The sequence below is a fragment of the Mesoplodon mirus genome (genome assembly GCF_964341445.2).
Source record: "Mesoplodon mirus genome assembly, chromosome: 10".
NCBI classification, from domain to species: Eukaryota; Metazoa; Chordata; class Mammalia; order Artiodactyla; family Ziphiidae; genus Mesoplodon; species Mesoplodon mirus.
This window is the reverse complement of record NC_138986.1, coordinates 31,141,034-31,285,212: the sequence shown is the minus strand read 5'-3', so window position 1 is coordinate 31,285,212 and position 144,179 is coordinate 31,141,034. Positions and strand designations below refer to the sequence as shown.

Below are 144,179 nucleotides of genomic sequence, written 5' to 3'. Positions count from 1 at the left end.
TGTACTAAATTAAAAATGTCAACTATTTAATAAATTACATTATTTCCATTTGTTGTTGTAGGGCTACTGTCAGGATTAGATATAATGGAAGTGAATCCATCTCTGGGGAAGACACCAGAAGAAGTAACTCGGACAGTGAACACAGCAGTAGCAATAACCTTGGCTTGTTTTGGAGTTGCTCGGGAGGGTAACCATAAGCCTATTGATTACCTTAACCCGCCTAAGTAAACATGGAAACATCATATAAAAATCTCACAGTTAATGACATAATTAGCAAATCGACTAGATTAGTTAAACTCCTAGTTATCCTCCCAAAGGTTTGGTCTTTCAGAAAAATGTTTTGCCTTGGTAAAAGTTAGTATAATTAGTATAAACTGTATCAATTCCCTCTGGGTATGAAATTCAAGATATGGAAATGCTAACTTTTGTGAAATTAAAAAGCTTACATTCCCATTTTGGCAAAAGCCTTATCGTTAGAGAAATACACATTCATTTCCAAATAAAAATGTGCTGGCATTAAAAATAAACACCTATATCAGCCCCCGCACATAGAGTGGAACTCTTGATTTCAGGAGATAAAGCTACCCAACCTGAAAAGGGACCATATTTCCATGTTGTTCAAAGCTGTAATCCCTAGAAATTTCTTTTATCTTTATTCTTTGTAAGATTCTGTCACTGCTACACAGGTTTCTAAATACATGCAACACACACACACACAGACATAGATACACACACATCCTGCTTAAGACTACTATAAATATTAAAAAGCCACAGTGAAATCATTAGCCCCAAAACACTGTAAGAGCTTGGTGAAGTTATTTAAACTCTCTGGCTCTGGTTCCTTCGTCTATAAAATGAGCAATCACAAGGCTTGGGCAATCTCCAACTTCATTATTGTTAGATGACCATGTTTTACTTTTTTTAAGCCTCAAACATGATATTGGTTGATATTTTAAGTATGACTGCTATTCTGATGATAGTCTTTTGGGAAAGAGGAAAGAAATCAAACTGTTTTATTTTTAAGATATGCTAATTCAGATCTGAATTTCACCTAAAATTATTTGTGGCTTCCAAATGCCCCCACCTTTCACTCATTGCAATTACAGTGTGTCTCATTTGTTGAACTCCTAAACATCCTAAAAACTCAGCTCGGCTGTTATATAGTGAAGGAAGTGGAAAAATAAATTAGAATAAACTATAATCAAAACCAGGGAAGCAAACTCTTCCCCTTTCCTCTAACTTACATAGAACTCAAAGTGGACTGTAATGAAGCAGGCTCTGTTAAAGAATTTTTACTGTCGTTCTTGTTATAATTGCTTTATGTGTTAAAAAGCCTCTACCATCTGATTTTTTGCCTGCAACCCAGAATTTTAAACCTGTTGACACTATGGACTTTGTAGAATAAATATTTTACTGAATGTCTTTTAGGTAAGAGCAATTATAATGGATCTTACTCTAGAGAACATCATCCAATACAGCAGCCACAGGCGGCTAAATTAATTAAAGCTTAATAAAATAACAAATTCAGTTCCACATTTCAAGTGCTCAACAGGCACATGGAGCTACTAACTACTGTACTGTACAGCACAGATATAGACTATTTCTACCATTGCAGAAATGCCTAGTGAACACAGCCACTCCAAAGTTACTATTAGTTTTCAAAAAGAAAAATTTTAGGATGTAATGGAAATAAATATTTTTTCCTCAGCTGCATTCTAAACACATAAAGCTTCTGTCTTCTATTAATGCCACTGATTAATAATAATAATCTCTTAAAAGCCTATTTGGGGAAAATCATATTCCCATTTTTTTAAGCTAGAGAGGAAAAATTGAATTTTTAATAAAATTAATTGGAATGTGTATGTCCTTAAGAAAGTGATACTGATTTTCATTTCCCTTTATTATGGTTGTATAATACCAGTGTTACAATTATTCCCATTCTAGGATCTCAAAGCAATATAGTCCTTGAGGCAGCAAAAATATACTGAGACTAGGTTAAGAGTTATACTTGAAATCATTTCTAGCATAAAATTTCTGGAGAATTTTAAGAATATTATTAGCTTAGAAAAATTGCTTATACCATTATATAAATTTTAAACTGTCCTTGCAAGACAAATAAACATTTAGTGATTATGATAATATGAAACATGAAGAAGATGAAGGTCTAGGAGGAATGTATTTGGAAATAAAAATTTGAAGTACAGTTGGTTAAACTTCACTAATTCTTTTTTAAAAAAGATGTACCTCTTAATTCCTAGGTCAATGTCAGTCACCACCTACAGTGTACAACCCATGGAAGTAGCTCAGTTCTCTGTTCTAATCCAGCCAGTACACTGCCTGGCACACAGCAGATGCTCATTCAAACTGAGTAATTAATCAGACAGTTTATTCATTCAACAGATTTTACTAATTATTTTTCAACTCTTTTACAATCTTAATGCCACCCCCCTCATTGACAGTATGTCTCTCAAAATCTAATAAACTCAAAAGAACCAAAATGTACATGATATTTAAAAATATAAATACTTAAAAATCTTAACACTATAAAAATTCAAAGAATCACATCATTTGTCAGGTGAGAGTGTCAACCTGGAAAAGCAACTGATTTATTTTTAAAAACAGAGATTTAAGAATCACCACTTAAGGATGATTTTATTACGTTTATGCATTTCTAGCTGTTATTTTCTTTTTTTTTTTTTTTTTTAAAGAAGATGTTGGGGGTAGGAGTTTATTTATTTATTTATTTATTTTGGCTGTGTTGGGTCTTCGTTTCTGTGCGAGGGCTTTCTCTAGTTGTGGCAAGCGGGGGCCACTCTTCATCGCGGTGCGCGGGCCTCTCACTATCGCAGCCTCTCTTGTTGCGGAGCACAGGCTCCAGACGCGCAGGCTCAGTAGTTGTGGCTCACGGGCCTAGTTGCTCGACGGCATGTGGGATCCTCCCAGACCAGGGCTCGAACCCGTGTCCCCTGCATTAGCATGCAGATTCTCAACCACTGCGCACCAGGGAAGCCCTAGCTATGTTATTTTCTTACAGGACTTCCAACTCATTTCATATAGTAAGTTCAAGTCCCCGGCAAAGGCAAAAACTTGCCAATCTACACTAGAAATATTAGCCCATTTACTTGGAAATCTATGATCAAAAATTTAAGCCATTTTAAAAAGAATATGAACCTATTTGCTCCAGTAATGCAATGAAATCTAGAGTCCTTTACTTGACAAAAATCTCTTATCCCAGATACACCAAAAGAGATTTATGAATAAAAGGATTTGTAATAACTATTTTACATGTGTGGTACCTTTAAAACAGTGTATTTGAAGACTGAATAAGTCATTAATACTAAAAAATAAAAACAATGGCCAAGATAGGAAAGATTGAGAGTGCCTAGTAAAAGTCATTTGATCAGATATGTCCCCATTCCTAGGTAGCTCTAGTACATTGTTGTGGATATGAACAACGTGTAGCTTACTTTATCTCTTAGAGACAAAAACATAGGGAGATGGGAGTTGGAAGTCAACAGATTCACCATTTGAATCAGAATAAAACAATCTGAACATCACTGCCTCTACTCCACCACTATGTAGCGCGATCATGTTCAGATTTAATAGATTCGAGTCCGTGTTCACCACAGCACACCCTGACTTCACTGAGTCACTGGTAGAGACACTGGCACCTGATTAGACTGAGGTGCTGGAGACCCACTATTGATGGCTTGTGGAGGCACTGCAGCTGGTTCCATCTTGCTGATGTGAGTGATGAATCGAAGACGAAGTTTTAAAGCTGGTTTTAAATTACAGATAATCTTCTCTACCTAAAAAATAAAAACACATTAAAAAGTATTTTAACCAGAGAACTTCAATTTCCAACCTTTAAAGAAGCAATTTATACATATCCTGAGACAATAAACTAGGGAGTGGAACGGGTAGATGAGATGTTTCTCTGCATGTTTTGTGTTTTAACAAAAGCAGATAAAACTCTTTCTCCCTTACATGAGAAAAAACATGTGTTGTCCCTCACACACACATTATATATATATGTATATATGTGTATGTGCCTCTATCTATGTACGCATACACTTACAAAAACATACTCATTTACCTAGCTAGCCAGTCGTCCCACTGAGGATAGCAAGTAGAGTTTACACTGGGAATTCTACATACCCACCAAGGGGATCATCCTTTTAAGATACCATCTTCACGTAAGGTATCACATAAGGGAAGCATAAAGCACGATTATAGTCGAAGTTCTTTGAATAACTTACATCCATAACATTTATCTATAAAGCCAACTTTTTGGTTTTGATTTACACTTGGAATTCAAACTAAATAATATTAGATCTACTCTTACTTAAAAAACTTTAAAGAAATAAATACATCAAGCAGTTCCATAGCTTTCTTAGCTTTATTCAAATGTTTTTGGATCTTATTAGGAAAGATCAGCCCATTAATAATTCTTCCTTTTTGTATTCCCCTTGTGTCAAAGTTTCTTAGGCCCAAATATAAGGAATATGCTAACGAGAACATTTCTGAATTGGTTCCCACTTGACAATCCTGCTGAGGCATGAAGGAGTTGACACCCTCCCCATCCCACGTCGCCAGCTCCAAGGAACGAATCCCTCAGACTAGGAGTCATATGTTTACGTCTATCAATTTATGTTCCTTTCCCATTTTAGAGAGAAATAACATTGAAGTATGGAGGGGAGGTCACTTAATTCCACCTATCTGCCCTCTCTCCACCCTTCTAAAACAGCTGAGATCCTGGTTCCCACAGACAGGAAACTCAGTTATGATTTAAGGAGGACCCTTCCACTTTGAGACAGCTCTCCCAGGGAATGGCTCTTTATATGTTGAGTTACAACGTGCCTCCCTTTAACTTCACCAGTTTGTATACCTTTTAAAGTGACACAGAACAAATTTAATACCTATTCCAAATGGCAACGCCCAAATAGTAAGAATACAATTAATTCCCCAGAACTTCAAAAATTCAAGTTAAGCACCCCCAGTTCCTTCAAAGACCCTTCATTAGTTATTCTCCTGACCCTCCCGGTTTTAGTCTTCTTGTCATGCTGCGATTTGTCTCACATCCTCGCAGTGTACCCTAATCACTGTGAGGAAAACTAGGCCCTGCTTCACTTATAACACAAGGCCTCTCTGATCTTTTCAGTAGCCATACTGTACTGTTTCTTCCTAATGAGTTTACTGTTAATAAACCCCCAGGTCTTTTTCAGATGTTTTGCTGCAAATATCAAGGGGAAAAGTGTGAGAAATTATAATAGGTATTTACTTTAACACTATGTCCACAGTAATATGCCATGTAGCCTAAAAAGGTCTATTAAACTTGTCCCCTTAAAAGAAAAAAATTAACCAAAAAACCCCACTCACCCAAACAAAAAAGTCTATCCGCCATATATTTAAGTTTTCTAAACTAAATGTCATTAAAAAATAATTAAAGTGAACTTACTTGCTCTTTTACACTGTCACCAGTAAACATGTACTTCATATGATACAGGAAGTCACAGATGGGATCCATGTAGTTTAAGTGGGTGCTACACTGGTCTACATTCAGCAACATGTCATAAAATGCCACACCAATCTATTTAACAAATAATATAAAATTATTTAAATGGTTAGAAAATGGTTCAGTAATTCAGCTTGATGCAACTAGACTCCACTACAAGACTAGCACAGAGGATAACATGTTTGTTGAGGGATTGTCACTATCATACAGACCTTATGCACATGGGTGACATGATACTGCCTGCATTTATAATGGAATCCAGAGTGCTACAAACTGCCTCCTTATTAGAGCTTAAATGTAATTTCTCTTTCTAATAGTATTCTCTTAAACTTAAGAGCTAGATAATCCCTTTTCTAGAAACCACCTCTCAATTTCTGGGATATCTGCAATCTCAGGGAGCCTTTATACTGGACTTTCTTAGTTCCATGTGGTGGCTCATACTTTAAGGGTCTACTCCTGGCTCATTTTCTTTTATCTACACTCTTTTTTTTTTTTTTTTGCGGTACGCGGGCCTCTCACTGTTGTGGCCTCTCCCGTTGTGGAGCACAGGCTCCGGACACGCAGGCTCAGCGGCCATGGCTCACGGGCCCAGCCTCTTTGCGGCATGTGGGATCCTCCCGGACCGGGGCACGAACCCGTATCCCCTGCATCGGCAGGTGGACTCTCAACCACTGCGCCACCAGGGAAGCCCTACCTATACTCTTGTTATAGGTGATTGACTTCAACCATTCCCATGATTTTAATGAATTCCTCTGTACTACAGAGAATGTTCTCAAATGCACTTCTCCGTCCTTAACTTTCTTCTCAACCTTGATGACAGATATTTTCCCCTGCATCTCCAGTTCAACACATCACACATCAAACTCGTTATAGGCATACTAAGTTATGGGGACACTAAGGCCTCAAAAATTGCTCTTAGATCCCACTAAAATGATTTTCCTACTAATGGTAATGATATGCAGTTTGAAGAACACTGGGAAAGAAAACTTAATATATCTTTTAGAACTTAATCTTATCACAGAAAACCCAGATTTTATTCTACCTCTATCATACATCGAGTTCTCTCTTGCTGAAATCTTTGTAAAAATGGTCCCACGAGATGGTACACATAAAGCAACTGGAACTCAGTCTTCACTATAGGAAGAAGTACTTCAGTGAGAAACCTAAAGTTTAAAAATAAAAATTTATTGTTACTTGAAATCAGTTGAATTGTTTGAACTTTGTTAATACAGCCTACCCGAGTATTTGCAAAATTTGTAATCTTTTAAAAAAAGTTTCCTTTAATTTTGGTAACATTTTAAATTAATCTCACATCTCTCACTGGCTCTTATTTTCATTTGATTACTGAAATAAATTACTTCAGATTTAGAAGTCATTCCTAATAGTAAAATTACTGAATGACAGAATGTGAATTCTTTGAAATAAAAAGAGAATAACCAACCTAATACAAAGGCCATTCTCAAGAAATGTGAATCTAATTAATACCAATTATACAGTCAAAAAAAAAATCAGAAGATAGCCTAATATTAGTTATGCAGTTCAAAAGCCAACTTTTGGGATATATTCTGGAAAAAGAATGCATTTGACTAAGCCTCCCAAAATGTTAATGGAAAACAAGATACCAGATTGTTACTTGTACACACAAATTAATTTCATTCAAACAATTCTGAAATAAAGGAGGCTTCCTGATACCTAGAATCTACTTAAGACTTTTACTTCTAAGTTGTTCTATTGAATGAGATATATACCTGTGCATAAATGAGATTAAAAAACAAAAACAAAATGATAAATCAAATGTCTTTAAGAAATCATAATACCTACTTGGGAATGAGAGAAAGTTGCCCAATGCTAGAATGGTGCCACACCGCATGTGCCAGAGCTAACGTGTAGCTGCAGCTCATCTCAGAGTAGGACTGATGACAAGCAGTGAAATCAAAGAGGCGGAAAGGATAGCCGACCCACTCTGTCTCAGATGTCAGGCTGGGACTGCTGATAACACTCACAATTCGATCATGAAGGACAATCCAATACGGCTCCTTTAAAACCAGGAGAAAGCCTGGTGAAAAATAGCATTTGTCCAGTATTCCACCCCATATCCAGTATTCTACTCCAAAGCTTAAAATAATAGCACTTTCTCATGTCCAGTTCATTTAGTATCTGATATTTACTACATGGTAAATTGTCTTTGCCTATATTTATTATACAGATAACACTGGGACACATTTATAATTCATAACTATGTGTGTGTGTGTGTATATATATTTTGGAGGAGTGTAAGGAAAAAGTGATTCATAAAGGTGCATAAAAAACAAGTGTGGAAAGCTCAGGTTTAGACAATATTACTGACATTCAAAGATGTCAGACAACTGTGTGGTGCTGACTAGACACATGTGGAGGTCACAGAAGGGAGACTTCACATGGGCGGAGAAGTCATGGAAGACTTCACTGACGAAGCAAGCCCTAAGCCAGCAGAGAATGAGTAAGCTTTAGAGAAGGTGACAGAAGGAATAAGCGTTCTGAAAAATTCTCTTACACGGCAGAAGTACCTGAAACATGTCTCAACAAGCATCGTTTGCAGGAGCAAAGGCTCTAGATACATAACATGTTACGGGTTGAAAGTAGATCAGATTTTAATGGGAAAACTAAGGTTGGATAGGTAAGGTGGGACCAGAGATGCAGGGACCCATAAGTCAGGTAGATTTATTTAGATCTGATGCAAAATGCAAACAAAATAGTCATTGTAGATTTCTGAAGCAATAACAACATGAAAGCTTAAGAAATATGAAACATTTCATTAATTGCATGACGAGCTTATACAAATCGCAATGATTAACTCACTGGTAGGGCAGTGATGATCAATCCAATTGCATTCATCCATGCTGTAATGTTCTCTCTTGGCACTAAAGGCTGACTATTAGTGGGGAAAAAAGAATAAAAGAGTGAAATTATAAAAGTGACAATGGATCTTATTTTGAGAACATATATCATTTGGGGGGTGACAACTGACCTATTTCAATAAAACTACAATGGATTTTTAGCGAGTAAAAATATAAACAAGAGCTAAAAAGGCTTTTCTTCTTTTTTTGGTTGTCTTCTTTAACAATGGTTGCTGAGCTAAAAGACTATTTCACTTATGTATACTTCTTCTCCAATCATTATCCCCTACTTTATGTTGGTCTTTAAGAAGGGAATCTTGAAAGACTATCTTTAGTGAGAAGTTAACATTATTCCTAAATTAAATGTCAAACAGCTAATAAAGAGTAGCAGTGGGAACAAACCCAGGTCTTCTGACCCTGTTCAGGGCTCATTCCATTTCATCTATATTACAAAGACAAGATCTGGACCCAAAAGACAGTCGCTATTCAACGTGCATTGGCCTTGGGACAACAGGTTTGTCAAAGAGCTCCAAATAAAATATCATTCTCTACAAATAAACAATGAATCTTATTGCAGGAAACAGGATACACACCTTTTCAGGACAACATTTAGAAGAGCATTTCCAACATCTTGGCCTGAAACAGCCAAGGCCATGAGCTCCACACAAGTAACGTGCAGTGCGTGTGCAGCGGGGTTGGGAAACTCATTGAATCTCCAGTCACAGTTTGGGAAGGGACCAGGAGATTTGCCAGCCATTGGTGCAGATGATTAAAGCAATAACTATTTGATTATTTTGAGATTAAAGGCTCACATTTGTATGCTTTACAGTTTTCAAATGTTTCACATGTAAACATCTCATTCGATTACCAATTCATCTGATTATGAGGCCTCAAGAAGTGATTTATTGGAGAGCTTAAGAGGCAAACAATACAAACCAAATACAAATAAATTTGACATGACCAAAGTGTACCGACAGCAACCATGTGGTCAACCACAGGTATAAACGGTTGGTCTTATATAAGTGGGCTCTTGTAACTGTGACATGATAGCTATAGATGCAACCAAGGTATCTGTAGGCTTTATCAACCTATTTTCTTTTAATAGTTATAGGAAAGTTAATAAGAACATTACTTTCTCATGAGTAATTCTTTTATTTCAGGAAATAATTCCTTGCATACGAAATCATGCCCATTTATGTAAAATTGCTCTATCTAGTAAATAGTGGCATGGTGTATAGATATATTAAGCACAGTGTGCTAATAATTTAAAACAACATAAAAGTGAAGAAATAAAAATACCAATATAGAATCTCTTTCACTAAAAAAAAAAAATAATAATAAGGTTTTATTGTTATCTATTAATGTTTTAAAAAACATTTAGGGATTTATTTAAAGCAACAAAATTCTATGTTCTCCAGTGGCAAACAGATGTATGTACTAAAACACATAGTACATTTATTTAGGAATAGGATTGTTTTTCTTTAAAACAGATCTCTTCTCTAAGGCCTTTTTTGAAATACAAATTTTAATGGAGTAAATTTCGGCCTATCTGGCATAATGCTGCTAATTTAAGATTTCAAAACCTTCAAAACATTTCAAATAAAATGATCTTAAAAAATTGAAATATTAGAATATATCAAAATCTTGGAATATTTAAAGACAATATATGTTCACACAAACCAACATATAGTTATTTCTGAAGAGTCTGGAAAAATCACAGTAAAAAGGATATTATCTACTAGTCTGCCAATCAATTTGCAATAGTAGGAGTCATCTGGGACCCAGGGATTGTCTTCTCGTGCATTCATAGCACATTTCAGGTAAGTGTCACTTAGACACCAGCCCTGTGGTCGATTATCCTTGAGCGACCCAATGATTGCATGGACAAGTTTTCGTTTGAGACTTTCGCGATTTCTCAGGTGCATTTCATAATAGTGCAGAGTGTTATACAAATAGGTCACTGGACGATCTGCCAAGAAGAAAACAGATCATTACAGTGTTACCTGGTTACTGACAACTGTGAAAAACGAATCCTCTATTTTCAAGATTACCAAAAAACAGCTCAGAAGGTTATAAAACTATTTCACATGTTGGATAATTGCACACAATGAATATTTTTACTCTAGGACAACGCAGAAGGCTTCTAACAATATACACAGCTTATACTGAAGGATATTCATCACATTCTGACATAGCAATTCCAGTCCTGGAAATTTATCCTGAAAAAATGACTTATGTGTAAGCAACATTGCTGCAGCCCTGTTTATACTAGCAAAAGATTAGAACAGTGTAAATGGTGAAAAACAGGGGACTGGTTAGGTCAATTATGGTATGTGTGAAGCAGATTTGTATGTACTGATACAAAATAATCAACCCTAATACATTATAAAGGTTAAAAAAAAGTAAGGTGCAGAACAATGTGTATATTACATAATATTTGTGAAAAAAAAATAAACTACCAACTCCAGAGTATTTAAGGTAGGATACACAAGAAACTGGTAATAGCGATTGCCAATAGGGAAAGAAACTGCCTAGCTGGAGGATAGGGATGAGACTAACTACTTTTCACTGCATCATGTGCAGACATTACCTAATACAGAAGAAAAGCATTTTTAAAGGAATGCTCCCTTGAACTTCATACTACTCTGCTGTGCTAAACCACAATTCAGACTTCTGCTTTGAAAGGAGACATCTCAGATCAAGGACTAAGAAGAACTGCCCCCCAGATAAATATGCCCTGTCCCCACAGTGGCTGCTCCAGGACTTCTGTGCTCTGTCACTGACCTCACCATGCTCCAGTTACCAGGCTCAAAACTTTAGAGTTGTCCTTGATTTCTTTCTTTTGATATTTTCTCCATAACTGGTCAATCAAGCCCAATTCCTACTTCCTTGACTATCTGTCCCTTCTTTCTCATTTTCAATGCCACCATACTTGTTTAGATGCTAATCATACACCTGAACGTCTTGACCTAAGTCTTTGAAATGGCTTCCTCCTTCCAAGACATGCTTCGGCTAGAACTGGATTCACTTTTCTAAAAGAATGCTTTCCATACCATGACTTTACTCAATAACTTCTAGTTAACTCTTGATTATCTGCAGGTTATAAAATCATAACTTCTCAGCCTGGCATTTACGGTGATCTACCACCAGGTACAATTTAGCCTGTTGTTTTCAAAATGCCTTGTTTTTAACACCTCCATGATTTTTCCAAAGGATTCTTTCTGCTTATCATGCTCTCTTCTCCTTTCTCTTTATACAAATCACATATATCATTGTTCAAACACTATCCATCCAAGAAGCCTGCCAAGATCTGTTCAGTTCACAGTAACATTAGTCTGTTCTGAACTCATACTTCCCTCCTTCTATACTGATTTGGTAATTAATCACACAATATATAAAATAAGGGACCTCCTATATATTACTTTTTTTTTGGCTATGATTTAACTATTGATATTTTTATGTTTTCTATTTTATACTTCATGGCATCTTCACATAGCACTGCCCCTCAAAAACACTTTTATTAAAAATTATTAAAATAAAACCTTTAGAACTACTATTACCCAAATGGTCATGCCCAGCCTACTTTTGTCTGTAGAGCTATTAGATGGAATTAAAATTTGAAAAAGCTCACCATGAAATTTATATAAACCTCCCAGGTGATCTAGTAGAGTCTCCAATGACTTGGATACTGGGAGCAACTCTAAAAATCTGTGGATTACTATATCAAATACTGGAAGGAATCGGAGACACACATTTCCAAAATAGATGGGCAGATATGGAGACTGGATCGGCACAGGAGGATCGACCTGCTCTGCCAGGCCCTCAAAATAGAGCTTCTCCGGATATTTCTGTGGAAGTGAGGAAATGGTAAATGTTTATGCGATCTTTTGTAATTTTCTTAAAAAAGGAGCTAAATAAACCTGACATTTTTCGAAGAATATGAAACTGTGTTTGTTCCTGCAATGCAACGAAATCTAGAGTCCTTTACTCACCCCAAATCTCTATTATCCCAAAGATATACCAAAAGAGATTTACATACGAAAGGACTGGTAATAACTCTTTTCATTTTGTATTGTAAGTACCCATGTCTACTAAAACTGTAGCTTCAATTTATTCTTAACATTAGAGATACTCTAGAACCTTGAGAAAGTTTAGGGAGCTAATTCACTTCTATACAGACCAGAGAGAAAAGAGCAGAGCTGCAGAGAAAACAGCCAAGTCAGTTAGCCAAATACCTAAAGTTTGGCCTTAAAAAGGATTAACTGAAGCACTAATTTTAATTAGTACCTTGTGATAATTCATGTGCTTGGTGTGCCAGTCATTCTGTAGCCAGTGTTCTGGGGAATTTTCCTTCACAAAGTCACTTACTCGATTTCTAAAATCATTTGGTTTGAGCAACAGCAACTGAATTATGAAATAACAAACCTGGGCTTCATTCCCTTCATGACTACGCATGGCCTTTGGAGAAGAACAGAAAAATTAAATGAAAATGCCCGACCTGTGCAAAAGCATGGCTCTAAAGAGTCTAAATTTGAAAACAGTAAAACTCACGATTATTAGAATTTCATTATATGTCTAGTCTACCCCAAAACAACTGTTCAGCATTCCTCAAACATATCTGACCCTTTCTTGCCTATTTTTGGCTCTCACCTAGAATGTCCATCTTTATTTTTTGAAATTTAACCTACCTTTTAAGATCCACCACCTAGGTAGATGTCATCTCTCATTGTTGCCTGGCAATATTTTCCCTACACCTCTAACTTACCCTTTTATTTTACTGATTTATAGACTGACTTTATTTCCTTTACTAGACTATAACCATCTTTATATCTATGCTCTACAGCTAAGAGGTAAATGTTAACCACTTAAGCTCCCTAAATATCACCACTATAGTATTAAAACAAATGTAGCATTGTCCAGCCTGGTTCAGTGATTTTTCTTAAAATTTGGCCTGAAATAGACATCAAAACCAGGAGAAAAAATGCTTGGGGAATACTGGATGGCTGTAAGAAACACTCAGTTATGACTACGGCTACCAAAGTGCACAGAAATGGTTATAAGTACTCAAAAAAGATTCAGTGACTTTTTACTACTTCCTGCCTCTAGTAGGAGCCTTTGAGAATCAACTCAGGCATTTCAAGGCCAGGACCACATCTGTCTTATGTACTTCTATACCTTCTGTGCATACAACACAGTAGATATTCAATACATGCTTATTGAATGAATGAAGAAATTGGGGAACCTCTAGTTCCTTAGGGAATTGATAGCAATACTTGATTTATAGTATAAATTTATTAAATCCTTAGAAACATAGAACAGATCAGCACAAGATCCATTAGCCATACACATCAATCCAAAAGAGAATGGGACTGCTTAGAAATCTGTTCTTAAGTAAGTGTATTCTTACCAGGCAGAGAATCAATCTGTCCAATGTAACAATGTTGTACTTCCATACCATGTCATTAAGAATTTCAATGCATTTGTTGAGTTGCTGACCCCCAGCTGATGTAGAGAACTCATATACCAGGAAATCTGCAAATGTTCTCACATGGACTACCAAGGCCCTAGCTCCAATTCGCTCTAACACTCTGGAAAGCAGAGAGTAAAAAATAAATTGCATTGCTGTAGGGTATAATGGATTGCCAAATGGAATGCAGATCTAGGTTTCTGGCTTACCTATAGCCTATCTGATTAATATGATCTGTTTCCAGGAGCATTTTCCAGAGAAGACAAAGGAAGAGAGGAGGAGAGCGCTGTGCAGAAAAGTGGGTAATGATGTCATTTTCATTCGTCATTGACTTCCACTTCCTATACTCCTCCTCCACGTTTTTCTTCAGATTAAAACGGCTTTCCTGAGGTACATTATTTTGTTTAAAGAATGCCTACAAGGAAGATCAGAAATTTATTTCAATGGTTGTAGTAAAAAGGGCTATGGCTACAGAGTCAAGAAACCAGCTCCAGGCTTGACTCTAACGCTAATAAATTCCAGGTGACTTCAAGCAGCTCAGTAATCAAGGCCTGAATTTCTATACTGGGAAAATACAAAGGCTTGATTGTGTGATTCTGTGTGATTTTAAAAAAATCAGTCAAATGTACATGATGTGTATTCTGTGAAGCTCCATTACATTGTATTTCTCCCCATTCCTGTTCTATGAGAAAGAATTTTTCAGTTAATGTGTTAAATCTCACAAGATTCTAAAACTGTTAACTAGTAAGATGAAGCCATAGCAATTAAATTTTTAGAAACATATCCAGTCCTATAATAAGACAAGGAAAAACTCAAGAGATTTTGGAAGTAACAGCAAGGATTTACAAAAAAAGAAATAAAAGCTAATTTTCTCTGGGTATCATCCAAACTCTCTAGAATAACACAGTAAATGGGAAGAATGATTTCATATACTGTATATTCAATATATAATTCAAGAGGAAATTACCTGCAGTGGACCTGGAAAACAACTAAGAGTGTGTGAAGCCCAATTATGAGGAGTAAAACTCATGATGGTCTGAAGGATGTCTTTACACCAAGTTCCCTGAATTGAATCAGAGCCTGTAAAAAAATCTAAACACAAGCAAACAAATGTAACCCAGATATAAAAGATCATGGCCACAATTCATAAATGATTTCACAGAAAAGTCACAAGTATGTACACTCAGAGAATTTCACTGCAGTGCATTCACTACTTAACGAGTAATCACATCGGTAAATATGAACATAACTAGTGAAAAGAAGACAAAAGACATTTGGTATCTTTTTTTTTTTTTTTAATTACAGAGCACCAATGATAAAAGATTGGTACAGGCCCATCATGACTGCTCATTTAGCTCACTCTGACAGTGAGGTATTAGCACTTTACTGAGCCAAGGAAATAGAATTAATAAAGTACCACATATCTTTTCTGGTAGTTGAAACAGCTATAGACTATAACTCTCTAAACCAAAGAAGTTTATTTATGTAAAATAAGACAGTGTACACAAAGGTTGCGAAATTCAATAGCTACTTCTTTAAAATAGCCATTCTCAAAGTGTGGTCTGTAGACTCTGTGGGTCCCCACTATCCTTTCAAGGATTCGATGAGGTCAATGCTATGGAAATAATAATACTACTAAGATATCACTGGCCTTTTTACTGTGTTGAAATGTGCACTGATGTCACAAAAGCAATGGTGGGTAACACTGCTGGGCCTCAGAACAAATCAAACAGTGGCACCAAACAATACTAATAGCCACTGTAATCTTCACCACAAAACACTCTTAGCAGGAAAAAAAAAAAAAGTGCCCGTTTCACTTAAGAATATCCTTGATAAAGTAGTAAAAAAAGATTGTATCTCAGCCCTTAAGTACATCTATTTGTAATATTCTGTGTGATAAAATGGAAGTACGCATAAGGTGTTCCACCTACACACCAAAGTATGATGGGTATCTTGAGGAAAAATACTTGTGCGATTGAGTACTGGGTCAAATTAGTTCTTTTTTTTTCAATGGAATTCCAATTTTACTTGAAAGAACATATAGTTTTCTGGATTTGGGCATTAGGCAGACATTTTCTTGAAAATTAACAAAGGGAGTCTGTCACTTCAAGAAGAACAAATGACTGCATCTTTTGCCAATGATAAAATTTGACCTTTCAAGTGAAAATTAGAATTTTGGAAAACTTATATACACTACCACAAACCTAATAGTTTTCCAAAACTTAAAGAATTTTTCTAATGAAATCTGTAGTGAGATTAAAAAATGTAATTTTCTTATACTACATAATGAAATGTGTCAACATTTACAAGCTCTATCTACAGAACTCAGTAAACCAATGTTTTCTAAAAAAACAATTCATGAATTTACAAAATATGCATGAATACAAAATCCATTAAATGTACAAAATAGACCAGTGGGTTATAAGGTAACAGAGTACGAAGAGTTCACTGATAGGACTTTCTATGCCATTTAAGAAACTATCAATTTTTCAATTTTGTGTGACATCAAACAATATTCATAATTAGCTGAAAAAGCCATTAAAATACTCTTCCCCTTTCCATCTCCTACCTGTGTGAGGCCATTTCTTTTTTACTTACTTCTACTAAAATAACATTTGCAATAGATGAGATGTAGAAGCAAATATGAGAATCCAGCAATGTTCCTTTACATCAGACATTAAAGAAAGATGCAAAGGGCTTCCCTGGTGGCACAATGTTTAAGCATCTGCCTGCCCATGCAGGGGACACGGGTTTGAGCCCTGGTCTGGAAGGATCCCACATGCCACAGAGCAACTAAGCCCGTGTGCCACAACTACTGAGCCTGTGCTCTAGGACCCACGAGCCACAACTACTGAGCCCACATGCCACAACTACTGAAGCCCGGCACGCCTGGAGTCTGTGCTCCGTAACAAGAGAAGCCACTGCAATGAGGGCCGCGCATTGCAACGAAGAGTAGCCCCTGCTCACCGCAACTAGAGAAAGCCCGCGCACAGCAACAAAGACCCGATGCAGCCAAAAATAAATAAATAAATAAATAAATAAATGAAAGCAGCTCTATTAAAAGAAAGATGCAAAAAAACTGTAAAACAATGGTACTTCTCACTAAAGTTTTGTTTTGGAGACAATAGGGTTTATTTTTCATAAAAATTACATCATGTATGTTAACATGCAATAGGTTTATTACTGTTATTTTAAAATAAATCAAATATTTAAAAAACTCCTACTTTAATATCTAACAAAATAAATATCATATATGTAATCCATGTAACAGAAAATCTTTGGGAATTTCAATTATTATTATTATTTTTTAAGAGTATAAAGTGGTCCTGAGACCAAAAAGCTCAGGAACCATGACTTTAAAATGATGTTAGATGACCAAAAACTGATGTTCAACCTAGTTAAAATGGTAGTACACACAGAAGAGTTTATGTTAATTACTGAAATGGTGAAGATATCAAAACAACAACTGGTTTTTTGGAAACAAGTGAGAAGAATCTTTTCAGTAGGTTACCCTCCCCCCTGCCCCTTAGTAGTCAGGAGGGACACAGCACACTCTGACTCATCTGTTTGTTGGTGGTGGCTGCATATTCACTGTACCTGTTACGTGAGTTGCTCTAGCTAAGGTCAATATCAAGGCGCGGTTCAGTTCTTCAGATTCCGCTGAAAGCACCGTTTTGGGATCGCTAAGGAAACGCGTAAACTGTGGCTGTACCTCCGAGCTACCTAATGCTGTTATAAGCCTGAGTGCAGTGCTCTCAACACTGAAAAGTGGGAAAACAAAAACAATCATTAAAAGATTAAGCTGCAGATAAAATCTCAGAACTATAGAATTAAATCTAATTCTAGGTTAATCACAACGGGAAAACATGCAAACTATAAATTTCCCTTCTTTGGTTAAAAACAAACAGACAGATGAACTCATCTTTTGTGTGAGAATGAGCTTTGCTTAATTTGTTTTAAAAGCCCAAGGTGCCAAATTTTACAGCAAAAACCAACTGACGTTTTTACACATTTGAAAAAGACAGCTTGTAGCCTGCAGGACTAAAAAATTTCACCTGGATGCACAGCATTTCAAAAAGTACATCTTTTAAAATTTGAAATGTATTTTCACTTAGAGAAAATCAAAATGACATGATACTTTAACCATAATCTGAACTATATTTGAATCCAGTATTCTAAAGGGCTAAGTTAGAATACAATGTCAAAGGTCTTGGAAGTACTTGTTCTCAGTCCAAAGATCCCTAGGCAATAATTCAACTATCTTACTAGGTTTCTATTTAAAAAGCTGGATCTACTTCTTCTATACTGGAAATAAAACACTCCAGAAGCCCTGGAGTTTTATGACAGTGAATAAAAATACTGTAAGGTAATGGATTAAGTTCCCCATCTCCAACAAAGTTTCTAATAAATCCAAGGAAAGACAGTCTCCAATGAGCTCACCAGAGATGGAGCTGGTTCTGGTTTGTTTGTGCAACTGCAGCCAAAGTGTGAAGATGACTCAGGAGCTGAACTCTGTAATGAGGCTGAATGTGGTGCATCCGGTAGCTGAACATCTCAAGAAGCGTGTGCAAGATTCCCCAGGCATGAGACTTGAAAACAGTTGGCAAAAGCTGACCTTGAGGAACAAGACAATTTAAGGTACCAATCAGTAAAAGCTATGTATTAAAAGATACCTGAAGAGAAGTCACACTGAATAAAATCCATGCAAATATTCTGATCATGAACACACACGCATACAAACATACAGATACACATGCACACATATATACTCATATATTTTCCAAATTTTCTCCATAATTTGTACTTTAATTTTAAGGAAGAAAATCCAGATCCTTATTTTTGGGTTGGCCAAAAAGTTCGTTCGAGGTTTTCTGTTACAAAACGAACTTTTTGGCCAACCCAACAATACCAACTTTGCTTTTTTTTTTTTCCTGGAATTTGACAAATGATACTCAAGTCTATCTGGAAAGGTAAAATAAGAGCCAGGATATGGAAAAAAATTACTCTAACCTTCCTCACTTCTTTATTTATTTTTATTTAGTTATCTTTTAAATTACTTTTATAACGTTACTGTTCCCAGCCTTTTGAAGCATGAGGATCACTTTCTAATACACAAATTGTATCACACCCCCTCCTCCCTGCTAATAAAGTTTAATTTGACTTTCAATTATCTGGAAAAAAAGAGTAACCATGGTTAAAATGATACTGTATTAATAAAAAGTTAAAATTACCTCAAATCAGAAAAACACTTCCATATTAGAAAATATCTATTATTTAGAACTGCATAACAACCAACAGACATCGTACAATGTCTTCTGCAATGCAGGAACACCCCCTGCCTATTGCCAGTCAGACTTGGTACTCATTGCTGTCCCGGGCAAACCAGAAAGAGAGGCAAATGGGGCCGTTGGTTTTTATATGAGTACAGGCATCACGTCTGTCCAGCTCACTGCATCCCAAGCACCTAGCACAATTACATGCCCCCCTTTTTTAACCATAACTTTACTTTAAAACATGCATCCCACTCCCTTGACCCTTTGTGAGGGTCTATCCCTCTTTTTTGTTTTATATTTCTCTGTAAGGTTTATCACCTGACATACTCCATATTTCGATTATTTACAATTTTTGTCTGTCTTCCTCATTTAGCAGGTAATCTCTATGATGGCAGTGACTTCTGTACACTGCTATATCCCTAGCAAATAGAAAAGTATACGTTGAATGAATGGAAGCGTTAATAGTTAAAAACACCAGAAAGTCCTGTCTTACTGATAAATCCTTTGATGCCCAAAGACTCTATTTCCATATAGACCAATAAACGGCTGTACGTTTCCACTAGGGCTGGAGCCAAGGCCACACTGGACTTTGCATGAGCAAGTTTTATCACTCTGGTAGCAATGCTGTGGATAAGGCTGAGGAGAAACAACAAAATAAAAGAAGATTAAAATTCATCATTATTATTATTTTTTTTTGTGGTATGCGGGCCTCTCACTGCTGTGGCCTCTTCCGCTGCGGAGCACAGGCTCTGGACGCGCAGGCTCAGCAGCCATGGCTCACGGGCCCAGCCGCTCCGCAGCACATGGGATCCTCCTGGACTGGGGCACGAACCCTTGTCCCCTGCATCGGCAGGCAGACCCCCAACCACTGCGCCACCAGGGAAGCCCTAAAATTCATTATTTTTGACATAAACACAGGAATTATTCTACTTATAGAGAACTTGGTATAAATCTGAACTTAAATATATGAAATGAATCAGCTGTTTTAATCATTTAGGTTGTACAGGACACATGGTAGTGATGCACTGTACAACCTGAGACTAATTCTGGTTTCCACGCTGCTTTCAATGTGCCTCAGGATCTCTCTGCTCACGGAAAAGCAAAATTTGGGTACAACTCATGTACCGAACTCAAAATTTGGGTACATGCTTGAATGGTTTCAGGCTGTTTTTGTTTTTCAAATATGTAACTAAAACCATTTAAGAAATTAACTTTTGTTATAGAATTACTTAACAAATCACTGGTAAGACCCAAATGTTAGGTACTAAAGGGACTTTCCTCAATTTCGTCACATATGCCAGTAAAGTGCTTGTACCATTCTAGCACAATGTTAACCATTTGAAAAAGAGCATGGTTTTTCTGTAACCAATGACCCCCCACCTGGAGGCCCACACATACATTCTCTTTGACCTAGGCAGTGTTTGAAGTTTGAGCCAACACTTAATGGTTGAGAGTCTAGAAATAAAAGCCCTTTCCAAAGAAAAACAAGAACTAGCTACACTGATGTTCATTCTTACATTGCAGAAATTAGTACAAGTGGCAGCACCGTAAGTTGAGCCCCTCCCGTTCCAGTCAGCCTCAACCCCTCTATACACACAGGCTTCTGTGCACACTATTACCTGACTCGCCTTCACGCAGCCCCAGGCAGGCATCACTCACTTACATTATCAGCTTGGCTCCTATGGGCACCTGAGGTTCTAGAATCACACCCAACAGAGCCCTTTCTGTCTTTTAGAAACCATAAATGTCAATTCTAAAAGCACTCTTATGTATAGTCAACATAGGAAAGATATTACAGTTTTTGCATCCCTGGACTCAGCAATTCTACTTCCAGCAAATTATTTAATAAAAATGGAATTATGGATAGGTGCAAAGACAGCCAGAAAGGTGCAAAGACAGCCAGAAAGATAATCTTCATAGCCATCTTTATAACACTGAGACACTGCAATCTCAGTATCCTACTACGTGGACCTGACTAAAGAATCATACATAGACACACAAAAGACCTCTTTGTAGCAATTAAAACAGATGTTCCTGAAGAGCACTAGATCTAAAAACGTGTTTAATTAAAAAACAAACAAACAGGTGTTTAATAGATTATATGAGAAAAAGGTGGTTATAAAATAGTACTGTAGTTAAGAACACATTTTGAAAAAACAAAAATACCCCCTATAAATTCATATATTTATACATAGAAAAAAGACTCAACACACATATATAATTTTACAATGCTTATTTCTTTTGGAGGGATTATAGCAATTATTTTCATTCTCTTTGGGTTTATTTGTATATTCTAGAATTCCTATAATAAACAATACCATTTTTGTAATAAAATAAACCTAAAGGATTTTTAAAATATACCTGGCCATAAAATATACACACATAATCATGAAATCAAGTCTTTGCTGCACTGATATCTTCCCTGGCATAGGACCAAATAAATAAAAAAGAACATACCTCATTTTGGCATGAACTGTCAGTGAATCCAGGAGGTTCATTGGTAAGGGAGTAATGGATCCTGAAGCCAAACAGCTCGTTCCAGGAAGAGGTATCCTCATAATTCCATTTCCATAAATAGTTTCTACCAGAGCTCCCATGGGTAATGTAAAACATTCTGAATTTGTAGAGTATGCATTACACAGCAGGGCGATCTTATAGTCATTCATCTGTAAACTTTTATTTCTAAGACTCTGCTGTAGGAACCTAAAATTTCGAGTTCCATTCAACAGAAAAAAATGCAAATAATTTCTAGAAAGGTAACTTGCATTTCTAAAAAAGTTTAATTTCATGCAACTATATATTTATTCCTATAGGTATTATAGTTTCTGCCCAAAACATAGTGTTAACACATATAAAAGACTGAGAAGCATTTCAGAAAGAATGTAAATAATTATAAGTGAACACTGAATGGTTGTTAAGTATGTACTAGATATACTGCACTAAGATTCAGATAATGAAGAAATAACTCACAGATTCATGAACTAGCCTTCTACTTATCTGTCTGCTTAAGTACAATAATATACCTTCATTACAGATGTCACTAAGAAAAAATTGTTAAGGGTTACCTCATAAAATGAAAGCCAAATGAAATGTGAAGTCTGACTACCCTACAGTCTCCTATGAAGAGATCTGACAGTCAGTCCTTTTCAGAAGTTCAGCTATTCCTAACACCCTTGATGGAAGCCCAGTCCTATCTAAAAGAGGGCATCTTCTTTGAATAATTGCAGCTTTGGAAATGATGCAAGGGAGCATGCCAGCCAGATCAGCTCAATCAATCCTGGCAGCCCAGGGAGTGAAAGATATCTCAGTCAGATCACGCTCAAATTCCAAGTACTTAAGCAATTTTGAAACATTTTCACATGGTTTTGGAAATTAAGTATTTTAACTAAGGTAAAACGTGTAAAAGCAAAGATTAGACCTGAAAGTTAAAAGAATATATATATATATATAAATATATATCTCCACATACATATAAACAGGCTTGGTTAATCTTCTAGTTGCTTTCTGCTGCAATTGATCAGGTTCCCTTAGTTATAACGTACACATTAAATATTTACCCTTACCTCCAGTGGATGTGGGAAGATTTCCATACTTCACATAAATACTGAGACCAATATTAGTCTACAACCCACTATTTATTAAATTAAAAAAATGAACTGTCAAGCTACAAACAACTTACTCATGGTGAAGCTTTAGGGAATGAGGTATTGGAATCTGTAGCTTGGAGTTGTCATTTTGGGCTTTTCTATTGAGGTGAATCCAAATGCAGGTCATTGCAAAGGCATGAGTTGACTGGGGTTTGTTAATGTCAGGAACTGGGATAAACTAAAAAAGAACAATTTAAATATAAGAAAGAGTAGAATTAACTAATTATATATATTTTAGTAATCCATTTCTGCTATATCTCATAATTTAGCCCAACTGTCCTTTGACTGCTCAATAACACAAATCAGAAGATCTAACAGCTATCAAATATTGAAACTATTGTAAGATTGTTTTTACTTGCCAAGAAAATAACAGAAATCCACAGGTGCTTAGTCAAGCTTTTCCTACTGCCACAAAGCATTCATAATCACTAAATTTTTATTCTTGGACTCCCCTGGTGGCGCAGTGGTTAAGAATCCGCCGGCCAATGCAGGGGACCCGGGTTCGAGCCCTGGTCCAGGAAGATCCCACATGCCACGGAGCAACTAAGCCCGTGTGCCACAACTACTGAGCCTGCGCTCTAGAGACTGCGAGCCACAACTACTGAAGCCTGCACGCCTAGAGCCCATGCTCCACAGCAAGAGAAGCCACCGCAACAAGAAGCCTGCGCACTGCAACAAAGAGTAGCCCCGCTCGCCGCAACTAGAGAAAGCCCGCGTGCAGCAATGAAGATCCAATGAAGCCAAAAATAAATAATAAAATAAATTTATTAAAAAAATAATTTTATTCTTTAAAAATTAAACACATCATTATGAAAAAAATCACACCATTATCTTACTGAGTGTGATAAATATGAATACAGTTTCTAAAAGTCACATATATGCTTTCCAAGAACATATAAGAGACATGCAGTCTAAATGAGTAGCATCAAACATATTGTTTATTGATGGGTGAAATGACATGGATGTCTGGAATTTGCTTTAAAATCATCCGGCATTAATAAAAAAGCTGAGGAAAGGAGATGAAATAAGAATATTTCACGGGCAAATAAGCCCGTGTGCCACAACTACTGAAGCCTGTGTGCTGCAACTACTGAAGCCCGTGCACCTAGAGCCTGTGCTCTGCAGCAAAGAGAAGCCACTGCAATGAGAAGCCCATGCACAGCAATGAAGACCCAATGCAGCCAAAAAAAAAAAAAAGAATATTTCTTGGTGATGGGACAGGAGTTTCTCTTTCTATTTACTCTACATTTTTTGTGCATTTTAAAATTTCCATAATAAAATGTTTCTAGAAAATGACAATCATCAATATATACCATATTTTATTCAAATACCTTATATAATAAAACACTAGTGTGACACACTCAATTGGCAAACAACCAAAAAAACCATATTAACAGATACTGATATTATGTGGTCATTCAATGTGTATAGATTAAAACAGTTTCATGCTTTTAAAAACTGTAACCCTGTTTAGAATGTAGAGGAAGGCCTTGTCATACTAGATGTTCAACTGTGATTTAAGATAAACTTCAAAAATAATCTAGTTCAATTTCATCGCTTTATACAGGAGTAAACTAATGTCAAGAAAAACTGAATGTCTATCCCATGATCACAGCAATCACAAAAACTGGGAAAAGAACCATGTTTCCAGCTTTCAAGTCCAGTGCTCTTTTCACAAAATCACACTAAAATCCTTAAACATAAATTAGACATAATTCTAATCACATTGTTAACTATTTAGTAAAACTTACTTCTTTTTCTGGGTACAGAAGGTCAAAGAGCTTCATGACAGGGAGAAAATCAGCTAGTGCATTTTTCTGAATACTTCCAGAAATGAATTGCAAGAGAACCCACATCAGATGATCTCTGCCTTTAATCAGTCCTCGCCCTGCTAACTGTAAAAAATGTTTAAATACAAATCTACACAGCCAGTTAAAGAAACAGATACAGTAAAGTTTAAAGAAAAAAAAAAGAGAGAGAGAGAGAAACCTTGTTCTCAGAAAGTTAGCATCTAACATTTGCATTTACTAATTACTTTTTCTCCACTCAAGGCACACCAGCAAAGCCTTTTAAATTATTTTAATATTGTATGTTTTCTCCCTGACCTCCAAAACAACTATGCGTATCAAAAATTAAATGTTTTAAATAAAACATGATTAAGTCGATAATGTATGCATGAGAATCAAGTTTAATTTGGCAATATTACTAAAAATATTTCATCAAAACACAAGGAGTACTTTATTATACCAAAAGGATTAAATTTATTTTTTTTACTCCTCAAGGACTGGTTATCAAAAACACTTTTCCTGGTTTCCTGTAGATTATAACAGAAACCAGTGGTGGTGATAGGGGTGGTGGGTAAGAGGTGGTTGAAAGGATTTTAACAACTCTTTTGAAAAAATTTCCCCCAAATAATCTAGACTATCAAGATGTTACAGATACAACAACACTATTTTATTCCCATTCAATGTGTCCAAAGCCTTATGCCTAAAACCAACCCTTTCCACAACTTACTCTTCCACTCGTGTTCCCTGTTTTGGATTCATTGATCTACTCTTTCATTCACTGCCTAAGCAGAAACCAGTGAGTGATCCTAGATTCCTGTTACTCCCTGTCACCTATTGTCACCAAGTCGTATTCACCTCCCAGCATACCGGGTTTCTGGCTCCTCCTCTCTGTCCTGGTTTAGGTCTTCAGCATCTCTCACCCAGACCACTGCAACAGCTCCCTTACTAATTTCTTTGCTTCTGATTTTGGCTCTATCCATCTCTACATCACTGTCTTCCTACATGTGGTCATTAGCAGTAATTTTTCCAACTTGTATATGATGATGTCATTCCCTTCCTCATTTGCTTCCCAAAGTAAATTTAACTCGGAACAAACACAGGGTCATATAAAGTTCTCCATGTCTGGTCTTACCTTCCTGCTTTCTTCATCTCACCAACACTTTCCCTTTTATATTTTTCTTTCCAGTTATGACACACTTCTGTCCCTTTCCAAATGACTATCGTATTGTTATGGAAGCACTTTCTTATCTTTTCCTCTTGGCAAATTTCTACTTGTCTTTCAAGTAGTAGTTTCAAGATCCCTTTGATAAAGCCACTCCTGATGTCTTTAATAGGGACTATTCTCTCATTCCTATCACAAGGAAACATGTTTCCATTATGTGAAATATGATATTATAATCAAATTGTTTATACGCATATCTTCCCACCGGTAAAGAGATCTTTGAGGGTACTACACTAGTGCCTTTTCATTTTGTATCTCCTGGTCCTTGCACTGTGAATATGTGGAATGAATAAGTGAATGCAGTTTTTACGGTGACAAGAAAATGAGAAGTTAAGAAATCACAAAGGCACCGAACAAAACAGAAATCTGAGCTCGGAACTTCTGTTCACTAGGTAACATCCACACCAGTCTAAACCATACTAATCAACAGGTAAAGTGGCTCTGACAAAGGGTGTGGTACTTGCCTTCTGATGAAGAGAAAGGACCATATGTGGAAAACTTGCAAACTGGAAAAGCACAAAGAAAATGAGCTGACTCGAGAGATGCTGCCAGAGGAGTTGGCTTGTTCCCCCATCATCAAACTTCTCCTCGGTCTCCGACCGCTCCATGGCATAAACCACCAGATCCACCAGCTGGTCCTCCAGCACGGGGCAACGCTGCTTGTGCTGTAGGGCAGAGATTAAATACCGTATTCCAAAAGCCTCCCGGTGAGTTCCAGAAGTTACCAGTTAATGGGCACTAATCGTAACAAGGGGCTGAGACGCATGGGATGAAGTTGAACTTAGAAGGTTAAGGTTAGATTTAGTCTGTTAAAGCTGCATCATGTTACATTATCGTAGAGGATGAGTATCATAAAAAGTTATTTTTCAGGTCTCACACAAAACAGCCTTCCCATTAACTTCTGACTTTCACTATAGACACCACTGTTCCAATATGACAAAGGGCACTGCACAGTAGACAATTTTGTTATTTATGTTTTGAACAAAGATCATTTAAAAGACAGACGAAATGGGGATAACAGTACTAATTTTGCAATCTAGCTCAAAATATGAAAACCCTGGATTTCCAGGAATTAAATACTATGACAGGACAGCAAACAAAGCAGTGTGTGATCTATTTATTTAAAAGCAATCACCACATGTTTATACTAACTTTATATACAGAGGTATATCTAAATAGCTTCCAGATTACTCAATGTCTATCTTTCAACGTGTGGTATTGATCTGATACTGAAAGGAAAACTTCCTCTACAAAAAAAAAAAAAAAACAACAACTTGATCTCAAAGCTAAATCTCTGCTCTTCCCTCTTAGAAGCCAAACATAATGCAGCTTTAGTTTTAAATTAGACTATTTTAAAAATCTAAAACAAGAAAAAGAATTGAGTTTAAACACTAAAAATGAAAATGCAACTTCCCTTTCTAGAGGCAAAAAGATTTTTGCTTTTTTAAAGTGATTTTTAAAAATGTACTTTTACCAAAGGAAATATGTTAAGCCATATTTTAAGCCATTTTTATACTTTTAATAAAATGTTATATGACTTAATAGCCAGGCAGTTGGAAGCCTTTCTAATGAATACAATACTAACATAGATGCTTTCCCTATAAACTTTAGATGTGATTATTAGTCTTTTGCCATGAAAAAGGGATATGATTTCTTTAAATTTAGGGGGAAAATGCAAAATGGGGACGAATTTGGAAAAAAAACAAAACATAATGAATAGCATCCCCTCTTTTGCATGCTTTCTGCCAGCTCCAAACTTGTAAAGCTCCAATATAGCTGCACTTTCTTAAAGCATGCAAATAAAACAAACATCTATCCAAAACAGTAAGCATCAATGGTTGTTTCATATTTTTTCCAAAAACACAATGCCATGATCACAGTTCAATCACATTACAGGTTTACGAAGAGCAATATTAACACCACCAGTTGGGACTACGGTACTTTTCCTCCAAATGTAATTATCATTATGAAGCAGAGCAAAGTGCAACAGACAACATTACAAACTAGTTCTTAAATCGGCATGCACAACTACTGTGTACAGGGCTTGAAATTCACTAGTTCTGCCAACCACCAACAACCTAAGGAATGTGTCAGACAACACGAATTTAGAGCGAGATCATTCGAAGTATACAAGAGTCAGAAAAATTTGTGAAAAGAAGTAAAGCCAGAATTTCCAGTAGGAATTTTTCTTCAGTGATGGGAATTTGCTGCTTGTTGGAAACTGACCAATTTGGCATCTATTCCTCCGTCCATGATGGTCTTCCATCAGTCTGCTTCAGGAAAAAAGAATAAACTAAACAAAATTGGTTTTTAGCACCTGGGTCATTTTTGAGTTTCCCTTATTAGTATTAGCTATTTGTTTCAGAGAACTGGATTTTTACCTACATATTTTTAGGACTGCAGTGATTGGTGGTCATATAGTTAATGATTTACAGGAAAACCAAAAATATTAAGATTTTGGCAAAGTAAGAACAGCTAGGAAATTTACAGCCAAAGCTGATAAGCTTTCAGTTTATACCATGACTCAAGACTACCCCAGATTTTCTGTTAACAATTCAATCAGTCAGGAATCTCTATGGCACCAAATGCACTGGTTAGTCTGAGGGTAGCAGAACATCTGTCAGAATGAACTCTATATTTCCCAGGTGTTTTTGGTTAAATCCAAGGATAGTTCTCAAATCAAGTTTAGGGATAGCTTACACATGTTCCTTTTTTTTACTTGCCAATTTTAATAATACCAAAAAAAAAAAAAAAGAGGGAAAAGTCTGGAATATAAAATGATCTGTGCTACTAACTACTTTAGAATAAGTTTTGCTTTAGTTTTCAACTGCTAAAAGATAACGACATTAAAATTAAGATTCTCCACCACATAAATTATTTTATAAAGTGGAAGAAATGAAAATTTGTAAATCAGTTTAATGATCTGTGAATAAAGGCTAATTATCAATCATAGGGTGTGATAATTCTGGTAGCCAATGGATGCTATGTCTATGGCTATTCACAACTTGCTGAAAGCTTTCATAAATTTAAGTCTTCAAGATACAGGCATACAAATTGAATTAGTTTACATCATATGTATATGTATGTTTAGTTAAATCCTGTTTTAACAATAAGAATCTAAATTCAGTATTTTAACAATGCAATTTCTGCATAACAGCTCAAACTGTATCGGAAACTTGTATTAAATTTTCAGTTTTGGTAAACGCTGAAAATCAGGCACAAGGAATTAATAGAAACATTAACATTAAGCCCCACCCATGCCCCTGATTTTTTCCCACCACTGTTTAAAATGGCAAATGATAATGCTTTCCGTCTTAGTAAGCATATCCTATATTAAGTGGCCCCTGACATTTTCATATAACAGTTTTGGTACTGCTTATGTGGCGCAGTTTTAACATATTGTACTTAGGTGGGCGTAAGTTAACTTAAAATCATTATTTCAGTGCTAGAAATCAATTTTAAAGCAGTATCTATTTAGGACAGGTTGGGAAGCAAAATCCCATTGTATGTCATTTATCATATTCTCTACCAATCAGAACTGGAGTCCCATGCCAGTTAATACCACTTTCAATGGTGCCTTTTAAGGATAAACTGAGTGATCAGTCTAGTACTTCACTGTCTCAGGGTAGCCAGAGTTCATATACCACCACATAAGAGCTTGAGGAGTGAATCTGTTCTGTAATGCTCTTATTCAGTAGAAAGAATACAAACTCTTGTGCAAATACACAAAACAGGATTCTTACACTACGAACACTACCTTGCTGGTCACAGAACTGGGCTATTTATGACCTTCTGAATGCAACCAATTATCGGATAAAATACCATAGCCCAATTCCTACTGGAAAATGCAATATGGACAGCTCTTAAAAGGTTTCAAAGCTTTAAGTAAATTATTGCATTGCTAGAGAGAGGACAAGAAAGTATAGTGCAGGATATAGTTCTGTAATGATAAAAGATGTGATGAGATAACTTGTTTATTTTTAATCATATGCTTCTTATACAGTGTGCTCTCATTGTCTACCCTACTGTCCAGGTGGTAAAAATAATATATCAAGTCAATGCAGCATATATCTTACAAGTGCGCTCACTACAGTTTTCTCCCAAAACAATTAATGATGAATTGTGAACTTTTGACAATGTTTACACTACAGTGAGATCAATATTAATAATGTTCTGTCAGCATTTCCATTATAAACTTTATTTTTTACGGATTTATGTCTTAGTCATAAACTTTTTTTAGGTTGAAACTTGTTACTGAAAGGATCAGATCAGAAACACCCTTCTCTAAATTTTGTCAATTTCTAGTTTGAGAAGAGCTGTCCCCCAAAAGCAAAAAGCTAAGGATGGTTAAGGATATCTGGGGGAAGGTACTTGCAGCTCAAATGACCATGGGTACATTTATTCATCAAACTGCAAAAAGAAACTGAGTCAAGTATGCCTTAAAGATCACGGCAAAAATTAGTTTTAAGACATAGCATGAAGCATTCTTTCAAGGTTCACTGAATACTTACCTCTAACTCAAGTGAAAGCTGATCAGAGTTAAAGACTTGGTGTTTAAGATGTTACATTGACAGGTTATGTGAGGTTAACTGTCAGATACTGTGGTGTGAAGCAGTTTCAGTTTCACATGAACAAAGGCTTGTCCAAACAAGGAGACTTGGTAAATTTTTCAGAAGAAAAAACTTAAAATAATAAAAGAGATACTGCTACTAGGGTGAGGTTTGGCATGCAAAGTTTCAACACTGAGCAAGTTTTATGGCCAAGCTATATGTCCTTAAAAATAGGGCTTTATAAATGGAAGCACTGGCACAACCTTCACTATAGTATTGCAAACAGCAACGCTATTTTATATAACCTAGACAAGAATGTCTTTTTAAAATCAAAAAGCTGGTCTATTTTAATATGTTGGGCTCAAAAATTTTTAACAAAAATAAAGAGAACCACTATTTTGCTTAAAATCTCAAAGGTGAAAAGTCCTGGAACAGACTTGGGACTGTATAAGAGTTTGGTTTATAAAGTTTGGCCATTTCGTGTTCCTCCTGCCACAGGTGGACTTCAGCTGTGAGGCGCTCACTGCAGGAGGAGGACACTTCTGGCAAAGACTGACAAAGAAGGGTGTTTGTCAAGCAGGTGTGGGGTCACCTAAGAGTGTGACATTTCTTAGTCAACCTCCATGTTTCCAAAAAAACTTCCCCATGTAAAGCGTACCACTCCAACTTTTAAAAGTAACATATCTCTGTTAAAGTGCTTTTGTTCTCTTTTTTGTTTTGTTTTTAATTTGTTTTTGTTTTTAGGCAAAGCAACATAAGTATTTTTATTGATGTTGTTGTTTGTTTATGTTTTAATAGTCTGGAAAGATAAAGGCCACCACAAATCTTTCCATCTCTGAAAATTCCACCAGGCTAGCTTTAGCCCTAAGGTATGAAAAACAGTAAACTGGAGTGGGAAGGAAAAACAACCCATCAAAAAAGTGACAGGCTTTATCATGTGCCAGGTGTTGTCTCTTGATTTGATTAAAAAAAAAAAAGAATATGAAAAAAAAACAAACACCAAAAACCAAAACCAAAAACAATCCACCAAAAACAACTCTCATATCCCAAGAAGAAATTCATTTTAGTGGCCTTGGTCTCAGCATGGTCCTGCCAATTTCAAGCCCCGACCATACATGTATTTTCTAAATGGAATCAGTGGCTACAAAGCGGCCAGCGTATCGTTAGTCACAATACAACAGTAAGGTTGTGAACATACCTGAGCAATGTTCAAGGTCTAGAGCATTGGAGGATGGGCAGGACAAGACAGGACAGAACAAAAATAAAGGAAGAAAAAAAGAAAAGACAAAACAGTGACTATGAGGCCAGCCTCAAGGAACCCAGAGTCAGCACAAACCCTCCCACATGTTAAACCACCAAAAACAAACACACACCAAAAAGAAAAAAAAAAAATCAGCAATTGAGGCCATGCTGAAAATACCAAGGGTTATAAAAATAGACACCCAAACAACAAAAAAAGTCAAAAATTATGGTTAAGTCATGTGTAGGTTTCTCTGGCAAAAGGTATACTTGAAACTGGCCTTATAGAAAAAAAAGCAATGCAAAATAAACCAATTTTTAAAATATCTCCTTCTTAATTTAAATATTCTTAAAGCAATATATAAATGATAAGAACAATACATTGTTTAATAAACCATATATTAAAAAAAAATCACTGAATAGTTCTTAACTGTTTTGCTCAGTTAGCTATAGCAAAGAAAAGAGAAAAGAATAGTGCAGATTCTATGCAGAATTTACTAGGTTTCCAGCACAGTACAGTACCTGCTTATTTAAACCTAGCATATTGCAGACCATATCCCTGGAATAAGGCTGCTCCAAAACATATCTCAACAAAGCAGTCTGTGGTTCAAACAGATCCTTTAAAGAAAATAAAGAAAATTATTGCTTCAAGATCAAAGTTAATGTTAATTCAAATAATTTGAAATTGGGACCAAAAAATCCTCTAAAGGCACTTGTTACCTTCACACAGTAGGCAGTATCTAGTGGAAAAAAATCATAGGATTTTAGTGCTTACAATTAATCTGTTCCCACCCCTCATTTGATAAATGATGTAACTGAGGTGAAGGGACTTGCCCAAGGTCATAGAGGAAAACTTAGAAATGGCTTCAGCTACAGTCACGTGAAAGTCTTAAGCATCACTGTAGGGAAAGGATTTTTTTCCCCAGAAATCTAATCAAAGAGGAATGGAGGAAGTTTCTAATCATTCTCCTACAAGTGTAAACATAAACATCATTTCCAAATTTGGAGAGGACTTGATAGCACACGGGTTAAGAGTTCAAATCCTGACTCTACTATTTCCTAAATGTGGGGTCTTTTAATCAAGTTACTACCCCACTCACTGTCTCAGTTTCATCATCTGGATAATGGAAATATTAAGATGATAGTTAAGAATAAAAGTTGTTGCAAAGTAAGCTCTTAAAACAGTGCCTGGCACATAGTAAGTTCACAATAAGTTTCTCTGTTTTCATTATTACTGCTATCATGATTGCAAATTCCATTTAGTTTACCACTTTTTCATCTTCTAAAGTTTTGCTGACTAATATGCCAAGAACCCAGAATTGCCACTTTAGTTGCACTATTTTACGCTCCTCACTTTTGGAAAAGTTTCCTAATCACTGTCTATGTCATTTTTGACATGAAACATTTACATGAAAACAATCTTGCCCTCCCCATACCCTGCTCTGTCACTACTCCAAACCCCAAGATAATAAAATAAATTTTATATTTCATTATAGCTTTATGTCTATATCACATATTTCATTTTATGGATATTTGTGGATTTTTTTCCTTTGAGAAATTTCTACTCTACTTTTGTCCTCCCCTTTTGAAAAAAATCTAACAAATAGGAGGCTCACTCTTCAAATTTTAGGGACACTGCAAATTCATTTTTGGTCCCTGCTTTGTAAAGGAAAAGTGAAAACAAGGAATCAGTTAAAAACTTCAATTTTCTAACACCAAGTGCTTTGCCAGAAGTGGACCATTGGAACATAGACACCTGCAATATCATAAACCACAGGCTGTACTTGGATATTGAAATCATATGATAAACCATAAACTATCTTTCATTAAATATTTACTTCTTCAGTCTATGAAGAGACAATTTAGCATTACACATCAAATAAGCCAGGATGAAGACTCTTAGATGGATCAAAAAAGTTCCATCGTATTTAGTAACATACCTTATCATATGGCAAGAGGCCTTTCAAAGGAAAACGGAGAGTTGCAGGGTCCAATTTCCATGAATTACAAATGGCGCCTGAGTTATTTACAACTGGCAGAAGGCTGCAACGGCCTGTGTGCATTACAAAAAAATGTTTCTAAATAAATGTGAACATAGCAATGCCTGGTCCTTCATTCACTCTACAACTATTGAATGAATATCTATGCTGAACCAGGCACTGGTTAAAGATATGTTTTAATTAGATATAAGTTTGGGAATTTTCTTTGATTATTTTTAGCCCAGATGGTTAAAGAGCAATTTGTACAGGCCTTCCAAACTCACAAATGTTGCATTTGTCCAGGGACAGAGGTCTGCAAGCTACAATCCAAGGACAAAATCCACCTGTTTTTATAAAGCTGTACTGGAACACTATTGCTTTTGCACTGTAATGGCAGAGTTGAGTAGTTGCAGCAGACTGTATAGCCCACAAAGCCTAAAATATTTGTTATATCACCATTTATAGAAGAAGTTTACAGACGCTTAATCTAGGGTCAACCTGAGTAACTTTAAACATGATGCTCCTAGAAGCCTTAGATGTAGTATATGACCATCAATCAGTTCATGTATCCAAAGGCCTGATAAATACTGTCACTGCGATGTCCCACAGGCACCTCAAGTTCAACATAACTTAAACTAAATTCATCATCATCCTTCTCAATCCTTCCATAATTCATTAAGTGATGTCAGTATCTACTCAGTTACAAAAGCTAAAAGCCTAAGAATTATCTGCCTAGTGTCTGTTTAGTTTATTTTTGTATTTCCAGTGTCCAGAATAGCACCTGACTCACAGAAAGTGCTAAAAACTTCATCATTGACTAAATAATGTCTATATTCCAGGCTGTTCTGAGGCCACCATGATTTCTAGAAATTATCCAGGAATATATATGAGCACTGCAAAAATTGAAAAACACGTGCTTATTTTTAAAAGAAAATTCTGAGAATCTAACAAACATGAAAAAATGGAAAACAAAATAAATGAAATACAGAGCAAAGGTGTAAATTGGAATGGGCTGAGAGAGTCAGATAATCGAGGGGCAGATCTACTGCGACTTCCAGTTGCCTAGAGATTCCATGGTGCTTTACTAGCTCTACTAAAAGTTCCCTCTAATCACCAGGAAACACACCTTCTAGAATGGTTCTATCTGAAGCTTAGACCAGTCCAGACAGTTGCTTTTCCTTCCCTGTACTTAACACACAAAGTACCTGAAGCAAGTAAAAGGACATTATTAAGCTCCTAGAGTTATACTAAAATGACAAGTCACCAAGACATATATAAGATACCATCCATCAACTTTGTTCAATAGTCAGATCACTAAAGACCAGGTACTATTTAGTATATGTTGAATTATAATCCTACCGCAGATGGAGTTGATCCTTGCTGTGGGCCTGAAGGTATCCACAAAGTCTGATACCAGGTTTCCAAGTAACTAAAACAAAACAAAACAAAACAGAAAACAAATAAGTATAAAAATAAAATCAAGATTGCTCTGAATACAATAATCATTTACATAAAATGAGATAATATGTAAAGATTTAGTACAATTCCTGGCACATAAAATTATTCAAAGGTTAGTTCTCTTTTGCTTCCTTCCTTCCAATTACTTACCAGTTCATTTCTTCCTGAATTAAGCCAGGTCATACCACCATGTTCTTAGCTATTTGATGAAGCTTTGTATATTTCATCACATAATATATAAACTGTCTCAGCAGGACAGCAGAGAAATGAAAGAAATACATATTATGTATTATCTAAGGATAAAGTGACTGGTAAAAGAATAAGCACACAAAAAAATCACATTATTATCTAAGAATAAAGTGACCATTAAAAGAATAAGCACACAAAAAATCAGATTAATATAACGATTTTTAATAAAACTTTCTATTAAAAATTCTAGAAAATATCAAATTTACCCAGTGTGGAAGTTTTCCCTCAGGATATAATTTCCTGATCTCTGTGACTGCAAAATATGCTGGTAATAAACAAGCATTTCTTTCCAAGATATATGCTATAACCTAAGAAAAATAAGAGGGTCATGTTATTATTTTGACTACTCCCACAGAAAAGCCCCGTAAATGCAAAAACAACAAGAACTATGGTATTAAAAAGTAGAGATATTACTTCGTGGATTCACTGGGCTTAAACGGTAGCACAAAAAATCTGTTTATATGTGAATATCTAAAAATGAAGATTAATAAATAATAAAATGACTGCTGAGAGTAAGAAACATTGAAAATTCATCAATTATTTGTAGACTCCAACAGGAAGGCAACAGACTAACAATTCTTGCAACATTAGTTACAAAGCACAAAGGTCTTTTAAGTGGTCCACAGCTGATGTTTTAAAATGGTTGAAAATACTTTAATATCAATACTGTTGTTTTCATAGTTAAAAACCATGAATTAATTAAAATATAAAATTTCCCTTTGAAATATAACGAAAGTGAAATAGAACCTTTAAAACACGATTTTTGTAGAAGTAAAGAAATGGAACGTTTTACAAACTACCGTAAGTTTTAAAAGTACAGAACTATGTAAAACTAGACTTTTTTTAGGATATGACCAATGAATTGCAGACATGTTTAAATTACCTCTCTTGCTGCTAGAAGCTGCTGTACAACAGCTGAGCTCACTGTATTGGGAATTGTTAAGGTTTTCTCCAAAATCACTTTTAAGAGATCTCGAACACCCTGATAGAACAAAAAAAGTCATAGGTTAAAATATAAGAACGTCCCCGGTGCTAGTTAAAACATCTAAAGTTTTCAAGGTTATATACTTGGAAAAAAAAATGTTACCCTCAAGGTCACACTTTTGATTTTTTTCTGAACCAGAGCTAACATTCAACCCCCTAACATTAACCCAAGAGAAGTGTCATGTTCCAAAGCAGAATTCTAAAGAATGGCTTGCAATATGAATGAATGAAGAAAGTCACTTATAAATAAAAATTAGGGCTTCCCTGGTGGTGCAGTGGTTGAGAGTCCGCCTGCTGATGCAGGGGACACGGGTTCGTGCCCTGGTCGGGGAGGATCCCACATGCTTCGGAGCGGCTAGGCCCGTGAGCCATGGCTGCTGAGCCTGCGTGTCCGGAGCCTGTGCTCCACAACGGGAGAGGCCACAACAGTGAGAGGCCCACGTACCGCAAAATAAATAAATAAATAAATGAATAAATAAAAATAAAATTAAACTTTCCACACTCTGCTAAGCTTTTTTGACCTTCACAACATTAGAAGAGTTTCTATTACTATGAGGGTCCAAAAAGTTTAATTTGAGCTTAACAGACAGAAATATATTTGAATATAACTTGAAAATACTCTGAAAACATGGACAATAATACAAACTTTCTGGCAGATGACCTTTTCTACTCCTTCCCATTGCCTATTCTAACTTTATTCCCCCTTCTCATCATTCATCACATACTTTAATCCCTCAAACTTAGCGAATAAGGCCATTCTGTTAACTGGTCATCTACTCATATCTGTTACCAGTTGCATTATTTCAGAGCAGAATCTGATATATAGAGAAGAAATTTCATTCCATAGTATAAACAATGTGACCAATCTTGTAAAAAAGACAGACAAAACATATATATGAAAGAAAATAGAAACAATTATAAAGCACCATACAAATAAGTAAGGAGGTAAAAACTACATATTAATGCTAAGGGAAGTAAAAGTACAGAGAAAATAATCAGAAAAAGCTTCTTAGAATTAATTTTGTATTAAATCACGATTCAAGCCAATACTTATCAGTTAAGTCATTTTAGATTAGCAAAAATACAGACATAAAGCACAGGGTCAGGTATTGGCAAGTCTTTCAGAAAGGACAATAACAAAAGTGGCTTGAATGAAGGAGAAGCTTTTGCAGCTATGGAGCTCCTGAGATGTATTATGAGATACAATTAGAGAGTGTATGCTGTTGTTTTGGGTCAAGAGCAGAGTGCTGAAGACACCAGTTAAGGAAGGAAATGTGTCCAAGGGAGGTCAAGGTGAAGCAGGACTTGCTCCCTTCATCTGCTGATGCCTGCATCTCTTCTCAGTTCCATACACACCTGCTCTGTGCTTTCACTGGAAAGGGGCCCCAACATCCTAAGATCTGTGGCATGAAGGGACCCAGAGTCTGCTTGGTGCCTTCCCTACTTGTCACAGAAAGTTACCAGCCACCTGCATTTTTAAGAATGTTGGGAGGGGAGCAGAGAAGCTGTGAGAAACACTGAGCAATTTTAAATCCCTCCAGGAGATACAACAAAAAAGGAGACTTTGTAAGTGGTTCCACTTCACTTCTCCCATGTGAAATTAAGATATGTACACTTAAAAAGTAATCACACCTAACAACGATTACTTTTTATATTGAATAATTAGGAAAAAAATACCTTGTAATCCACTCCTCCAATTATTTTCCGAACCAGTTTAAATGTTAAGGCCCAAAGCTGTGTTCTTTCCCATTCAAGTGTGTCAGAGTTTATCAGGGATTCACAAACCATCCTAGAAAAAAGGAATACCCATTCCAATTACAAGACAGAATTTTTGCAAGTTCTCTAATAGCCAAGGTCTGCGTACTCTGGACATGATATTTGCCATAGTAAGTTTTTTAGCTGCGTTGGGTCTTCATTGCTGTGCGCGAGTTTTCTCTAGTTGTGGTGAGCGGGGGCTACTCTTCGTTGTGGTGCGTGGGCTTCTCATTGCGGTGGCTTCTCTTCTTGCAGAGCACGGGCTCTAAGGCACATGGGCTCAGCAGTTGTGGCGCACGGGCTTAGATCTCCGTGGCATGTGGGATCTTCCCAGACCAGGGCTCGAACCCATGTCCCCTGTATTGGCAGGCAGATTCTTAACCACTGTGCCACCAGGGAAGTCCCAGTAAGTATTTTTCATAAAGGTACATATTACTCAAGCACACTTTCAAAAAATTATGTATAGTATTTTACATTTTTTGCTTATATGAAAGACTAAACACAAAGTAGAACTAAATAATATTAATTACATTATATTTTTACTAGAAAGATATGTACCAAAAGCTATTGGTTAAATAGTTACCATTTACCAGTTTGTGGCAAACTGTATTTTTCCAAGATGGCTGCAAGAAGACTTTTGATCCCACATGCTCTTCTAAAACGTGACACTGATACTCCTCCCATGAAAAGTATCAGTGTCATTCTCTTCCCCTCAACCTGGGCAGGCCTAATACTGGCAAATGGGACGCTGTATGACTTTCAAGGCAAGGTGATAAAGCTTCTGCCCAGCCCTCTTATGAATGCTTGCTCTTGGACTCCACTATGCTGTGAGAAAGTCCAGGTTACATGGAGAAGGCACATGTAGGTTCTGGCCAACAGTGCCAGCTGATGTCTCAGATGACAGCCAGGTATCATCCAACAGATATGAACGGGGAAACCTTCGTCATGACTCCAGTCGTAGCCACTATCTGATTGCCATCACTAAACCTGAGAAAAAACTACATACTACTTGCCCAGTCAAGCACTATAATCATGAATGTTAATAATAAAAGGATTATTATTGTTTTAAGCCACAAAGTGTTGAAGTAATTCATCACGCAGCAAAAGTAAACTGGAACCGACTGAGCAATTCCACTCCTGGGTATATAGCCAAAAAAAACCAAAAACACTAAACTGAAAAGATACATGCACCCCAATGTTCATAGCAGGATTATTTACAATTGCCAAGATATGGAAGCATCCTAAGTGTCCCTCAACAGATGAATGGATAAAGAAGACATGCCCCCCCCCCCCACACACACACAGTGGAACACTACTCATCAAAAAAAAAAAAGAATGAAATTGTGTCATCTGCAACAACATGGATGGACTTGAAGGGTATTGTGCTAAGTGAAATAAGTCAGACAGAGAAAGAAAAATACTGTATGATATCCCTTATATGTAGAATCTAAAAAGTACAATAAACAAACTAGTGAATATAACAAAAACAACAAAAGTTAACTGGAACAAGCTCATCAACATGAGTGATTTTAGTCTCTGGACTGAAAGGCAAAGTCTGCCTGGTTTTGAGCACCATAAGTATATAATTCTAAGAATACTGCATCCTAGAAATTAAAAATGAGATATTACAAAGGATTTCTTGTTGAGCCCAACTTCCTTCTTCATTCCCTTATCCTTTTACAACAACCACCTCAACCAATTTCTAAACTTTAATAAAAAAGAAAATTCTGGGCTTCCCTGGTGGCGCAGTGGTTAAGAATCCACCTGCCAATATAGGGAACACGGGTTCGAGCCCTGGTCCGGGAAGATCCCACATGCTGTGGAGCAACTAAGTCCGTGTGCCACAACTACTGAGCCTGCGCTCCAGAGCCTGTGAGCCACAACTATGGAGCCCGCGAGCCACAACTACTGAGCCCACGCTCCACAACTACTGAAGCCTGGGCGCCCTAGAGCCCGTGCTCCGCAGCAAGAGAAGCCACCTCAATGAGAAGCCTGCGCACGGCAACGAAGAGTAGCCCCCACTCACTGCAACTAGAGAAAGCCTGTGCACAGTAACAAAGACCCAATACAGCCAAAAATAAAATAAAATAAAATAAAATAAATAAATTTATAAAAAAAAAGAAAGAAAGAAAATTCTTTAGATTGCTCATATTCACCATTAAACATACCTGGGTGGAAGGAGACCAGTCTCGACCGCCATTGCTAAGCAGTCATAAAGAAAAGAAATTCTTTTAGGACTATGCTGGCCATGAATGAATTTAACAATCCACTGGATGCATTGTTCGTGAGATTCCTGGAAAATCAGAAAATGATTAAACTTTAGGTCTAAACTTACATTTTGCAACTAACAAATAGCTAATAGTACCTGGGAGTATATCAAGACTATGAATGAGATACCCCATTATAAATTCATGGATGAAAACAAATTCTAAAAAAAAAAAAACTGAAAAAAATTCAGATTTAGTACTTGAGTTATAGTAAGCTTAAAATCATACAATTACATAAACTTCCACCATTTTTACTACCTGGCACCTCCAAAAGGAGTACGATTTTATTAGCATATTCATGATCAATAGAAAACTCTAGCAAAGATTGTGTACGGCATTGTAAGCAGTGCCCTTAATGGCAGATATAAATATTCCTGTCACTGGGGGGAAAATCCACTATGAATTAGTATATCAGCCTCATGAGAATTTCGTGAGTCTAATCCCTAAGAGCCCAATGAGTTATGAATCTAATGACATAACCAATTTCTAGACTTGCAAAACTTTAAATCTGATACCAAAATGTAGTACCCAAATCACAGATTATCTTCTAGGATATACTCAAGATGTCTTGCTCCTCTGTGCTACCACTGTCCCTGATACATACTTCTACTGTTGAACATATAATGCTGATTTAGAAATACTTATTTTCTTCCCAGGTCCTCCATTAGAATATAAAATTTTCGAAGACAAGGGCTGTATCTTAACTCATAAAATGTTTAATGAATTATTAAAATATTAAAGTATGTCATAAAAATGTTCAACATCACTCAGAGAAATGCAAAAATAAAACCACACTGAAATAAAATTTCTCCTGTTTTAGATAGGCAAAGATCAAAAAGTTCAAAGATCAAAAAGTAGATTACCACTCTACTATGAGGCTCTAGGGAACATATAGGTACTCTTATACATTGCTATCGGGAGTATAAATTGGTAAAACCCTTATGGAAAGCTATTAGGCAATTTCTATAAAAACTACACATAGACATACCCTCTGACCCAGCAATACTATAAATTTACTCTGTGTCCCATGCATAAAACTGTTCATTATAGTATTATTTAAAGTGAAAAAAGGTAAGAAGCAACCTGTCAGTTGGTAGGAAACTGGTTAAATAAAGGAAGGTGCAGCCATATAATAGAATATTATGTTGCTATAAGTAAGAAAGGAAGGCAGAAGTAACTCTTAATGGATGGATGTAGAATTACTTTGAGAATTTAATATTAAGAGGAAAAAAGCAAGGTGCTAATGAACAGTGTACACGGCATATGAACATTCTATAAAAATGATTCTATGCATAAAACACTTCTAGGGGCTTCCCTGGTGGTGTAGTGGTTAAGAATCCACCTGCCAATGCAGGAGACACAGGTTCAAGCCCTGGTCGGGGAAGATCCCACATGCTGCAGAGCAATTAAGCCCCTGCACCACAACTACTAAGCCTGCACTCTAGAGCCCACACGCCACAAATACTGAAGCCTGTGCACCTAGAGCTTGTGCTCTGCAACAAGAGGAGCCACTGCAATGAGAAGCCCGCGCACCTCAATGAAGAGTAGCTCCTGCTCGCCGCAACTAGAGAAAGCCTGCGCGCAGCAACGAACACCCAATGCAGCCAAAAATAAATAAATAAATGTATTTAAAAAAAACGCTTCTAGAAGGAAACATAAACTGGGAATGCTGTTTGCAGACAGAAAAAAAAACAAGCAATTAAGCTAAGAGAGATGGAAGGCAGATTCATCATTGGGTCCAACTTTTGGTCCAACCCTTTGCATTTTGTACCGTATGAATATATTATCTATTAGAAAATAATTAGGGTGCTTCCCTGGTGGCACAGTGGTTAAGAATCCGCCTGCCAACGCAGGGGACATGGGTTTGAGCCCTGGTCCAGGAAGATCCCACATGCCACGGAGCAACTAAGTGCGTGTGCCACAAGTACTGGGCCTCCACTCCAGAGCTCACGAGCCAGAACTACTGAGCGTGTGTGCCACAACTACTGAAGGCCGCGTGCCTAGAGCCCGTGCTCTGCAACAAGAGTAGCCACCACAATGACAAGCCTGCGCACCACGACTAAGAGTAGCCCCTGCTCGCCACAACTAGAGAAAGTCCGCATGCAGCAATGAAGACCCAACACGGCCATAAACAAATAAATAAAAAGAAAACAAATAAGTAAAAGAAATTAAAAAAAACTAATATATTGAAACTCTGTGATTCATGTCTGAGTAGCAAGTCTTAACCACCAGCAGCTCAACTGCAAACAGTTCTCATTTTCCTACCAAAATGCACCATGAGAAGATAAGGTACTACTGGACTATGAGCTCTTTAAGGATCACACACTTTGTCTTTTTCAAGGCTGAATTTTCTGGTGAATGTTTTCTGTTACTAAGTTTTACTGTTCCTTTCCTCAGTTTTATTATATCTTTGTATCCTTATTGTGGTATCTTTGTATCAATGCTGGGCCAGTTCCTTTGTTGAGTAAATGAATGAAATTTTTATCCATTACAATCCCTAACACAGCTGTTGTGAAGTGCACCAAATAAATCAGCATAGGATCAAAATGGTTTTATATAATCTAACCTGGGAGAGATTTATAAAAACAACTCACACTGTGCTGTCGTCAACCTGATTTTTCAATACAGATTCTCTACTGGAAGAATACAAATTGAAACAAATGGAAATCAGAATAGACAAATAAAAGATGATGACAATTTTATTTCTCCTTTTCCAGAAAGACCTTAACAGCAACATCAAAGAAAATGTGAAAAAAGAAAGGGTCAAAAATCATCAGCTGAGTGTATTAAAAATGCAGAGCTCACCTGAGAAAGACCACCCCAAAACTGTCTGAAGGCCCCCAAACAGCTAATTAGTTTTGTTTTTTCATCTTCAGGGGTGTCCATAAACATGCTAAAAAACAAAAATAGCATTATTTGCCACTAGTTTTAAAAAGGTAATTCAACATAACCAGAATAGTGGATCTTATAAACCTCCAAGACAGGCCTAAATAAAATCTTTAAAAGGTACTATCAGGTAAAAACACAAAAATCTGCCATGCATATACTCACCCAGGGAATGCCTCTTCTATAATTTCCGTTTTCTGTTAAAAAAAAAAAGTAAACGATGTGAATTTTGTTTTTTAAAAAGGGAGGGGAGGGGCGTCCCCGAGCAAAATAATACAGTGTAACAAGGGCAAGTCACCTTAATCAGCAACGCGCAGAAATAAACAATACCTGCCTGCTTGGCCTGTAACAAAGGGTGTTGTGGATTTAAAAGGAGACTTGGAATTGGACAGCAGTTTGAGAACTGCTCAACCGTTGCACACATACACGGTTTCACAACAAAGAAGAGATGGAGGAGAGGTTGCCCGGGCCGGGTTTCTTGAGCCGTTGCCCGCGAGCCACCCCCTCTCCCAGCCATCGTCCTGGATCCCTGGCCGTTCCACTCACCACCACCTCCTCAAAAATGCTCTGCAGTTGCGTCTCCATCTGGACCATCTCCCCCGCCTTCCTTGGACACCAGGCGCGCTGCCCGGGTCAGGCCCGAGATCCGGCAATGGAGGGGCAGAGGGCCGCAGACGCCTGTAGGAAACCTCAGCTCGCCGGGATCGGTTTCTTCCCCAAGCGCCCAGCTGAGCCCGGCCCCCGTTTGTTGCAGGGCCCAGCAAACAACCGGAAGCTGCACGGAAGCCGGAGCGCTGGGTGCCCGCTGATTACGAAACCCGCAGAAACCGGGGACCCAGTCAGATGGTTCCGCATGTGGAGAAGTGCGGCTCGCGAGCCAGACGAGAACGCCCCTAAGTGGAACCTCGAGCCTAAGTCACCCCGAGGCCCGGTCGGCTGCAGGCCGCCACTTCCCGGCTGAAGCGGGAATTGCTTCCAGCTTGGTGCTGATGCTTTTGCACGGCGGGAAGAAAACAAGCTTGAGACCCAGGGGCTAGAGCCTGCTGGAAATGCTCCTCTTGCGACCTGGGTCAACCTGATGTCTACGAGCTGCTGACCTTCTAGGACTGTCAGCAGCCTGGAGCCAGGAGTTGAAAGCTCACTTTTCTAGACGACAGGGACAATGCCTTCTTGACTATGGTAACCCCAGTGCCTTACAGAGTGCCAGAAGCACAGCAGGCTTTCAATGAAGGTTGAAAAGGTGAATGAACGCATCACTACTGATTTTTAATTAAAATAATCGAATAATAATATATACTGTTTTCAGTTATGATCATCTAAAATAATATTTATCATAACTGAATACATATAGCCTCTTTGGTGGTGGGTAGGGATGGAGAAGGGTGGCAAAGAGGAAGGTTGATTCAGTGGCATGGTCGGAGCAGATACACTGAGTGGTGTGCCCCCACCGCTGTATTCTTTCAAGCATCAGTTGACATTTTTGTGGAAACTTGCTCTCATTCTTCAAGCTGATTTAGGCGTCTCTTCTTTGTCTTCATATAACACTTTTGTGTATAAGTAGTAGAGGACTTCATTTATGGAATATTTATCCACTGTTCCCTCAGTGCTAGACACGATGTTAGGTATTCAATGAACTGTATTGCAGAGTGTATTTTTCAGAATATCTGAGCTATTATAGAAGGGTGACAGAGCCAGAATTATTAAAATCCAAGTACCCTAGCAACCTATTGTTCTTTTTTGTATGTTAAACAGATTATTTTATTGTGGATTGTCTTCAACCAGATTCACTTCTAAGACAGCTTTCATTTGCTAGCAGATTTCCACGTTTCGGCTCTGTGTTTAGAAATTGGTATATTCTCTCTCTTTTTTTTTTAAACATCTTTATTGGTGTATAATTGCTTTACAATGGTGTGTTAGTTTCTGCTTTATAACAAAGTGAATCTGCTACACATATACACATATCCCCATATCTCCTCCCTCTTGTATCTCCCTCTCACCCTCCCTACCCCACACCTCTAGGTGGTCTCAAAGCGCCAAGCTGATCTCCTTGTGCTATGCGGCTGCTTCCCACTAGCTATCTATTTTACATTCGGTAGTGTATATATGTCCATGCCACTCTCTCACTTCGTCCCAGCTTACCCTTCCCCCTCCCCATGTCCTCAACTCCATTCTCTAGTCTGCGTCTTTATTCCTGTCCTGCTCCTAGGTTCTTCAGGGAAATCGGTATATTCTCAGCAAATGCCAGCTACTCTTGATATTGGCCAGGGCTTGTACAATTAAGTAGGTAAAATGGTCAGGTAAGAATTATTTGTCATTACCAAATACAAATTAATTTTTATATTATGCTTGCTGATGCTCTATTCATTGAATAAAAGTTGACCATCCATTTCTAGACCTTCTTCAAGTGTTTCCCCCCAAGTCATTTTTTTAAATTGATGTATAATTTGTATACAGTGAAATGGATATTTTAAATATACAGCTCCATGAATTTTGACAAATGTTGACACTTGTTTAACTACTACCTCAGGCAAGATATAGAATATTTCTATCTTCCCAGAGAGTTCTTAGAGTCCTTTTGCACGCAGTCCCCCTCCCAGAGGCAAACACTGGTTTAATTTAAGTAATCATTAATTAGTTTGCATGTTCTCAAAGTTTATATAATTGGATTCACACAGTATTTACTCTTTTGTGTCTAACTTCTTTCACACAACTTTGTATTTTGAGATCTAACCATGTATATCATTCCATTGTATGAATATACCACAGATTATTTTTCAATTCACCTGTTGATGGATATTTACATTTTTAGTTTTGACTACTACAAATAAAGTTGCTATGAACATTCTCAAACAAGTCTCTCTGTAGAGACATATATTATTTTTCTAAGAGCAGAATTTTGGAGTCATATGGTGAGTATATGCTTAACTTTATAAGAAGTTAAGAAGCAAACAGTTCTCCAGAATGGTTTTTACTCTTTTTACACTCTGATACTACAGATCTGTGTGGTTTCTAATTGTTCTACATCCTTGTCAGCGTTTAGTGTTGTCAATCTTTTTACTTTTAGCCGTTCCAATGGGTGTGGATTTTCCTGGTGACTAATGATGTTGATTTTTTTTTAAATGTGTATCTTATAAGCTATTCAGATATCTCTTGTGAAGGGTCTGTTTAAGCCTTTTGCTTACTATTAATCAGGTGATTTCTTATATACTCATTTGTTTGTAGGAGTACTTATATATTCTGTATACAAGCCTTTTATCAAATCAATGTATGGTGAACGTTTTCTCTCTGTTTTGGCTTGCTTTTTCATTTTTAAAATGATATCTTTGGGCTTTCCTGGTGGCGCAGTGGTTGGGGGTCCGCCTGCTGATGCAGGGGGCGCGGGTTCGTGCCCCGGTCAGGGGGGATCCCACGTGCCGTGGGGTGGCTGGGCCTGTGGGCCATGGCCGCTGGGCCTGTGCATTCGGAGCCTGTGCTCCGCGGCAGGAGGGGCCGCAGCAGTGGGAGGCCCGCGTACCGCAAAAGAAAAAAAAATGATGTCTTTGATTACCAGAAAATTTTAATTTTGATGAAGTCCAATTTATTATGTTTAAATTTTATGGTTATTGTTTTAAGTAGCCTATGAAATCTTTGTCTACCCTAAGGTCATGGAGCTATCCTCCAATGTTTTCTTCTAAGAACTAAGCTTTATATTTAGTATAGATAGTGTAGATATATATTTCAAATATTTAGATCCATGATTCATCTTTAATTAGTTTTTGTAGGTGGGGTGCATGTGTGTGTGTATGTGTTAGGTGGGGCAGGGCTCTCTCCTCCTTGTTTCCAGAGGGGTCATGGCTGCTGCCTAGGGCTGAGTTGCTCAGCTGCCACCCTGATGGGCCTAGAGAACAGAGCCTCAAGCTAAAGAGAATTATTCTTGAGCCTTAAAATCTAATGGAATTTTCCCTGCCAGGTCCCAGACTCGCTTGGGACCCATGTGACCCCTTCTTTTTGACTTCTTCTTTTGGAATAGGAATGCTGGTCTCACCAGTGTATTTTGAAGCAGATAACTTGTTTTGTAGTTTCACATGTTCATAGAAAGGAATTTTGCCAAAGGATGAATCATACCTCTAGTTTCATCCATTTGTTATATCACTGTTTGTTGAAATTACCCTTCTTTCTTCATTGCATTGCCTTGTATTAGTCTGGGTCTCTTTTTAGACTCTCTATTCTGTTCCTTTGATCTATTTGTCTATCCTTATACCAATATCATATTGTCTCAATTGCTGTAGCTAATTACTAAGTCTTGAAGTAAGGTAGCTTAAGTTCTCCAAATTTATTTTTTTTAAGCTTATTTTGGTTATTCTAAATCCTTTGCATTTCCATATAAATTTTAAAATCAGCTTGTCAATTTTGATAAAAAAATACTGAGATTTTGGGCTTCCCTGGTGGCGCAGTGGTTGAGAGTCCGCCTGCCGATGCAGGGGACACGGGTTCGTGCCCCGGTCCTGGGAGGATCCCACATGCCGTGGAGCGGCTGGACCCGTGAGCCATGGCCGCTGGGCCTGTGCGTCCAGAGCCTGTGCTCCGCAAGGGGGAGAGGCCACAGCAGTGAGAGGCCCGCGTAACGCAAAAAAAAAAAAAAAATACTGAGATTTTTATTGGGATTAAATTGAAGCTATAGTGTAATTTGGAGATAATTGATACCTAAGCAATATTAACTCTTTTAGTCCACAAACAGAGTTGATCTCTCCATTTATTTAGTCTTTTATTTTTTTCAGCAATCTTTTATAGTTTTCAGTGTGCAGATATTACATATCTTCTGTTAAATTTAATCTTATGTATTTTATATGCGTTTTGGGGGAGATGGTATTTCACATAGCATTTTAAAAATTCTGTTTTCCAGTTGTTTATTGCTAACATATAGAAATACAATTGATCTTTGGATATTGGTCATTAATCCTGTGACCTTGCTCAATTCACTTTTTAGTTATAGTAGTTTTTTATAGAACCCTTAGAATCATCTATGTCCACAATTGGTCATCTGTAAATAGGACAGTTTTACTTCTTCCTTTCCAACTTACTTCTTCCTTTATTTCTGTTTCATGCTTTACTGTATTGGCTAGGACCTTCAGCAGTACAATGTTGAATAGAAGTGGTGAGAACACACACCTTTGCCATGTTCTTGATCTTAGGGGGAAAACAGCCTTTCATAAAGTCTGATGCTAGCTGTAGGTTTTTCACTGATTTTCATTATCATTTCATTGATACTGTTTGTCAGATTGAGGAAGTTCTTTTCTATTCCTAGTTTACTGGAAGTTTTTATCATGAATAGATATTGAATTTTGTCAAATGTTTCTCTGCCTCTATTGAGATTTTTCAGTTTTACTCTGTTAATGTGATGGGTTTAATTGATGGGGTTTTGAATTGTGGGAGAAGGGAATTTCCCCCTCTTTTTCCTCTTAGTTCTTTTGGATGGCAATTAAAAGGACATAAGGCAGATTAACAGGAGAAAGTCAAATTTATTACATATATACAGGGAACCCTCATAAGCATAAAGAATTCCAAAGACAGTAAGGCAAGATGAGGTATATTTATTATTCTGGACTGGAGAGAAGGAGGTAGGGGTCTGGGACTTCAAAGGGACATAAGGCATTCACAGGAAGATGAAAAGAATTAATATTTGGTAAGCATATGTTTGCTAGGCCATCTAGAGACAGTGGAACACAGATAGGACTTTAACTAGCCTTGGTAGGTTCCTCCTACCAAGGTGTCTACCACACGTAGCTTATATTTTACTATAGTATCTATGGTGTTGACTCCTTCCTCAAACAGGTCTTCTATCATAAATTATTTTAGACAATAAATGGGGGAAGTTCAAAAGTTCTTCCTGAGCCTTTTCAGCATGCCAGAGTGGCACATCTTGGGGTAGCCTGCCCTGAACCCCATCAAAATGCTAAACCAATTTTGCTTCCATGGGATACATACTATTCGGTCATGATATGTTATCCTTTCTATATATTTCTGGATTCTATCTGCTAATATTTTATTGAGATTGTATTTTTTTTTCATATGCTACTATCATCGCCAACTCCTAACAAAACATGCCTTTTTTTGAATAATCAACTTTAACTAGTGAAGAAAACTGCTAGGAGTCATAGGCCTCCAAAAGCCCTTTAACTTTTTTTTTTTTTTTTGAAGGCTGTGGAATATCTTGTACAGCTGAACTCGTGTCGTTCACTTGCTAGGTGACGAACTAATAATTCTCCTGTCGTGGCTTTGACCTGGCAGATATTTAGTTCCCTAACATTTGTAATATGTATATACAACACAATATGCCCTTGTTACCACGTAAGAGCTTCTAAAAACCTGAAATGAAAGAATTCAAATTTCCTGCTACAGAGTAGCTTCAAGAGTTAGGCTGAGTGTATTAGTTTGCTAGGGCTGCCGTAACAATAGAAACTGGCTGGCTTAAACAATAGAAATGTACTTTCTCACAATTCTGGAGGTTAGAGGTCTGAGATCAAGGTGCTAGAAATTTGAGATCAAGGTTTCCTATTTTACTCAATAAGTCAAAATCCATTATTATCATTACTTATTTTGATAAATATATAAGAAATATTTATGATTCATAAATTTATCAGTTGGTTGGTTTCTTCAGAGGCTTTTCTCCTTGGCTTGCAGATGGCTGTCTTCTCCCTGTGTCTTCACATGGTCTTCCCTCTGTGCATGTCTGTGGCTAATTTCCTCTTCTTATAATGACACCAGTCATATTGGATTAGGGCCCACCATTATGACCTCATTTTAACTTAATTACCTCTTTATTTGGACCCTCTGTCCAAATAAATTACATCTTCAACATGTGAATTTGGAGGCATACAATTCAGCCTCAAAACTCCTTCCTCTGGGCCCCCAAATGCATGTCCTTCTAGCATGCAAAATACATTCAACCCATTCCAATAGCTCTCAAATCTTAACCATTCCAGCATCAATTCCAAGTCCAAACTCTTGTCTAAATATCCTCTAAATCAGTATAGGTGCTTCAGGTGTGAGGCATTCTGAGGCAAAATTCCCCTTCAGCTATGAGACTGTGAAACCAGATAACAAGTTATCTGCTTCCAAAGCACAATGATAGGACACGCCTAGGATATACATTCCCATTCCAAAAGGGAAAAATTGAAAAGAATAAAGGGGTCACAAGTTCCAAGCAACTCTGAAATCTAGCTGGGCAATTTCCACTAGATTTTGAGGCTTGAGAATAATCCTTTTCAGTTTGATTATTTGCTCTGTCCTCCAGGATGGGGGGTGGGGGGGTGGCTCGGTGAAGCTTGTAGGCACCTAAGTGGCGTGACATGGGCATCCAAGCATGGGAGGGGTGGTGGTGAGGTTGAGAGGCTGGTTGCATACAGGGGAGTTTATCAACTAAGCAGAAATAGTAAGTTCAGTGAAAGTCTGGTTTCACATTGTGGGAGAAGAGGAATACCTATGTGGAAAGAGAAAACTAGGATGAACCCTACAGTGCTTGATTGAAATTGGATATTTTGATATGAACTCATGGATTTAATAGATGGGTAGTTTTAGAAATAAATACAGTATGAGCTGTCCTAGCTTTCCTCAAACATGACCAAAGCTTTAGCAGAAAGAAAAATTATGTGGAGCAGCAGATTGAGCAAAAGGGTGAACATAAAACTGTACCTAAGGAAGTATAGTAGTATTCAAATCAGTGTGATTTATCAGTGCAATTTTGCATAGTGGAGGCTTGGTGCTGAGAACAGGAAATATGTCAAAAGTTCAGAAAACAAGCTAAGGCAGAAATAGAGGTAAAGGTGACCAGCAGGACTTGTGAGATCAACCAGGATGTCTTGTAAAAATGACATCTTGTGAGACCAGCAGGACTTGTGAGATCAACCAGGATGTCTTTGTAAAAACGGCTAGTATATTTGGATCGCTGTTAGAGCTGGTCTTAGGACAAATAGTTGAATCATCCTGGAGAGTGAGTCAAAGGTAGTACCTCTCAGAATTGGAGAGCCCTGAAAGCCAGGATGGGTTGTTTGAGTCATCAGCTAATGTGATGATCACTTTGGGCTTGTAAATAATGGAGTGAGCTAAGAGACAGAAAGAAAATTTGGTTTCCTTTCTGTCTCTTAGAAAATAAACATTTGGTTTAGAAGAAATACTGGGCCAGATTTGAGGATCAGGGGATGCACCTACCTCCCTAAGGAATAGGATATAGCAATTCTAACGGAAAGCTGGAAACCATAGATGCTGAGGATGGAGATGAAGCAGCTTAGAATCTTTGGAGGATGGGAAGAGACCAGTCAGTTGTCTCCTACTGTTGTCATCTTCTTCTCCCCCTAGCTTGGTGATGCTTGTCTTAGTTGAAGCCAGGTGTAGAAACAGGGGTCAAAGTCCATTCAGGTGGAGGAGGCTTTATTTTTGTTTGTTTGTTTGTTTTTGGCAGTATGTGGGCCTCTCACTGTTGTGGCCTCTCCCATTGCGGAGCACAGGCTCCGGACGCGCAGGCTCAGCGGCCATGGCTCACGGGCCCAGCCGCTCCGCGGCATGTGGGATCCTCCTGGACCGGGGCACGAACCCATGTCCCCTGCATCGGCAGGCGGACTCTCCACCACTGCGCCACCAGGGAAGCCCTATTCAGGTGGAGGAGGCTTTTTAAAATGAGAGATGTGAACCATGAATTATTGTCTTTCAGTTTGGCTGTGCATGGATTAGTTACTAATACCTGATAAGGTTCTTCCCATTGTGGCTGCAAATAATCTTTTATTTGATGTCCTTTCCAATAAACAGAATCTCTAGGTTGTAATTTATGATCCTTTTCATTTCTTGGGCATTTGCTGTAAAGGTAGTTACTAATTTTTTTAAAGTGTCTTAATAAGACCCTGGCAATAATGTAATATATTTCCTTTGAACCATTGTGGGTGAAAGTTTCCAAAATATTGTTTTCCCAGAAAACCATTTTCTCAGCTGCCCAATGGATTAAAGAATGTACATGCTGGGGAGGCTTCCCTGGTGGCGCCGTGGTTAAGAATCCGCCTACCAATGCAGGGGACACAGGTTTGAACCCTGGTCCAGGAAGATCCCACATGCTGCGGAGTAACTAAGTCCATGCGCCACAACTACTGAGCCTGCACTCTAGAGCCCGCGAGCCACAACTACTGCACCCACGTGCCTAAAGCCCGTGTTCCACAACAAAGAGAAGCCACTGCAATGAGAAGCCCGCGCACCGCAACGAAGGTAGTAGCCCCTTCTCTCTGCAACTAGAGAAAGCCCTTGTGCAGCAAGAAAGACCCAACGCAGCCAAAAATTTATTTTAAAAAAAAAGAATGTACATGCTGGAGTAACGGCAATTTGGCTTCACTAGACTCTATAAGTTTTGTTTTGTTTTGTTTCATCAGGTCTAAACCATATATGCGTAGTGGGATCAAAATTCCCCCCTTTTGTTGCCGTGTCCGTTTCCCTTCTGTAGTGGCAATTTCTTTTTCTTTTTTTTTTATACAACTTTATTGGAGTATAATTCCTTCACAATAGTGTATTAGTTTCTGCTTTATAACAAAGTGAATCAGTTATACATATACATCTGTTCCCATATCCCTTCCCTCTTGCGTCTCCCTCCCTCCCATCCTCCCTATCCCACCCCTCCAGGCGGTCACAAAGCACCGAGCTGACCTCCCTGTGCTATGCGGCTGCTTCCCACTAGCTATCTATTTTATGTTTGGTAGTGTATATATGTCCATGCCTTTCTCTCACTTTGTCACAGCTTACCCTTCCCCCTCCCCGTATCCTCAAGTCCATTCTCTAGTAGGTCTGTGTTTTTATTCCTGTCTTACCCCTAGGTTCTTCATGACATTTTTTTTTCTTAAATTCCATATATATGTGTTAGCATACGGTATTTGTCTTTCTCTTTCTGACTTCTGTAGAAAGAAACCTTTTACTGGGTTAGCAGGGTTAACGGCGAGCATTCTCGAGGCTGAACAGGATGAATATTTAAAGCTGCTTGTTGGGCTGCAGCAACAGCAAGCTGTTTCTTTTAGCTTCCCTAGTGTCAGATTTGGAATGCCCTGTTGTCTTGATAATTGCTAACTGTTTTGGCAATTGTATAACAGTTAATAACTCTGCAACTTGTCTTTTATTTTAGTTTTTACAGGTTGTGCTGAAGAGGTTAAAAACCTCATCGTTTTCATAGCATTCCAAAGTTTTGTGCCACTCCAAAAGAATAGCAACCATCTTTATAAATATTTGTCACCTGGTCTTTAGCTAGTTGACAAGCTAGAGTTAAGGCAATTCATTTGGCTTGTTGTGCTGACTTTTTTTCTGATAAATAAAAGCTTTCAGTTATATCCTCTACGGATGTGATTGCATCTCCAGCTCTGTAATGTCCCTGCTCATCCCTTACGTAGGAACCATCTGTAAATCTAATTAGATCAGCCTTATCAATGGGGCTTCTTGTAAGTCATTCCAGGGAGCAAGAAGATAATCTGTCAACAAAACGCAGTCGTAGTTCTTTTCTTCCTGGGATGCTGGAAGCAAGGTTACAAGATTAATGTTATTACATCAGACCAAGGTGGTATGAGGTGCAGAAAGCAACATTACTTCATAAGAAGTTTGTTGGCTTTCAGAATGTTGCTGAATGTGGTGAGAGTTTAGAATTCTAGAGACTCAACTGGGTGTGTTTGAGTCTGAGTCTGTTTCTCCCTCCAATGGTCTAACACTGCTCAGGGCACTAGGCGATTAGCTTTTATAATGCAACCTGGCGAGCAGGATTTACTTAGTGATTGTAGTGGGATCCTCTGTGGGACCACTACCTGGCAGGAGGATTGACCCTCAGACACTATATGTGCTGTGGCCAGAAGGAGCAGATGTCTCTTTTTCTTCAGACTTGACCAGGCTCAGTCTTTCATTTCACTAGCAAACAGTTTGTTCAGACCAAATATACATATCTTTCCAATTTAAGGCAACTTTTAAAAAAGGACAGCCAGCCAGTTTACTCCAAAATTCCCCCTAGGTCCCTACCTAGGAAATGTACTGGTATACTCTTAGGACTCCAAATCCCAAGAAAAACAGCTGGAGTAAAATTCAGGACATTTAAAGCAATGATGTCTGGATATCACGAGAACTCACCAAAGCACCTGAGGAATACCAGTAAACAGGTGGGGCTCAAAGGGCCCATGCTGATATCAAGCACTGGTTCAGGGCAGATGCCAGGTTTGCTATCCTGCCGACTACGCCAAGAAAATGTCGACAAACATTCAATTAACTGTCGAGTTAAGAAGAAAAAAAGGGAACTTTATTTGAGCCAAACTGAGGACTATAACCTGGGCAGCTCTGAGAACTTTCTGCCTGTTAGAAGTCAAATGCACAGCCTTATACATTTTCAAGGCAAAGGATCATACATCAAATGACATAATAATATTTTACATAAAGTGCATCAAGGGTGCACAGTCCAGGTAAGCATGTACAAAGTGAGCAGGAAGTCACCATGACCCCATGCTATTCTTTAAGAAGTTACATTGCTAGCGTCAAGAAGAAAGAAAAAAATTGATCTTTACAGTTGAACAGGCTCTCCCATCTTTGAGGAGCTCTGGTTATTGTGCAATGTAGATGCACACAGCACATTAGGGAGGGAGGAGGCCGAAACACAGAGAATTTTTTTTTTTTTTTTGTGGTACGCGGGCCTCTCACTGTTGTGGCCTCTCCCGTTGCGGAGCACAGGCTCCGGACGCGCAGGCTCAGCGGCCATGGCTCACGGGCCCAGCTGCTCCGCGGCACATGGGATCTTCCCGGACCGGGGCACAAACCCGTGTCCCCTGCATCGGCAGGCGGACTCTCAACCACTGCGCCACCAGGGAAGCCCCAAACACAGAGAATTTTATGTTTAATTTTTCTTGTCCTGCCTTAAAATAGAAATTTTATTTCATCAAAGCATAAAAGTATTTTTGCCTATGGTAGCCAGAATCATGGCTCCCCCCAAAGATGTCCATGTCCTAATCCCCAGAATTTGAAAATATGTTAGATTACATAGCAAAGGGGAATTAAATTTACAGACGGAATGAAGATTGCTAATCTGCTACCCCTAAAATAAGGAGATTATCCTGGATTATCTGGGTAGGTCCAATCGCAGGGCCTTTAGCAGTGGAAGAGGGAGGCTGAAGAGGAGAGTCAGCAGGAGATATGACTAAGGAAGAATGGTCAGGAAGATGCAAGTTTTCTAGCCTAGAAGACTGAGGAAAGGAGTCACAGGGAATGTAGGTGGCTCCTAGAAGCTAGAAAAGGCAATAAAACAGATTCTCCCCAAGAGGCTCCAGAAAGGAACTCAGCCCATCTGACATCTTGATTTTAGTCCAGTGAGATCTGGATGGAACTTTAAACCAGCAGGACTGTAAAATAATAAATCTGTGGTGTTTTGAGCCATTGTTTGTGGTAATTTGCTATAGCAGCCACAGAAAACTTATATAAATGCCTAGTATCAACATTGGCTACCTGAGAGGGATGGGAGAGATTATTGGATGTGTTATACTATTTATTATGAAGTACTACTTTAAAAAATACAATAGAGGCATTTTTACACTTCTTTCCTAAAAGATATTCTCTTTACTTTTGGTGCTGAATAATTCAAGATATGTGTTCTATAAATACCTCCGCCTCATTCGGTCCAAAACCTACTTGTCAGCTTTCCAGAAAACTAGCCTCCCATCCTGATGCCCCTCTCTCTGCTCAGGCCCCACTCTTCTCTGGGTCACCTGGGTTTAGACTCATTCTCCAAGCTCAGGCTTCATATTTCTCAAACCCAACATGTATTAGCCTTTTCCACAGCCTTCATCTGACTTGTGACCTCTCACGGGACTGTGACAGCTACATCTACCTGGCCCCTCTGCCTTCATCTCTCCCCACTCCGGTCCATTCCATTCTCTAGAACCGGGAAAACGTTCCTAAAGCACATCTTTTATCATGTTACTCTCTGCGTCTAAATCCAGCCTTGGTGTTTCATTTTCAACAGACTCACATTTCAATTTCTTCAGTTTGAACCTTTTCATTTCTTCTTTCTTTCTTTTGCCACAAAATGCTTTTTGCCTCCAAATTTATTATTCTTTTAATCCTATCACATAGATTTTACAGACTGAAGAAATCTGATTTTTATCATCGATTCAGTCATGTAAAAACTTCACTGTCCTGGGTCCTTTTATTTGTATATAGAAACTTTGATGCAAATAGTACTTTAACTCAGACCAGTAGTGATCACTGTGCTGTCCAGAGTTTAAAACTTTAGTTTTTGGTTATTCACTGTGAAATCAATTGATAATACTATTACTATAATTGTTAATTTCTTTTTGGTATTCTAATTTGTCAAAGTAATAATATATGTAAAAAGATGACTAATTGTTATATACTATTGTACATCAATAATACTTCAATAAAAAGATGACTAATTCTCCAAACCTCATATTTAAAGTATATCCATTCCAACCAAACTCCTCCCCACCTTCAACTCTCATGCCCCAGAATTAACCACTTTCATTTCTTTTTAAAAATAATATGCTTTATCCCACCATTTCTTGCTCTTTCAGTTCTAGGTATTATATATTGACTTACAATGAAAGATGAGCGTTTAGTGTTCCTGAATACCTCTCACATTTCCTCCTTCTCTATCCCACTCGTGTATCAGAATTTATCGGTTAGATTACAGACTGTTTATATTGTTCTGACTCTATAGCTATTATTTACACAATGCAATAGAGTGCATTGTGATTATATTTTCCTTTTCTGTACAACTGTTTGTTTTGTTTTAGGGGTTAATCATTGTGCCATGTTTTTTCTTTGCTTAGTTTGGGATGTGCCTATGACTAATTCATCCAGAAACCTCCATCTGAGATAATAGTCTCTTCTCAGGATTTTATCTTCCTCTTGCAGACATCCCTCCTGGAACTTCTGTCCTCCTCTGCCCGTGTGGATTGGCTACTCTCTAAGCTTGCCTCCTGGCTACTATCCTGGCTAGTGTCCTGGAGATTCTCTTTTGTTCTCTCTTACAGGCATCCTCTGTTTGCTCAGTTTCATGTCTTCCTCTTTCTCAATATACTCTCCTGTTTGAAGATGGAAGAGATCATATCCTCCATTAATTTCCTCAGAAAGACTATTTCTTTTCCCCCAAACTTTTTATTTTGAGAAAATTTAAACCTAGAGAAAAATGGCAGGAATTTTGCAATCATCACATGTTATTTTAAATATTTTACCATATTTGCTATTTCTCTCTGTCTCTTCCTGTCTCTCTCTCTCCTCTCTGTCCCTCGTCTTCTCTCTATCAATCTATTATCTTTATATGAACTATGTGAGAATTATTTACAGATGTCATAATTCACTCCTGAATACTTCACTGTGTGCTTTCTGAAAGTCATGCGTGTGGGACCTGACTTTCATAACCACAGTACACACAGCACACTCAGGAAATTTAACATCAGTATAATACTGTTATCTAAAATACATCCATACTCACAGTTCCTCAACTGTCCCAATAATGTCCTTCACATATTTTTTTTTCTCCCATCCAGGAGCCAAACAAGGGTCTTGCATTGCATTTAGTTGTTAGGTTTTTGTGATCTCCTTTAACTGAAAGAGTTCACTAACCCATTCTTTCCCCCACTTTTCATAAAATTGACATTTTTGAAGATTCCAGGGCAGTTGTTTTGCAGAATGTCCCTTGATTTGGGTTTGTCTCATTTCTCATGATTATATTCAGGTTAAACATATTTTGTTTTCTGTAGGTATGCTACTGTATCCTTAAAAGTGTTATTTTTAGAAGGTTTAGCTCTTGCCTTTGAGACTCTGAGGTAAGCTATATAGAAAACAAATACATACATATACCTATGCATATACCTACACATATATACACATAAGGTTTGTGCATAATTTCAAGTGGTCCACAGACCTTCCCTTTAAGCCTATCCATGTAAGCACATGAAATCTTGGCAAAGTTTCTGCTGTAAGTACAATTGGCACGGGTGATGGGACTCATGTTTTCACTACTCAACAACAGTGCTTGAGTTACTTTTTAAGTCACATAGTGCTTATTAGAAATGTTACCTCTTAAGGTACTGTTGTGGGCTGACTCGTTTCCCCCAAATTCATATGTTGAAGTCCTAATCCTCCGTACCTTAGGATGTGACTGTTTTTGGAATAGGGTCTTTAAAGAGGTAATTAAGTTAAAATAAAGTCATTAGGGTGGATCCTAATCCATGATGGTTGGTGTCCTTATGAGAAGAGAAGATTATGACACAAAGACATCAGGGAAGTGCACACACAGGGAGACCACTGTGTGAAGACAGCCATCTGCACATCAAGGGTAGAGGCTTTAGAAAAATGCAACTCTGCTGACAACTTGATCTTAAACTTCTAGCCTCCAAAATTATGAGAGAATCCATTTCTGTTGTTTACACCACTTAGTCTGGGCTACCTTGTTATGGCAGCCCTAGCAAACTAATATAGGTACCTTTCTGAATCCCCTGAAAAAAGTTTATTATTTCCTCTTCTATTCCCCTGGCATTTCATTAATACTACTAGTATAGCACATCTCACATTATATTATGGTTTAACATGTCTGTTTCTTCTACCAGACTGAAGTTCTTTAGAAGAGATACAGAAACGGAACATTCTTGCATCTCCTAACACCTGGCATAAAATCTGGGGCTTGGTGGTTCTCAGTTATTATTGTTACTCTGCATTGAATAAAAGCACCCAACGTGGCATTATTTCATGGGTGAGGCTCCCTTTGAGGTAATAGCTATTTCTGAAATGCTGGATGTAGAGAAAGGTTTGGATCACATACCTGTAAGGTTGTCATAATTTATAACAATTTGTTTCACTAGACATTTATGACTTAAACCTCCAAGGTCATGTCTGAAACCATTAAATAATTTCAGCAAATGTTCATTGAATGTTTTCTAGGTGCCAGCCATTGTGCTAGATAAAATGGAACAAAATGGCAAGCCTAAACTAATGTAGCCCCTGCCTCAATGGAGCTGGAATGCCAGAGAGATTCCAGGTTTTGGGGAAATAGCCCAGTGCCTGTCAGGGTTTAAAGAAGCGGAGTGAACTCACAGCCCTTATCTTCATGGACTGACACTTGTGGGGCTGCTGTCCCAAACACTGGTGAACTCAGGCAGCATGGTGGGACTCCGATTTTGGGATGTCTCTTCTGGAGATGTCCCTAGAAATTGTGTCATGAATGACACTCCCTTGAAAACACTAAAAACACTAAGAGCCTAGGAAAGCTTGGACATTTTTTGGAAATAAAATTATTTCTGAGTTTTGAAATGAACAAGAGTGGGCCACTAGAATTCTACCACTAGTAGGGCAGATCTGCACTTGAGGCAAAGAAAGAGAAGTAGTCCTCCAGACCCCAGACACAACCTTAGAAAAGTTGACTGTTCAGTAGAAGACAGTTGCCACAATTGGAGGCATCAAATCAGGTTTCTGACTTTTTGAATCATCAGAGGTAGTAATCAATGGTTCAAGTGATGAGCTGGGGTGGGTTTCTCTCGTTAAGTACATTAGTGCCAGCCTCCAAAACTGCAGAGGGTCAGTTAGTGAATATTTTAAGCTTTGTGGGCCAAGAGGCATAACCAAAGATACTATGTAGGTATGTGTATGAAATTAAAAATGTGTGTACTTATATAGTAAAAGGAAACAAATTTCACAAATTTTTATTGATAAAAATAAAGTAGTAGAGCTTTTTTTCCCCTAGGATTGGGGGATAACATTTTGTTTAGTTGAGGTTCAAAATTACTGTTACCTGTCTTCAATATTCATCTGTGCTGACTGGTAATGAGATTTTATGTATTTCATCTTGAAAAGTGTTTTTTCATACACGTAGGTATGCAGTCCACAGCATTGATTCTACTTTATCAATCATTGGTTGGATGTCTAGTAACCCAGTCACTTTATTAGTATTTCAGTTCCAAGAACAAGGGTCCTATAGTCCATGGTGAGATTTTGCCTTGTCCCTTCCTATATACTGCTGCCTCTTGGCCCTGGTTTGGCATTGCTAACACCAGTCCCACCTGGACAGCTTGGTCTAGATTCAGCTCCAATATTGGATCTCCACTTGCCAAGGGCTAGCATCTGTGCTTTCTATACCACCTGCCTATCTGGTTAGCCTTTTTTCATAATAAGCCTTCCTTGAAGTTGGCCACCTGCCCACACATCCCTGCTCTTATGTTACTTGAGGTCTCCCTGTCTTGATGGACTTTTTCTGCTGGACCTGAGCCTAATATCCCCTTCACCTCCACCACCCTCAGAGTATCTAGTTTCTCTGAACTTTCCCAGTCTGGCTTGTCCAACTACCTCCCAAGCTCGAGTGGGAGAACCAGGAAGGGCCGTTCTATAAGACCTATGGAAGTTGATGTTGGCAGGCCCTTGGGGTTTTCCCGAGACATTAACAAGTGGGCTTTCTGTAATTTTAGAAAATTCCCAGAAATCTGTGGACAGGGGGACCTTGTAGAATGTAAACCATATTTATGATGGGTGGGGGATGTAATGATAGCTGCCTTTCAGAGCCCAAGTGTTCTAAGCATTAGAATATGCAGAGTGAAGCTTTCAGAACCCAGAAGGTGGAGATTGTTCTAAAACGGAAGGGAAGAAGAATAGTGAGGCTTCCAAGATTCAAATAACTTAGAGAGCATAGGTTCAGATGACACAGGCAGTCTAGTCCAAAGTCTAAATTGCCTGGAAGCTGTGGATTTGGCTGGTGTGCAATGTTTAGGAGAACTGCTAAGAAGTTTCTAAGACTTGAGAAACTCAAAAGAGGTTGGAGCTTAGGACTCAGGGGAATTGTTATAGCAGAAAATATGACTAGAAGCTGGGCAATGCCAACATCTCTACTGTACATACCTGTACATGTCCCAGGTAGATTCTCTGAGGTTTACTACCCTCAGGAACTGAAGGATTAAGATATTTCTCCATTATAATATCCAACATTTATTCGCATGGAGATAATCTGAGATCACTTTGAAAATGAAGAATCTAATGTCAAGAGTCAATTAACTTGTAACAGACATAAGACTTTATTAGAGGCCTCCTAACTTCCTTACCTAATGTTTTCTTGTGTTCTCAAGGTTGAAGGGGGTTGGGGAACAAGGGTGGAAGAAGAGAGGAGGGGTGTTCTGACAGTGTGGGAGATTAAACAACTGGTTATGATAGCATAGCCAAGTTGACATACAAAACAAACCACCACAGAGAGGTAGATAAAGCCAGGAGCACTGTGAACCAGACTCAAGGAGACTAGATAGATTGTCCTAATTGCAAATAGGCAATTAGAACCCAGAACCCAAGAAAAACTGAAGGCTTAAGTCAGATGAGTACACAAAAGCCGTAGGTCCTAGGAATCTCCTAATTTTGAGGCAAATTGCGATGTAGACTTTATCTTTTATAAAATCAGTATGTCATAACACAACAATAACAACAAAATACTCTGCAGTGGAAGCCTGAAGACATGGCAGAATCTCATTTCTGAGAGATTGCTCACCAAGGTGATCTGGGCAGATGATGAAGTCCCTTGGGTCCTCTAGCCTTATCTGTACAGTCATCAATTTTGATTAGAATCCAGAGTGAAAGTTTGCAGAATAGAATCCAAAAGTGCATACAGGACTCAAAGCAAGTGTTTAGACTTGATTTCAGAGAGGCAGCAGTGAGTGGTGGCTTGAAGAGAGATCTTAGTTCCCTGCCCAGGAGTTGAACCTGGGTAACCTGGATGAAAACCAGGAATCCTAGCCACTAGACCAGCAAGGGGTAGAGGCTAGAAGCAAATTTTCCCTGGCTCTTTCCCCCATTGAAAAATGCATTTCTCAAGGAGGCAAAAACTTTAAAAACAGGTACAAAGTTTATTATTAGAGACACAGCACAACAAGTGGAAGAGCGCACAGAGAGACAGTTTGTTTAGTTAAGACAGAAGCAAGGCAGAGATACACACCAGGAGAGGAAGGGTATGGGCGTCCCCCCCAATGAGGAGGAGCCCCGTAAAAGGCGGTTAAGTCATTTATATAGGTCAGTGCTTCCAGTCTTTGTCTTCCCTCTGGCCAATTGTCTTGTTTTGTCCCCTTGGCTAATTTGTCTCAGGACCCTCCCCTAGGTGCACGTGCACCCCTCAGCCAAGATGGATTTCAATGCAAAGGTATCTGGGAAGAAAAAAGCAGGACATTATGGCCCGGCATCCCCTGACTTTTGACCCCCAAAGAGCCTTTCTTTGCATGTGTAGTATCTCCCTTGCCCCAAGGAGGGGAAATATGTTACCTCTTGAGCCTTTACTCAAACAGGGTTTAGCTCCTGTGACTGGTATCTTAAGGTGTCCACAGGAGAGAAAGCCTGGCTATTTACCCTCTTTCTGTTGTTACTTCCATTTCAGAGTAAACAGGAGGCTGATGGTAAATGCCTACCCTGGAGCCTACCTATCTCCTGTCTCAGGCAATGTAAACAGGAGGCTACTGGTAAGTGTCTGACCTGAAGCCCACTTGTTCCTGCCCCATGAAATGTAAACAGGAGGCCAGTTGTAAATGCCTAGCCTGGAGCCCATCTATCTCCTGCCTCAGATTGATCTTGGCTACATAAAGAAAATCACGTGGAAGGATACTTAAAAATACTGCTGCCTTTGTCAAAAGTCCAGAAGATTCTAATTCAATCAATGTGGAGCCTGGGCTTCAGAATTTAAAAACTTAAAATTAAAAAACTACTTTGGGTGCTTCTAAGTTTACCCGGTACAAAGAACCATTTGCCAAAGGTATTCAAATATGTTTTTGTTCATTTCTGAATTTTTAAAGACCTGGTAGTTCATTGTGGTCCATGGAAAGAAGTCTGCAAGACCGAGAATTCGATTTTCTCTAAACCTTAATTCCTTCTGTTACTGCAACAAATGCAGATGCTTCCACTAGTAAGTCTGTAGGTGGAATTGGTGAAGTGGGGGGGCATAGTGGATGGAGAATGTGATGGGAAAGAATAGCACAAATCCTCAAAGCCACAAAAGGAAACCTGGCTTTTATGCTGCAGATTTTTTCATGAAGGGAGTGCACTTCAGTAACAGAAAAAGGGATTTAGCTACAATTTTCATAAATATTCTTAATATTTATGTCATATTGTATATTGTATATTAGGATAGGTTCATTACCTATTTCTTTTCATGGTCTTTAGGGTTGGAATAATTTGAATAGTGGTTTCCAAAGAATGTACTGCAGTCTACAGGATTTTTATAATCTTTACACTAAAAGAGAGTATTCAAGCTTTATTTGATTAAATAAAGGAGGTTATCATAGGACTAATGTTCTGTTGACTTAAAAAAAAATGCACAGGGCCTCCCTGGTGGCGCAGTGGTTGAGAGTCCCCCTGCCGATGCAGGGGATACGGGTTCGTGCCCCGGTCTGGGAGGATCCCATATGCCACGGAGCGGCTGGGCCCGTGAGCCACGGCCGCTGGGCCTGCGCATCCGGAGCCTGTGCTCCGCAACGGGAGAGGCCACAACAGTGAGAGGCCCGCATACCGCAAAAAGAAAAAAAAAAAAAATGCACAACGTGAGAGTTGCGAGTAAAGTTTTATTTGGGGCAAAATGAGGACTGCGACCTGGGAGACGGCGTTTAAGATGCTTCTGAGAAACTGCTCCGAAGAGGCAAGGCGAGGAGCCAGTTTATATAGAAGTTTTGTAACAAAGGGCAGGTAGTCTGAACGTCAAAAAATTACTGTTAATTAAAGAAAACCAGGGCTTCCCTGGTGGCGCAGTGGTTGAGAGTCCGCCTGCCGATGCAGGGGACGCGGGTTCGTGCCCCGGTCCGGGAGGATCCCACGTGCCGCGGAGCGGCTGGGCCTGTGAGCCATGGCCGCTGAGCCTGCGCATCCGGAGCCTGTGCTCCACGGCGGGAGAGGCCACGGCACTGAGAGGCCCGCGTACCGCAAAAAAAAAAAAAAAAAAAAAAAAAAAAAAAATTAAAGAAAACCAGATACCTCAAGTTAAGGAATTTAGTACTCTTCTATGTATGGGAAGATGCAAGAGTCTGGGCTCACTGAAATCATTCCTTTGATGTGCACCTCAGCTCTCTGGGGGCCAGTATCCTGTGTTTTCATATCCTGAGTTTCCTCAGGGCTCACGGTAGGGAGTAGCTGCCGTCTGATGGCTGCTAGATGGCAGGTATTCTTTTCAGCCTTGGGTTTCCTCAGGGCTTGCCGGCTCATGTTGGAGGGTGGCAATCGTTGATGACTGTGACACCCTTTGCTTACTGACATGGCAGAAAATATTTCATTTATCAGTTCCATGGAATCACACTTGGAGAATTATTGCCTTAGGGCCATTTAAAATAGAAATGTGTAAAACCCACCATTTATTAGAACTCTCTTTGGCCACACTGCTACTAATTTAGCTTCTTTCATCAGAAATCAGTAACCCCCTCTCAGCATGAAATATATGTATCATGAGATCATTCTCATCTATGTAAATAAGAAAGGATCACGTTTAATTAGTGAAATTTACTTTGGATTTGGGGCTATAGAAGACTTGGGTTCCAGTTCCACTTCTGGCATGTAGTAAATGTGACTTGGGACAAGTAAGTCACATAATTTAAATAATCAGAGCCTTACTTTACTCATTTTACAAAATAGGGATACAATGTTTGTAAGGGATTCTGTTATGTTTGACATGAGATAATGCATGTGAAAACATGTCAAAGTGTGAATGCTCTAAAATGCAAGTCATAATTATCACATGATTAATACTTTATACAGACTTAGCAGAGTTGGAGTTTTTATATTGTTAAAGCACATGGTTAATATGTTAGTTTTCAACAGTGACAGGAAGTTTATATAAATGTAGAAACTTTCTAGAATTTTGGTAACACGTTGTTTTGGGTTATTTTTAAAGAAAATCAATGATCATTGTATTAAAATTTGATTACTGTATTATTCTTGTTACATATATTTTGATTAGTATTTAGTAGAAACTATAAGGAGAGAAAGAACAGTTGTCTACAATGTACTAGAAATGAACTTTCATCTCTCGACATTGTTGTTACTTTTTCCCTCTCTCTTGATTGCCCAATCACTAAAGAGCTGTGCTCTTCCCAAACATTTAAAAGTCAGTTACAGCCACGCACTTCATACAGTTTCTCTTTGCCAGACTAGAAAAAGGAAGGAGTTCTACCATTTTCTGGTTGAACAGGTTTATACAGCTAACAGAACAATGGATTCTACGCTGAATTTATCAACAGAAGAACCTGTTATGAGAAACACTGTTAAGAAGTACAAAATAATTTGTATCGTAAGTACATTTTAACATTTTCGTCTCTGTAGGTTTGTGACTAATGGTAGGGGTATGACTCCCCGATTGTATTTGTTTGTGTTGCTATTTAAATGTAAAGTTTTAAGTAATTGTGTTCAGTTTTATCCCTTATGACAACTCTAAAGCAAAGTGAATCACATTTTGCAAATAAGAAATTTGAGTGACAACAAATTAATATTTGATCAATCTAAAAGGTTGGGATCTGTGGCAGAACATTTAGCAGCACTAATTTTACCATGATTATAATTATATTTATCTCCCAAGTCACCATTTTTTATTATTTTTTTTGCATGAATATTTTAAGACAAGAGAGTGAGGAATTAAAATCACTGTGTCTTATATTCTTTGTTGGACTCTTGATTTTATCCTATTTTACTTCACTCCTAGAGATGGTCTCTTTTTCCTATTTTCTCTTTCTTGTTCCCTTACATGGTAAGATCTTCCCTGTCCTAAAATAAAAACGATAACAAAACAAAAACAAAAATAAAAAACTTTCCTTGACTTTATTACATTCTCTTTTCCTTTTACCATCAAACTTTCAGCTCTAGCCATTGTCTCAATTTTCTTACCACCCAACCATTTTTTGTTCTCTAGCTTTGTTTTTACTGTACTCAAGTCACCTCCTCAAAAGTCAGCCCTTCTCCCCTGTCCTTCTCCTGCTGAGTCTCCTAACAATAATACACAGATATTGTGGAGTAATTTCTCATTTTGAATTCTTCTCTCCCCTTGCTTTCATGATGGCATTGACATTCCCATTTTTATCACTTTTCTCCTTATCTGCTTTATTGGCTGATTTATCTTTCTTCTCATTATGCATTTCACCAAACCCTATCTAAAGATCTTTTCTTTAGGAAATCTCACCTTCTTTAATGGTTTTAAGAGCATATTCTCCACCAAGAATTCCAAGTCAGCCACTAGTTCTGACCTCTTGCTGAGTTTCTACCACACCATTCCAAGCACCATTCCTGCTTGCTGGCTCCTCATCCAGCACCTTCCTTGTAGCCAAAACCATTTGCATAGTTTTCTCACACCTATACCGCTGCAGTTTTCTCCTAAATTCCCTACTTTTCTTAATGTCATTGCCATTCTCTGTCACGCAAGCATTGTTTGGAGGAGTAAATGAAACAGTGTGTATAAGTATTGAGCTCAGTGACTATAACAAAGGAAACTCTCAAGATATTCTATTTATTCATTATTCTGGGAACTTTGGCATTCTCTTTTAGCTCTTATGCCATTTACTATATTTATCCTACCTTATTAATCAGGGAATTATCAACTCCTCAGGAGCAAAGTCTGTTCATCGTTTATTTCCCTTCGTTGTATCCTTTTAGTGGGTTGTTAGTACACTAAACAGAAGCTCAATAGTTTAAAATCAGTTTCAAAGTTACCCTACTGTTTCTAAATTTTAGTAAAAGTTTTATTTAAAAATTTTTAATGTATCTATTGTGTTTCTAGCCTTCTTTTTTCAGCCAAGCTAAAGCCAAATGTTGGTTTCTCAGTGATTTCTGGAGTCCAAAGCACTCCCCTCTCCACTTTGTAGATAGCACAAGTAGTTTAAGACATATTTGCACCTTAATATCATGAAGCTTATTCAGAATTACATACTTAGAGTCAATGATTATACAAGATTAAAAATGAACCTTTTTACCCTTGAGGAGATTACAGAATAATGTGGAGAGCAAGTCATAAATATATGGAACAAGTACAAAATCATTAAGAAATAGACATGAAGATTTAACATTACAAAGTTTTAAAGCATCCTAAGGACAGCTAGGTGTTGTCTATTTTTCCAGCAAGCTTGAATGGCCAAAGGACCAAAAATAAGATGTAAACTGAGATATAGCCGAAATGTAAATCTATGACACATGAGGTTTACCATAGGAAAGTTTCTTAGGGCTTTGTTGCTTTGTAGCGTTAGTAGCCTTAGTCACCTGTGGCTCTTGAGCATCATAATAAGGGAAAAAGTGCTAATGATATTATTTAATAACTGTTTATGTTTACTTTTCCCTCTCCATCCTCTCCACTGAATGAATACCTGCTGGAAGGTCACTGACCCTTGGGCTGATTTTTTTTTTTTTTTTTTTTTTTTTGTGGTACGCGGGCCTCTCACTGTTGTGGACTCTCCCATTGCGGAGCACAGGCTCCGGATGCATAGGCTCAGCGACCATGGCTCACGCTGCTCTGCAGCATGTGGGATCTTCCCAGACCGGGGCATGAACCCATGTCCCCTGCATCGGCAGGCGGACTCTCAACCACTGCGCCACCAGGGAAGCCCCTTGGGCTAATTTTGAGTCTTCATGTAAAAATTGTTTTCACAGTATTTTAACCATATTTTCCCAATCACTGAATTCACTTCTATTGTAAAAATTAGATATGTTAATTTTCAGATGATTTTCAGAAGAAAAACAGACAAAATATATAGTTTATGTAGGGTTTTTATTATCTAAGCAAATTTTGATGTTGTTTTTTTCTTTTATAAAAGTGATTTTTAAAAAAGAAACATATCAAAGTTTATTTGTATTGTAAAATACTTTAAGTAATCTGTGTACCTGTTGCATTTGTACTCTTTATGGTGATACATATTATTTAAGCTCTATCATCCAGTATGCTTATCATTGGACTTAATCGATAGGGAAGGAGGTCAGTGGAAAGAATTCTCTTTAATTTATATCATAGTTTAATTTCAGTCATAGTATAAAGTCCATAACACTGAAGAGCTTTGTCAGTAGTAGTGATAATAAATGACATACACAATCTTTGGTTACGTGACTTCCCGGTTACCCTAAAACATCTGTTTGCACTGCAGATCAAAGCAGATAATTTGCTAGTTAATTATTTGGACATTATATTTTTATATGTTAAATATTCTCGTTATTCTCTGATGGTCAGAGTGGGAGAAAAAAACCCTGCTTCCTGGGAATGAGGTCGTTAACGATTTCACAGTTTTGGAATGCTTTGAAATAAATGATCTCCAAACATGTATCTAGTTAAGAAAGGAAAATGGGCAAAGGTAAATGGCCCCTTGGTTTCATTTGTACTTTAACTCAATTTGGGGTTAAACTAACTAGGACTAACGTATTTGAATTTGAAGATCTGCAATAAATGGTATTTTAACATTCTTCCCAAACCTTTCTTACTTAATGCCTGAAAATAATCAGGCATTAAATAAAATTCTGTCCCCTTATCATTGTTGGATCTGGTAACGCGAAAAGCTAGCAGGCTGTGCCCCCTTAACAATCACCAAGGGAGGGCGGTATCTGGGTCTTTGTATATTTTAACAAAATGGTACAAGTCACATTTTTTTGGTAATAGGTTCTTCTCACTTTGTTGGTGGCTGTGTCACTTGCGTTAGGCCTGGTGGCTGGACTCAGGCAACAAGAAGAGCAAGGTACTCCCCTCAGCATTTTCTCAGAAACTTTCCTTCTTTCTTCTTTCTCCTCCCCTTCCCTGTTATAACCTGGACTCGCCTCCTTTCTAGGCTAGGCTAGGCTCCCCTTTCTCCCATGCTCCACTTGTCAGGAGCCCACATCTGTGGTTAGCACTCTCCACTGCCGCTTCTGGACTTTCCTCTTTGACCTCATCTCCCTGCTTCTCTGAGATTCCTATCATTCCAGTATTTCCCCCTTTTCCTCACCTTCATAGAGGACTTCTATAGTTCTGCCTACCACACACCTCTATTGAGTTTTCCATTACTGCTCTCGTGTTTTTATTTCCAAGAGCACCCTGAACGTGATTTCCCTTTTTAGAATTATAGTTTACTTTCTTATTTAATGGATGCGATTTCTTTTCTGAGCATCTCAATATCAGTTGTGTGTTTGTGTGTGCGTGAGCGTGTGTGTGTTTAACTCTTCTGCTCCTTGCAATATTTCCTCTTCAAAAGTTCTTCTTTTTCTCTTGTTTTTTTGGTCTTTCATGTTGGATGCTATCCTCCAAGGTCTGGTAATCATCTGTTCACATTTAAGAGTAAGACTTGTTCATCTTTTTTTCTCATTATGGCCATCCTCCATGTCTGCTGTCTCTGTGATGAAAGCAACTCCTCCCAATTTCTTCCAAAGTTTGAGCCTTCTATTCTGAAGTGGGAGGTGGGGTGGGTAGCTGCTGCTTCATATCCAGACTTTCAACCAATTCCACTACATTTAGCCTCTGCTTGTCCCTCCTACCCTCTCCTTATGGCCCCTGGTGTATCTGAGTCTGGGACCTCTCTGGAGTCCTGGAGAAAAATCACTCATAGGAATTACTCATTATTTATCACTTTACACTGATGAGGCATACAGTGCAATAAAAATTATCTAATTGTCTGTCCTAGTCTGTGCTGGGTACTTCTTGTGCTTGCACCATTGAGCTATGAGACTTCGGATAACTTCTAAGCACAGATTTCCTTCTTCTTTCACTCTACAGGCAGCTGCAGGAAAAAATGCTTTGATGCTTCACATAGAGGACTAGAGGGCTGCCGGTGTGATGTGGGATGTAAAGGCCGAGGCGACTGCTGCTGGGACTTTGAAGACACCTGTGTGGAATCAAGTACGAATCCTGAGAGCAAGTTTATTAGCATGTTGGTTGTGCTATCATTAATACATGTGCAAATGCTCACCTCGTGTATTAGTTTGCTCAGGCTGCCATAACAAAGTCCCACGAACTGGGTGGCTTAAACAACAGAAATTCATTTTCTCACAGTTCTGGAAACTAGAAGTCCAAGATCTAGGTTTGGCAGGGTTGGTTCCTTCTGAGGCTGTGAGGGAGAATCTGTTCCATGCTTCTCTCCTAGCTTTTGGCAGGTCGCCAGCCATCTTGCGTGTTCCTCCACTTGTGGCAGACATAACTCAAAGTTCTGCCTTCGTCTTCAGATGGACTTTTCCCCATGTCCTCACAGCCTTCCCTCTGGGTGTGTCCACGTCTGAATTTCCTCTTGTTGTAAGAAGAATACCAGTCATACTGGATTGGGGTCCACTCTAAAGACCTGATTTTAACTTGATTATCTGCAAAATCCTTTTCTAAATAAGGTCACATTCACAGTCATGGGGGATTAAGACTTCAACATTTTAGGGGAGGGACACAATTCAGCCCATTACACCTTGTATTCAGGATCTAGTATTATCCTGACCCCCCTTTCAGTACTAAAGATAGAATCCACACTTTATTTAGTTGAGGTTGAGGAATAACAGTCTCCAGTAGATGAAATGTTGTCAAATTACACAAGTTTCAAGGGAGTTTTCTCATGGCTTGTCATCTTATTTAGTTTCATTTTTAGTGGTTCTCAAATTTCAGGATACATAAGCCTCCACTGGAAAGCTGGTGATCCTTAGCGATTCTGATGCCAGCGGTCCACAGAACACAACTTGAGAAACACTGTTCTTGAGGCAGAAGAGACAGTTTGCAATATTTAATTTTCTAAGAAATCAAGGAGGTGGTGGGGGGAGGTGTCTCGTGGTTCGAGGAGAGAAGATTAGGACAGTACAGCTCCTTAAATTATGCCCTCTGAAAAGGGCAAGAAGGAGGGTATAGCCTAGTATGGATAAGATGTGTACTCCTTTTAATTCATCTCCAGAACTCTTTTCTTTCTAAGTACGTAGTATATAATTAAGAATGAAGAACTCTGTGCACGACTGAAACACACAGCTGTCACCTAGCCAATGCATTTGTCTGAGCACAGGGGCTGATGTTGATTCTAGTCACTGTTACCTGGCAGGTGGCCCTAGGAAGCAGCCTCAGTCCAGCCTCTTGCTGCTGTTAGCCCTGGGATTTATTGAAAGTGATCTCACATTCAGTGCCTAGCCTGGGAAAATATCAGAGGCGTGGTGGGGAGCTGATCTACCTTTCTTTCACTCTCAGCTGGGAGGTACCCTGCCTGCCTACATTCTTACAGACCTGACCATGTTCCTGTTACTTCTGTTGCCACTGCCACTTCCTTGTTGTCTGTCCTTATATAAGGCTGGGCAGGCTGCTCTTGGGTGGCAACAGTCACTCAAGGTTAGTAGTTCCTTACCATTGGAAGTTCCTACCCTTGGGTGGGAATAGGACAGGTGTTCAGAGTTTCTCCAAACTCAGAGGTGTACCTGATAGGTAGACCAGAGCTACAGCTTATAAAGCTACATTTCTCTCTGCCACCCATGCCAAACGAAGAAAAGTGGTGGATTGCCCCTTATTCGTATTATGAATTTTCATTTATGAATGCAGATAGAGCAAGAATTTGACCATAGGATAATACAAGAAGAAATGCATGGAATTTGTATTTTTGTTATTGGATGCTTAAATTAAGTTGTATGCTCAAAACCGAATTGTGTAATTTTCCAGCTCGAATATGGACGTGCAATAAATTTCGTTGTGGGGAGACCAGACTGGAATCCAGCCTTTGCTCTTGTTCAGATGACTGTTTACAGAAGAAAGACTGCTGTGCTGACTATAAGAGTGTTTGCCAAGGTAAGCAGGTGTTGGCCCATTTGCCTCCGTGAGTTCAGTGACCCTAGAGCTGGCCTAGGCTGCAAACATTAAAACAAGTCAAAGAATTTTTAGCCACTCTATGTGGAAGAAAAGACCCAATGTGTTTACTGTGGGAAGAAATGGGTTTTGTGCACGATAGAGGAAGGGAGCTCATAGCAAAGATATTATAGAAGAGAAGAGAAAAGTTAACATTCCACATGTTCTGTAAAGCAAGGTCTTTTTCAGTCCAATGACTATGCTAGACATTCTTGTGGTTTGAGACACTGGATGGCAGGTCCTAAAGTTAAAACATCACAGAAGAGATTCTCTGGCCTGAATAGCAGTTAGTTAAAGCAATGTGATTGTTGAAACAACTATGTCCTCAGTGGTTTAATGACTGATTTAGGACTGGCAGGGAGGTAATGCAGAGAGCCAAGGTTAGAATCCAGGTTATTCAACGCCTGATTTCACCTGCTTTGCCACTTTATAAGTGATGTAGATTTTTTAAAAAAATCACCAATCCCTCTGCACATCTGATGAGACTTAGGAAAAACCTACATATACACATAGCAACAAGATTGCTTCAAGCTATCAACCCCTTTTTCCTAACACCACACCCAGTAGAGCTAACTAACTTACATGTGTAATATTTTTAGACAGAAAAAGAGATTAAGGTGAATTTTGATTTTTTTTAAATAAGAGGAAAATGTTATAGTAGAAACATTATTAAGTATAGTCCCTCAGTAAACAATAGGTTTTACACTAATAGATGAATCAGTTTTTATGCAAAATATAACTGAAAATCCACTAAAAAGGGCAACCAGAAAGGAAAGTAGAAGCCTGAAATGGTAAGTCTGTTTTTAAATAATAATTGATATTTAATAGTGAATATCGTGTCATTAAAAATCCCCCTAAATTCACAAAGGCAAGTGTAGTTTGCAGTTTGCTTATTTCTCTAATAAGTTCATTGAGCATAGTGCCTCTGAGCTTTGTGGTCTCCTGCCTTCTGCCCTAATTTTATAACTCTTAACTTTTAATCTCAGGAGTGATCCTCAGGTCATGTGGCAAATTTTCTCACTGAATTCATTGCACAACATTTCTTGAATTTAATGGAAACAAAAGTAATTTTTATAAGCAGTGTTGATGTTTACCTTTACACTAATTAACCACTTTGATGGTGTTCATTGAATCATTTCAGTTTATTTTTTAAACAAAGGTAAATGTTTTCTCACTCTAAGAACTCAACACTTTAAAGATGTTAAATGTTTCTTGCCAAAATTGTATCTCCAGACCATAGTTGGAGGGAATTTGAATAAGTTTTGTGCAAGAAACCAGCTAGTTTACTTTTATATTTTAAGTTCAGAATTTTGAAAAGAGATATGATGAATTTCTAGCATATGGAAAGAATAGTGTGTTTAACCATATGTCCATCACCTTGCTTCAGTAGTGATCAACTCATGCCCAATCTTGTCTCATACCAATACAGAATGAATGTTAAGCTGGCTCAGAGGATCAAAGAGACTAGAACTGAGAGAATGTTGGAATAAAATCACTAAAGATGTAACTTGTGGTGGGATACAAATGATTTGCTTTGCTACAGGACAATTTATCTGCTATCAGATAAGAATCAGTTACACTGCTATTAGTTTTCTACCAATTAACTCCTACCCTTACTAAGTTGTAAAATGAATAAGTGGTAAAGAATAAGCTAGATAAAGGTATATACTCCTAGGTAACTAGATAATCCATAGGTGGGCTTTTAAAATAATTCCCAGCATGACATTAAAATGAAGTTTAATGATCAGTCCTCCTTTTGCTTATTTTCAAGTTTTGGGGGTTTTTTTCTTAATAAAATACCTCCAACCTCTCTTTGAAAATTTTAGATTACTACAAAGCAAATCCCAAGGTTAATATCATTCATCTATAAATATTTTCAGTATGTATCTAAAAAAGATGAAGATTTAACAAAATTAGAATACCATCAATATATCTAAAAATGTCTTCAATAATTATTTATTGTTAACAAATGTCCAATCTGTGTTCAGATTTTTTTGTTTTATGATATTAAAAAATATTTGTTTGAGGTAGGATCCAAACAGATTCCATACATTGCAACTGGCTGATATATTTCAAGTCCTTTAAAAGTGGGTTCTCCCTTCCTTTTTTCCACCCCATGCAATTTACATGTTGGATAAATGGAGTCACTTGTCCGGTAGAATTTTCCAGTCTGGGTGTTGCAGATTGCATCCTCTGTGACTTAAGCAGTTTGTCATCCCCTATATTTCCTGCAAATTGGTAGTTAGAACTAGAGGACTCTTCAGATTCAGGTGTTTATCTTTCTATCTATCTATCTATCTATCTATCTACCTGTTTACCATGTACCCTTCACAGGTAGTAGTGTTACTTCCATCAAGAGGCACATCTTGTCTGCTTGTCTCTTTTTTGGTCATGTTAGCCATTGATGATCATTGCCTAGATCCATTAGGGGTTACAAATGATGACATTCATATTCTATCATTTCTACTTATTAACTAGTGGGAATGTTTTATAAACAGAAACATCCATGGAGTGAGAATTTTTTAGTTACGATCTTAAAAATTTGTTTGTTTGATTTTCCCCATTTGATGTTAATATCAATTATTCTCATTGGCTATTTCTCTTTTCTTTTCATGCTTTCCTTTCATTTTTCTTTAGATTATATACCTATATTTATTAAACTCATTTTTCCTAGCAGTTGGGAAAACACTGTCCTTGAGGGAAAAAACATTATTTAAAAAAGAAAGAAGAAATTGTCCCTTTCCAGTTAAAGGAATTCCCTTTATTTTCTTGGTAAAGATGGGCTTCCTGGTATCAGTTAGTGTAGATTACTAATCTGTACCAATCGCTAGAGGCACTGACCTTGCCAACATGTGAAGTAGCATTTAACATGTTCTGAAAGAATTTCGTCATTGGAGTAACATGAATTAAGTTGTTTGGAAAGAGCATGTCCATTGAACATTGGTTTCTGTTTTCTTATCTAAAGAATTTGATCTTATGCTTTTCAGGAGAACCCTCATGGGTTGAAGAAGAGTGTGGCACAGCCCAGCAGCCTCAGTGCCCAGAAGGGTGAGAAGGACATGGGTATATTTATTCTCCTTTAACAGATGGCACACAGGAATGTAGCTGAGAGGCAGGGTGGGATTCCCCCACTCTGTTTACATCTTAGAGCAAAACAGTTAACAAAAGATTAGATCCCTTGTGGCTTCCAACTCATAACATACTTTCATTTGCTTTATTGTTTAAAAAGCATTTTTACATTAAGTTATTATATTCATATTTTACAACAATGACTTTAAAAATGGTTGAAATATTTGTACTAACATCCCAAGGTCCTACGATCAGGATTAGAATTTAGATCTAAATGACTCCAGCCAGGACTCTTTTCTATTATCATCCTGTCACCTCAGATTTATTCTCACTGAGGGAAGGGGAAGAGGATTGTCCATGGATGGCCTCACAGGGAAGGATGGACCTTGAAGAATGGATGAGGAGAACACTGTCAGATGGGCACAGGTGATGGACATGTGAGGCCCTCCTCACCCCACCCTTGGCATGCATTTCCTTCACACGTTTATGATGGTTGCTCCCCAGGCTTTGTCCAACCCTGGAAACATGCCCCTTGTCACCTCCCAGTCAAGGTGGACTTCCCCTTTTCCTCTAGTTGTCCCTTCTGCCCTTTACCTGCTGCACTCTTCTGACCCAAGCAGTGGGAGGATGACAGTGAGATAAAAGAAGGAGAAAGGAATATCTGACTATAGAAAGAATTGATGGAGACATTTTTAGATAACGTTATTTTGTTAAAAAAATGTGTGTGTATGTGTCTGTTTGTATATCATGTTACTTTGGTTTACACCAGTCCTCAGATCCAGCTGCCCTCTTCAGAAGCTTCTAGGTAGAAGAGTAAAGAATTTAGAATAGGGCTTCCCTGGTGACGCAGTGGTTGAGAGTCCACCTGCCGATGCAGGGAACACGGGTTCGTGCCCCGGTCCGGGAAGATCCCACATACCGCGGAGCGGCTGGGCCCGTATGCCATGGCTGCTGAGCCTGCGCATCCGGAGCCTGTGCTCTGCAACGGGAGAGGCCACAACAGTGAGAGGCCCGCGTACCACAAAAAAAAAAAAAAAAAAAAAGAATTTTGAATTAAAAAAAAAGACTTGAGTTTTAGTCCTGGTTTTGCCTGTGGGACTTTGCACTGGTAACTTCCCTAAGCTTCATCTGTAAAATCAGAATAATAGTAAAAATAATAACAACAACAATAATGTGCCAAGTTCAGAAGATTTCATATGAGAATTGAATCAACATCCTGATCACATAGATGTATGGCCCTGTTTTTTTTTTTTTTCCACGCTTAAATTTTTTTTTTTTTTAAGTAGAGGACTGTTTTGAGCAGTTGTAGACATACACACATACAGATGCATTTATATTTCTTTTATCCCAAACCTGAAATCATGTGAACAATGTGTCAGACTTTATTAAAATCTTTGGAAAGACCATTAGTTCAGTGTTTTCCCTTGGTGAGTGACCAGCACCAAGCCCTCCGGTTTGAAGCTGGGAACCCTGGAATTCACACCGCCAATTATGCAATACTAGAACACTGGGAAGCATTTCTGGCTGGCTCAGCTGGTGATCCAATTTTACCCTGCAGCATCAAGATTGAGAGACCTTATAGTTTTATCCTAGTTAGTGCGGATGCTGTTCTTACAGAAGTTTTTTTAAAAAACCCCCCTACCCTGTTTTTAAGCTGCATGGTTATTTTGATGGCATATTTATAAATATAAATTTTAAAATCAGCATTATGCTAATGACTTTATGAAAAAATAAGTATTTTCCAATGCAAATTGCAATATGTCATGTTAATTTCTTGATGAATTTTTTACACATTGTAGTTAAAACAGTCAAAATTTTCCATTCTTATTTTTTGAGGTGTAGTTCATATACACTGAAGTGTTCACACTTATGTATACAGTACAATGAGATTTGGAAATTCAGAAATCTCTGTAACCCACAGATACAGAATATTTCCATCTCCACAGAAAGAGGTCATATTCAGATTTTCATCACCATAGATTCTTGTTTTAGAACTTCATATAAATGGAAGCATACCATATATCCTCTTGAGTCTATTTTTGTGGTTTTTTTTTGTTTTTTGTTTTTTTTTGCAGTACGCGGGCCTCACACTGTTGTGGCCTCTCCCCTTGCGGAGCACAGGCTCCGGATACGCAGGCTCAGTGGCCATGGCTCACGGGCCCAGCTGCTCTGCGGCATGTGGGATCTTCCCGGACCGGGGCACGAACCTGTGTCCCCTGCATCGGCAGGCGGACTCTCAACCACTGCGCCACCAGGGAAGCCCTATTCTTTTGTTTTTTGCTTAACACAATGTTTTGTTTTTGAGACTCCTAAATGTTATTATATGCATAATTTATCTCACATGAGCTTTTGCAACATGTGTTCTCCGTGAGTAAAACATCGGTCCCATTCTTTTTTCATATTATTTCTATTTGTTCTTTAGGGGTCAGTTCACAGGCCATACCCCCTGGAGAGCCGCTCTCACCTTACAAAGATCGAATCTGATGTCCTCCTATGTACTTGAATAGCATCCTGTACCCAAATCTAGTCATTAACCACTTCTGTTTACTTCTCAATTTCATCCCCTAGATAAGGACTGCAATTCCTTCATGCCTTTATTCTGTGTCTGGCACAATGTCGCACGCAAATATTTGTTAAATGAGCTACCTACTATAAATACATATTCTGGGAAACCAAATACACATCCTCCAGACTCTCCTCACAGTTTCTTTTGCAATGTGCAAATAGATGGCTATGCTAATACTTTTTTCTAGCTCTACTCAAACACATTGAAAAGAACTGAAATTATTTTTCTTACTTTTAGCTGGTACCAGCATTCAGAAGTTTCTGTACAATACTATTGGGTCTTTGTCAGAATTTTTAAAGACAAATTCTAATCAAATTTCTTGAAAACTTATGTTCTTGTTCAAAAATTTAGATGTGAAACTGCTTGAGCACTGAGTTGAAAATTCCTTTTGGCATTCTTGTGGTTTTTTTTTTTTTTTTTTTTTTGCGGTATGTAGGCCTCTCACTGTTGTGGCCTCTCCCGTTGCGGAGCACAGGCTCCGGACGCGCAGCCTCAGCAGCCATGACTCACGGGCCTAGCCGCTCCGCAGCATGTGGGATCTTCCCAGACCTGGGCACGAACCCGTGTCCCCTGCATCGGCAGGTGGACTCGCAACCACTGCGCCACCAGGGAATCCCTTGGCATTCTTATTTGCATGCACTATGTTTGTTTTTGTTTTTTTTTTGGTCACACCATGTGGCATGCAGGTTCTTAGTTCCCCAACCAGGGATCGAACCGCGTCTCCTGCAGTGGAAGCAGTCTTAACTGCTATACCGCCGGGGAAGTCCCATGTGTGCACTATGTTTGGAATTTAAGACAAACTTACTCTGTTAATAGTTGTTATCCATAATAGCCCTAAACTGGAAAGTATCCAAATGTCCATCAGCAGAATGAATAAGTTGTGGTTTATTCATTCACTGCAGTTCTAGACAGTCATGAGAATGAATGATCTACAACTATATGCAAAAATACGGATGAATCTCAAACATAATGTTAAGTAAAAGAAGTTAGACACAGCAGAATATATAATGTATGATTCTGTTTGCATATAAATATAAGTACAAAAATAGACACAGCTAATCTATGCTGTTAGAAGTCAAGACACTGATCGTCTGTGGTGAGTGTTTTGCAGAGGTTGGTGACTAGAAAGGAGAATGAGGGAAGGATTCTAAGTAATATTCTGTTTCTTGATCTGGGTGATGGCTACACAGTGGAGTTCAGTTAGGAAAAATTTATGAAACTATACATCTCTGGGGTGTGTGTGTGTGTGTGTGTGTGTGTGTATACATATAAAATACAAATAAAACTTTAGAAGTGAAAAAAAGATATTGAATGGAAAAAAGACAATCTCTGACTATAACCCAAAAGTCACCTTTCATCATTTTAACTTAAATACTCAACTAAAATGAGATTGTAATGCTTTGGAGGTTAATATTAATATCCTAAGATATTGGAATAAGAGTAAAAAATGTAGAACTTTAATAAAACATCTTGTAAGTTTCAGAGTTCCTAAAGTCCATATCATAATAACAATAGTTGTATCCAAAAGGTGGTAGAATAACTGTCACTTTTATAATTTTTGAGTGTGAGCATTGAATTCAGTAATCATTGCTTTTGGATCCTTAGCCAAAGCTGGGATTTTGAAATGTCTCTAATATAAAATCTCATTTCTGGTGATGTTTTGTTAGTGCTCTGCTTGCATGCTGCTGACTTCTACTGTAAAACTACAAATAATTAGCTCCATGTATACCTGCCCCTGTAAAATACTACATATATTTGAGGTGAGGCAATGATACTAATGTGCCATGTTGTAATGATTCTAAAGTGCTGGGTGCATGGGTTGGGACTGAGTTTTGAGAGGTTGAATAACTGCTCAGTTAAATAGCTCATAAAGAATGAAGCAGAGAATTAAACTCATCTTTCTGAGGCCAATCCCTTCCTTTTTCTCCACAGTGCACAGTCTCATTGTAAACACTCAGGGCTAGAGAAACTTCATATATGGTATACATGGGTGTCACAGATAGCCAGTGCCAAGGAGCAAATGGAAATAAAGTTAGCTAACATTATTTAAACTCTAGAACTCAAAGGGTGGTATATCTCCAAGTTGAAAGACCCAGATAATTTACGTAACACCTTTTAAAAAATACTGTACATTTTTACTATGGATTAATAACATACTGGACATAACTGATTGTAAAGGGAAATAATTTTTAAAAAGAGAAGGGAAAATTTGACTTAGAACTATTTCTGACTGTACTTTCTTAGTATTTTCTAATTTAGAGAATTGTAAGTAGTACGGAAAAGTGTCTTTTTAAAAAAATCAAAATAATGGACAATTTCTTGTTTTCCATTTTCAGATTTGACCTGCCACCAGTTATTTTGTTTTCCATGGATGGATTTAGAGCTGAATATTTACAGACATGGGGCACTCTAATACCTAATATCAATAAACTGAGTAAGTCTCCTATAATCAGGGACATGCAGATGATAGACACCTAGTTAGTTAATGTCTAGATTGACTCACACTTTTCTTTCTGACCTTTAATGTTAGCGGTTTGTCTTAGTTCTGGGTCCTCTCAAGAGTTTGACGCGTTTACTGCACGATATCTATTTTCATCCTTCTTAGCTCCTCCTTCCTTCTTTTGCAACGTGTTTATTTTTTGTTTGTTTATTTTGATTTGTTTTATATTTGAATATAACTTCTGCTCTGTGAAAATCTGTTCATGGATACTCTCTCAAAATTGGCATTTGTCAGCCCTGGGTTCTGGGTCTCAGCAAGGTGGGTATGACCAGTAAGGATGGGAAGCTGAAGGAGCCTGAGCAGACTGGACAGAATCAGCAGATACCAAGGCTCCAGTAAGTGAAAAGTCAAGTATCTCTGTCCAGTTCTGGAATCAAGGTGCTTGGAACCTGACTCCACCACTTACTAGCTCTGAGACCTTCGGCAAGTTTACTTCCACGGTTGGTGCCCTAGTCTCTTCATCTGTAAAATGGTCACTTATCACCTCATAGAAATACTGTGAGACCATGGACATAGTGTACATTGGATGATTTTCAGTTATTACTATAATTATTATTTTTATTGTCATCTTTATCATGATGTACTTCTGAGTTAGGGTACTTGGACTTCACACAATTTTATAGTCAAAGAAGAATGGAGAACCTGAGGACACAAAGTTAAGAAGTATCAGAGGGTTGGCTCCAGGGCACATAGTCTTCACTGCACTTCAATTCCTCTTTTACTTCCCCCTTCTACCAGGCCCCCTTTTACCTCCATGGTCCTGAAAATTTCTGACAATTTTGCTGGTTTCCTGTTTTTATTTTTCTCCAGATTATTAAAAAATAGCTTTTGACTTTGAGTAAGGTGATCACCTTTTCTGGGCCTCAGTTTCCTCATTTGTAAAATGAGAGGATTAGACCTAATGATTTCTACTACTAATCCCAGCACTAAAATTCCTTGACTGTGGAAAGATAAATTACTTCCCCCCTACAGCATAAGGGACTTTGTCTCTTCAGGTTCTCCTACACTCTCTGAGGCAGATCTTTAGCAAAGAGATTTAGATGTTGGGTCTCTGACGAAACTGGCTCCAAATTCAGGATTTGTCACTTACTGCTGAGTTACTTTAGCCTGAAAAGTCATTAACAACTCTCAGTTTCTATTTCCTTATCTGTATTTCCCTTGGTAGTCTGGATATCAAATCCTGTGTCCAAAAGGGAATTTATCTAGCCAGGCTGAACTGGACCCCTTTAGAAGTGGAATTATTTTATTTGCTCATCCCCTTGAGAGTTGGAAAGGACACCAGTGAAATACTGGACCATTAAGAGCCTTCCTTTCTAAGGTTTAAAATATTTTTTAAGTCATTTATACAACATCTTGATCCTTTAATGTGTGAAGCCATAACTAATTAGGTCTACCGAGGCAAAATGGGCTCTTCATTTATAGGAGGTCCAATTAAGAGTAGATGTGTTAAAAGATTTAGGATTAGGACCTCCCGAGAATGGTAGGGTTGAGGTGAGGTATGTGACAGCAGGCATCACTTTAAGGAAGTCTAGAACCTCATCTCTAGTGTCTTATCAAGCTGCCTGGAAACTGAGCATGGACTAATACCACAGTGCAGTGAGTTATATCAGTGACTACTAAGGGGTCATGGACTCTAGTGAGAACATGAGGTTGTTGTCTTGTCCTAACGTGGGTGGGAGCAGACAAAGAAGGGCCAGGATCAGCAAACTGTCAGGTGAGATAGAAGTGATTTAGCTTGAACTAGAAGTCAGATTTCTTGGAAAGTTAGATGTGAAACTGGGGATGGGACAAGACTAGTAGTAACTGTCCTTGCATCCCAGGGATAAATCTCACTTGAAAGTGGTGTATGATCCTTTTAATGTGCTGTGGAATTTGTCTTGCTAGTATTTTGTTGAGAATTTTTACATCTAAATCCATGAAGGTATTGGCCTGGAATTTTCTTTTGTTGTAGTATCCTTCTCTGGCTTTGGTGTCAGGGTAATGCTGATCTCATGAAATGAGTTTGGGCGTGTTCTCGCCTCTTCAAATTTTTGGCAGAGTTTGAGAAGAATTGACATTAATTCTTCTTTAAATGTTAAATAAAGTTAACCTGTGAAGCCATCTTGTCTTGGGCTTTTCTTTGTTTGGAGGTTTTTGATTACTTGTTTTTGGTCTGTTCAGATTTTCGATTTCTTCATAATTCAGACTTGGAAGGTTGTATGTTTCTAGGAATTTATCCATTTCTTCTAAGTTATGCAGTTTGTGGGGTGTAATTGTTCATAGCAGTCTCTTAGAATCCTTTCTATTTCTGTGGTATTGGTTTCTGATTTTATTGATTTGAGTCTTTTTTTCCCTTAATCTAGCTAAGGGTTTGTCAATTTTGTTTATCTTTTCAAAAAACCAACTTTAATTTTGTTGATTTTTAGAACTGTGTTTCTATTCTCTATTTCACTTAGTTCTGCTATAATCTTTGTTGTTTTCTTCTTTTTACTAACTTTGGATTTTGTTTGTTCTTTTTCTAGTTCCTTAAGGTGTACATTTAGGTTGTTTATTTGAAATTTCTTCTTTTTTAACGTAGCTGTTTATTGCTCTGAACTTCTTTCCTCATACTGCTTTTGCTGCATCTGTACATTCTTCAGCTATTTCACCTACTCGTCCATTCAGTCTTCCACTTCTTATAGTTTATAGTTACTATGGGTATATATTTATTCCAATTATATTTTCAGAACTTTTTTCGTTTGGTACTTTCTTTTTAAAAATATGTTTTTTAAGGAGTAAAACATGCAAATGATAAACTTTTACAAGTGACATTAAAGGGTATACAGTAAAAAAACAAACAAAAAAACCAACCAACCAACCAACCAACCAACAGACTCTCTTTCCTGATCTTCCTCATTTTTCTCTGTAGCAGCAACTATTATTATTGGTTTATTGTGTGTCCTTCCAGAATTATTCTGTTCAGTCATAATTTAGATTATTAAGACCTGGAAGAAACAATGGTAGAGGATCTTGCTTTTGATGAGTTATTCTATAATAGCTCTGGTTCAAAGGCAGGTGATCGAAAATGGTAGATTGAATCTGTAGATAGTCAACAGATATGTCCTGTTTAAAACTACGAAGGTGTCATGTTTTTACATCACTGGTAGCTTAGTTTGTTTTTTTATTTTATACTCTGTGCCTTTAGGCATTTAAGAATTTGAAGGCGTTACCCATGTTTCAGGGAAATAAAAACAGAAACTGACCTTATATCTCTCTCTATTGTATGATTGTTTTCCCCACTTAAAGTCTTTTATCAGTGGATGAGATCTCATTTTATTTTCTATTACATGACTTCTTAACAATATTAAATGCGTCTTTCCTTGATTGAGGACATGATTTATTTATTGGGGGTATTGATTGAGAAAGAAAAAATTTGATTATACGTTATGTCCTAGAGCAGGCCTCAAACTCGAGTACATCAGAACCACTTGGGGTGCTTGCTAGAAATGCAGATTTTTTGAGCTCCTTTTCCTCCACCTTTCAACCTCCCCCATCCCCACCAGAGTCCTATATATTAGACTTGGTATTGGATCCAAGAATCTTCTGAAGGAGGAAATTCCTGGATCATATTGGAAACACTGTTCTCGAGGCTGGGAAGGAGACCAGTTCCAAGCCTATTTGAGAAAATCTTCATTATTTCCAGTTGCAATGTTTGTTGCTTTCTGGACAACAATCCTTCGCACTTTTTGTTTTAACCTAAATAGAATCTCTAATGGTGAAGCTCTCTTTTAGAATTAGACTTGGTAGGATTTTGGTATGGAAAACTTCTCATACTTCACTGCTACAGAGGAAATATCAGTGTGCCTTAGTGGTTCTGACCTCCTTGAGCAGAGTTATTGCACAGATGAAAACAACAGAATAACTGAAAGCAAATTTGATGCCATGCTTTGGGGAAAACAGATCGCAGGAAACTCCACTGATCAAATGGAAACTGTACTGAGTGAAAATAATAAGTGGGAAAGTTAGTTCATCTTGTAACATTGCTTTGTGGCATGGGCTTATGCATTTACACAAGTTAAATTCCTTTTCAGTTATCTAGATAGTCGTGTTCACTTTTGTTATATTGGATACTTTATGTATAAGAACTAGCTGAGAAGCAGATGTTATATAGAAATTCTTGTTGTAATGACCTGGGTCAGAAAGAGGGGAGCAGCAAAAGCAAACAAAGCTGGCACTGTGTAAAGCAGGGTATATTTAGCTCGGGGGTCAGCAAGGTGTGGCCTACGGGCCAAATCCAGCCCATTCTGCCTATTTTTGTAAGGCCTGTTAATGCTAAGATTTGTTTTCATTCTTAAATGGTTGGGAAAAAAAATATTTTGTGCCATGCAAAAAAAAATACGTGAAATTCAAATTTCAATGTCTACAAATAAAGTTTTATTAGAACACAGCTATGCTCATTTGTTTACATGTTGTCTATAGATGCTTAGAGGCCTTACTAGCAGAGTTGAGCTGTTGCAACAGAGACCATATGGGTTTGCAAAGCCTAACATATTTATTATCTGGTTCTTTATAGAAAAATTTTCCTGACCCTTGATTTAGCTCACTCCTCTCCTGAAAACTGTCATTCCTTGGAATGGAGGAATTTTAAGCATCAGAATTTCGACCTCTTTCCATCTAATTCACCCCTTAGTTTTTCTATTTCTCTGTGACACTTTCATGATTTTTTAGTTATTCAAACAACTTCTGAGGAAGAAACAACGTCTTAATTTCTCACTATCCTTTGCTGCAGAAACATGTGGAATCCATTCAAAATACCTGAGACCTGTCTATCCGACCAAAACCTTCCCAAATCATTACACCATTGTCACGGTAAGTGCTTAGCCCAGTGGCAAGACTGACAAGCCCCTGAAGGGCAACTGACCACACCAGACATGCTTAGGCGGAACCAGCCAAGCCGCAGGTCACACGTTTCACGGCATGTGTGGTGGCAGTCACAGCTAATTCAGGCTGGGAAGGAGTGTCTCAGTATGGGGTCAATCCAGGGCTGTGAGATGTTAACTATGAATGAGTGTCCCAGCATTAGGTTCATTTACCTCTGTGACAGGCCAGGATAGCCTCTTGGATGTGAGAAATACCCTCTATTCTGATCTGTTGATTAACCTCCATTTATCTGAAGGTCTGCTGGGAATGGTAGGCTATGTATGAGGACAGCCACTCTGATGTGGGAAATTTCTTTCTTTCCTAGTCTTTTTTTTTTGGTACGCGGGCCTCTCACTGCTGTGGCCTCTCCCGTTGCGGAGCACAGGCTCCGGACGCGCAGGCTCAGCGGCCATGGCTCATGGGCCTAGCGCTCCGCGGCACGTGGGATCCTCCTGGACCGGGGCACAAACACCTGTCCCCTGCATCAGCAGGCGAACTCTCAAGTACTGCGCCACCAGGGAAGCCCCTGGTCTTTTTTTATTATATTTAATTTGATAAAGTCTCTTGTTTCATAATTGAATTCAAACCGGCTATATCTCTTTATAAATTTATTTATTTATTTTAAAACATTTATTTATTTATTTTTGTCTGCATTGGGTCTTTGTTGTTACACACGGGCTTTCTCTAGTTGCAGTGAGCAGGGGCCACTCTTTGTTGCACTGTGCGGGCTTCTCGTTGTGGAGCACAGGCTCTAGGCGTACAGGCTTCAGTAGTTGTGGCACATAGGCTCAGTAGTTGTGGCTCGCGGGCTCTAGAGTGCAGGTTCAGTGGTTGTGGAGCACAGGCTTAGTTGCTCTGCTGCATATGGGATCTTCCAGGACCAGGGCTCGAACCTGTGTCCCCAGCATTGGCAGGTGGATTCTTAACCACTGCGCCACCAGGGAAGTCCCAAACTGGCTATATCTCTTTAGATAAAGCAAGTAAAGCAAATGAATTCTCCTCAATGTATGAGAAGATGTACATGAAATGATCAAAATGAACTCAAAGGAAGATTAACTTATTTAATATTTATAGATTTAGAATACATCTTAAGGCGTCCTCTGCCTCAGCCTTTATTGCCAAAGGATATTATGTCTTTACTACATTGCATTTAGTCTTTTATTAGTATGGAACAATAATTACAACTTATTTAAATTTTAGTCCTTAAGTAATTATATGTATGTATATATGTATATATGTGTGTTTGCGTGTGTGTGTGTGTGTGTGTGTGCATGTATAAATGCAGATTCCATTTTGCAGATTCACCTAAACGTTTGAGTTACCCAGCTCACATGTTTCCAGCTGAGGTCTAACAAGGCAATACTCTGCCTTCTTGTTTTTAGCTCTCATTCTATAAACAAATGTTTTCAAAGCCTACTGTCTATTTAGTGCCATGTTTTTCACATGTTTGTGCTTTTTTATTGGAGATTTTGCTGTTTACAATGGCCCTCAAGTATGGTGCTCAAGTACTTTCTAGTGTTCCTAAGAGCAAGAAGTCTGTGATGTACCTTATGGAGAAGATATGTGTGTTAGATAAGCTTTGTTCAGTCATGAGTTATACTGAACTAAAAATATATATTAAATAAGGGATCTTCAAACAGAAACACACATAAAACAAGATTACATATGGATCAGTAGACAAAAATATTGTAACCAAAGGCTCACAGGAACCTAACCCTTTATTTTCTCTAGGAGCAGTGGTTCGATATTCACTAATTCAGTGTTTGCAGCAACTTTATAGAGCATAGCTATTGCAAATAGCAAGAATTGACTATATGTACACATACATAAGTCTACATACATAATATATAATACTTATACATGTATATATAAGGGATTATACATAAGTGCTATTAATTTCCTACATATGCATATGTATCCATATTCATATATATAGTAATGTTCCTAAATAATGACCCTAAAAATCTCTCTAAATGTAGTTACAACTGCATAGGGTGTCATGGGCATTCAATAAAAATATGTGAATTGCAGGAACGACTGGATTGATGGATGGATGGAAGGGAGGAAGTACAGAGACTTGGCAGGCTTCCTTTTAAAGTGCTGGTAACACACTTTAACCCATTTGCCAGGCTATCAGATACTTAAAATCATCCATGTAGTAAATTTCTTGCTATTACTGCCAATAAAACCAATGGCTAATCATTATTATAATATAGAATCTATAATTAACAAACAGTTATTAATAACATGAGTTATATTAAAACCATCAGCCCAAATCATCTGCCTAATGTCATTCATTTGCAGCTATAGACCATGGTGGAACTAGTATATATATAATACTAATATGTATATTTTATATTAGGGTTCAGATCCAGGGGTTTTATATTGAAAGGTATATGGCATCTTTTCAAATATGAGTTATGGGTCTTATGCTATTTCAATTTAAATGTATGTTCTATTAATTTATTATTTTATCTTAAATCTTTTTTAAAAATTATCATTTTAGGGGTTATATCCAGAATCACATGGCATCATTGACAATAAAATGTATGATGTATACCTCAACAAGACGTTTTCACTTTCTTCAAAGGAGAAAAATAACCCAGTTTGGTGGCATGGACAACCAGTATGTAGCAATCTTCATGTGGCTCCAAAGTAACCTTCATTTCCCAACGTGACAGTGGATCTCTCTTCTCTCACCACTTTGAGTTTTACATTATCTTTTTAATTTCTAAGGGCTAAGGGTGGGATGGTGTTTCACCACTATTTATAATTATAATTTGAATCTTTTTAACGTGTATAGTTGTTCACCTAAATTGTCTTCAGTTGAAACTTGGATGTTGTATTATAAACGTATCAACCTGGAAGTTACTCAGAAAGATTATCTGTTAACGTTTTTACTGTTTCTGATTTATAAATCTTTAAAAGGGAAAGAAGAACTGTACAATTCTACCAATTTGAAAAATGATCTTTCTTACTGTCCTATGTTTTTTGACTTTTGAAGTGGATGCCTGGATAATTACTTTTTTAAACTGAGACAAAGACAAATTTTAAATAATTTAAATATATTTTAATAGTTGAATAAATTTTGCAACTGTTAATACTGTTCAGTTTCTCATAAATGGCACCGTGTCTACTCAAACTGATTATTCTCTTGACCTCCACTTATTTGAAATTTTCTCTTCTTATAGATCTGGCTGACAGCCATGTATCAGGGTTTAAAAGCTGGTACCTACTTTTGGCCAGGATCAGATGTGGCTATAAATGACACCTTCCCTTCCATATATAGGATTTACAACAGGTACTAAAGCACCTGCAGATGTGATCTCGTCTAGGCAGGGATGATTAGATTTTTTTTTGGCTGCGTTGGGTCTTTGTTGCTGTGTGCGGGCTTTCTCTAGTTGCGGTGAGGGGAGGCTACTCTTCGTTGTGGTGCGCGGGCTTCTCACTACGGTGCTTCTCTTGTTGGGGCACACGGACTCTAGGTGCCCGGGCTTCGGTAGCTGTGGTGAGCAGGCTTCAGTTGTTGTGGCGCATGGGCTTAGTTGCTCCGCGGCATGCGGGATCGTCTCGGAGCAGGGCTCAAACCTGTGTCCCCTGCATTGGCAGGCAGATTCTTAACCACTGTGCCACCAGGGAAGCCCTAGAATTTTTTTTTTTTTGGTCTTAATCTTGATGGTAATTTTATTTTTCCAGTTGTTTGGGCCAAAAAATCTTGAAGTCAACATTGATTCCTCTCTCTTACATCCCTCATCCCGTCCATCAGTAAACCCTTGTGCCCCTAATTCAAAATATTATATGCTGTCTGAGAGCTTTTTATTACCCCAGCATTAACACTCTGGTCGAGCCGTCATCCCCTTTTGCCTGCACTACTGCAGCTGCCTTTTTACACGTCTCCCTGTTTCTATTTCTGTTCCCTATAATCTATTCTCAGTTTATCAGCCAGAATAATTACTTAAAAGAACAAGTCCAATTATGCCACTCTTGTGCACCAAGAACTTCAACGGCTTGCAGTTTAGCAAAGAGTAAAGCCTACAAGGCCCTTGTGGTATGAGCCCTGCTGTGCCCCTGCCTCTCAGACTCCTCTCCAGCTACTTTCCTGGGTTCTGTCACTCTGCTCGAGCCATACTGACCTTTTCGGTGACCCCAACATACCAGGCTTGCTTCTGCTGTAGGGCCTTTGCACAGGCTGTTCCTCTGCCTGAGACAATCTCACTCCATGTATCTGTACAGCCCACTCCCTCACCTCCTTCTGGCTGTAGCTCAAAAATTACCTTCTCAGTATTGTCTTAGCCTCATCACACTAAGATTTCAAAGTCAAACTCTCCCACTCCAGTTTTCCAGTGCCCCTTATTCTGTCTCTAGTCTTGCTTTTGTTTTCCCATAGCATTTTTCACCTTTTAATACACTCTGTAATTTATTTATGTGTTAGGCCTATTTATTGTTTGTCTTCCTTGACAAGAATGTAACCTCTAGGAAGGACGTCATCTTTGGTTTGCTCACTGATAAATTCTGTTTAAAATGAACAAATCATGTCTGACAAAAGGTAGTGCACATAAATGCATAAATGAATGAAGTAAATAAAAATCAACAAATTGAACTAATGGATAGTAATTAATGGCCTTCTATTTTAACCGGGGGAACAGTGAAGGAAGGATGGATGAGAAGGAAAGAAAACAATATACATTGAATTAATAGTGAGTCGAGTGTATCTCCATATAGGTATTGAAAATGGGAATCCCTTTGAGTAGTACTGAATCCCTTTCAGTACTTTTATAATATATGGACACAAAATATCTGAAAATATCAACCTGCCTTCCTGAGCAGGCATATAATGAAGTTATTTTGATTTGATTAATTTTTTAAAATTATTTTTACTTTTCATTTCAGCAGTGTCAGATATGAAGAGAGGATCTTTACATTGTTAAAGTGGCTGGACCTGCCCAAAGCTGAACGGTAATATCTAGTGTCAGGGAAGTGCTGGCACAGCGGGATGTTTGTGGGCATAAAATGAAAGTATTTCTTAGTTTAAATTACCATTTTGGAAAAAAACTTGGCATTTCCTTTTTACGGGCATTTTTCAAGAATTATTCTTAAAACCAGACATTTAAAGAAAGAACTAGTGTGGCAGAGAAAAGAGTCAGCAGAAAGTCATAAAGTAGGAAATACAGAGGGCTGTGGCTCATCAAGAGAGTTCTTAACAGCAAGAACAAGACAGATTTTCAGCACTGAGTCAGACAAGTGCTTACATTCTGGAAGGTCTCATTTACTTCCTGCTAGACCACTATCCCTGCCAAAGCCAAGCAGAACCACTGAACCACTGGGCCTGGTTGTAGAGAAGGAGAGACCAGAGAAAAAGAGGAGGAAACTACCACAAAGTTCCAGACCTACAAATCTCCCACACCCAACTTGTACCTTTATTCCAAATGGGTAACGTCTTTCTGTTTCAATTTTACCCCTAGACCCGATTTTTATACCATATACGTGGAACAACCTGATTCTGCAGGTCATGCTCAGGGACCAGTCAGTGCCGCAGTAAGTTTTTCTTTTTAAACAAAGCTAAAATCATCTAGCCTTCACCCACAGCATGAAATGTTATTCTTTAATTTCCACTGAATACAAGTGTATTTGATATAATGAGGACATAAAAATAGTTAAAAATCTAAATGATTATCTGCTTTATTAACCACAAAATAGTTAAAAGTGTAAAAAGAATATCTGCCTTATTAAGCACATCTTGATTAATTTGATAACACTTATTGAATACTTAGATGCAGCATTGTTATTTCACATCACGAGAACATCAAGGTTAGATCCCGTGTGTCAACTGAACATGTTAATGTAACCCATTTCGAGCCATGTCACCTGATAGTCCATCATGGACTATAGGGCTGTCTATTCAAGCACAGTTCCAATCAGAAGTTCCTTATAATTGGACAATATATTATTGCATCAGGCAGAGTTATTCGCCTTCTATGCCCCCATTATAATTGACGTAGACTCTTCAATACTTGTTTCTTCATTATCTAAACCCTTTTGTATTTACTACAGAAATATAGTTCTTAAATATGATTTTTTAAAAAAGCAGATTCTTTTCTAAAACCCACTCAAGGCTACATTGTCTTGGATATGGTATAAAGTTGCAAAGGTCCCCATGAGTATGGCGTTTCCTTACCCCGTGGAAACTCATTTAACAGTTTTCCTCAGTTGCAATGCAAGCATATTCATTCTGGCAGCATGACTTAGGTGTTTGTCAGAAATGCCCTTCTTCTTCCTGCTCATTAAATCAAAATGATTTCTTTTTTTTGTTTGTTTTTTTCTGTATGTGGGCGTCTCACTGTTGTGGCCTCTCGTGCCGCGGAGCACAGGCTCCGGACGCACAGGCCCAGCGGCCATGGCTCACAGGCCCAGCCACTCCGCAGCATGTGGGATCTTCCTGGACCGGGGCACGAACCCGTGTCCCCTGCATCGGCAGGCGGACTCTCAACCACTGTGCCACCAGGGAAGCCCAATCAAAATGATTTCTAATATAAGCCCTGCTCAAGTCTGACCACTCTGAACCCATTAGTCCTCTTTTATATTCCTACACCACCCTTGAGTGTCTCACAGAATCTAACACTTAATCAGGTTATTCTAAGGGTGGATGGCTTAGTAACTATCTAAAGCATATTCACCATTTCTTCTTTTCCATTTTAATTGTTATCCCTGCTTTATATGATCTGAGAGGGGATACTCTAATCTGCATTTATCTGACCCCTACAGCTGACTTTAGGTGCCATATCTTTTTCTTCTATCCAATGCTGTAGTTTAGTACCCAAATAAATTTTAAGTGTAATTTGGAAAAGTGCTGCAAAGGGAACGATCAGGATGCCCTGAGAGGTCTTTAGGGGCTAACCTAGTCTGGGTTGGGGATGGTTAGAAAGTTCTCTAAATAACAAAAAAGATAAAAAGTTCACAAATGGCCTGATTAAGGGAGGAGCTGAGCACATTAGAGGAACAAATGGACAGACAAATGGACAGGTAGCTAGACAAATAGACAATATGATAATGGTAAAAATAAGAATAGCAGCTAACTCTTATTGTGTGCTGCTCTGTGCCAGGTACTGTTTGAATTGCTATATGAGGATTATCTCTCACTAACGTCAGGAGCACTGTGGACCAGAGGAGAGGGCTAAGAGGAAGCTTACAGAAGGAGGCAAGCGCCAAACCATGCGAGTTCTTCTAGGCCATAAGACATGCAATGGGAAGCACTGAGGCATTTTAATCAGGGAAGGACATGATCAGATCTATGTGAATTTAAATATCACTTTTGTCATGTAAGAGGAATGGGCTAGAGAGAGCAAGGGAAAGTGGGGAGACATGAGTTGGCTTTTACAACCTTTCAGGAAAGAGATAATAGTGACTTGGACTGTGGTAGTGGCAACCATCATGGATGGAAGAAGGTATATTTAAGATTCATTTTAGAGATGGACTTAATATGACTTGGTGTGAGATAGGTGATGGGGTGGGGGATCAATTGTGATTTTCAGGTTTCTAGCATAAGCAGGCAGTTTCCTCCAATAAGACCACTGAAGGGCATCTTCTTGGAGGTGAAGATCATGTTGTGACTGGGGTGCCTGTGACATCCAAATGGAGATGTCCAGAAGGCAACTGAATATGGATTTAAACCTCAAAGTAGATGGAGATCAGGTATTTTGGCAGCATACAGATGGTGCATGGAAGCGGAGATGTCCTAAGGAAAGAAAGAGTGAAGAATGAAACTAGAAGGATTAAGACAAAGCCTCATTTAAAACTTAAGAAGAGGCCAAACAGATGCAGAAACTGGAGGGCTTTATGGCTTTGTTATTGCTCTTGTTAGGAGGCTGGCATCTACTCACTTCACGTTCAGTGCAACGTGCCATCTATGGAGTGTGTACTTTGTGAACAGCTCTGTGCTTAGGAAGCAGGTGATGAGTTTGGTTGCACAGTCCCTTCCCTGCAGGAGCTCCCACACTCCTGGGGAGACAGACACAGGCACAGATGATTTCTAAACTGTGGAGAGTCCAAAGGTAGTGGGATGCCAGGGTGCCAGGGGAGGACAGAGGAGGAAGGGCTCTGAGTGCAGCCAGGAGGAGTCAGTAGGTGGACTATGTGAAAGGGAACATAATTATGCTGTGATGACAGGTGGAAACCATGACTCTCACTGGCAAACCAGAGTGCGTGCTCACCCTGAGAATGAGGATTTAGCAGTATATAGAGATGATTTGAGTTAAACTCCTGCCCTGTCCCTTAGTAACTGTGGGATCACCAACATGTCACTTAACTGCTTTAAACCTCAAGTTTCCTGGTCTCTATAACTGGAAATTCCAGTAGCACCTTCCATGAATGTTTGCTGAGAGATTTCAGGAGATAATGCACTAACACTCTTAACAGTAATTGCCTTGTAACATCCTTTCTCAAAAAAGAAAAAAAAAGGCAATCATTGTTATAATAGTACTAAGAAGAGTAAACATTTTCCCCAATCCTGTGGGGAAAGTGCTATTATATTTTCTTATTCACTGAAAAAAAATGAGTTTATGTTAGTTAAAAATTATTCACTTAAACCTTAAGTCAGTTAAATATACTATATCAATAAAGTGTAGAAAAAAATACAAAAGAATATAAACAATAAAATAAAAATGAACTCCCACTCATTATTCAGAGACAATCACTGTTAACCGTACCTTGATATATTTTCTTTTGGTTTTCCATATATGTGACTTTTACTATGAAATGCTGAATACATTTAAAAACAAAATTGGATTATGCAATATGTATGGGTGTGTATACAGTTTGGCTTTAATATTTTAACTTTACCATTGTATTGTGATCATCTTCCTAGGCCATTGTTCTTTAAAAATATTTTAAAAATTATTTTTTATTGGAGTATAGTTGCTTTACAATGTTGCGTTAGTTTCTACTGTACAGCAAAATGAATCAGCTATACATATACATATATCCCCTCTTTTTTGAATTTCCTTCCAATTTATTTATTTATTTATTTATTTATTTATTTTTATTTATTTATTTTTCTGTGTGGTACAGTGGCCTCTCATTGTTGTGGCCTCTCCCGTTGCGGAGCACAGGCTCCGGATGCGCAGGCTCAGCGGCCATGGCTCACGGGCCCAGCTGCTCTGCGGCATGTGGGATCTTCCCGGACCGGGGCACGAACCCGTGTCCCCTGCATCGGCAGGTGGACTCGCAACCACTGCGCCACCAGGGAAGCCCCTCCTTCCAATTTAGATCACCACAATGCATTAAGTAGAGTTCCCTGTGCTATACAGTACGTTCTCATTAGTTATCTATTTTATACATAGTATCGGTAGTGTATATATGTCAATGCCAATCTCCCAATTCCTCCCATCCCCACCCCCTTTCCCCCTTGGTATCCATACATTAGTTCTCTACATCTGTGTCTCTATTTCTGCTTTGCAAATAAGGTCATCTGTACCATTTTTTCTGGATTCCACATATATGTGTTAATATACAATATTTGTTTTTCTCTTTTTGACTTACTTCACTCTGTATGAGAGTCTCTAGATTCATCCACGTCTCTACAAATGACCCAATTTTGTTCCTTTTTATGGCTGAGTAATATTCCATTGTATATATGTACCACATCTTCTTTATCCATTCCTCTGTTGATGGACATTTAGGTTGCTTAAATATTTTTTAATGGTTATTGAATATACCTACTTAAGGATATAGTATAATTTTTTTCTTGTATTTAAATTGTAAATAAATAATGTGATAAATATCCTTGTATGTAAATCTCCATCTGTACTCTGTTTACTTAGGACAAATGCCCAGAAACAGAATTATTAGGTTACAGGGTATGCCCCTTTTAAACTCTCTGGCTACACATTGTCACCTTGTTCTCTGAAACATGTGTAACCATTTAGGCTCCTATAGAAGTGTCTATGGACTCTTCTCCCCAGCACTGGAAATTATCATGAAAACCTTTGCAGTTAAATAATGTTTGAATAACGTTGAAGTTGAACACTTTTCCTCAGGTACTTATTGGCCAGTAGTCTATTTTCCTTTGTAGGGAATATGGTTTAATTTTTTTTTTTTTTTTTGTCTATAGAAATACAGGGAAGTGGTATTTGGTAAATATAGTATGGGTGCTGGGCTCTGATATCCTATTTCAAAACCCAACAATTTCAGAGAAGGAAATTATTTAATTTTTACTCGATTAGATAATGGTTTGGTTAATTAAGCCTTAATTCATGAAGATAATCTATATCCAGTTTTTTTTCCCTTAGGTAATTCAAGCCTTACAGTCAGTAGATTACACTTTTGGATTGTTGATGGAAGGCCTAAAGCAGAGAAACTTAGTCAATTGTGTCAATATAATCCTTTTGGCTGACCATGGTATGCTTTTTTAAAAATCATATTTTATCTTGCTTTTTTAAAAATCGTATTTTATCATTGATTAAATCTTATCACTTCGGGGAGCATACAAAAAAAATAGAGATTTTTAAAGTCTATTTCTAGACCTAGAAGCTCTTGAATGAGCAAAGAATGAGCTTTGTAGTAGGCTGTGATGAATAGAGGACTAAAATTTATACTTTTAGTTTAATTATTCTAACATTCACTCTGAAAAATCTATCCATACACTTAATTTTCTATATATTTGGAGTTAGTAGTACTTAACAAGGATGTGGCTGGGCTCTTATCATAAAAAATGTCTTCTTTTCAGTGAATGATTCATTCATATAGATTGGCTGCAGTTTACTGAATTGGCTAGTTTTACCATGTTCTGTGTATTTTTTTGGTCATGTGAATAGACTTCTATAAAGTCCCTGTCACTCCACATTTCTCTGCTTGAGGGTAGCTCTCCATTTCAGTCAACCCGAATATTAAAAGAAGTGAGACAGATGTCATGCCCTCTGCAACCTCACTTTTAAAGTACTCATTCATTCAACAAATATTTTTTAAATGCTAACTCAATGCCAAGTATTTTCCTAGATGGGGTGAGAAGAGGAAAAGGAACACGTCTGCAGAATTTTGTTTATATCTTACATCAAGATAATATGAGACATAGTAATTTATTTTAAAAGTTTCTAAAATGGTTCCCGAATACTTTGACCTATTGTTTTAAAATTAAAGAAAATATTTTAATGCATATTTTGTTAAAAAATTATAAACTATAAAAATAATAAAATGAATGGTAAAAATAATAAAAATAAAAATTTGGATGGAGTCTGAAGAATCTTCAAATAAAAAAGGTTTAACTACCAATTCTTTTTTAAAGCATATGCTTCTTATATAAATTTAAATAATACACTTATGAAAAGTAAAAATCATCTAGACTTTGTTCTCTTGCTTAATGTATTGTTTTATAAAAATGCATGTTATTTTTTGATTTACAAATATATCATGTTGCTTTATGTAAAATCAGATGTTATAGAGATTTAATTAGCTTCCTACAGAGAACTTTCTTCTTCGAAATTACTTTAATAGATCTACATTGAACAGATGATCTGTTTATAATTCCTATCTGTTCTTCTCTTATAAACATGATCCTTCTCTTCCACTGCCACGATTTTCAGGGCCTGCTAATTAGAATAAAGTAATTGGGTAAATTGTAAAGGTTCTCAGTCAAACTTGGTTTGAGATCTGTAACATAAAATATCTCCTATTTGACCTAATCAAAGACAACTTATACATTCAGTGAATAATTTTTTTTTAAATTCAGGAATGGATCAGACTTATTGTGACAAAGTGGAATATATGACTGATTATTTTTCCCAAATAAACTTCTACATGTATGAAGGACCTGCCCCCCGCATCAGGACTCATAATATACCTCATGATTTTTTTACTTGTAAGTATGAAGATGACCACATAAAAAAATAAAGGTAACACTGAAAGCGAATAACCATAGCCTCCTGATTCTGAGGATGCAGGGATTACCAGGCCCCTTCTGACCTCTTGGGAAGACCACACAGAAGCAAATGAGAAAATCCCATGTTTAATTACAGTCTGTCATTAAAGTCTATGGTAACATCTAATATTGTTAAGTTAAAATATACTCCATTCTTAAATGCTAAAATAATTCTTTGCTTAAAGTACGTTTTTACTTAATTTTACCAGATCATAGTCATTAATAAACGTCTGTGTCAAATTCACCTGAATTGTTAATTTTTTTTTGCAGTTGTCAGGTATCAGTTGTAATGTGATTTACTTCTTTTTCTTTTGAAACAGTTAATTCTGAAGAAATTGTTAGGAACCTCAGTGTAAGTATACAGTCTTCTAATACATATGTTTAAATTAATGGATGTCTTTAATCTAAGTTTCAAGAAAGCTGTATTCTATATTCTATATTCATATATATCTATATGATCCATATAGCTGTAGTCCTATTGGTGAAATGATGGCAAATGTCTAATAATCCTAGTGGCGCAAAGGGATTGGATACCGCAGGCTTTGGAAATCCATTACATGGCATCACAGATAGGACCAGGCCTGGAGCTGAAGAGCCCTGAGGAAATGGACTATCATTTTATGAAGTAGTCCATTATTCCCAGGGAAGAGTTCCAAGTGGTAGTACAATATTTCCAGGAATGCTGATTTGTGGGCCTATATTGAGCTTATATTGGACAAACATAACCAAACATGAAGTGGCAAGTTCCACACATTCTGGCTGCATGACAGACAGCAGCATCAACTTTGTTCTTAGATAAAAGGACCAAAATTTTATCTCAACTCTAGTGTCTTCATCTCAAATTCTCAGATGCAAAGAATAACCCCATACTTCTTCAGAGGTTGGCAGTGTACTCCCAGTTTTCTATGGATTTACTCGGGCTGTACATCCAGTCAGCAAAGTGCACCTCATCAAATGATTGGTGGTCCTTAAGGGCACATCCTAGTCCCTTGGATCTTTGAGGAAGCTGCATCCTCAGCAGCTGCCACAATGTGCTTGCCTGGAAGTTACAAAAAATAGCGGCTTAAGAAAGAAGTAATGATAAATGAAAAAGTAGAAAAATAAGAAGACTGGAAAAGTATGCAAGAAAAAAAAATATCTGGTAGAAATATCTGTGCAATAAATAAGTTTCTCTTCCCTTTTTCATTCTATAACTCTCTTCACTCTCCTACTTTCTATATTTCTTTAAAATTTTTAAAATCAATTTTGTAGTGGCTCTTCTTTTTCTTATGTAAATTGAACATGAGATAATAGTGACACAGACTTGAAATATTTATGAGATTGTTGAGGCTTAAAATAAATAAGAAACTGAGCAAGTAGAAAACAATTCGTTTCCCCTTATCCTTACCTGTATTTTTTTTTTCTGTTGTTTCTCAAAGAAGTCGAGGGAGAAAATTTCTTTGTAGTTCTATTTCTCATTTTCTCACTTTTTTTACATGTATAGATACCAGTATGATTGCACCTTTACCAAGTTTTTAAATACGCCATCTAGTTAACAGCAGTTATTATTAAGAAATAAAATTTCATTTCAGTTTGTGAAGAAACTCATGAATTTTTCACAAGTGGGAGAACTGGACTAGATTTAAAAAACTATTGATTTGAAAATTAAGCAAATGTAGGTTATTTAAGGGGTAAATTGATTCAGTTGTGAAGGGATTTTTGGTGAAATTTAGCTAATTTAAAAAAATTTTTACTCATATTTATTGTCTGTATAAGACTTTTCATGTATAATTTAGACTCCAAATTTGTAACTGCCACTCTAAATACAAACTTATATTTATTCTCTGTCGAAAAAGGAGGGGAGATTTATGGTGGTTTAACATATATACACAGGAATAAAACTTCAGACAGCAAACAATATAATTTACATCATATGTTAAATTAGAACTTAAATATTGTTGCAACAATTAAAAACAATATAACTAAAGAATGTGACTACACATAATAAGTTTAATGTTCCTATTTTATTAGCCAGGCTTAAGTCCTCTTACTTTTAAAAAGTGTTTAACAAATCATCTTAGGAGATGAAATTGTTGAATTAGTTTGCATATCTTATAGGTGTCCTGAGGAAATAATTTACCTCTTTTTCAGTGCCGAAAACCTGATCAGCATTTCACACCCTATTTGACTCCTGATTTGCCAAAACGCCTACACTATGCCAAAAATATCAGAATTGACAAAGCTCATCTTTTGGTGGATCGACAGTGGCTGGCTGTGAGGTCTGTGTGCCTATTAATTTATCTCATAATACTTTTAACAGCTATCTTTCATCATAAATTTCCTTGGCCTTACCCTGCTATTATGATCACATGAATTTTCCTGAGTATGACAATTTCTTGACCTTTTATATGCTATCTAGCACTTCTGTATTTGAAATGACTGTTACGAGGTTGCCCGTCTTAGCCTACTAATCTTTACAATGTAGACGAGAATGAGGAAGAAGGCTGACTGTCGAGAGATTATCAGTACCAGCACATTCTTAACCACTGAGACCACTGTGGCCTCCTTTAAGTGGCAGACAGGATATAAAGATGGCATCAGTTGTCTCACAGGCTGGTAATGAGTAATTGATTAGATAGCTCTTTAAGATCTTTGTCATCTTTGTCATCTGAAAGAGCATGCTTATGGCTGTAAGGCCAAGCGAAACAATTTGTTGTAACATTTCTTTTTTTCTAGTTATAGTTGTGATTCATATCGATCATTTGCAAAATATAAGGCCATTTTGAGAAAATATAAATCATTCTGAATCATTCTATCCCCAAATAACCAATTAATTAATTGACTCAACAAAATGTTATTGATGCTTGCTATGTGTGTACCAAACCCTGTTCTAGGCATTTGGGATACAGGAATTACTCCTGCCCTCCTTGTCAAATGGAGAAGCCTGATAATAAGCCAGTAAACAAATAAATACACACTATCTGGTAGTTTAACTCATATTCCCTATTTTTGTATTTTATTCCACTATTTTTTCCATATGCATAAGTGGATATAAATAGAAGATATGTTTAATAAAGGAAGAGGAGACAAAGGAAGAGAGGAAGTTGGGCTCTAACATAATAAATGTGTGCAGGATGAGGAAATGGAGATTTGGTAGAGTCTCTTCACTGAGATAACGGGAAAGCCAAGCAGGGCACCGCTAGGCCAGGGAGCGTGCAGTTTAACACGTGGCCACTAGATGACACTAGCCTTTCTTCTTGGAATTCGAGTTTCATAGCCCTTTGGCTTAGTAGGCTGTCCTGTGGGTCAGGACAGCATTCTCTAAAAGAAGATTAAATTACGTGAGATAAATTAAGCTTTACTAACATTAAATATATAAGATTTTTAGTAGTGTGTGTATGTAATATATAAATGTGAGTGAGTTCTCCAAATATTTACTGTTGAGGGTATGAGATCAAAGGAGTTAGGAGACCAATGGTACAAAATGAGAAGGTGTCCATCAGTTCAACAACATGGACTATGGGTTATAGAAGGAGAGCCCAGCCACCAGGATACCTCTGGGTTTCACACATTAATACTCAGACTCAAATTGTGAGCTTTGTACATTTACTAGCTAGCAGTCAGATGTAAATAGAGCAGCAGCCCCAGAGTTCAAGTCCCGGCTCCGCACCTAGTTTGTTGTGAGAACTTGCACAGATAAATATCTCAGGTCTTCATTTGTCTCATCTGTAACACAAGATGAACCTGGTTTCACTATTCTCTTGCTATTCATATACAACGTAAACTAACTTACATCAGAGGAAATGCTGACTACAGCCCCAATCAGAGCAACAGGAAGTCTCATCTGATTAAGTCCTGGGTGTATTTTATCTCCAGCCCTTAACACATGAGTCTCAGGCTACCTATTTTCTAAGTTAAAATATGTCAACTTTAGTTATAATGTTCAATATTTGATAACTAGATTCCCTTTTCAAAATTATAGCAAATTTCATCATTTAGTGTAATCTATTTTCCTCCTTTTCCTCCTTATTTTGCCCTTTATAAAATGTGTTAGATTTTACTAATTTGGGGAAACCCAATTATTTGAAACTAGTTGAAGTAATGTTAAAGTACCCTTTTAGATAACATGAATAATAGCTTTTTATGTTATGACTGGAAACTGACAAATCATCGGTTTGTCCAGGCACGTTTCTAAGAAATGGAGATAGACACAGTCCCCACCCGAAGGATCTTCACCCAGGGAGGGGGGATGACAACAGTTATAATCAGGTGTAAAAACTGTTGCACTGGGATCAAGTACAAGGCACAAGGAAACAAAAAGAGTGATTTCACACCCCAGGTGCGGATGCCAGAGAATGTCAGAGAACACTTCCTCGTAGGTGTGATTCCTGCTCTGGGTTTTGAAGGCTCAGGATGGGTTAGGCTAAATGCTGTCACATAAGTGGGTATCCCTGTGCAGTTGTCTAGTCTGTGCATTGTACAGAGGCACTCAACCAAGGATTCGAGTGGGAGCGGGAATCTAACCCTTGTTCAGCTCACCAAGCCTGGACAGACTGTGTCTGCAGAGGAGAAGGACCCCTTTTCCTTACTGGAAGGCACCCCTCTGCTTGCCACGCCTTGAGCACTGCCAGGCTGTGTCTTCTCAGAGGTGCTTCTTTCTCTGAATGCTTTGCTCAGAGCAGTGGAGCACCTTTGTTTTTTTAAATTATTTTTTTATATTTATTTTTGTTTGCATTGGGTCTTCGTTGTTGCACGTGGACTTTCTCTAGTTGTGGCGAGCGGGGGCTACTCTTCATTGCAGTGCGCGGGCTTCTCATTGCAGTGGCTTCTCTTGTTGCAGAGCACGGGCTCTAGGCACACGGGCTTCAGTAGTTGTGGCACACAGGCTCAGTAGTTGTGGCTCGCGGGCTCTAGAGCACAGGCTCAGTAGTTGTGGCGCACAGGCTCAGTAGTTGTGGCACACAGGCTCAGTAGCTGTGGCTCATGGACTCTAGAGTGCAGGCTCAGTAGTTGTGGCACACAGGTTTAGTTGCTCCACGGCATGTGGGATCTTCCCGGACCAGGGCTCGAACCCGTGTCTCCTGCATTAGCAGGTGGATTCTTAACCACTGCGCTACCAGGGAAGTCCCTTTTCTTTTTTATTTTAAGTCAGTAGCAGCTCTGGGGCAAGGAAAGGTAGAAACAGAGGGTCAGGTTTCCAGGCAAAGGGACTAGATTACATGAATTGCAAGTACTTCCGTTTTGCTAGAGCACCTAGTGAATGAAGCTGCCTTCATTCAGGTCCTCCTGCATGAAGGACCTTATCTGTCAGGACTAAGGGGTGTGACTTTGTGAAAAGAGTAGGAGACCACTGGGAGCTACAAGGTGGCTGGAGGTGAATATATTGGGACTTGCATTTCTGAGAGCTCACTCCAGCTGCCATATGGAGGAGGATGGTCAAGCAAGTGGCAGGGAGGCCAGTTAGAAAGATGTGTTGTGACCCAGTCTTCAGCGTGATGACAGCCCCAAGGGAGGCTGTGGAGCTTTAGGGGATGGTAAAACTAGTCAGCACACCTTTGGGAAAGTATGGTGAACTTATGACTCAGATTTTCCAGGATAGAACCAGTTCATTATATTCTGTCTTCCATTTGTACTCATTAAAATATGTTTCCATTTTCAGCAGGGACATATAGGGTTAAATACAATTAGGGGTGTATGTCTGTGTACGAGTTATCTGGGAAGATTTTGGAGTTCAGAGTCAGGATAACCAATTCAGGTCAGATCTAGCTTAGAATGGTGGCAGTAGAGGAAAGCGAGGGAAATGTGACAGGTACGACAGAGAAAGATAGGACTTGGCAACTAACTGGGTATCAGGAGAGAATCTTGCTCATTGCCCATGTGTGTCATGTCCCAGCTGTGGCAGAGAAACGGAGCCTTAATTTTGACTTTATTAATTAGACATGGAGAAGATAAAAGAGATTTGTTCCAAAAGATTTTAGATATTACTTGGAAGTTGAGCTAAATTATGAAAGATAAAATCAACTCATCTTTTCCAAGTGCCAGCTTCCATTTTTCCATATGTAATTTCCAGAGCCAAATTAATGGTTGGAAAGCTTGAATGTGAACAGTTAGAAGAGCAGACTTCTAAAGTTTTCACTTGGAAAGCAATAAAAAATAGAGGTTTTTCTAACAATATTTTTATCTTTTGCTTCCAAATATGGTTTTGTAATACTAAAGTTTTCTGATGAAGATGGGTTAGGGGTTGGAAATATAAAAACAAACCAACAAAAACTAGATTTATCTGAAAACAGGAAGATAAAGGATCAATTTTAGAGAATTTTACCAATGGCTTAGTTCAAAAGACCTTTCCTTTCTTTCATTAATGAATACTCTAGCTCCCCACACAGAATTTAAAACTTAATTATCCTCAATCAAATAGCTCCAGTAATCTTGGAGAACCAAATATCTATGGAATAAGTATAAAAATATTTTTTAGAACAAGTTTTACCTCATACCAACAATTTTATTTTCATTAGCTAAGATGACATGAACTGGCACCTTAGAGTAACTGAACTTAAACCCCCTATTAAAAGGACTACTCTTGCTTTCCCCATTCTAGGTGGTACTTAGTTTCTCCTTTCTTCCCTCTATTGGGTAGAGTTGAGTGTGGCCTTGTGAGTTTTGTGATTTATTTTTTATTTTGTTATTTATTTTTATTTTTTTATTTAAGCTGAGTGAGAATCAGTTATGAATTTTTTAAGACACTAAAGTCCTGCTCTCAATTAAGGTTACAATGTAAAAAACAAAAACTGTGCGTGTGTGTGTGTGTGTGTGTGTGTGTGTATTTGCCCAGGGGTTGGGAGCTGGGGATTGGGGAAACAAATGAGAGAAATTTTTTAAGGCCAACATTTGGAAATATTAGTCTTTTTCCCTTTAGGGGCCCAATTTGAACCTGTATAACATTATTGCTTTTAAAAAATCTAGGTTCCTTTATCACTATTTTGTTTTCAAGTATAAACACTAACTACATATAAAATTGCTAATACTGCTGAATTCAAAGACTAAAATGTGAAAAAGTAGGCAAAATACAAATGAATTAAATTTGAAAAGTCTTTCAAGTAATAGAACAACAACCTATGGAAGAAAATCCCAAAAGTTAAAAATAAACTCTGACTTTACAGAATATACTGGCTTTTACTTCCCAAGTATTATAATTAACTTGCCCTGAGTATTCTCTATTCATATTTTCATATTATTTCCCTAGATATCTCTGACCTAAAACAGGAATTGATATTTTTTCCCAGTTCCAAAGATTTATTTTTAAAGCACTGAAATGCTTAACATACTATGTTAATCAAACTACTCTTAATCACATAGACATGGATGTGTAAATGTACAGGTAAGCCCGAAGACAAATTTTTAAAAAATCAGTGCCTTTGTATATCCTTCTCTTAATGTTTAAAAGTCAAATACTTTTGAATTCTATTTATAGATGCTGGAATTCTCCTTCCTTCTCTCCTACCACTCTTTGTTCCTCTGTGGCTCTGCATTTGAGCATGAAAATAAATGTATTTATGCTGTTGTTGACAGAAAATTTTACTTATATAAAAGGAGAGGCTACATCAAAATCCATTAAAGTTCAGTTTGCAATAAGGTCTCATATCAATAGAATCATCAGAGTGTAATAATATTACTTCTTTATAGGACTAAACCATCTTCATCCTGTGGAGGAGGCACACATGGTTATAACAATGAGTTTAAGAGCATGGAGGTAACTTACTTCTTTTTTTTTTAAACAAATATTTATTGAGCACCTACTTTGTGATGGACAATGTTCAGGACTCTTGAATACCTTTGTGAACAACACAGATAAAGACCCCTGCCCTCATGAAGTTTTCATTCTAACAGGTGGATATAGACAATTGACATAATAAAGCAATGTATGGTTGGTACGTTACGAGATAAGTGCTATGGGAAATAAAAAGTAAAGCAGAGTAGGTGGAAATTGGGGGTGTTTTGGGGTGACATGGGGGCAGAGTGCAACTTTAAATAAGATGGAGATGGTAAAATTCATTGAGATGACGGCTGAGCAGAGACTTGAAGAAGGTGCAAGAATTAACCTTTCAAGTATTCAGGGGACAGGTGTCCAAGGCAGAAGAAACAGCCAGTGTCAAGGACCTAAGGTGGGAACGTGTCTGATATGTTGGAGGTGAGAGAACTTTTGTTAGGCTGTTAGGATATTAGACCATGGCTGCAGCTGATTGGAGAGGAAAGAGGGAGAGTTAGTTTGATATGTTAAATTCAAGATATTTATTAGACATGCAAGTGGAGATGTTACATATAGGCAATTAGAGAGTCTACCTAAAGGAATAAAAAAATTGAGTTTTGGGTATATAAATTATTTCGAAGATATGTGACTAGATAACATTCTCAGGGATTGAGCGTAGGTGGAGAAGAAGAGCAAGTACTGAGCCTTAAGCACTTTCCCTTGAAGAGATTGGGAGGCAGAGAGTTACTAGCAAAGAGACCTGGGAGTAGAGCCAGCGAGGGAAGAAGAAAGCCAGGAGAGTGTGCTGTCCTTGGAGCCCAGGGAGGAACCTATTTGAAGGAGCCCATGAGTAAAGTGTAGCCGATATTCCCCCCTCGGTAAAGCTTCATGATTTTGCAACCTGATTGTCTTATCTAGTTCCATTTGTCACACACACACACACACACACACACACACACACACACACACACACATGCCCCTTTCCAAAGAAAGAAAAATGTGTTAGGCTCTATATGAATATACTGCCTCTTAACATTGTCATGAAGAATTCTATCTCTTTGTAAATACTTGAGAAGTTTCTGGAGACAGCATCCTTCTCTATTCATTAGGGTACTATTTGATAATTGAGTTAATTACTGCAAGAAAAACCTATGCCTCCAATTCTTTGCTGATCACCTTGGGAAAATATATATGTGTATATTTATATTCCTGTTGCCTGAAAAGAATTGCCTATCTGTGTTTGATACTGTTCTTCTAGATATTTAGAATCTAAAACAAATTAGATCTGTTATAAATAATATAATTAAGTTACCTTTAATTATTTAAACATAAATAAAAATATTTAGGTCTCTTCATCCCAAAAGTAAATGGGAGATGTCTTTGAGAAATCAGTGGGCAAGTATAAGTTGTGCAAAAATATTTAATGCTTAGAAACGTCAACACTTTTTGTCATGTAGTAGTAACATATGTGAACAGTGATAAGAAAGGAGTATAAAAAGAATATATGATGTTGTATGATGAATTTCTAATTTCTGTTGTCCAGATGTTGTAGAATTGTGTGGGCATCGGTTGTCCAGTGTTGCTTGTATTCTCCTAGTCTGTTGACATAGGAGGTGCTATGGAAACAGGTGGATTTAGAAGTAAACACAGTATGGATTATACTTGATTGGACTTGGTACAACATCTCAGGTGGAAATGTTGCAAAAATCATTTTCGAATCTGGAAAGCAGCCAATATTTTATGATAACTATAAATGGAGCATTTAAAAATTGTGAATCACTATATTGCACACCTGTAACCTATAATATTGTACAGCAAATGTACTTCAATAATAAAAAAAATCAGGGCTTCTCTGGTGGCACAGTGGTTGAGAGTCCGCCTGCCGATGCAGGGGACACGGGTTTGTGCCCCAGTCCGGGAAGATCCCACATGCTGCGGAGCAGCTGGGCCCGTGAGCCATGGCCTTTGAGCCTGCGCATCCAGAGCGTGTGCTCCGCAATGGGAGAGGCCACAACAGTGAGAGGCCCACATACCGCAAAAAAAAAAAATAATAATAATAATAAAAAAATCATACTGTTAAAAAAATCTGGAAAGGAATTCTTAAAGAGGCTTAAGATACAAATAGAAGAGCTGTTAGAAAAAGAAAATTGTGTCTCTTCCAACATCTGTTTTTGAGATTACATGGCATCTAGTAATAGGTGGACTATTACTGCCTAGGCTATCTTTCTGGCACATGGACCCAGTTTTAAACAGCAGACTGAAGTTGAACCATTTGACAATATTGAAATCTATAACTTAATGTGCGGTAAGTATACCTATATAACTTCAACAATCATATATGAATCGAGTTTTAAAAATATGAATTTTGAAGCTGGTGATAAATTGAATCCCAGAAGTAGATGCTCTGTCCTAAGGAGATGGAAGATAGAAAAAATGAGGTAGAATTATTTACTATGCAGAATTACTTAGCGGTCAATGTGAGTTCTTTTCATTTTGTTTTGTTTTAGTAACGATAAACATTAGACCCTGGGAGACCAACTTTTCTGTTAGTTACTACATGAAAATTTAATTTAATAGAACTTAGATAAATAAAATTACACTTCCAACTTTTCAGAGCAGGGGTAACACAGCAAAAAACAGAAGTATTTTCTTGTAATTACAGAGAGAAAGCTTCTGGAATAAAAGAATGGTAAAAAAGTCCTATTTGGATCGACACATTACACTCAATGTTAAAAAACCGTAAAGAATTAGAGTTTTGGGGAATCTAACCTACCTTCCTGCCTATGTGCTTACCTCAGACCACACATAATTTAGCTAGGCAAGGCAATGAATTGAGTTGCAATTTCATCTTTAGCTATAGGAATTTGGGAACATAAGTACGCTCACAGTTGTCACTCTTAATCTTGCCACTGGCCTGTGGTAATTGAATGTAACTTAGAGACCAAAGAGTATCCATTTAAAAATAATGTGTTGTAGCATTAACTTAAATTCTTTGTTCCCAAGGCTGAGTTTATGGTCAGGGCTACTGGCCCTTTCCAGGAAAGGTTTAAAAAGAACTAGTTAGTGTTGCAGTTCTAGGAGAGATCTCTTTGGTAGTCCTCAGCAGGAGCCACTTACGAGGCTATGTTTGTGCAATATTTGTATGTTCTGTTTTTATAGGAAAAACTATAAAAAGTTCTCTAAATTTTAAGCAAAATTCACTAGTTTAATACTTTAAAAGTATCTGTACTTAGAGTATTTTCCTATAATTAAATAAATATACTACAAGTAAGATTGTAAATTATTTAAGTTCTTTAAACTTGTTTTTACTAAAAGTGTAGCTTTTTTATGCTAGAAAACCATGATATGCTTAAGGCACAAAGTGATCATTTAAGCAAAGATGCTTTTCTCTGGAGGAACAGAAACAGTTCATAAACATTCCTGTGGCTCATTTACAGCAACTGTTCCTATTTTCTAGAAAGACTAGGTATGGAAATTGGGAGGGGAGGGGGAAGCTGCTCAACTGAATGGTTTATGCAGCAGAATTTATTAAAGGAAGTGAACACTAAGTGTTTGTTTTCCCCCATCTTCTGCATAGATGTTGTTGCCTTCTAATTTAAAACTACTTTGAATTTAATTTTTAAACAGATCTTCTACACATTCATCCAGCACCAAACAATGGTACCCATGGTAGTTTAAACTACCTTCTGAAGGTGCCTTTTTATGAACCATCTCACGCAGAGGAAGTGTCAAAGTTTTCTGTTTGTGGCTTTACTAGTCCATTGACCACAGATACTCTAGGATGTTCATGCCCGGAGCTAAGTGTAAGTAATAACTTCATGTATCCATAAGAATGTAAAGGGGCAAACTCATCTATAACCAGAGTAGCTAACAACCAGGTTCGTGTTCTAGCTCAGATATTTACTAAGAGAATATGTGGTTTCTCTGAACCTTATCTGGAAATGAGAGGTACATTGTAAGATTAAGTATGTGAATATATTTTGTAAGCTGGAAAGCACTATTTGGCAATTGTTAATCCACGGTGAGCTACCTGTCTGTAATCGTCCCAAACAGTGGAATCCTGGGGCTCTCTTTGATTTCCCTCATAAACCATCTTTCTTTCAGCTTAAGAATCAGAGGGTCATACTCAGTTATTTCAGAGCAGAAATAGCTGGCGGGGGCAGGGACTGAGATCTGACATCTGACACACCCACTAGGGTAGGTGCTTCGGAGTCTGCTCAGCAGGAAGCCTAGCATTTAAAGTGGGAGGTATTCTTTTGGGTAGTAGTGAAGAACCCTTTGATGAGAGGACGCTTGGAGGCTGCCTGACAGACAGTCAGCATTGGGAAGGTCTTTTTAGTGGATCAGATGCCCACCTGAGTTCAGCAGCAGGATTTCAGATCCCAGGAGACTCTCAACCAGGTGAGATTCCAGTGCTAAGAGGAGTCTCCCAAAGGCAAGCAATCAGAACAGGAGCTCAGAATGCAAGGACCAAGCCCTGCTGTGAGAATTAAAGCACATGTGTGGGGCTAGGATATCGGAATGGAATTGGAGCCCACTATCGGGACTCCATCAAGCTAAAACTAATGTCAAGGTTCATTTGATGCCAAGTCCCAAGGGTGGCTGTAAAGCTAGATAAACACCAGCTGCCTCAGGTAAGGATTGTTTCTTAGAGCCAGGGGACAGGGAAGGCTTTCCATTCTCTGATCCTCAAAATAACATCATATCACAGAAATAAATGTGTAAGTAAATTACCAACCAAAAAAGATTTAAAGGGGCAAAAGTCTAAACTTCCCAATAAAAATCAAATCCATCCTGAAGATCAGAGTAAATGTGTGGGTTTCCTACTGCTCCAGATAACCTCAATGGAACCACTATTTAAAGTAATAATAATAAATATTATAAAGTGGGTGTTTTCTTCCCCACTTTAGAGATAAAGAGGGCTCTGAAAAGTTAGGTAAATTGTCCAGTGTCACAGAAGCTCTGTCTATGTGACTGCAAACCCCAAGTTCTTCTCTGCAAGGAAGGTCCCTTCCTGCTCAGAGTGTGGTCCCAGGATCAGCATCTGCATCACTTGCAAGCTCATTGGAGATCCAGAATCTCAGGCCCCCCTGAGCTTGGGCTTATACTGAATCAGAATGTACATTTTAGCAAGACTCTCAAGAGAGTTTCATGTGTGTGTGTGTGTGTGTGTGTGTGTGTGTATATATATATATATATTAAAGCTTGAGAAACCCTGGGATGTTGTCATCACAACTTAGTAGTTGATTCCAGCTATGGTCAGAATGATCTGCCCCATTATCAATTACATCTTTGCAGACTCCCACACAAAAAATGTATCCCTGGGAGTAACAATGTCTCTATATTTCTGAGGTAATGTCCGAACTGGAATTTAATCTCAAGTTAGTCTGGCTTTTTTGTTCTGTAGTAAAACATTCATGTGACTACTGCAGAAATAATCTTGATCACTTTTTAAAACATGTGTTGATACTATGATTCACTTTCTCCCCATCTCCCACGTTATCTTGCAGGATGCTGCTGACCTTGAACGCGTGAATCAAATGCTAAATCTCACCCAAGATGAAAGTAGGTCAATAGAAAGCACGTTAAGTCTTCGATGTTTAGACCTAACAGAATACCATATTGCCTTTTGGAGGTTCTCCAAAATAAGCTTACAGGTTCTTTTGAACATAAAGATTTTCTTGCCGATATACAAGAGGGAAAGATGCCCCAGATCTAATAACAACAGTAGCAGGATGGAATAGTTATGATGGTGCCAAGCACTCAACATTCCTTGAAATGGTGGAGCGTTGTCTACAGTTCCCTATTCACTTTTTTAGACGTGAAGAGACAAACTGCCTGGGTTTAAGTCCTATGTCTACTTCTTCCCCTCTGTGTAACCTGGGCCAAATTACTTAACCTCTCTGTGCCTCAGTCTCTTCATCTATGATAATGGTACTCACCTCCCGTAATTGAAAAGATTAAGAGTTAATCCATGACATGTACACACTGCTATATTTAAAATAGATAACCAGCAAGAACCTACTGTATAGCACAGGGAATGCTACTTAATATTCTGTAATAACCTAAATGGGAAAAGAATTTGAAAAAGAATAGATGCATGAATATATGTATAACTGAATCACTTTGCTGCACACCTGAAACTAACACAACATTGTTAATCAACTATGCTCTGACGTAAAATAAAAATTTTTAAAAAAGAGCTAACCCATGGAAAGAATGTAGAACAGAGTCTGCCCTGGCGCAGTATTATTATTACCTGTTATCCCTTTTATTTTTTACTTTAAAATTTTTTTAACTGAAGTATAACATTTTATTAGTTTCAAGTGTACAATATAATGATTCAATATTTGTATATATTGCAAAATGACCACCACAATAAGTCTAGTTAACATCTGTCCCCATACATAGTTATAAAAAATTTTTTTTTCTTGTGATGAGGATTTTTAAGATTTACTCTTGGGCTTCCCTGGTGGCGCAGTGGTTGAGAGTCCGCCTGCCGATGCAGGGGACACGGGTTCATGCCCCGGTCCGGGAAGATCCCACATGCCGCGGAGCGGCTGGGCCCGTGAGCCATGGCTGCTGAGCCTGCGCCTCCGGAGCCTGTGCTCCACAAAGGGAGAGGCCACAACGGTGAGAGGCCCGCGTTCCGCAAAAAAAAATAAAAAAATAAATAAAGATTTACTCTCTTAGTGACTTTCAAATGTGCAATACTGTGTTATTAACTACAATCAACCTGTTATCTTTCAAGTATCCTTGTATTGAACTCTCTAGGCCTGTTTCATCATTGTAAAATGGAAATACCTACTTTTAGAGTTGTTATGAAGACTAAATGAGTTAACATATGTGTGTACTTAGAATGGTGCCTGGCACACAGTAACAGTTCAGTAAATACGTTGGCTGTTTTGACAGTCTTCTTATGAGTGTAATCTACTGAGTGTTATTCCATGGCATGAATACCCTGCACATTTTTTAACCATCAGTAATTGGTGGAATTTAGACTAATGGCAGACAATTAAAAATGAATAAATACAGTAGGCATACTTTTAATAAAATTCCCATTTCTTTCCTAGGACAATTATTAAAGTAAGTCTTCTTTGTTATAAAGGATGTGCTTTTGATTTTAAAGTTTTATCTCTTCGGATATGTCATGTGAACTGTTAGCTGTTTAGCTAAATAAGTTATCTAAGCCTTAGTTTTATAATTTATAGAATGGAATAATAACACCTACCTCATAGGGTTGTTGTAAGACTTAAAAGAGGTTAAATATGTAAAATAGTTATCAGAGTACCTGGAAAATAATAATCCATCAGAGATGGGTAGTTACTATACATAAAAACATTTGCTAACTTTCATAAACATTTTTATTTTATGTTATTTTTATTTTAGTAAAAACAACAGAGATACTAAATTTGCCATTTGGAAGGCCCAGGGTTATACAGAAGAACAAGGAACTCTGTCTTCTTTATCACAGGGAATATGTCAGTGGATTTGACAAAACTAGCAGGATGCCCCTTTGGAGTTCATATACAGTCCCTAAACCGGTAAGTTTCTGTGTCCATTGATTCACACAGGCTGGAAAGAAATTGTAGTTCTTTACTATACTAAAAGTTGAATTTTGATTTGCAGTAGAGATCCTAAAGGGAGCTCAACGGACCTGTGGCTTGTATTGATAAGACAATGTCCCAGGTTTTACTTATAAGTACTTGTAGGTGCTACATGGGTGCCAAAGAGGAATACATTGTGTTTTGCCTGGAGAAAGCAGAGTGTTTACAGGCCAATTGGCTAATTGGTATGGCAGGTAGAAAAAAAGATTTCAAAGAGAAGCAACAGGAAGTACAGAGACACACATTTCATTTGGTATTTCCCAAGTATATGGTGGGTGCACCTAAAAGGTGATGGTAACTAAGTTATAAAGGGTTTTGTTATTTATTTGATTACTTTAAAATACTATACTATCTGCTGTGTACCGTGGTAGGCACAGTAAACACAATGTGAATAAGAGGTAATCCTTCCCTAAAAGATCTAGTACTCTAAGAAGCCAGGCTAGACTTACATGTATAGGTGTCCTATGTTACAGGTCTCTGCAGATTGAGGTTGAGAATCCAATTGTTTAAATCCTCTTACCTCTTTCACTATCTGGCAAACTTCTTTTCAATTAATATCACCAGGACTATTGGCTACCATAAGAAAAAGAAATATTAGATCCCTACTTTACACCACATGCAAAATTAAATTGATGGTGAATTTATAGACCTAAATGTGAACAGCAAGTCCATATTTTCCTTTGTGTATATCTTTATGACCTCAGGATAGAGAAGGATTTCTTAGGACACAGAACAACAACAAAAACAAAAATTACATAGAGGAAACTGATTAATTTACTACATTAACATTAATGTGTGACCAAAAATATGAAGTTATGGGTGGGACAATATATTTGCACTGCATATAAGAAACAAGTGATGAGTATACAGAATACTAATTAGGATCTGGAATGGCTAGTAAATTTCTACCAATAAACAAGAGAATGGCAAGCATCTTAGTTAATAAATGGGCAAAGGATATGAACCAAGCAATTGAAACTTATTAGCAATCAGGGAAATGTAAATTAAAGCAAAAATCAAAGTCTGCCAAAAATCAGCCCAAACACTCCTTCATGGCAGGAATGGTTTTATTTAATGTATTCCCCGGCACAATACCGCTGCCCAGTAAATGGTTATTGAGTGAATGCATTAGATAAATTAATCCCAACCATTATTTTTAAAGAACTGGAGATGAAGCAGTACTTCCGATCAGAAGGGTAAATAATCAGGAAGCTGTTTCTGTAGAGGAAATCTTAGTATTTTAGATACAAAGATTCTGATGACAAACCCCTACCTATTACTGTTCTTGTTAAGGGTACAGATCTTCCATCTCTTTTTATGGAAAGGAAATGATTGGTTGTATCCAGTTTATTTACTCTTCTTGTTCCAATTCAAGATTTCTGGAATAAGCATATTTTCCCACTACTAATTATGGCTTTATGTGTTCTGAAAGCCAACTCTCCCACTGACAATGGTTTAATTGTGGTCAGTGGTAGGAGAGCACTAATGTTGTTTTCCAATGTGAGCAAATATTTTACAGTTACCTGAGTTCATATGTATGGTTAATGGCAGCATCACTTTCTTAATATGCACAGTGTTCAGTTGTCTGTGATTTTCTTCAACATGCTATGAAGCGTACTATGAAACAATAATATGAAGTTATTTATTCCTTAAAATAATTTCTATTTTGTTTTTGATTTTGAGAGGGGCAGTATATTCAAGGCCAGTTTTATTATTCAATTCTCTATTTTGAAAAGTCTAGGTACCAGGGATTATGTGGAGTTAAGGGGAATGTTTATGTTTTTAATACTTTCCCCTGCTGTCTTGCATTCCTGAATTTATATGAGCTTTAACGGAAACCAAAGGCAGAGGATTTCAAGTGGGCTCAGACTAAGAGTTTAGTACAATTCTTTTTTTGTTATTGTTTTAAAACTAGCTTCTTTGTTACCCAGAGTTCCTGTCCTTTCAGGATCCCACAGAACTACTTGTGTATTTCTCCTTCCATGTGAGAGGATGGAATTCTAGCAATTTTCTGCTTTCTAATTCAGAAATTACTCTGTTAGTATGTAGTGGTTCAAGAAAATTACATACAAGGATGTTTTGAGATTCACATAGAAATGTTGTAAATCAGCTCTGTGTTTGAAAACTCAGACTTTAAATAAGCACTTTTTGGAGCATGGACCCAATTGGCTTGTATCTTTAAGTTTTATGGAACTTTTGTTTTTCTGTGGTTTTGGTGGGTTTTCTAATTGTTGTTGTTATTATCTCAGAAGAGTTTGGGGGAAGTAGCTGTGATTTGAAATCATGGTCCTACAGCAATTGCTTCAAAACCATTAAGGTTGATCAGACTGTATAAGGGTTTTGCTTTTGGCCCTCCTCAGTAGGAAGATGAGAATTGTTTTTTATGTTGCTAGGTGGAAAATTAAAAATAATAGCAAGAATTACAATTATTTAGCATATCTAATTCAGAAATTGAATATGAAGTCGAAGGGCTTTTTCAGAGAAGAAAATCTAGTACACTTTGAAAAATCTCCCATAACTAAATTTTTACAAAGTCTTTTTTGTTTCTAAAGCTTGTTAGCACTGATATTGTAAATTATGACCCAAATGTGTTTTGTGAGTCTTTAAAAACTAGGGACATTATTGTGTATTGCAAAAGGTTTTTTTTTTTATTTTTTGAACTATAAGAAATATTTTTCCCTATAGAAAAAAATCACGACCAGAAAAATAATTTAAACATGTGTATAATTATTATCCTTACCATAAGGCAAGATCACAATTATCCAGTCTTCAAATAAATACGTTTTAGCTTTGACATTCCGTCTACAGATAAGGAGAGTCTATATAACTTCAATAAAAATAGTTTTAGCCCTTGTTTAAGTTCTATTTTGTCTCCATGCCAGACTAGAAAGGAAAGTATCTCACTTTCCTGTCTGTGCTTATCATCTACTTCCCTTGAAGAATTTTGAGAGCTAGAGTTCAGATTTCATCTGAGTGTCTGAATTCTATTTATTGTTTTCCCGACTTTCTATCCCCTGGCTTAAAAAACTCTAAGGAACTCTGAACAGATGGAAGGATGAAACTATTTGTGTGTGTGTGTGTGTGTGTGTGTGTGTGTGTGTGTGTAGGGGAGTGGTGAGGTGGTAAGGTGGTAGTTCACTATGCCTTTTCTCAAGAGCCCAAGATTCAGAAATGATGTGACTATACCTCCCCTCCATCCTTCTAGAGAGCTGCCTACTGCATGATCTCACTTTTATAAAGGAGGCCATATCCTGTCTTTCCCAGTCTTGATATATTTATATTTGGGGGTGCAAGTTTGATATATAAGAAACACATCTAAGATTTTCAGTTAGCAGAGAACGTGTAACTTTTTTTTAGTACTTTCTGACTAAAGCCATCCTGGTCCTTTTCTCCCAACCCAAGGTCTATGCCACTTTGAGAAAATAGTAAACATTTTGCCCAACTGAATTGTTTGAGCACAACTTCCATAGCTGCAGGCTCATTAAAATTACAATAAACTTCCCTCCTTAAGATTTTTATAATTTTAACTATTGAATATAGGCATTTTACTTTCCTTATATTATGGAAAATGCATCAATGGTTACATTCATGTATTATATATTTCTTGAAGTAAAATGGTAAGTTGTGTGGTAGGAAACATCAACTCACAATATTCTGGGTGTCTATAGGGCTGACTGGGTCAGCTGTCAATCTCCCTAGTTCTCCCACTTTGCATCGTCTCTATGTGCCCCTTTACAACAAGTGAAGAAACCTGGTCATTCAGAATTGTTCACTATAAGTTTTTGAAAGAATATAAACAAATGTTTTTAGCTTTCTAGTATCTGCACCAGAAGGAGAATGAAATAAATGGTGGGAGCAGGTACACGGCATCTAATACTAATATCTTCATATTTCTTGGTCTACTCCTTGTTTTGGTGACTATATCACTGAGGAGCTTCCTAAGAAAGGAAGAAGAGAAGATACATATTTGAGACTTTGTGCATCTCAAAGTGTTTTTATTCTATCTATATGCTTAATTGATGGCTTAGCTTTAGAATTTTAGAAACAGTTTTTCTTCAAAATTAATAGGACATTAGACTTCTAATGTGTTTATATGTGCCTTCCTTTTTTCCATCTCTTGTCTTTAATTCACTTTTTGAGAAATATCTGCAATTTCATCTTCTAGAGCTTATTGAAAATTTTATTTCTGTTGTCATATTTTTAAATCCCAAGAGCTCTTTCTGTTATCTCTTTCCTTTTTAAATGCTTTCTGCTCTTTCTCTATGGATGCCATACATACTCTCATCTCTCTGAGAAGTGAGTTTTCTTCTGCTGTCTGTATTGTCTCTTTTTCTTATTGGTTCCTCTCCCCAACCCCAATGCATATCTGGTGGTCCTTGGCTGTCAGCTCATATTTTAAGGGTGAGGCACTAAGCTACAGGGCTGAGCTTGCCAGCTGATAGGCTTCATTATAGGTTAATCAGGAGGAGAGCCAGACATTTTGTTGGGGACTCCCAACTGTATCTAGTTTTCTTTTCAGGCTGGTTTGTTTTTCAAAGAAAGGACACTTCTCATGTGAACCAATATACACGGGGGTGATGAGACTGGAGGGAATCTTACCATTCAGTGCATAGATTTTAAAATTTAATTCCATTGCTTTCACCTGCTTTCCAGGGTGCCTTGTGTCCTTTAGTCTGGTTGTCTCTTTGGATCAACCTCCCCAGTGAGTAAAGCTTCTGTCTGGCCTCTTTTACAGACTTTCAACCTATCCTCTTCTTTCCAACTTTACATATATCCCCTGTCTTTAGGAGACTCCAAGTTTTACGCTTCTGGTGTTCTACAGAAGGAATCAGTGTCTTTGGGTTTTTCCCAACCAGAGGCTCTTTGTTATCAGTGTTTACTGGTTTACCAAGTCAAGGTTACAGTAGTAAACAAATATACTTATCTGACTTCCAGTTTCTGAAAATTTCTTATCATCTCTTATGTGTCTTCATCATTACTGTTCTTTTAATGGGATTTCAGAGGGGAGCAGAGATAAATGTTTGTGTACAATCAAGTTGAGAAATTTACTCCACTGCTGTATAGTGTTTTCCAACCGGAGTGTTGCAGCATGTTAGGGGTACATCCTCTGCTTGTGTTTCCCCTCATCTTCATCTCCTTCCTGTCCTATATCTCATCATGGGGCTCTCCTGCCTATGAATATAGCACACAGTGTATGCTGCCTTTTCCTTTGTGAATTGATCTTGTACATTTTATTTGTTTTTCCCCAGCTTTATTGAGATATAATTGACATATAACATTGTGTAAATTTACAACGTGTACAATGTGATAATTTGATATGTGCATATATTATAAAATAATTACCACATATGTTTTAGACACCATAGCTAATTTTTGCTTTTAGCACAATATAGTGAATAGAGGAAGAACATTCTAATTTAATTTAATCTTCTTTTTTATAAATTACAAAATAATTTTTTAAGAAGTATATATGTTGTGGGCAGTAGAAGGCATATAAATCAAAATTTCTGAAAAAATTAAATGAATAGCAAGATGTTTACATACTCATAATTATATGCTCATCAAAATATTATATAATACTGTATTACCTTAAGTACTTAGGCAGCACATTTATAGATGCCTGCTAGTAAATAAATTATTGTATTAGTCTTTAAAGTTGCAAAGAAAATTATAAAAAATATATTCCTATATTTCAAGATGAATAAAGCATAGCTACAAATTTATTAAAGTCCCCAGATAAGTAAATTTATACAACTACAGCTTCTTTGAGTTAATCTTAGGTTAATTAGAAGTTCTTGCTCAACTGAAGAATATTATCCTTAAGTCATATCTGTATTTTAAAAATAGTTTATAGGGGCTTCCCTGGTAGCGCAGTGGTTGAGAGTCCGCCTGCCAATGCAGGGGACGTGGGTTCATGCCCCGGTCCGGGAAGATCCCACATGCCGCGGAGCGGCTGGGCCCATGAGCCATGGCCGCTGAGCCTGCGCGTCCGGAGCCTGTGCTCCCCAACGGGAGAGGCCACAACAGTGAGGCCCGCATACCACACACACACACAAAAAAAATAATAATAAATAGTTTATATTTTATTTTCAATTTTTATTTTATTTTCAATTTTTATTTTCAAGCACAGTATATATCACCACCTAAAGTTAGAGCCTGAAATGGATTTGGGTTTTTAGCAGTAGCTCCCATTATCCCTCAGCACTCAATTCAGGTTTTAACCTGCAAATATTCCTTTCCAAGGTGTATTTGATTTGCCCTTCCCATGTCCCTAACCAGAAGGGAACCACAGAAGAAAACATTGCTGAAGACATCCATTTCCATTGCTTGCGTAGACCTGATTCACTAACAAAATAAGAAAAGGTTAAATGAAAAACATTCTAGGGAAGTTACAAACCAAGTAAGGCGATGGGTGAGCCACAATGTGGGCGTCATTTTTTTTTTTCTTTTCTCTCTTTCAACAGGGAGACACATCGCCTCTTCCTCCCACTGTCCCAGACTGTCTGCGGGCTGATGTCAGGATTGCTCCTTCTGAGAGCCAAAATTGTTCCTTCTATTTAGCAGACAAGAATATCACCCACGGCTTCCTCTATCCTCCTGGTTTGTATAACTCTTTTTTAGAGCAGCAGCTTAGAAAGCCCTCATCAGCTGGATGTGGGCATGTGCCCTAAACATATGCTCCCAACCAAAACTACCTGCTTGGGCTAAACTAGCTGCCCAGGAGGCTTCCAGTGATTGTGGGCTGGCCTGGAGCAGCGCAACAGCTATAATAAAGACTAATAAATTTTGCACTGGGAACCACACATCAGCTCTAATCTGGCCCAGATGTTCAGAGAGTTCGGCAGGTTTAAGTTTAATTTTAAAACTGAAGATTCTTTGGAGAGAGACACAAGCGTCTAAAAAAACATTTTTTTTCTTTTCTTTTCTTTTTTTTTTTTTCTGGTGACTGGCCAAGCTAAGGCTTGCATTGAGAATGCAGCTGTGCCTGTGAAGACAAATCAGGCTGGAATTTGGGCCTCTCGCTCAGGCTGTATATCCAACAGCTTTATGTGGATTAAGCAGCTGAATAAACTTGAAATATTTTTTCAGAAAGCTTCTCTCCTGGGAACGTGCAAAAGCCAATGTGATTTTTCTAAAACCCAAATCTCTTCTCTGTTCAGCAGGGATTGTCATTTCCTTGATTTACTCATGAGATTTTCAACAATTTCAGCTTCTGATAATGGGATTTCTCCAGATATTTGGCTTCATTTTTCTGGAAGCCATGACCAAAGAGGTCAATTTAGAGATTTATAATTTAGAGGTTCTGAGATTTATAGTGGGAAAAAAAGGCCTAGTGAAATCAAGTAGCACAACAATGTAAAATTCCTAACAGAGAATTAGGAAAATAAACTGATATATCTTGTTGCAATATCTAGAGACAATTAGAGCGCCACCAAATTTATGTAAACCCTAGGATAAACCTTAAATAGTTGCAACATTTTATTAATAAAAAATTTTAAATTGGCATTATAAAATTGTATCTGTTAAGCCCTAAGATATTGGTTGATTTATAAATGTTTGTCTTGACAAGGAAATGAAATGAAAAACTAAACAGCTTGTCTCAAAAAATATTAAGGATTGAATGAAACCACCTTCTAACTCTCCATTACAAATTGTGAGCATTTCCATTATAAGCAAATTCTTATGTTTCCTGGAAAGAAGATAATGTTATGTTCATTGACTTTACAACTTTCAAAGTTTAGTTTAACAAGTAGAAAAGGCTTGTAGAGGATCTGAGGACCGTGAGCAGCATGTGAAACCTTAAAGAAAAAGACAAAAAAATCTTGCTTCTCCTTGCCTTTTGGTTCCCATACATTGGCCTTTCATTTGAATATTAGTTAAGGTAGCCAAGGGTAGTTTAAATATAAAAAGCATTATAATAAACATTCATAGGCTTGCAGCAGTTTAAATCCTCACAATATTTCAGTGAGAGAGATGCCATGAGACAAATGAAGTACAGAGGGACATAGCGCTTTGCCCAAGTGGGTCAGCTGGCAGACAGTGGAGCTGGGATTCCAACCTGGGCAGTCTGGTTCCAGAGCACACAAGCTCAGCACACACTCCTCTAGATGGCAAGTCCATGTGTCTTCAAAGACAACCATTTGTGGTGCTGTCAGCAGTCTTCACTGAGTTAAAACCCACCTTCTTAAGAAAATTTTACTTTGGAAGAGTTATTTAACATAGCATTGTTATTTTATGTATATTCAATAACGATGCTTTCCTATCGGTATTATATTTGTTTTCTAGAGACTGCTGTAACAAATTACCCACAAACTTGGTGGCTTAAAACAACAGAGGTTTATTCTCTCAAAGTTCTAGAGACCAGAAGTCTGAAATCAGGGTGCTGACAGGGCCATGCTCCCTTTGCAAGAGAGAATCTAGGGTAGAATCCTTCTTTACCTCTTCCAGCATCTGGGGATTCCAGGTGTTGCTTGGCTTGTAGCTGCATCACTCCAATCTCTGCCTCCATCTTCGTATAGCTTTCTCTCCTGAGTCTCTCCTCTTCTCAATCCACCTTCTCCTTATAGGACACCAGTCACTGGATTTAGAACCCACCCTAAATCCAGGATAATCTCATCTTGAACTTTTTTTTTTCTTTTTTTTTTGCGGTACGCGGGCCTCTCACTGTTGTGGCCTCTCCCGCTGCGGAGCACAGGCTCCAGACGCACAGGCTCAGCGGCCATGGCTCATGGGCCCAGCCTCTTTGCGGCATGTGGGATCCTCCCGGACCGGGGCACGAACCCGTGTCCCCTGCACTGGCAGGCGGACTCTCAACCACTGGGCCACCAGGGAAGCCCTCATCTTGAACTTTTAATTACATTTGCAAAGACGCTATTTTCCTACCTATCACATTCAGAGGTAATGGGGGGTTAGGACGTGGACCTATCTTCTTGAGGGTCACCAGCCCACTATAGGTATCAATCAAATGCATAAAGCTGCCTGCATTATTGATGACTTCCACTGGAGAGTGCTTTGTATCTCTGTGTTTCGTGTGTTAATAAATTTACATTAGTATGTAATACTAATGGGCCTATTATGTGGAATGTCATACTTTCTCTTATAGCTAGATTTAATAAAATTCATTTGTTTTGCAGCAAACAATAGAACTTCTGATAGTCAATATGATGCTTTAATTACAAGTAATTTGGTCCCTATGTATGAAGCATTCAAAAGTAAGTATATACTTAGATTATTAATTTTAAAATACCCAAGTAACTCCTTGAACTTCTAAACTAAACACATCTTTTATTGCAATTTGTTCCTGTTATCAGTCATTTTGTTCTCATTTTTTTTTTTGGCCGCACCTTGTGGCATGCGGGATATTAGTTCCCCGACCAGGGATTGAACCCGCGACCCCTGCAGTGGAAGCGTGGAGTCTTAACCACTGGGCCTCCAGGGAAGTCCCTGTTCTAATGTTTTAAATATTGAAACAGGAAGGATGTCTAACGTAAATTCTTTTCAACTTACTTCAACTTTGGATGACTTGCTGCTAGAATTTTGATAATTTTTTAATCCTAATTTTACTGTAAAGAGCTAACCACAAAATAAAATTTTACTGATACTCACCATAAGTAAATGAAAAGTGTTTGTCCCTAGAGTCACAATTAATAAAGCAGTATGTGTGTTCTGACCTTTTTTAATACAGTCCCCAAAGCAACTCAGCCCTAGGGAGGCATTTGGACACATATTTAACTGTAATTTCGAGACTGTGACTACATCAACAACAAAAAGCTATCATGGACGTGGCTGTTTATTTTTGTTGCATAGACTATTTTTCAGTATTACTCAATGACCACTGACAAGTATTAAAGCAGAATTGGATGCTATTTAAATGTACCTGTTTATAATAGAAAATATTTCCATGTTCAATAGAGGCAGACATTTTTAATGCTTTATTCTTTTATTTTTAGCAATGTGGAATTACTTCCATAGAGTTCTTCTTGTAAAACATGCCATGGAAAGAAATGGAGTCAATGTGGTTAGTGGACCAATATTTGATTATAATTACGATGGTCATTTTGATGCTCCAGATGAAATTACAGAGTAAGTAATTTGAAACAAAATGGACTTTTGATTTGGCAATAGGGTATCATAAGGGGAAACCTCAATATTTAAAATTAAAGCTCAGTATTCTAAACATTACATATTTATATAGTGATGCAATTGTTGACTATTTTCAACTAGTCTATCTAAATATTTAGCAAAAATTTTATATGGCAAAGATTTAAACTAATAGGCAAAGAAAAAAATGTCCAGGAATAGTTTAGAAAAATTTTTATTTGGAAAATTTCTAAACCAATGTGAAAGGGAAAACGTGGTTTTGTAAAGGTTAAGGAGGTAGGGAAGACGCACTGTGCTATCAGTAAATAGAGAATCAGTTCAGCAATAAATAAAAAAAATCAAGAAGTGACTATTCAAAATACTGCCCAATATTTTGGATAGTGGATGATTCATAAAAGTATCTCCCAGGAGATAGTGTAGGCTTCCTATAGAAAACTAGTCCTACTAAACTATACATCTTTGTACTAAACCTGGTCACACATGTTGCTAAGAATTACTTTTGAACCCAGCACACAGGAATAGAGAGTTTTAGAAGTGTCATCCATGATTTCTCTTTATTATCAAAATGGACAGTACTAGACTATTGTACTAAGCCTAGAATATGTAAAGCAATGATTTCTACTTATACCTTCTGATAAGATAACATTCATCATCACTAAGTGTGTGGCCTTAAATTTTGTTTGCCTTGTCCTTATTTCAGTGTTTATTGATCCTGTCTTTCACCATTTAATAATCCTAGCAAACTATTTGATAGCACTTTACTCCATGCTAGGTATGCTTCTAAGAATTTACAGATACTTCATTTAATCTGAAAAACATCCACATGTTAGATTCCATTAGTTCCCATTTAGAAAAGGAAACTGAGGCACAGAGAGGTTAACTAACTTGTCTAAGTTCCACAGCCAAGTAGTAAAGCCAGAACCCAGTCAGTCTAGCTCTGATTCTAAATCACAGTAATACATTACTACTTATACCAGTTCATTTTCCTTTTAGTGGACTCATACTAATAGCTTACCTTTATTTTGCACTTGAAACTTTTAAAAGCACTTTCATGTTTGTTATCTGAGACTAAAGAACTGTCATATCAGTTGTATGGACTTGTCCCCGTCTATACTGCGAAGTTGGTAGCATAGGAAAACCTCCATGTTAAAGTTGAGGAGAGTTAGAAAGTCATAGACTATTAGAGGATTAGTACACATCCAAACGACTAGTAGAAGTGCACAGCTACAGTTGAAATCCCAGCTCCTTCATTTCCAGCCCCTGCTCTATTAGGAAATGTCACTGTGATGTATAAGTCAACAAAGCTAGGAGGCAGAATACCATGCTCTGCTTTTCATTGTATTTTAATATTTTCCCATGATGTTAAAATGACCAGGCTTGGACTTCTATAATCTTGATTCAGGCTCATTAAGGTTTAAAAATGTGTGGTAAGATTTTGTATTTTCTATTTATTTACTTTCTTTTACTATAATTTTACTTTGACATTTCTTTAAAAATATATAAAGACGTTTCTAATCTTCAGAAGCAAAAGTATAATAACATCAAATCTTTTCAATTATGTTTTTAGATATGTAGTCAACACCAGTGTTCCCATCCCAACACACTACTTCGTGGTATTGACCAGTTGTAAAAATAAGAGCCAAACCCCCGACGCCTGCCATGGGTGGTTGGACATCTTACCCTTTGTCATCCCTCACCGACCTACCAACGTGGAGAGCTGTCCCGTGAGTATGCTCCTGGAGAGGCCCTGGGCCCTGAGAAAATGATTAGTCAGAGCTCATCTGGGCTTTCATAAAAGTGGCTCCGACTACAGTATATTTTCTAGGTGTTTCATGGGTTAGAGTTGTAGTAAATATGACCTCAGTTTTGAACTTTTCCTTAGACTGTTGATCTCTATGTAATTAATATCAATTTAAACATGTATATGCTTACATGAACATGTGTTTATATATGCATGTCATATGTTTTATTTAGATATATTTTATTCACATTCACTAATAAGGAAAGGGGTTGTATCTTATTAGGCTTTTTATTCTGAATGCAAACCTTAAGGTTCTGTCCCAAAGTTGTCACTAAATTAATGTTTCTTAAATGAATATGTAAATATAAAAATTCCATCAACTTGAAACATGAGGTCTGAAAATACATATATATATAGTGTGTATATATATGTATATATATATTTACCTAAATACATATATACATATATGTATTTACAAAATAAGTTAGCTCGAATAACATTCCTTTTTTAACATCATGTATTAGGCCACCTCAAAACATTTTGGATCAAGGCAAATTATATGTAAATAGTTACTTCAACTTCATATATGTTCTTTATAGAAAAACATGTATTCTGGTTAATTGGGTTTTACTGAAGTCATTCAGCTAATATATTGAATACCTATTAAGTAAACAGTATCATGATAGAAGCTTTTTAGAATGCGCCAAGGAAGAATACATTGTCTCTGCCCTCAAGGAGTTCATATATAGCTTTGATATATAAATGAGATACAGACACATAAATGGGCCAGTCGATCATATAAGAATTATTTTAAAAATTAGAATAAGAGACATTACAAAGTTGGGATTCATTTTCAAATACTGTTGTAAGTGTTTAGTGTTTCAAATTCAAAACACTTTTGGCTGGAATAACCAATAAAGTTTACATAAATTGAGGTGGGAGTAGGGCTGGGCCCTGAAGGATGGGCAGAATTTGAACAGATTGAAAGGATTAGGAAGACTCTTCTGTGGAGGAAATGAAGAAGGGAGGGACTTGGCAACTGGCTGGATGCAAGAGCCAAAGGGAAAGGGAGACTCAAAGCTGAATCAGAGATTTTAAATGCAGGTAATTAGGGGGAAAAAAAGAGGGAAGTTAGGAATGAGAACTGTTTTGGCAGGTAGGTAGGATAATTAAGTGTAGGCACATCTGGTTTGTAGAAATGGGCGTTCACATGGAAAATCTCATGAGTTAGTAGAGATGGAAATTAAAGCTTAGGTTCTAAGCCAGGTTGGGATTCATCTCTATTCTCTCATCTGTTCAACACATAACTGCCTTCACCATACTGTGTGCTATGGGCAATACACAGATAAATCAGACATGAATTCTAGCAAAAAAGGCTCATAGTCTATCACTTAGAAGCCTAGTAAAATAAAAGAAAGAAAAATCAGTAGCACAAAGAGGGACAGATAAAATGTACTAGGATTTCAAAGGAAAAATACTTTCTGGTAAGGAAGGTGACATTCTAGCTGAGTCTTGAAGATAGGATTTGAATTTGAGTGTTGAATGGTTGCTTTCAGTGACTCAAGATGGATGGCAAAGTTTAGAGGCTAAACAGTGGGTCACTCATAGTCCTAGAATGAGGAAGAGTTTCCAAACAAGAAGGTATCAGGAGATGTTGTGTAGTTGAATCTCTTCTGTCCTGTCAGAAGTTTATTTAGTCGAGACAAGGGGAAGCTGTCATTCTTCACTTCCTCTTCCAGTGGCAGACTTTGGTGACTGATACGGTGTGGTGCTCTTTTCCACTGAATCAGGAATAAATAGATCTTTATCATAGAGGTTCTAGGTAGCCATTTTGGATTGGTTAGAATGGGTGAGAAAAGAAGAAATGATTTGCTATCCCTGGTCTAGGCCCTTATGGTCTTCTATCAGGACTTTTGAAAATGAATCTTAAGTAGTTTTACTGTCTCCTGTCCTCCTCCCCTTCACCTCTGTATTTCACTATCAAGTTGCTCATCTTAAAATTTAGTTTTTCATGACGACATCCCTTCTCATCCATTTGATTATCTATCTACGCTGAATAAAACTACAAAAATAAACAAAAATCTCCCAGCCTGTACTTAAGGCTCTTCACCATTTACCCTCAGTTGACTTTGCAGACCCAAGTTCCAGGCCAACTGAGGTTCTTGAAATTACTTGAACACCCCTTGATTTTCCCTACCTCCATGTTCTTGCTTATGGTCTTCTCTCTTCTAGAATGCCCTTCTTTTCCATCTGCTAAAAATTCCACCTACACTTCAAGGTAAAGTACAAATGGTATGAAGCTTTCCCTGAACTTCCAATGTGGAGATGATCTCAAAATTAACAGGGCATCATCTCTATTGAATAAGACATGATCACTAATAAATTGGACATATTCCAAAATTTTAAGGAATTGGCAGTATAGTAATCAGGCTATGATATCTATAAAGATAACTATGAGGCATAATATGATGAGTATGAAACAAACTTAGACCAAGCTATAATTATAAGAGAGATTGTGACATTAATAAGATGTGACTGTCAATTAGATATAGGGAAGGAAGAGAGGATGATAGAGCCAAAGGTGACTAAAAATTTAGGTGTGATTGGCCAGGAAATATATAAGACAATCAGTTGTTTTGGGAAGGATACATTTGCTGTTGGTAGTCTTCCGATTAAGAAACTAGTTGAATATCTAGGAGGGTATGTGAAAAGCAGTATAGAATAGAACGCAAATGCATGAGTTTTGGAGTTGGATATCTGGGTTCAGTTATTGATTTGGCCTCTTTGGGCAAGCAACTGAGTGTCACTTTCTTCAAACGTATAAAAAACTCACCCCCTCATGATGTTGTTTTGAAAATTAAATAAGATATTTCATATAAACCCCTAAGAATTCTAAATAAATAGTAAGCAAAAGGTAGCCATTATAAAGAAATCACATTTTATTAAGGAATTACATTCTAAAGTCAACATAAAGTGAAATTGTTTACAGATAAAATCACCCAGAATCAAATCACCCACAAAGTACTGTACATACACAAGCTGTACCTTAATGCGTGCAATTCAGCCAACATTTCCACCAGCATTAGAACAGGTAATTACGCTTTAAGCACCCAATGAAATAGGCTTTCTTTAAGGGTCATGCTGTATGAAACTTCTGCACTTTTAAATATTCTAATCACTGTGGCGGGGGGAATGTACTCGCACTATAAAATGTTTAAGGGAACAGATACCAGTTGTAGAAATGGTAGATTCACAATTTCACCTCACACCTGATGTAGGGAACTAGATTCTCATTTCCTTATATATTTTCTGTCTTCCTTTGTTCTTCCATCATTTCTTTCCTCCTCCTTTTTCTTTTTTTCCCCTCTACTTTGTATGGCTGAATTCCTGTCAGATGAGAACACTGCCATAACTCCAAGTGACTATCATTATTGTAACTTAGTATATATTGGAAATGCAATTGGGGGTACACAGTTGTACTGTAAATAGAATTAGGGGTAAACAATACAGGTATGGAACTTGGAAGAGAACAGAACTATAGAGATAGATTTGGTATTAAATCACGGGAGTGAAATAATATTTCCGAAGGGAAGAAAATAGAGAGAAGAGATCCAAAGATCAGATGGAGGAAAATGTCTATTCTTCCAGGATGGAAAAAACTAAAGTCAGCTGAGGAAACAGCAGGTGTCATCAAACAAGTAAGCAGAGCTATGGAAGACAAAGAAGGAACTTTCAGAAGCTTGGGGTAATAGCTAAGTGAAAGGTCTACAAAAATTCTACTCAGTTAGGTCATCCTTGACAAAATGGTTTTATTAGTGTGACGGCAGTGATAACGAGACTGTAAGTGAATAAGGAAGAGATTAAGGAGGTGGTTAGGGATGAAAAATACTGAAACTGGTATCGCCTCAAAAAACTAACAAATTGAGTTGTATTTTAGGTGTATACAATACTTCTATTTATGTAACAGGTCTAATACATATGTAATCAACCAATAAATTATATATATATATAAATCTAAAAGTATATGTTTAAATATGGCTCATAATAACTCGATATACACAAGGCTTTTATTCTCTTGGGATGCAGTGGTACAGCTAAAGCAGTTGTCTACAGCTGGCTTCTGTTCAGATTGGTTGGTGCTGGTGAACTATCTGATATGGAATAGCTTGAGTATCACCCCTGCCTAGTTATAATTATGTTGTACTTCAGATCATTTAAGTACATTTCATTTAATTTAAGATCATTTCATTGCAGTTTTAAAAAAGTGAAGACTGGGGCCTCCCTGGTGGCGCAGTGGTTGAGAGTCCGCCTGCCGATGCAGGGGATACGGGTTCGTGCCCCGGTCTGGGAGGATCCCATATGCCGCGGAGCGGCTGGGCCCGTGAGCCATGGCCGCTGAGCCTGCGCATCCGGAGCCTGTGCTCTGCAACGGGAGAGGCCACAACAGTGAGAGGCCCGCGTACGGGGAAAAAAAAAAAAAAAAAAGTGAAGACTGTCAGGTGTTCCTTAAACATTCAGTTAGATGGATACCAAATAAGCTGGGAGAAAATAGAGTTATAAAAGCCACGGGGGTGGGGGGAAACTTTATGAAAAAAGTCATCAAAACTATTAAATGTTACTAAAATGTGAAATAGTGCAGGCAAGAAAAAAAGGCTGAATTGGATTCCCATTAGAAATATGAGTTAATATTAGTACATCACATATTTATTTTTAAAAAATAACAACTCACCTCATGAATCTCACATGGAGAAATATTTTAGAGGTTCGAAACAAACAGTGATTTCGTCTTATACTTCCTCTGACTCACATAGTAGCTGCCTATTTTAATCTTGCATATTTAAAAAACAAGCGAACCAGGGCTTCCCTGGTGGCGCAGTGGTTGAGAGTCCACCTGCCGATGCAGGGGACACGGGTTTGCGCCCCGGTCCGGGAAGATACCACATGCCATGGAGCGGCTGGGCCCGTGAGCCATGGCCGTTGAGCCTGCGCGTCCGGAGCCTGTGCTCTGAAGCGGGAGAGGCCACAACAGTGAGAGGCCCACATACCGCAAAAAACCCCCAAAAAACAAAAAAACAAGTGAACCAGTATGCTGAAGTCAACTGAAAGCCATTTAAGCAGACTCATCTAATTAAACAAACTTGTAAACTTTCTTACTTTAAAAAAATTTAACTGGAAATTTAGCAATATCATATGAATATCAGAAAATTAATAAATAAAGAATAAAGATGTTCACAGAAACCCATGGCTCTAAATTATTGCACTAACCTTTTTTTTTTTTTTTTTTTTTGTGGTACACGGACCTCTCACTGTTGCAGCCTCTCCCATTGCGGAGCACAGGGCTCCGAACGCGCAGGCTCAGCGGCCATGGCTCACGGGCCCAGCCGCTCCGCGGCATATGGGATCCTCCCAGACCGGGGCACGAACCCGTGTCCCCTGCATCGGCAGGCGGACTCTCAACCACTGCACCACCAGGGAAACCCTGCACTAACCTTTATATATACAGTATATATAGTATAAAAAATTTTTTTTACTATACTATTTATTATACTATTTTAAACTATACTGTTTTTTATATGTAGTTAAAAACCTATTGAAAGTCAAATGGCCAAGAAATATCTGAAAAGATACTCAATAAAACTCAGGGTAATAACACTTAAACAGGGATAAAGCACTATTTCACATCATGGTTTGGTAAGGATGTGGGGAAATGGGGATTATCCTCCATTGCCAATGGAACTATTAATTGGTATAAACACTTTGAGGAGTGCTAGGTTTAATATCTGGTGAAGTTAAAGTTACATGTACTCTATGACCCAGCAATTCCATTTCTATATCCTAGAAACTCATGTTCTTGAACACAGAAGACATGTGGTAATTTATCATGAAAGTATTATTTATAATGCCAAAAATACTAGCAATATGGCAATGAAAAAAATAAACTGTGCTACCACAACCATAGCTAAAAACAAATGATTTAACTAGATCTAGATATTTCACTATGAATAGATCACAAACATAATATTGAATGAAAAAGTAATTATAGAATGCCACTTACATGATTTCTATAAATTTGAAAACATAAATCAATGCTATATATTGTATACTGATGTGCAGTAAAAGTTTAAAACACAGACTGGATTCACACTGACTCATGATAACGATTAACTCTGAGTAGAGGAATGTGGGGACTTAACTTCATCTTTAATGTCTCATTTTAAAATAAAATTTGTATCTGAAGTAAATATAAAAATGGCTGTGGGCTTCCCTGGTGGCGCAGTGGTTGAGAGTCCGCCTGCCGATGCAGGGGACACGGGTTCGTTCCCCAGGTCCGCGAAAATCCCACATGCCGCGGAGCGGCTGGGTCCGTGAGCCATGGCCGCTGAGCCTGTGCGTCCGGAGCCTGTGCTCCGCAACGAGAGAGGCCACAGCAGTGAGAGGCCCGCGTACCGCAAAAAAAAAAAAAAAAAAAAAAAAAAAATGGCTGGACTTTATGGCAGTCTGTATTTATTATAGTATACTTTGTACTTTTTCTTTTTCTTTTAATATACAGCAAAATTTAGCTGTATCAAATTAAGATTTAAGGCAATAAAAGCCACAGGAACAAACACTGAATCATGATGTTGTACACTTAAAACTAATATAATGCTGTTTGTGTCAATTATACCTCAGTAAAAAAACAAAAACAAAAACAACAACAACCAAAAAAACACAGGACAAAGGACAACTTCTAAGTAATAAAAGATCTTTCTGTTAATGAAAAATCATGCCCCAGGGAAAATAGTCTTTTGTTTTTCTTTTTCAGGAAAATAAAACAGAAGCTCTTTGGATTGAAGAAAGATTCAACGCACATGTTGCCCGGGTCCGTGATGTGGAACTTCTTACTGGGCTTGACTTTTATCAGGAAAAAGAACAGCCTGTCTCTGAAATTTTGCAACTAAAGACATATTTGCCCACATTTGAAACCATTATTTAGCTTAATATATAAAACAACTTTGGCAAACTGTAAATGATTTTTTCTGCTGAAGAATGTGAAACAAAGTTTTCTATTTTTCCTTAACTCCTCTAAAAGCCATGTTGTATAATTTTCATTATTCTCTTCTCTTCTTCATTTCAATAAAAATATATTATTTTAAAGTTACACTTTTTTTTGCCAGAGATTGTGCTATGTTGTTCCTTCCTTATTATATTTATTATCTCACTTATAATCCTGGGCTATATTTTTCTTCCCAGCATTATCTAAATAGAAGGGAGAGTAGGAGAAGTAGGTCTCCCTTTTGAATCAGTTCTACATCAGTTTTGTTATAAAACATTTTATACTTGGCAATCAGGCAATATTTATTAAAATAAAAAGTACACATTACCTTTATTCAGTAATTTCATTTGTAAAAGTGCTGCCAACAGATATACTTTGCACAAATGCATGAAAATATCATCTTTTACGAAGACCAGAAGGTAACCTAAAAGACTTGTTGAGCAAATTATGGAGTTTATTTAAGCAATCAATGGGATGCGATTCCACTACTATAAAGAAAGAAGTTGATCTACATATTGACTGTATGACTATTGTTAGATGAAGAGAAGTGGTAGAATAGCATGTATAGTATACTATCATTTTTCAGGGGCTGGCAAAACTTCTCTTTAAGTGTTGGATAATAAAATTTTTCAGGCTGTACAGACTCTGCTGCAACTACTTAACTCTGCCACTACACCAAGGAAGTAGTCATAGATAATATGTAAAAGGAATTGGAGTAACTGGTGTCCAATAAAACTTTATTTACAAAAGTAGATGGGGAGCTAGGGTTGGCCCATCGTCTGAAGTTTGTCAACCTTGATTTGTACACTAAAGCCAGGGTGGAGAGAGGCAGGAATTAATACTAAGAGACAGAGGGAGATAAAATTTTTATCTTGTGACTTTTGGCATTACATAAAAAAATTTTTAAAAACTCTCTCTATATGTATCTCTTTAATTTTTCTAAATGTGATTATTAAACAAAGAGATCCCAGTACTCATTTGGGAGGCAATACCATTGGTCAGACTTTTGGATTTGCAGACTGGCAATGTTCCAGATTCATTTCTGATATATATAGACCAGTTCATACAGGGGACACAGGCTTTGCTGGTGAGAAAAAAATCTTGTGGCACGAGCTTCAAAAAAACAAATTATTTCTATTAGGACTTCAATGGAATTATGGTCATTAATTACAAGTAATTTAAATATTAGCTTAGGGCCATTGGGTTTTTTTTTTTTTAACTCGACTTACAGAGTTAGTTTTAAAATGTACAATTCAGAGAAGCTGAAAGACAAGACAAAAATTGGAAACTATTTCCAGCTATGTGGCAAAAATGCTGATGCCCTGTATATAGACACAATTCCTCCAATCAGTGGTCCCCTGACCCATTGTGGCCTGGAAACTAGCTAAGATAACCTGGAATTTAGGCTCCACTATGGGGGGAGACAGTGAAGGATGGTTACAACCGTGAACTGAGTTTAACTCTGGTTGCCCTCATTGCTTCTGAGTTTCTCTTAAAGCAACTAAATTGTTGTTGATATCAGATCAAATGGGTGCTCAACATAGAAATAAAAATTTCAGTCAGAGAAACATTGAAATTGCATATTTTGCATAGAGATTGTGTAATTTTTTTTTTGGTATAATCTTATCCCATTAAAAAGAAATATGTTTGTGTAAAATCATTCTGAAGGAAAGACACCACTGATATAACAATTCGTGGAATTACAGGGGATTTACAATCGTTACTTTATAACTTTCAGTATGTAGCCTACTTTTTAAATAATGATCTTATTTTAAAAATCTGAAAATGTAAATAATAAAGTTAGTTGCATTTTAAAAATATTTATTTAGAAAGAACTTCAAAGATACAGAAAGGTTGTGAGAATAGTATAAAGAACTCTATAACCTTCCCCCATCTTCACTGATTGTTAATATTCTCTCTGTGTATGTTTATGCATAGCTTTATTTTTTTCCCTGAACTCTCTGAAGAGTACATTGGAGTCATTATGCCCATTTACCCCGCCAGAACTTTAAGGTGTATCTCCTAAGATCAAGGACATTAAGTCACACAACCACAGTCAGGAAGTTTAATGTTGATACAATATCACTATTTAATTTCCAGATCAAATTTAATTTTTTCTCATTTTCAATAATGTCCTTTAAAATATTTTTTTTCTGGGATGCAGAACAGAATCATGCATTGCATTAAGTTTTCTTTCCTCTTTGGTACAACAATTCCTCAGCCTTTACCAAATAATGTCAACATTTTGAAGAGTCCAGGCTATTTATTTTGTAGGCTGTCCCTCAGTTTGGGTTTGTCTGATATGTCCTTATGATTGGATCCATGTTTTGCATTTTTGGCAGGAACACTACATCAGTGATAGTGTGTCCTTGGTGCTTCACTTCTGGAAGCACAAGATGTTCAATTTTGCCATTATTATTTATGCCAAATTTGGTCAGTTGGTTAAGTTGGTGTTCACCGGTTTTCTCTGCTGCAAAGATAGTACTTTCTCCTTATAATTTAGAAGTTATTTGTGGGGAGATACTCGAGCCCCTATAAATATTCTGTTTCTCATTAAATTTTCACCTGTCTTTAGTATCCATTAATAATTCTTCCCTGATGCAATTTTTACTATGACAATTGCAAAAGGGTGATTTTAAAAACAGCCATTATTCCTTCTACATTTATTAGCTTTCTACTGTAAGGAAAAGCTTTCCCTTCTTATTTTTGTTTGTTTGTTTATTATTTGTTTCTTTTTTTAAATTTATTTTTAAATTTATTTTTATTTTTGGCTGCGTTGGGTCTTCGTTGCTGTGCGTGGGCTTTCTCTGGTTGCGGTGAGCAGGGGATACTCTTCGTTGCGGTGTGCGGGCTTCTCATTGCAGTGGCTTCTCTTATTGCAGAGCACAGACTCTAGGCCCGTGGTCTTCAGTAGTTGTGGCGCATGGGCTCAGCAGTTGTGACGCGTGGGCTTAGCTGCTCTGCGGCATGTGGGATCGTCCCGGACCAGGGCTCGAAGCCGTGTACCCTGTATTGGCAGGTGGATTCTTAACAACTGTGCCACCAGGGAAGCCCTATTATTTGTTTCTTATCTATATAGACTCATGGATTCTTTTTTATTCCAATTGATTAAAATATGCAGAATCATTGTTTAGTTAAGTATTCAAATTGCCCCAGATTTGGCCTGTGCAAGCTCCTACAGGTGGGTTCTTGTGTCCTTTTGACATATCCTTATTATTTTCTGAGCACTTCCTTACTTTCTGATACCAAAAATAATGTTTTAAGCTCATCTTGTACTTATCTGTGCTAACTCTGGAATCAGCCATTTCTCCAAGGAACCCTGGTTCCATTTAGTGGGTGCTGGTGCCCTAATTACTTCTGGTGCATCATTGTATCTAGTCGCCTTTAGTCAACAAGAGTACAGTCTATAGCTACATCTCTTTGTCTATGTGTCTCTATTTATATCTCTATTTATATTTATAATTACATGTGTAAAATGCAGTGAGTTCAGTTACCATTCGGTACTACATGGTTCTTTCTAACCCTTTCCCATTTCATAATGGTATCTACCTTCTCCAACAGTGAGAAACTTGGTTCCCAACATTATCAACATATTTACTCATTTGCTCAATCCTATAATACGAAGAGTGAAGGAATTACTAACCAACACCACTGAGAGAAACAAATCTACTAAGTAGAATTCAAGAAATGGTTTTAGTTCTTTGTGTCTCAAGACTAAAAATTTATAATCACAATTCTGTGTTCCAAAATGACTTGTATTAATTTTTCCCCCTTCAGTGTAGTTATGTTATTCTTTCATGGATCAGGCCTTTGGTGTTGTATCTAAAATGTCATCACCATACCCAAGGCCATCTAGGTTTTCTGCTGTGCTCTCTTCTAGGAGTTTATAATTTTGTGTTTTACATTTACGTCTATGATCCATTTGGAGTTAATTCTGTGAAGGGTGTAATGTCTCTGTCTAGATTAATTTCTTTTCTTTGCACGTGGATGTCCACTTGTTCTAGCACCATTTGTTGAAAAGACTACCTTTGCTCCATTGTATTGCCTTCACTCCTCTGTCAAAGATCTGTTGACTACCATAGTTAATTAAGTCAGTCTCCTATATAAGGGCCTTTAACTGTTTCCAATATTTTGTAGTTACAAATATACAGCAGTGAATAACCTAATCCATATGTAATTTTGTTCAAAGTGTATCTTCTGTGAAAATTCCTAGAAGTTGGTAAACATATATATGGCACTTTTATTTTTTAAAAATAAAAGTACTATATTGGCACAACTCTAATTCCTAAATTGGTATATTCAAAATCTGAATTTACTGAGATGTAGTTTTCCCCCACCAAGAATGGAAATAATTTATTTTTTCTAAATCATAAAAGAAACACATACTCATTGTAACACTATCCAAACTACATGTATATATTTATACTATTTAACTACATATATAAACATTTTATATATAAACTACATTTACATATAAAAATATAATATATATTACACATTATTAAAATCACACATAATCACAGCAACCAATGATTATAACAGTTAAACTCTATTAATTCATGGCCCCTGGGCATAGCTCTCCTTTGAATGTAATATTTGAACATAGGATTTGGAGAAATGTCAATCCACATTACTTTGGTTCAGAGTCAAATGTTTTTCTCAGGTGAATTTCGAAATTTTCAGGAAAATACTTATGTTTTAAGGATTTAAAAAACACTTTCTATCAGAAAATTTAACTTATTGGAGTAAGTCAGGAAATGACTACTTGATATTTCAATAAATGCCTTGATTTTTTTACAAATTGGTACCCAAAATGTGTAGCTGAGAATTAATGGAGCCTTAGGTGGGTGTAGTAAGAATCCATGTTAGCATCCATGACCAGTCATCACTCCAAGTCTTCTTGAGTTATTTTTTATCTTTTGGCCAATAGAACTATATCATCTCTCAGGTGATGCAGTTGTCTTTCCTTTTTATTCTACTGACATCAAAGTATATGATCAACTAAAGTTTTGACAAGTGCTTGTATATAAATGATAATTTAATACTACAGAATTACTTGCTTCTTAAATAGAGGAAACTCATATTACTTCTGTTTTTAGTTGTACGTGTTTTGGTAGACAGGCGTATAAGAAGGACATTTTTGTGAGTTCCAATGTCACTGAATCAAGGACTACAATTAATTCTTGTTTGTAGAAAGAGAATATTCTAACCCAAATGGGGTCAGCTAAGGTCTTGGGAGCAGACTTGGAAAGAAGGGAAATTTTAAATGTTGGCTTATTTTCCAGATTTAGTTAAGATTATGGAAATTTATTTTTTCAATGCCTTTCTCCATTTGTTCTTCTCTTTTTTTCTTTCTTTCCTTCCTCTCTTTCTTTCCTTCTTCCTTTCTTTCTTTCTCTCTTTCTTTCCTTCTTTCTTTCTCTTTTCTTCCTTCCTTCCTTTCTTCCCTTCCCTTCCCCTGCTCTTCCCTCCACTCCCCTCCCCTCCCTCCCTCCCCTCCTCCTTTCCTTCCTTCCTTCCTTCTTTGCTTTTCTTTCATGGTTTTTAGTGCCATAGTCTGAATTAAGGAAGCTCAGATTCTGTTCTTCCATAAAATATCAGAAACAAATGAGTTTTCTGGGTAAGTAGAAGCAGATGGGTGGAGATGAAGGGGATAAAGAGGTGTACCTATTTATGTGCCAAGAATTCATCTTTAGCCATTAATTTAGCGGGCATTTAGTGTAAGAATGTCTATCAGTGTTTGATCATTTTAGAATAAGTACATGAAATTTCTCTCAGTCTATATTTATGCTTATAGATTTGACTGATCTTGATGCTATAAATCCCATCTGGTTTTGGCACTTGAGTTTATTTCCAAATTACATTTGGGTTCTTTGAAAATCTTCTTGCCCTAGGGACATCTCTTTCCTTCCTCCACCTCCATCCCCACCCCTGCATCACCACTACCCTACCACTACTGCTTGTCATCTGTTTACTTTGAGAGGGCTGGGCCTGGGAATGGAGACAGGACATAAACTGAAACAGTTTTCAAAAACACAAACAAGGCTGTTGGAAGAAACAACTTCCTTTTTACACAGCACCCTTGGAAGACCACAATCACTCCCTCAATCAGTGGACTCACGCTTGAACAAACTTCAAGAAAGGAACAAACCTCAGCCTTCCAACGACAGAGGATTCATGCAATTCTGACTTGTCCCAAATCCACGTTGTAAACGTAGCTGAATAACAACTAGTAAATCATGACACCAGACTTAGACCTAGGCTGGTTCTGTTATTCTACGATATTATGTTTCTCAGTGTGTAAATTAAAGATGCGTAGGTGTAGAAGAAATCTGGAGCAGCTAGCTAGTCCATCTCATATGGCTCACTCCACTAAAGTATAATGTTTTATATGTCTAAGGGATAAACAAAGACCTTAAACAATTTTTCCTATTTCTTGAAATTAAGAAATTTTGCCTAATGATTTGCATAATGTCTCCTCTATTTAATGTGTTAGCTGTAAAGTTTGTTTATAATAATCTCCCAAGGAATCATGTCTTCTCTGTTGTGTTATGAGGTGGTAGTGAATTGATAAGACCATGAATTCCTAAGTTAGAGACACTGGGGTTTAAATCCTGGCTTCCTAGCTGTGTGACCTGGAGCAAGTTTCTTAAACCTACAACTTAGTTTTCTCATCTGTAAAAGGGGAATCATTTAGTACCTACCTCATAGAGTTGTTATGAGGATTCAATAAGTTATCAGATCTAGAATATGTGCAACAGAGGCTCTGCCATGGTAGCATTGCCCTCTCTCAATCACATAGAAAACACTTTTCTTGAATGAACAAGACAATTGTTTCTGCTTCACTTGGGTTTGGGCACAATTTCAGTGACTCAAATTTGTGGATTGTGTCAGGTTGATCTTTGCCCTGTGATTTGGAGGTTTGACTCCTATACTTCCTGCCAGGATGAGTTAGTCACATTAATAGCATCCTCCATTATGGTTTGTGGTTGCCCTGATCTTTAAATTTGGTCTGCCTCTATTACAGTCCTTATTCATGGTTGGGTCCAAGAATATTTTTATAAGTTATGCATACATTAGCAATTTAAGGGGGAAGAAAAAGCAACCATGGCATGCTTAATCTTGTTACTCTGGGATACTGAAAAAACCGGAAACAGATTGTCCACAGTGGCTCTGATCCACTGGCTTTGGCAGTAGATTCATATGTTTCCTCCCGATCTGTCTGGATGTCATCTCAGAAAATGGACTTATTCTGATGATTTCATCATCAGCTATCACCTCAGATTGTGACTTCAGTCTCTTACAGCATTTAAGCAGAGTTTTCCACGAATTAAAAACAGAAATTTAGAATCAAATATGTAATTGATTACTTTGATACGAAATAACTTCCTCTCTTGCTGTCCCTTTGAGACTGGAACCAACTACCTTTTCCTAGTCATTCAACAACACGTCTTGCCTGTTCAAGATCTTCTCATTAACTTTATTTATTCAACTAATGTTTACTGAGTTCCTACTATGTTCCAGACACTGTTCTAGGGGCTTTGGATAATCAGTGAACAAAATTAACAAAGATCCCTGCGCTTGAGAAGCTTATATGCTAGTGAGGAAGATAACCAATAAATAATAAGTACAACAAATAAGAAAATTAAATTATATATGTTAGAAAGAGATAAATGCTATGGATAAAAAGGAAAAATAAGGCAGAATAAAAAAGGACCAGGACAATGGGTAGTGGAAATGTGGAGGATAGTTTGCTAAAAATAATAAATAAGGTGGTTAGGATAGGCCTCCTTGAGAAGGTGAGATCTGATAAAGAATTGGGGGAGATGAGGTGTTAGCCAGGCAGATGCATGGGGGAGGCTATGAAGTAATGTGCCTGGTATGTTCAAGGAGCAGTAGGAAGCCAGAATGGCTATAAAGAAAAGTTTCTTGTCCCCTTAGACCTCTCATAACCATTTCTTGCGATACACAGTAAGAATAAAAAACTAGATAAAGGAGATTTTTTTAAAGTTGCCACCAAATCAAAAAAATGATCAAATTTTTTTCTTTCAGTTCTGTTTGACACTCTGAGTCATTCTGTCCCAGAATAAAATCTTCTTGTAGGCAGAGACAATAATGAATGGGGCCTACCAAGTCCTAATTAGCAATAACAAGTCTGTTAGCTATAATAACCTCAAGTATAACCCTGCATTTTACCAACTATTCGTATTAGGATAAACCAAATGAAATTGCCACTCTTGTAACTCAAAAACTGCTAAACATTGACAATTTCATATGGTTTGACCTATACCCCACTTTGGTAACATTAAAATGACATGTGTTTCATTTTGGGCTAAGAAACAAAATGAATAAATATTGATAACAGAAAAAAATAACATGAAGTGTATTGATTTTCAGAGATATACTTTGACATTGTCATGGAGTTTTAATTGTTTGCTTTATGAAACATTTTAAAATTCATAAGTGTGTGTACCAAACACTTTCACATATCTTCTCATTTAATTTGATATACTTATGATCACTCCCAGTCCACATGTAACAAACCTGATAAGAATAGAGATTGAATTATTTCCTTGAGACCACAAAGTTACTAGAATGTCGAGCCAGGATTGGACTCCACGTTTTTTGATTCTAAGTTCAGTGCTCATTCCATTTTATCATAATTACAGTCTTTTACTATCAATTAATCAAGATACTGAAGGATACAACAACTTAAAAACCCAGGTCTTGCCTTTAAGGAGCTGATAATCCAGCCAGGGCAGTGTTTTCTAACGTGATTTCTGTGGAATCCTAACATGTTGGTATGACAGTTAATTTTACGTATTAGTTTGCCTAGGTCTATTCTGGGTATTTCTGTGAAGGTATTTTTGCCCCATTTAAATCTGTGGACTTTGAGAAAAGCAGATTGTTTTTCATAATGTGGTGGGACTCATCCAATCAGTTGATGGACTGAATAGAACGAAAGTCTGCCGTCCTCAAGCAAGAGGGAATTCTCCAGAAGACTTCCTTAAGACTTCCTTTACAACATCAGCTCTTCGGACTTGAACTGTATATTGTCTCCTCCCTGGGTCCCTAGAGTGTTGGCCCACCCTGCAGACTTTGGACTCACCAGCCTCCAAATTGTGTGAGCCAATCCTTAAAATCAATAAATCAATAAATATATATATTTAATATATATGTAATATATTATATATGTTATTTATATCTTATTAGTTCTGTTTCTCTAGAGAAACCTAATAGACCTGGAAAGCTCCATTACAAAACAGTCTATATGTTTAGAAAGTACTAAGCACTATTATGTCCTTTGGAAATATACACAGTACACATTAATATATCAGAAGCTTCAAGGATTAGTTTTACTTGAAAAAAACTTTAATCAAAACAGAAAGTACCAGCAGCCTATGCATATAGTTCTAGTGTTCTAAAGAATACACTTTGGTAAATGTGGAGCAACAAAGCCAATTTGTATAAACTAGTACTACATGGAAAGACCTGCCAAGTGCTTTAGGAAAAGCACAGGGAAGAGGAAGTGTGCACAGTGGTCAGAGGCGGGCTCTTGCATCACGTTGCATGAACTCCGTGTGGTTCATTTTCATTGATAACATGGGATAATTTAATGCCCGTTGTAAGGATTAAGTGAAACAACACATAAAATATGCTTAGAAAAGTGAAAAGTGCTTCAATTATAGGTTGATACTTGCTCTGAAAATTTACAGCAAGCCTATAGGTCCCAATGTGATAGAATTTAGACTAGTCTTAAAAATTAGATTGCAGAAAAAAATGCATTTTAATGACCATGTAAAACAACCCATGAATTTTAAAATATAATTTTTTAAAACACAGTAGAGGTACTATTAGACACATTATTGAGATTCAGTTACATTGCCAACTAGAGTCTTAGTGAAAGACTGGCTGATAGATCTTTGTTCTGTTCTGATGGACCTTAACTTCAGAACTTACGTTGACATCACTGTCTTTTAAAGTAGTTTTAGTGCATATATTGTATCACAATGATTTACTTAGATGCTTGTGAGCCATTTGAGAGTAAGAACCTTGTCTTATTCATCTTTGTACCAGTAACTACCAATGTGTCTGATTGAGAAGGGCTCAATAAACACTAAGTTAAACTTATCTGGACCCGTTTAAGCTTATGTTAGAGAAACGCTGAGAGCTTCGGCTATGCTAAACTATGCTTAGAGAGACTTTAGATGTAAGGATGTAATAACATGATTTGTCCTGCCATATGTTTAAACCTGAGTGAGAAAAAATTCTGCTCAATTCTGACCTTTCTTCTTTTCTCTAGCCACCCAGGTACCCTGTAGATTGCCTGTAGTTTACAAGACACATGGACAGCAGACTAAAAAATTTATCTCATAATTAACTGCATTATATTCAGGTATGCAGAGGAGTCACCATATGCTGGTTGACAGGGAAAAAATTTAACCAAAATCCAGTCCTGTTTAAAGCCTAGTGTGACCTTATAATGTAAGTGATGTTTTTTGGGTAGTGTTCAGACAGTCTAGGATGAAAATATTTAGTTCTCATATAGTGTCTCCCCTCTTCTTCTCTCTTGGTTGGAGTCCAGGTTTAAAAGAAGTGGAGTTTCTGACCTTGTGGGGCTGGGGGGAGAGATCCCTGGCCTCCTGTTGTCCATGAGCATGCGCTGGCTGGCATCTTCTGGCCTCAGAAGTAAGTTCCTTTCTGCCTTTCATGGAATTGCCCTATTCATCTCCAGGCTTGAAATCTACCAGTGGTGAACTCAAGGTCCATCCATTTGGCTTGGCCACCTCAGTCTCTGAGTCTCTCACGACATCCTCCATCTATCCGGCTGGCCCTGAAATCCAGTCTTATCCCCTATTGTGGGATTTCCTCTCTCACACTGCTGGCCCTGAGCTCAGGATCCAGGCCACAGGGAAACTGAGTAGCTCAGAAAAGCTAACTTCAGGGGCTCCATCTGTCTACCACTCTTCTCTGTGTCTATGACTGTGCCTTACATTGGATCAGGATAGCTTCCTCCCCAAGTTCACAATGCAAGACCACCTCACCTGTACCCCCATAAGTTATTGCCTCATGAACCTAACATGTTTTGGGCTGCCAGAGATATAAAAACTGATACAAATATCTGATTGTTTCTTCTACTTGTTCTTTTTTCTCCTCCTTTCTGCAGTTCACTGAGGCCAAAAAGGAGCAGTCTTTTCTCCTTCTGGAGCCTCCTCAATGAAAACTCTATGTTTTGGCAATCAAGTGTGTCCCTGAATATGTTAAAGGGGAGATGGAGGAATTTAGACAATCGTTTCCCCAAATAATAATCTGCCAAAAGGTCTAGTTGTCTTTATGCAAAGTCCTATTTTTGAATATTAGAAAATCAGCTTTTCTTTTGGTATTTGATAAAGGAATGCAAAACATTAATTTCTCCACTTCACCCGTATCCACATTTGGCAAGTCAGGATGACGGCTTGTGCTCAAAATAGGCAAAAGAGAAAAATTACCTTAATGCTTTTCTTTTCTTTTTTTTATTATTATTATTATTTTTTTTTATTAGTCTCTGCTTTACAACAAAGTGAATCAGTCATACATATACATCTGTTCCCACATCCCCTCCCTCCTGCATCTCCCTCCTTCCCACCCTCCCTATCCCACCCCTCCAGGTGGCCACAAAGCACCGAGCTGATCCCCCCACGCCACGCGGCCACCCCCCACCATTCACGTGGCCACCCCCCACCATTTAATGCTTTTCAAAATGAATTTTTTTGGAGAATTAAAGATGCTTCTTGCTTAATGAGTTTATGGGGGGTAGTTATTATTAGTTACTTAAAAATGTTGCACACAGTACTTAGGGACATAAAAGTTACTGGAAATGAAGCAGGTAAAACTTTAGTATTTCTTTAATGCACTGTACCTTTCTAGGAAGACTTTAAAATCCTTTCTCATTTTTTTTCCATGCACACACAAAAATTATTTTTGAAATAATTATAGACTCACAGGAAGTTCAAAAAATAATACAAGAGTCCAGTATACTCTTCACCCAGCTTTCCCCAGCGGTAACATCTTACACGACTATAGTAAAATACCAAAACCAGGAAATGTCATTGTACGATATTGTTAACTAGCCCATTGGCCTTATTCAGATTTCACCAGTTTTCAAATGCATTCATAAACTATTACTTGTTTATATTTACACAGTACCATTTTTCTACACAACCCTGAGAGTAGGTACAGATGCAGCAAGTGAGGTTCAGAGAATGTAGAGTGCTGTCCCTCGTCCAATATGATACCCCCCTCTGAAGAGTATATGGTGACCAACAGGGTGAAACCCACTGGTATTAAGGGCCCTGCCCCGAGAAAATTTCCTTCTGGAGTCTTAACTCTGCCCATCAGAGATTTGCTAAATTCACCTGAAACCTTTGCACCTTTTTTGAACTGCATATATTCCTAAGAGATTAACTCACTCAGTTCTTTATTTTTTTCTGGGATCTCAAGAAATGATAGATGCCCGAGATGTGGGTAACGCTTGGAGTATAAGATGCTGATGATAATGGGGAAGGACTAGCAAAGGGGAGTCAGAGGCTATCCAGGGCTAACATGCTCTCCTCCTTCACAGATTTGCTGTGGGAAAGCTGTATTTATTAGGTACTTCTGGGACAACTGTGGAATGTGACCGCCTCAGACAGAGTGGGTAACTTGGGTTTTAAGACACAATGGCATATGAAGAGGTTGGCTATTAAAGCCTAAAATTGTCATTGTCTTTATTTTAAAATAAGAATAACGTAGATAATACGTGAGCATAAAGTTTGAAACCCCCAAAACAGCAAGGATGAAAGTGGAAGAGTTACACTCTGTTTCAAAAAGCAATTAGGGAAAAACAGCACAGTGCACCATAAGGCTGGAAACCAGTGGTCTGGAGGTTTGAGTAGTGCCAATGAGGAGAAAAAATTTCCATAGAATTTCAATAACCAAGCAGAGTCAGAGTGACTCAAGACACGTCTAGAGTTTAGACTTATTTGATGGAAACTTTGTAGGCTGGGTTTTCCTCTTTCCCACTCTGACTTTACAAGCCAGAGCCCACATACTTGGAAACAGTAACTGGGCAATTACTAAATGGTTGCTGAGTGATGGCGTAAATAGTTGGAA

General features: G+C 37.6%; 3 protein-coding genes across 7 annotated transcripts in view; 2 read left to right on the top strand and 1 right to left on the bottom strand.

The window, feature by feature from the left end:
• Positions 1 to 453, top strand: part of ARG1 (arginase 1) — a 12,193-nt gene extending 11,740 nt beyond the window's left edge. For both annotated transcript variants that reach the window (XM_082633448.1, XM_082633447.1), the window contains one exon: positions 62 to 453. In XM_082633448.1, the coding sequence (XP_082489574.1) occupies positions 62 to 228 (167 nt within the window). In that variant the 3' untranslated portion in view covers positions 229 to 453. The remainder of the gene's footprint in view (positions 1 to 61) is intronic.
• Positions 454 to 2,681: 2,228 nt separating this feature from the next.
• On the bottom strand, positions 2,682 to 43,898 carry MED23 (mediator complex subunit 23). 3 transcript variants are annotated; one of them, XM_082633441.1, is made up of 30 exons: positions 43,701 to 43,898; positions 43,320 to 43,351; positions 43,074 to 43,161; positions 40,170 to 40,294; positions 37,924 to 38,035; positions 36,146 to 36,244; positions 35,469 to 35,570; positions 34,915 to 34,984; positions 33,517 to 33,629; positions 32,099 to 32,194; positions 31,536 to 31,553; positions 26,248 to 26,452; positions 24,530 to 24,669; positions 22,811 to 22,956; positions 21,589 to 21,834; positions 19,625 to 19,767; positions 18,299 to 18,473; positions 17,456 to 17,619; positions 14,826 to 14,950; positions 14,068 to 14,273; positions 13,799 to 13,979; positions 12,679 to 12,849; positions 12,023 to 12,239; positions 10,124 to 10,360; positions 8,985 to 9,150; positions 8,354 to 8,426; positions 7,337 to 7,551; positions 6,558 to 6,678; positions 5,459 to 5,590; positions 2,682 to 3,809 (listed from the first exon to the last, which is right to left on the bottom strand). In XM_082633441.1, the coding sequence occupies exons 1-30, from the start codon at positions 43,746 to 43,748 to the stop codon at positions 3,642 to 3,644; spliced, it is 4,134 nt and encodes a 1,377-aa protein (XP_082489567.1). In that variant the 5' UTR covers positions 43,749 to 43,898; the 3' UTR covers positions 2,682 to 3,641. The 3 variants fall into 3 exon arrangements, with proteins under 3 accessions (XP_082489567.1, XP_082489568.1, XP_082489569.1); XM_082633442.1 differs by lacking the exon at positions 31,536 to 31,553; XM_082633443.1 differs by lacking the exon at positions 2,682 to 3,809 and having other exon boundaries at positions 6,569 to 6,678.
• Positions 43,899 to 65,268: 21,370 nt separating this feature from the next.
• On the top strand, positions 65,269 to 131,153 carry ENPP3 (ectonucleotide pyrophosphatase/phosphodiesterase 3). 2 transcript variants are annotated; one of them, XM_082633445.1, is made up of 25 exons: positions 65,269 to 65,424; positions 68,758 to 68,833; positions 69,844 to 69,966; positions 71,737 to 71,862; positions 74,907 to 74,967; positions 79,891 to 79,988; positions 84,802 to 84,881; positions 87,439 to 87,558; positions 88,124 to 88,233; positions 89,826 to 89,888; positions 90,395 to 90,467; positions 95,216 to 95,324; positions 96,652 to 96,780; positions 97,161 to 97,192; positions 98,971 to 99,098; positions 104,503 to 104,569; positions 106,784 to 106,871; positions 108,194 to 108,369; positions 110,077 to 110,131; positions 111,956 to 112,110; positions 118,638 to 118,773; positions 121,308 to 121,385; positions 122,124 to 122,256; positions 123,842 to 123,998; positions 130,818 to 131,153. In XM_082633445.1, exons 1-25 carry the CDS (start codon positions 65,347 to 65,349, stop codon positions 130,986 to 130,988), a joined length of 2,622 nt encoding a protein of 873 aa, XP_082489571.1. In that variant the 5' UTR covers positions 65,269 to 65,346; the 3' UTR covers positions 130,989 to 131,153. The 2 variants fall into 2 exon arrangements, with proteins under 2 accessions (XP_082489571.1, XP_082489572.1); XM_082633446.1 differs by having other exon boundaries at positions 65,297 to 65,424; positions 89,823 to 89,888.
• The last annotated feature ends 13,026 nt before the right edge of the window (positions 131,154 to 144,179 follow it).

Bases quoted from the DNA above. Each gene is read 5' to 3' on its own strand.
- MED23 (XM_082633441.1), bottom strand. From the start codon at position 43,748: ATGGTCCAGATGGAGACGCAACTGCAGAGCATTTTTGAGGAGGTGGTG. The intron at 35,571-36,145 runs GTAATTTAAACA...TATTTTTCTTAG, and splicing joins AGCTTCTAGCAGCAAGAGAG to GTTATAGCATATATCTTGGA. The intron at 32,195-33,516 runs GTATGTTACTAA...TTTTCTTTAAAG, and splicing joins GCCTCTTGCCATATGATAAG to GATCTGTTTGAACCACAGAC.
- ENPP3 (XM_082633446.1), top strand. From the start codon at position 65,347: ATGGATTCTACGCTGAATTTATCAACAGAAGAACCTGTTATGAGAAAC. The intron at 65,425-68,757 runs GTAAGTACATTT...TTTTGGTAATAG, and splicing joins AGTACAAAATAATTTGTATC to GTTCTTCTCACTTTGTTGGT. The intron at 104,570-106,783 runs GTAACTTACTTC...ATTACTGCCTAG, and splicing joins ATGAGTTTAAGAGCATGGAG to GCTATCTTTCTGGCACATGG.